Raw genomic sequence first — 129,095 nt, 5'->3', positions numbered from 1 at the left:
TAGTCTAACCGTCATAATATCATGTAAAGTCTACTCTGTGGTCAATTTTGCAATTAAAAATTTATCGAGTTTCGAGCCCGTAGACTGCAATTTCAGTCTCCTTAATTTCATTTGAAAACAAAAAAATATGGTTCAGACTGCATTATAATCTTTCCGTCAGATACTTCATTTGCAGTCTATAAGGTGTATTTTTGCAATTGACCAAATTCTTGACTTTTTAGTTATGACTGCGGACGAAGTCTTCTTACGATAATAAACGAGTAGACTTCCATAGTGACTATTTTTGCAATTGACCAAACTATTTAAGCATTGACTGTAATATTAATATATTAAAAATATATTAAAATAATTAGTTGACTGCAAAAGAAGTCTACTATTTAAATAATGCATTGGTTGGTCAATTGCAAAAATGACCACGGCAGACTGCAAACAAAGTCATCATTAATGTAGACTTCATACGAAGTCTACTTGGCGAAAGTCAAACTTGGTCAATTGCAAAACTAACCACGACGAAGTTTACTTTTTCTGGTTGACGGATAGTTAAAGTCTACTTAGTAGACAGAAGTCTACTGTAAAGTCAATGGTTTGGTCAATTGCAAAAATAACCATAGTCGACTATATTTGAAGTTAACCGGTTGAACTTTCCATTGAAGTCTACCTTGTTTTATCTATTTAATTGCAAAACTAACCAAAAAATTAACAAAGGAAGACCACAAAAGAAGTCAACCGGTTATGGTAGACTTCATTCGCAGTCTACTTTGTAAAATTGTAATTGCAAAAATAGACCCCAAGAAATAGACTTCATTTGAAGTTATCCTCGTATAGTCTTTTTTATGTCTATTCGTTGATGTGAACATGAAGTCAGCATTATTTAAAAACCAAATTATTGCAAATTGGTGAATAATTTTTAAGATTTTCTTGTTGTATTCTTTGATATATGTTATGTACTTGCTCCTATATGTTTTTGACATGATTATATATTATACATATGGAGAAATCAAGTTTTTGGTTTTCTTAGGCAGTTAGGTCATTAACTTAGACTTATTTTTGAAGTCAACGTGTTAGAGTTCTGTGAAGTCTGTATAATTGAAAAAGTCTTTAATTGAATTTTTTTGATTTTTTATAAAAAATTTATATTCATTTTCTTTTTCTATTGATATTTAAGTTAAACTTTTTCTACAACAATTCTATCTCTAACTTTGCGATTGACATGTGCGTGGAGAGTTTTATTTTGTTTGTCTGGGAGAGGTTAGATGCGCCAAAGGCTGAAGCTTTTGCGACAACAGTGGCTTCTGGTTTGATATGTGGAGATGGAATCTGGACTTTGCCAAGTTCAGTGCTTGCTATAGCTGGAGTTAAACCTCCTATTTGCATGAAGTTTCTCTCAGCTTCAACTAATCATAGAGTCGACAAGTTCCTGAATGGATCCTCTTAATTTTTTAAATGCTCAATGTGATTTTGGCAAAATGTAATGATGTTTCAATCTGTTGAAGAAGTAAAGTGTAATGATGTTTCAATTTTGGCAAAATGTGATAGAAGGTATATTGTCTTGATCATAATGTGATAGTAGGTATATTGTCTTGACCACTAAGTATAGATACATGAGAGACGGTTTGTTTTTGTTGTATTAAAATGAGCATATTATTTATACATAAACTCTGTGAACAAAAACTATCGATTAAGCAATAATGAATCCATTATCCAATTTTTGCTTTGTGCAACATAATCATCAGTCTCATAGCTATTTCTCATTCTCCATCTCACACAAACATAACTAAAAGGTTTGCCACGAAACAGACAAGTCACATAGACGCAAATGTATACACAACCAATGGAAAAAACCAAGGATAACACAAAAAAACTAGGCAGCATCAAAGAGATATCATCGAACAAAGAACAAATTGGCATACTTTTGGAGATGCTTCTCCCAGTAAAGGTGTTGCCAATCAGCTGGTGATTCGACATGGTCAATAAACTCAGGCCAACGCAGCTCAAACAACACCTTCCAAGTGTTACCAAGTACATCGTTTCTGCAAAGAACTTAATCAATAACCTGTAACAAACTGGTAACTAATCTAAAAGGATTTTGAGTTGGTCAAGATATCTCAGGCTTGGGAATATCCCATGATACATCATCTGACTTTGTAACAGTAACAAAATCAGACCCAAAGAAAACTCGAACAACACCTGCAAAAATCAAAGAAACAACATCATAAATCACATATGACCGATTGGTTAAACAAACAAAAACAGGTTACACACGAGAGATAATAATACCATCAATGGAGTAAATAGCCTTGGCTAATGGCGAACCCAAAGCGGAACAAACATTAGGAAAATCAGCGCTTCCAACCTCCATGACTGGTTTGTCAGGATAAAAAATCAGAGAAGAAGGATTCCGAGTTGATTGTGTTTGAATAAACATTGTCCTTCTCTGCCCTGCTCAAATCACACATGAGTTAATGGAATTAGACCCTTAAATCGACATGTTTTTTTTCCAAATTCATTCGTTTAAAAGACTCTAGAGATTAAAAAAATATATATTGCTCTAACTTGAACCAATCTAATATCTGAAAAATCCAATCTTTCACCAACAACGTAGAAGATCGATACCTCCGAGGAAGGTCCATTTCAGAGGAAGTGAAGAAGATCTCGTAGAAGAGGTAAGAAGAGAATTTGTCGCCCGAAAATCGAGTCAATTGGTCGCAGAGATGAAAAGCGAGAGACGAGATAGCACAATAGAGGAAGAAGAAACAGTACTTCGTCCAGAAACGATCTCGCGACACCCGAGTCGCGAAAGAGGTTACAAGCGATACCGACAGATAAAGAGAGACAAACAGAGAGAGAGACCTTCTTCTTAACTCTCCAGTCAGATCCATAAACGGAAAAATAAAACAACACCCTATCCAAATCCGCCGCCGTATCTAGCTCCAAACACATTCAATTTTTGTTGTAATCGAATCTCCAGAGAGAGAGAGAGAGAGAGAGAGAGTTGAGAAGAAGAATGGAGGAGAGAATGACGTTGTTTTACTTTTGGTGATGAGCTAAGGAAGTGATGAATCGCGCGTAATAGAAACTTACCAAAGCCATTGCTCAAACGGAGAAGGTACGAACTCGGAGATCTTCTGAGTTCAGATCTAGTACCAAAAGAAAACAACAAGTAAACGATGAGTCGTCGATAAAACTTCGAAATGAGAGAAGCGATAAGGAGAAGAAGTTGAGAGATGGATTCTTACGAGAGAAGCTTCTACAGATTTTTCCGAGAGAGCTTGAGCAAAGCGAGAGAGAAGGATACAAAAGCGGCGGCGAGGATAGTATAAAAGAGTGTATGTAAAATTAGGGCAAGTGAAAATTAGGTATATATAACTCGGTTAATTAAAACCGATCGGTTATGCCCCGCCAAACCGAACCGAATTGGGAACCGATTACCAAATTAATTTCGCCGATTGGTTTGTTAATCCTATCACAGATGCTGTCGAAAACCGAACAAGATGTTTAATCGGTTCGGTTCTCTCGGTTCTGACCGAACGTCCAGAACTAATTAATAGTTGATGGCATTACAAAGTCAATTAGCAATAGTCTACAGAGAAGTCTACTTAAGCAAACCCTAAATCAAATAATTTTAACATAATCAGTATTTCCTCCCTTAATTTGACTAGTTTATATGTAAATTTATTTTATTACAATGCAGGAAGTCTATGTGATTATTATTTGGTCAATAGGTTTACCAAATTATTTTTTATAATTTTTTTAATTAAAATTTTACCTATAATTAAGGAGTAGACTTACTTTTAAGTCTTCCCTTTGACATCAATTTGAAATCAACCTTAAAGATATCTTTTGCAAACTTCATCGGGTTAAATCTGTCATTTTGGCTTCTGTTTTTTGTTTGGTCGTAAGGGGGTCAACTGTAATTTCAGCACCCTTAGTGGTTATGTTTCTCGAAAAACGAATATGGAGTCTACGAGTTCATTTAAATGCAAATAAAGGTACTAAAAATGCAATTGTCCCAAAAAAAAAAGAGTTAAAATCAAGGTTGTGGGTAGTTTAATTCCAGAGAGTTTAAAAAAAAAAAAAAAGAGAAAGTAAATGAGAAAAGGGTAAATCATCAAGAGTTAAGCTTTGTATGCCCAAATTGTTCTCAATCTTAGCTAGTTTTCACAACTGTCTAGCATTCCTTCTTTTGAGAGAAAACCACCCAAAGAATTTGTTTGAAACCACTTTACTAAAAAGCCTTATCCTTGAAACCGATTGAGCTTGATTCACCTTCCATTTGCAAGAATGCGCCAAACACTTAATTGAATGTGAAAGAGATGTTCTCTACTTTTAGTTGGAGGTTGAACTAGATCGATGCATGATAATAAGCATAGAAAAATATTTGTAAGTATGTTGATTGATCTTAGCACCGTTAAACTATCTTTAAGGATTATAGCTTGAATCCTTCGCTTAACATATAAAGGTTATGAGTCCCCGTTTTTAAACCGCACCCTCCTACTTCCTTGCTAGAGGACTAGCAAGATTTAAGTTTTGGAGTCTGATAACTCTCTAATTTACATGTTTTTAGCATTATTTTTTGTCCATATTTTGCATTGTTTATACCCTTACCTTAGCATTTTTAAATCATTAACTGTAGGAATAATTCACTTTTAGGCCACTTAGGGTGTTGCATTTTTGCATTTGCATACTTTGGATGAAAACAGGTGCTTAAGAGCCTAAAATGGGGGAAAACAAGGACAAACCCGAGCATGTACCCGAACGAGCCATCGAGCTGCAAGAACAGTCTGAACCCCAACACGATCGAGGAGGATCCAAGAGGAGGAAGAACAACCCGAATATCTACCCAAAGAGTACGTCGACCTTATCCTCGTGTACCCCATCGAGTAGACCCTCGGGCAGGACTGGGAAGCTAGGTCAAAGGGGTTTCCATATATAAACCCCTCCTCTTCTTCCTTGCAAACGAGCACGCCGCAGACCCTCAAACTAGGGAGTGAGAGCTTCTGTGAGAGAACTGAGCGACTCAAAGCACTTTTCACTTTTTTAGGATTTATTTTCATATCTTTTTATCATTTCTTTAGATTTCTATCCTATACCCTTATTTCTCTACTCTATCGTTTAATACAATGCAATTTTCATTCATATATGCTTTTATTTTCTTGCTATGATTTCCGAGTAGCGTAGAGTTTCTAGGGATGGGATAGATTATTTTTTGTTTTTGATCGGTTAGGATGTCTTAGTTTGATTGTATATGTTGAATAGATTCCCTTCTAGATTGGTGTTCTTAATGCTGTCAACAAACCGAGAGGGTGATATTAGATCTAAGGTGTTTTACCACCGAGAGGTGTAGATGAGATGCTTGAATCAACCAATGCTAGAGGTTTACTCACTTAGCCTAAGAGATTAGATGAGTAAAGGGTTTACTGACAATAATGAATCGATTCTTATTCCCTGCTTGGTCATGTTTCTCCAACGAGAGTTGGGTAGGGGAGTGATCAAGGTTGATTGTTTCTATCACGAGAGTGTTTTAACAAGATTTTAGAGATTCATTGTCTAGGAAATATTTGCTTGAGGCATGTAAGACATCTGTACTGGTTAGGAATACTTAGGATTCGATTACCCCATCCTTAGAAGCTTTCGTATCTTAATTGCTTGCATTTTCATTCATCACTCTATCCCTTACCAGAACAGGTACACGATCACCTGCTTCGAGTAACCCCTCGAGTTTTTCATACTTCATTTGTTAACTCGATCACTCCACCCGGTCCTTTACTCGAATGATTGCATCCAGTGCTTAGATCGTGTGGTTATTTGTTTATATTCTTTTCTTTTATTATTTTTGGATTGTTAGACAAAACCCTTAATTGCTTGGCTTTACATGCATTGTTCTGATTGCATCCTTCCTGCTAGCATAAACAACCATTTGGATTGATAACCCTTTGTACTACAACTGCATAGGGAATTGATACCCTGGGTGGAAATCCGATGATCAGCGTTGTCGTTGATCTTGGCATGAAGCTTCTTGACGAACTCAACACCCTTCTGGATAATGGTGGTGAAAGGTGCAGCTATGGTGCTACACGCCTTCACAAACCAACGAAATACACTCACTAGATTATGGAAGCTTCGGACTGATGCGATGCTGGTAGGGGTCGACCATCCTTCAATGGCTTTGATCTCCTCTTTGTCCACCCTAAGCTCTTGGATAAGTGGTAATACGCATGGTTGTTCCCCCGGGGAGACGCCTTGAAATTTCTTAAGAAGAGGCTTGACTCCGTTCAACAAGTAGTTCTCCTTGGTCCCTATACTTTAAATATCTTTAAACACCATGAGTCTTACATGACAAGCAGAATCACTAAGACACTTCCTAATATTACTATAATTAATTAAAAAGTTCATTTTAGTGTTGGTATCCTTAGACAATTTGGCTTGCATTTCATTCACCTGAGTGGGTGATAAATGTTTCAAGCTAAGGCGTTTATTATCATTAATAAAAGAGTATTGGTTGGTGTGGCTCCAATGTGAAGTTCCCTTGTCAAACTGCCAAGGACGCCCCAATAAGAGGTGGTCAGCTTGCATTGGAACCACACTAAACGAAACCATGACTTGCTCATTGACTTTTATCACAGTATTGTCAACCATTTAAGCTTATAAGGATTGGGGTGGTTTGTGGTGTTAAGAGAAAGTTTATTGATCATATAAGAGCTTGATAAATTAGTGCAAGAGACCCCATTTATGATCAAACCACAAACCTTCTCGCTCACCGTGCATCGAGTATGGAAGATGTTGTTCCGTCAGTTCGCATCCTCTAGAGCTTGATTGGTGCTAGGATTCGTCGTATCATGAGAAGTTCCCCAATGTATGGTTTAACAATGGCTTCTTAAAGGTCCATCCCTTCTTCCTTCTTGACCGGTTCAGCCTCATCCTATTCAACTTCTCCGGACGCGCTAATTATCCTGGTACGCTGGTCAGATAGTCTCGTGTATAGTGGTCCCTTCCATGATATTTAAAGCACTCAATGTCTTAATTCCTTAGGTCATTGAATTGATCTGCCCCCTTGGATCTTGGCGGTCGTCCCTTGGTTACTTCTTAGGTTTGAACAAGTCTCCACAATAGCTGGTTTAATTATATTTTGGCCTCGGGTAGGATTGTGGGATGGTTATGCGTTTCGTGACCAAGTAGGAATTGCTTGGGTCCGATTACGACTAACAGTTGTGACCTTCCTCTTGATTTGTTGTTTGATTTGCATAGCGAGGTGCAATAGTTCTTCGAAACTCGCATACAGTTGCGTCTCAACCATCCTAGCAATCCAATCTTGTATTTTATTTAAGAATTGAGCCATAAGAGCTTCTTCCGATTCGTCCAATTGGAGCTGGTTCCATAAATTTTTGAACTCTTCAGAGTAATCTTCCACACTCTTGTTCCGTGAGATAGCCTCCATTTATTTTTTGCAGCTCGTCGTGGTACATGGGTGGAACATTGCGTCTCCTCATGATAGCCTTCATAGCATTCCAAGTTGGGATGGGTCGCGCTCGGTTCCTTCTTCGTTCGAATAAGTCTTGGTCCCACCATGTAAGAGCATAATACGTGAGTTGAGCCGCAGCATAAGCAACCTTTCGTTGCTCTTTGTAGTGATAGCACAAGAAGACATGGTCCATGCGACTCTCCCAATCAAGGTATGCTCTTGGGTCTTCCTTCCCGCAAATGTAGGTGTCGTGAGCTTATGTTCTGGTTCAGGTGGTCACGGAGTTTGGCGATCATAATAGCTTTCATGAAACCTATCTTGGTCTCGCTCTCCTTCCGGGTGGTTCATATCAAATTAAAATAATTAATACATATCAGCTTTTATTTCCTAGGTTGACACATAATTGTCCTCTCTTCAATGCTCGAGTATCAATTATAATATTCCCAAGCCCAAAAAGAAAAGAAAGATATCTTCTTCTTCTTTTTGCCATATGTTCTAAAATCGAAGACCAAGATTGAGGTTTTTATCTCTTACAATGGCTTTTAGATTCTTAGGAGTGTCAATCGGGCTTCCCCGGCCAGGCCCGGCCCGAAACCTGCAAAGCCCGCATATATTTGAGCCCAGCCCAGCCCGGACTGAAATATTCCATGCCTATATTTCACCGGTCTGGCCCTAACAAGGCTACAGGGCTTTTTCGGGCTTTCCCGAGCTTTTTTACAAAAAAAATAAACTTCTAGTTCTATAACATGTCTTAAAAAGTAATGTTTAAAGCTGCATTATATAACAAATCAATCAAAATTCATATAAGTCATCAATATTCACTAAAACCAATCTAATTTAAAAGAAAAAGTTTAAAACCAAATAATTTTTTATACTTGAACCAAATAAAACAATATAGAAATCATATAAAATATCATAGATAAAGATTTTAAAAGTTATAAGTAAAGTTTTTAAGTTATGAAAACTAGGATTAGAGTTATAAATTTTATTTACAATAAATAATTAATCAAATATTCCAATCAAATAAAAGATGTTAACAAAAAAGTAAAAAATATTTATTTAAGGGCTTTCGGACTGGCCCGACCCCGATTAGGCTAAGCCCAAAATACCCTATAGGTCGAACAGATTGAGCCCGAAAAACCCAATTTTTCTGGACTTATATATTTAAGTCCGAACCTGATATTTTTCAGGGCCGGACCAGGCTAGCCCACGAGCTTTGGTCCTAATTGACATGTCTATAGATTCTTGAACAACTGCTACTAGCACCTGATCTTCTATTTCGTCTTTCAAATCTTCTCTTCTTCTCTGATTCTCTACCTCCAAGTCTTCTTATAAATCAATCAGGGTAATTCATAAGTTTTGGTGTCAATATCATGTATATGCTTCCCCTTCGTCATTTCTATAAACTTTCTTGATGAAGGAACAAACAAAATTGTCTTCTGTGTACATCATCTTCTTCAATTGGAGATGGATGATAAACTTCGTTTGTTGTATTGATGTGTTATTCGAATCATGGAGTTTGTATTAATTGTTTTATTGATCAATGTTTTGTATTCACAAACTTGTGCATAAAGATTGATTGTCTGATGATCCTGTAATTTTAAAATACAATTTTGTTGATTTAGAACATTTACATATTTTTACCTTAGACTTTTGCTGAATGATTAATTTAATTACAGAAACGTTGGTTTGAGGAAACTAATTATTCTAACAACATTACAGATAACACATGCTTTATAATTTATAAGATGAACAAAATTATAAAAGAAAAAAAAGAAAAAGCTAAAGACCATTTTATGCTCAGGTTTTGAAATATTTCTACCCGTATATATACAAACACACATATTTTTTGTGAACGCTATAGCATAAACTAATATATATGGAATATTACAACACTCTTCATCCTTTTGGTCCTCTTCTGTTTAGAAGTAGTTTGTTTTCTAGAGATTCTTTACGCAGATGATTTGATATTATAGTGATTTCAAATAATATATAATTTAATTATTACAAATTATATAATAAAAAATGATGCAATAAATAATGTCTAGAAAACAAAAATCAAAATAAAAATTACAGTAAACACTATCAAAAACTTTATTAATTACTATGGTAGTTAATTCCAAACAACATTAAAAAGTTACTTCCAAAATACAAAACAACAATTTAATATTAAAAAAAATTCTGCAGTGTAGCGCGGGTATCAACCTAGTTTAATTGTAAAAGTTGTGTTGTAACAGTTGGTTATTGCTTTGTACAAAATAATTCTATTTATGACTTCCGAAATGTTCTATGCTACTCCTCTTGCCTTAAATATAGTCTATTTGGTCATAAAATATGTTACAAAATACAATACCATAAAATGAATAAAACATTGTTTGTTCTTTGCAGACTAAAAAAACAAAAAATCTCTCTCAAACAGGCGATAGATATGGCGACAGCGGATCTAGGTTTTTGAATGAGCGTTTGTGATATCGCTTTGAGGTGCTATCGGGTTTCATGGTTTGGTGGATTCTCCTTGGTCCCCTGTCTCGTGTGGCAAAGAAGATTTGATTTTAATGGTTCTCGCAAGATCGCATCAACCTTAGATTGGAGATGTGGGTTTATTTTGGTATGGCGGATCTCATGCCATAAGTGGCCTAGGATCTGCGAGATAGGTTTGGTTTTTGTGGGATTTGTGGTTGGGATATTCCGGATCTTGTTTCAACTGCGATACGAGAGGTTAAAGCATGGATCTATCGCCGGGGATAGAGGATATGCGATTTTGATCGAATTAAGGCAGATTGTTTCGCGATGGGGGTTGCTAAGGATTTGGTCTTCTAATCTGAGGAATCTATTATCGAACCTGGATTCATCTCATTCTTGTTCAGATCAAGAGGATTCATTTCGTCTTCTAATTTTGGCATCTTCGGGATTTGGTATCCAATGGCTTCAGAAGAAGAAATCGGGGAGAGGTATGATATCAGGGGGTTGTACTTTTGTCATCTCCCGAATATCTTCTCTTTTATTATTCTCGCATGTTGATCAAGATTATCAATCCTCTATCAACTGTGACTGTGGTTTGCAATCTTGGACTGAGATTGAGGCTCTTCCTCGCATTAATTGGAAACAACAGGGTTTACAATGGCAATGGATTTGGGTACGATTCGGTTTTCTATATGGCTTGGTCTGTTTAGGACAAGCGGGACAAGAGGATATCTTCAATCATTTATGTTTCGCTTCTCTGAGATTTTGGTCTATGTATCCATTTAGCTGGAATCAGAAGCATAGCCATTGGTACTTGTTATTGATCCGATCCGTGTGGTTGATTGAGTTGTTGATATTTTCGGTTGTCATTGGATATGAGGATCAAGAGGCAATCAGTAACCATTTACTTTGGCTCACTTATGATATCCGATATCAATGCTTTTACGTATGGGGTAGAGGCTTCTTTCCTCATGGAATCAGATCATTGTGTGATTCGTTTTGGGGATCATCACTGATTCTATTTCCCGTTTTGAATGGTTTCAGGGAGATTTTGGAGAATATTCTGGTGCTGGCATATCAAGTTACTATCGGTGGTCATTTATGTTTCAAATCGGTATGTTTAATAGTTTATTTGATGTGGATTGCTTGGGACTATATAAAGGCTTGTGTTGTAGTCATTAGCACACATCACAACTTTCTCTTCTCCTTTGTTTCAGTTTTCGGCTTCTCTTCTAATTGTTCCGAGAGTTCTCTTCTCTTATTTGGTTGGTGTTTTTGAGTCTGGAAAGAGAGTTTCACCATGTCTCAGAGTGCTTTACTGGGGAAGACTGTGGAGAACAAGAATGACGAGGGTTTGGCTCCTAAGCGCAGAATCAAAATACCATATTTTTATAACTCTGCTTTGATTGCGGGCTATTCGAAAACAATGGTGGGTCGATGTATGAACCCCAAGGTTCAAGACATGAAATATCTGCTGATCATGCTTCCCAAGTTTTGGCATGTGGAAGGAAGAGTTTTGGCAAGTTTTGGCCTTGGGAAGTTTCAGTTTGATTTTGACAATGAAGCGGATATCTTGGAGGTGCTACAGATAGGTCCGTTCCACTTCGATGGCTGGATGGTTTCCCTGGTGCGTTGGAGTCCAACAGTGGATCCTGCATATCCCTCAGACTTAACCTTTTGGGTCAGGGTTTTGGATGTCCTATTTCAGTTCTGGGCTGAGCCAACTTTCCGCAGCATTGGTTCAGAGCTTGGTCGCGTGGAGGCGGTGGATATTGATGGCGGGAGAGTGAAAGTAACAGTTAATGGTTTTAGGCCTCTAAGCTTTGACACGGTGATCAAGTTTTACAACGGAGAAGAGATCATTGTCAACCTTCGTTATGAGCGTCTTCATGGATATTGCAAGAAGTGCTCTAGCCTTTGTCACGACGTGGATCATCGTCCGGTTTGGGATACAAACAAGATTTCTCCGACTTTGCATGATCCAGTGGAGGATGACTCAGTTCGTCCGTTACAGAGTTACAAAGGAGCTGTCTTGAATGACAGGAACAAAGGAAAAGGTAAGGAGGTGGAGAGTCGAGGTTCATCTCAGGCCAGTCAGCGCCCACCTAGAGGAAAACAGGATGGAGGGGTAAGGAATCGGTCTTCAAGGGAAGCGGGTGAAACTTCATCTAAACCCCGCAGGTCCAATTATTCTGTGCAGTCCAATGATCACCGATACAGGGCTAAAACAACCACCACGGTTGAACCGCCTTTGGGTGTAGCTCCGGTGGAGGACCTGGAACAGGGACAAATCCCGGATCAGGTTGTGCAAGTGGTGGTCCATACTGCAACTTTCGGGGTTCCACCATTGAAGCGGGTTCGGAGACCCCTTTTCCAGTAACCAGAGTTAGCTTCACACTCCAGTATTGCAAAAGAAGCAACTGTGGTAGACGCAGGGTCATCAGGTGCTAGGTTGGTTACGTAGGTTACCGGTCCGGATTCTATGCAACCTGCTTCAACTGAAGCAACCCAAGGAGAAGCTCCGATACTGGCGAGTGAGACAGGACCGATATTGGTTCCGCAGGACCCGCCAGCAACAGGGAAACCTTTGGACGAGAGCACTGATCAGATGATGGAGGAAACCGAGACAGAGGTTGAGGATATAACGGTTAGTGACTCAGAGCAACAGGCTGATGCACACATGGATGAGTCGGTGGTAAAGCCTACTTTGGAACAGACCATCGCCAATGCGACTCTTGAGGGAGACGCAACGGATTCAAGGAATGACCCCATGGCTACGACAATCAACATGGGCATAGCTTCTGTTGTGGCTCCACAGGTGGAGAAGGCTAACAAGGTGAAGCCTCCTTTGGCTCTCAAAGGCGCTGCTTCTAGGAAATTGAATGTGTACTTGCGTACAACACCAAGGAAACGCCCTGTCCCTAAAGAAACTGGGGAAGGAGCAAACCCGAGGAACCAAGACCAGGAGAAGGGCCCCACAGGTGGAGCAAAGCCACCCAAATCAACCATGGATAAATGAAAATTTTAAGCTGGAATTGTCAAGGACTCGGGAATAAAGCAACTATTGGGTATCTCAGGGACTTGTGGGGAAAGCATAGACCTGATTTATTATTTTTATCTGAAACTAGACAACCTTTATCTGTTTTAGAACCTTTTGTTGGTCATTTTGGTTATTCAAATTTAAAAACGGTTGATCCTATCGGATGTAGTGGCAGTTTAGCCTTATTTTATAATAATATCTATAATGTTTCTATTTTATTCGAGTCAAATCGTTTGATTGATATGGAACTTATAAAGGTCATGTTATTTATTTTACCTTTATTTATGGCGACCCGGTTCCAACGAACCGTGATATTATGTGGGAACGGTTAACACGGATTGGTTTATCTCGAGATTCTCCCTGGTTTCTTATAGGTGATTTTAATGAGTAAACCACGAAAAGCGAGGCGGTAAACTCCGTCATGCATCTTCTTTTGTGAGTTTTAACACAATGATTCGGCATTGTGGATTACTAGAGTTTCCCGCGATTGGAGATAGTTTGTCTTGGCGCGGTTGGCGGGATAAGAAGCCAATTCGTTGTCGTCTTGACAGAGCCCTAGCCAATGAGAAGCTCCATGACTTGTTTCGGGATGCGGTCACGGAATATCTACCGATGATAGCCTCGGACCACAAACCGGTTTTAGCTTCTTTAGAGGATAAGGTCCGGTGAGGGAGGAGTGTATTTCGGTTTGATCGAAGATGAATTGAGAAAGAGGGGTTCTTTGGTGCCATTTGAGAGGGTTGGGCCTCTGAGGAGACAGGGGTTCTTTGGTGCCATTTCAGAGGGTTGGGCCTCTGAGGAGACAGGGGTAACCGGAAATTTAAGGGATAAAATAATAAAGTGTCGCCAAGCAATTTCCCGATGGCGGAAAGCGCAGGCCCCTTTTGGTCGAGAAACGATTGAGGACCTAAAATCCCACCTAGCAGCTGCTCAGTCGGATGACTCTGTTTCTGTGGAGGTTATTTCGGAATTAACTTGGAAGCTGCGCGAAGCTTACCGGGACGAAGAGATTTACAGGTATCAGAAAAGTCGGAGCAGATGGATGCGTTTCAGGGATCAAAACACAAGTTATTTTCATGCCCAGACGAAATTAAGGAGAGCTAAAAATCGTATTGTTGGGATGCATGATTAGTCCGGGCGTTGGACTACGGAGGAAACTCAGGTGCAAGATATTGCAATTTCTTATTTTAAAGAGATTTTCACATCTACAGATCCCTCGGATATCAAGGAATCTTTGGGAGAAATAAGTATGTCTATCACGGGTGAGATTAACGAGTCACTGACTCAATCAACCATTAAACAGGAAATCAAAGAGGCTCTGTTTATGATGCATCCTGATAAAGCTCCGGGACCGGATGGTATGACGGCTCTTTTTTATCAGCGCACCTAGGATACGGTTAAGGCTGATCTAAAGCTTTCAGTGGATTCCTTCTTTCAGGATGGAAGTTTTGATAGACGCCTAAATAGGACAAATATTTGCCTTATTCCAAAAGTGGATAAACCAACTCGGATGTCGGAGTGGCGCCCAATTAGTTTATGTAATGTTGGGTACAAGATTATCTCAAAAATCTTGTTCCAGCGACTACGTAAATTTCTGCCAGCATTGGTTTCTGAGACACAATTGGCATTTGTAAATGGACGCCTGATTTCAGATAATATTTTGATTGCTCAGGAGATGTTTCATGGACTCTGCACCAACCCTTCATGTAAGGGTAAGTTCATGGCCATCAAAACAGATATGAGCAAGGCTTATGATCGGGTAGAATGGTCTTTTCTTGAACATCTAATGCGGAAATTAGGTTTTTGTGACAAATGGATTTCTTGGATCATGTGGTGTGTGACATCAGTTGAATACAATGTTTTATTATATGGTCAATCAAAGGGATCCATAGTTCCATCTAAAGGGCTCCGACAGGGAGACCCCTTGTCACTTTATCTTTTTATCCTTTGTACTGAGGTTCTCATTGCAAATCTTCGAAAAGCGGAAAGGTCTAAACTTATTATGGGTATCAAGGTTTCCACAGCTTGTCCCGCGATCTCTCACTTATTGTTTGCAGATGACAGTTTGTTTTTCTGCCGGGCTACGAAGGAACAGTGTGAGATTATCCTGGGAATTCTCCGACAATATGAACAGGTTTCTGGACAGCGGATAAACTTTCAGAAATCTTCGGTTCAATTTGGACATACAGTAGATGCGGATCTGCGTGAGGATTTAAAAGGCATTTTGGGAATTACCACTTTGGTGGTATGAGTTCATATTTGGGAATCCCAGAAAGTCTTGGTGGGTCGAAAACCAAAATATTTTCTTTTATACAGGACCGATTGCAGAAACGGGCTGGTGGATGGCCGGCTAGGTTACTGTCTCGGGGAGGGAAAGAGGTTATGATTAAATCAGTTGCAACCGCTGTTCCCGCCTTTGTTATGTCCTGTTTTCGAATCCCAAAAACAGTTACACAGAAACTTACTAGTGCAATCTCCAACTTCTGGTGGAGTTCTACAGGGGAAACACAGGTGCTACATTGGATTGCGTGGGAAAGGTTGTGTGTCGATAAAAGTGAGGGAGGTTTGGGTTTTAGGTGTCTGGATGATTTCAATACCGCATTGCTGGCTAAGCAACTATGGCGGTTGATTTCAGCCCCAGACTCTTTATTTGCAAAGGTTTTTAAAGGAAGATATTACAGGCATTATGATCCTTTGGATCCAATTAAATCTTACTCTCTATCTTATGGATGGCTAAGTATGATTTCTGCTCGCTCTCTGGTGAACAAAGGACTCATTAAACGGGTCGGATCTGGGGCTTCCATTTCGGTATGGTTTAACCCCTGGATTCCTGCTCAATCCCCGAGACCAGCATTGCGTTCAGGATTGCCAATCGATCCAACGCTTAGAGTTGAAACTTTCATTGACAGGACTTCACACTCCTGGAATTTGGCGTCGCTTTCGACTTTCTTCGAGCCGGAGGATGTAGCCCTCATTTCTGCCTTACCCCTTGGCAATCTTTCTACTCAGGATAGCTTGGGTTTGCATTTGACAAAAACTGGTGTTTTTACTGTTAAATCAGGATATCAAGCTTTGCGCCAGAAACCGGAGAGTGTCTCCCCTGTTTCCCGCCCTAGTATTATTAACCTACAGGCATTTGTCTGGCAGATTCAGTGTCCACCAAAACTCAGACATTTTTTGTGGCAAACTATTACGGGATGTATGGCGACAACAGCCAATCTACGATGCCGTGGACTTGGTTGTGACATTGAATGTGCGATCTATGGAGGCGAGGAGGAGACGGTCAACCATGCTCTCTTCTTATGCCCTCCGGCTCAGCAGGTTTGGGGTTTGTCCCACTTCCCAACATCTTCGGGTTGCTTCCCCTCGAACTCTGTCTATGATAATATGGACTCATTCTTTTGGAGATTCCAGGACATTCTTTCGGTAAAAGTGTTTCCGTGGATTTTATGGTATATTTGGAAGGCCCGCAATGATAAATTATTTAGTAATTTGGATTCCAATCCGGTAGCAATTCTACAGATAGCGCAAGAGGAATCAAAGCTTTGGTGCTCAGCTCAGGAAGATCCCCCTGGACCTTTCCCTCAGAGCGATCCTCGACCCCTAACCAGGCCTATGGCTCAGACCTATGACGCGGTTCACGATTATGGTTCTTGCCATCGATGCTTTGTAGATGGATCCTGGAAGGACACTGACCAGTTTATGGGTAGAGGATGGTATTGCATTTCTCCTGACGGAGAATCTCCCACTATGGGTGCATCTAATTCCCGCCGTAGCTTATCATCTCTCCATGCAGAAGTGGAAGCCCTTATCTGGGCAATGAGATGTATGATTGGTGCGGATAAGGAGAAAGTAGTTTTTCTCACAGACTGTTTTGATTTGGTGAAGATTGTGTCTTCACCCTCCGAGTCGCTTGCTTTCAAGACATATCTAGACGCGATTGAAGAAGATAAGGATGAATTCCTCTCATTCTCTGTTGTTCATATCCCCAGATCACAAAATGGTAGAGCGGACAAGCTGGCGCGTAGAGCTAGAGTGGAGTCGCTACCAATTACCTATGTGAACAATTTTCCAACTAATTGGCTCGTTTGAGCTAGTTTTGTTCTTGGCTGGCAAAAAAAAAAAAAATTGTTTGTACTTTGCTTATTTTCAGTACAACACATTAAGTTTTTATTTTTATTTTGTTTGCTCTTTGGCATTTGGTTGTTTTGATTTCAAAGTTCAAACCAATAAAAATAGTTGCACATGAATCATATATATGACATGGATGTAAAATATTAAAAGATAAAATATACCAATTCACTTAGCTCATCCACAAGACACACCTGATGCATTTCCCTTCCACGAGTAGCTGGAACGCGTCGTTGATGTCCTCGAATTTCATCTCATGTGTCACAAACTTATCCAATTCAAGCTCATTGTTCAAATAGCGTTTCAGAAGAAGCGGAATGTGTGTTTTAGCCTTCAAACCTCCAAACAACGAACCCATCAAAATCTTCCCTTGGTGAAGAACATCAGACGAGTTTAAACATATCTGTGAACCCGGCTTGTCCACACCTAGAGTTATCGTCTTTCCCCATCCCTAAATGTTGATTGTACCATGCAGAAGTTAAATCCTCTAACCTTCTTTGACTTATTTGATGTAATTCTAAATCTAGTTCTACGTTGGTTTTAGGTAGAGATTAATGCCACAATACATTTCTACAGCAAGCGTCAGCTTCTTCAACCAAAGAACTACTTCCAACACACTCAAAGCAATAGTCCGCTCCCCCACCAGTCATCTCATTGATCACCTAAACACAAAAATATTTAAGTTATATGTTTTATCAATTTATGTCCATTGATGATTGATCTATATACTATGTGCCATTATCTCGCTAACACTCTTGTTTTCACATGTCAAAGAGTTTACAAACTCGGTAACTCCAAACTTTTGCCCTGCAAAAACATGATGTTAAAACTATTATGATATGGTGTATTTTAAAATACATAGAGATTTCAGCAATAGTTGTTCAAAAACAGAAGAAAAAAAGGGAAAAAGAATTAAGCAATATATATAACTATTGAGTAAAGAAAATTACTAAACAACTTGGAATTTGGCAGGGTTTATATCCACACCAATGATTCTAGAGGCACCACAAAGTCTTGCACCCTCTGCAACCTGGAAAAATCCACACATTTATCCATTTTAGCAACTCATAATCAAGAAAGACTTATAACTACATGATCATTAGTCTTAATAGTAATTTTACCGCTAGTCCGATAGAACCAAGTCCAAAAATCACAATTGCTGATCCTTGTTTAACTTTGGCAGTCTCCCAAGCAGCACCAACACCTAAAGAATAATCAATGTAACTCCATCAAATTAAATCAATGACTACCATATTTTAGATCAATATAATATATTTCCAATAAAGTGATGTACCAGCGGAAACTCCGCAGCTGAGAAGACAATCAAGACTAGGAGGAACCGAAGAATCGATCTTAACAACGTTAGCAACATCAAGAACAGTGTAATCGCTAAAGCTGGAGACGTTCAAGAAATGAAAGAGAGTTTGGCCATTGAGGTCAGTGAATCTGCTCGAATTTTCGTATCTTGGCATCCATGGCGATACTTTGAAGGGAAATTTGCTGCATAAGTTGCTTTTGTGAGATTTGCAGTCAACACATTCACCACAGTCAGACATGAACGTTGGTAGTACAATGTCTCCTTCGACCACTCCCTTTACGTTTTCACCAACACTTTCCACTATTCTGCATAATCAAATGTCACTTACATCAACATTTCTAATTGTTTTAAAAAAGCTTCGAAGTGTGTAACTTTGGATTTTTCTTGGGTTTCCTATGCATTTTTCTTGATTTAGAAATCTAGCAAGATATATTAGTTTATGCAAAATGTTCAATAAGAAAATTACATAGATTAATTATATTGGGATATTATTCACCTATGACAATCATATCCCGTATGTCAAGCATCTACATTTATTTCTTACCATACTTGTATCTGTATATTCTCTGCAATCTTCTGTAATTAGGTTTGTTCTACACGCTCTTGTAATATATAAGTGTATACTCGGTTCTTAATAAGATACACAGAAATCTCTTTCATCTTGAGTCTCTGTTTTTACATGGTATCGGAGCCTGAAACACATATCATCTGATTCTTTTTTTTTTCTGATCAACGATGGCTGGCAACACTGAAAATGGAGCACTGAACTCCACGAACCCGAACACGACGACTAATGAGGTGAGACGCACGATCTCTTCTTATGACTTGACAGCCACTGACAACCCTGGCGTCGTGATCTCGCATCCGTTGCTGAAGGGTCTGAACTATGAAGAGTGGGCATGTGGTCTCAAAACTGCTCTCTGCTCAAGGAAGAAATTTGGCTTCCTTGATGGTTCTATTGCTCGACCAACAGAAGGATCTCCGGATCTAGAAGCTTGGTGGATGATTCAGGCTTTGCTTGTTTCGTGGATCCGTATGACTATTGATCCCTCCTTGCGCTTTAATGTTTCTCGTAGGGATGTGGCCAAGGATTTGTGGGATCATCTGAAGAAACGTTTCTCGGTTACCAATGGTCCTTGCATTCAGCAGCTGAAGGGGGAGCTCGCTTGCTGCAAGCAAACAGGTCTTAGGATCAAAGCATATTATGCAAAATTGAATCGAATTTGGGATGGCTTGGCTACTCACAGACCCTTGATGGTTTGTAAGTGTGGAAAATGTGAGTGTAATCTTAATGCACTCCAAGAACAAGATCGGGAGGATGATAAAGTCTATGACTTTCTGGGTGGTCTTGATGATGCTTTCATGACCGTACGGTCCAGTTTGATCTCTCGTTCACCTCTTCAACCCATGGAAGAGGTGTATAACGTTGTCCGTCAAGAGGAAGATCTTTGCAATAATACTAAAAGAGGTGATGATGTTGCTGAAGTTTGTGCTTATGCGGTTCACCAACGTGCTCGTGTTACTTCTCCAGCTCGTTTCGGTGATCCTTCTCCACTGTGTAAGCACTGTAATCGTGGTGGTCATGCCTCTGATTGTTGTTTTGCGGTTGTCGGCTATCCGGAGTGGTGGGGTGATCGTCCTCGCAGTCGGACTATGCAAGGCAAAGGTCGTGGTTCCTCTTCTTCTGGTCTAGGTTGCGGTCTGAGTTATGCTAACGTTGTTCATGTGCCTAAAATCTCAACTCAGGAACATGCCAACTACGTTATTATGGACAAGGATCGTGACGGTTTAAGTGGTTTGAGTGATAGTATATTGCAGAATCTTATGAAGCTTTTTAATAATGGAGCATCCACCAGCGGTGCTGATCTCAACAACGAAAAACTTTATAGTAAGTATCACTCTCCTTCTTGGATATTAGATACCGGAGCATCACATCATCTCACAAGCAACTTTGACATTCTTACAAATGTACGTTACATGGAACAAATATTAGTGATCTTAGCTGATGGTAGAGAACGAATATCATGTCAAGAAGGAACTGTTGTGTTGGGATCATGCTTGGTTTTGAAATCAGTTTTCTATGTTGAAGAGTTATAGTCTGATCTCATTTCAGTGGGTCAGTTGATGGATGAGAATCATTGTGTGGTACAATTGGCTGATAAGTTCCTTGTTATTCAGGACCGCGCTTTGAGGACAATGATTGGAGCTGGTAAGCGTGATTGTGGAACCTTCCGCTTTTGCAAAACAGAGTCGGTGGCTATGGTTGCAACTCCGGATGTCAATGCTTACGAACTGTGGCACAATCGCATGGGACATCCGTCTGCAAGAGTGCAAGAGTAGTTGGTTTACTTCAACAAGTGTCTGTTTCTGTTGATTCTGAATTTCTTAATAAGGCGTGTGATGTGTGTTTACGTGCTAAACAAACAAGGTCATGTTTTCCAATAAGTGCTAATAAAACAACTTCTGTTTTTGAACTTATACACTATGACTTGTGGGGACCTTATCGTGCTCCATCATCTTCTGGTGCTAGTTATTTTCTAACGATAGTCGATGATTTCTCTCGGAGTGTATGGGTTTATCTTCAGAATGATAAAACATAAACAACTACTAATCTCAAAAATTTGATTGCTATGGCCGCTACTCAGTTTTAGAAACACGTCAAACGAATTCGCAGTGATAATGGCACAGAGTTCACAAGTATGGGAGTTTTCTTTCGTAGTCAAGGAATAATTCACGAATCCTCTTGTGTTGCCACACCACAGTAGAACGCCAGAGTCGAGCGAAAGCATCGCCACATCTTGAATGTAGCTAGAGCTTTGCGATTTCAGTCTAAATTGCCTATCACGTTCTGGGGTGAATGCATCTTAACAGCAGGGTTTTTGATTAATCGGACTCCATATTCATTCTTGAATGGGTTAATACCTTATGAGATTTTACATGGGACGCCCCCCAATTATCAACATGTGAAGGTTTTCGGGTGTCTGTGTTATGCGCATAACCAAACGCATAAAGGAGATAAGTTTGCCTCCAGAGGTCGTCGATGTGTTTTTGTTGGCTATCCTTTTGGCATAAAGGCTTGGAGGTTGTATGATTTGGATACCAATGATTTTTTGGTCTCACGCGATGTCCGTTTCTTTGAAACAGAGTTTCCCTTTGCAAAACTTGTACTTGCTATATCACACAAAGAAGGCGATCAAGAACTTTGGGCTTCACATTCCCCAGGCCCATTAGACGATCACGGTACAAGCCCAATACGAGTTTCATCGCCTGTTGGTCCAATTGTGTTGGATGGCCCTATGCTTTTGGATTCATGTCCCGAGAGGTCGATGAATACTCCGACTCCGTCAACGTCTTCTTCTCAGACATCGTCTGCCTCCGATGCTATTGAACATGATTCTGCATCTCGACATTCACCATCCGAACCTGCTCCTCGATCCAATTCTCCAATTTTGTCACCCACCACGACTCCACCTTCGTCGCCTCCTCTGTTACTCATCGAGGAGGAACATCCTATGCCGGAGCCTGTTCCTTTACGCCATGGTCAACGCGCTCGACAACCTCCAGTCAAATTGAGATATTACAACATCAATACTGCTCAAATACGGGCACTTGGTAATTCGAAATCCTTGTATCCAATTCAAAATTAGATGTCCTCTGCTCGTTTTTCTGCCACCCATATGCGTATCTGGTTGCTAACGGATGCTGTTGAACCAAAGACATATCAACAGGCTATTAAGAAGAAAGTTTGGACAAATGCGATGAGTTCTGAGGTCATTGCTCTCGAAGACAACAATACTTGGACCATTGAGGATTTGCCTCCAGGCAAGAAAGCGATTGGGTGTAAGTGGGTTTACAAAATCAAACATAATGCCGATTGGACGATTGAACGTTACAAGGCACGTTTAGTTGCTCTTGGTAACAAAAAAGTTGAAGGAGTAGATTATGGTGAAACATTTGCTCCTGTAGCATGGATGCAAAATGTTTGAATGTTTCTCGAGGTTGCCGCAGGAAACAACTGGCCAGTCCATCAAATGGATGTCCACAATGCATTCCTCCATGGGGATCTTACCGAGGAAGTTTACATGAAACCACCTCCAGGATACTTCACTGCTGATGAGAAGAAGGTCTGTAGGCTCAGAAAATCATTGTATGGTCTCAAGCAAGCTCCTCGTTGTTGGTTTGAGAAACTGACAACTGCTTTGCGTGAATATGGTTTTGTTCAATCCCTCTCTGATTATTCACTGTTTTCCTTTGATAAACAGGGAATACGAATCAACATTCTTGTGTATGTTGATGACATGATCGTCTTGAGTAACTCCAATGAAGCGTTATCTCTCTTTAAAGGGATTTGGCTTCCTATTTCAAAATGAAAGATCTTGGGGCACTACAATATTTTCTGGGAATAGAGGTTTCAAGAGGTTCACAGGGGTTCTATCTTAGTCAACGCAAATATGCTCTGCAGATCATCGCTGATGCAGGGTTGCTAGGTTGCAGGCCTGAAACGTTCCCGCTTGAACAGAACCACAAGTTAGCTAAGTCTAAATCTTCTTTGTTACTGGAGCCTGAACCTTATCGCCGGTTGATTGGTCGTTTGATCTATATCGCTGCTACTCGTCCTGATTTGGCTTTCTGGGTCCATATTCTCGCACTGTTGAAAAATCCTCGGCAAGATCATTGGGCTGCTGCATTGCGGGTTATTCGATATCTCAAGGGTAATCCTGGTCAGGGTATTTTGTTGAAAGCACAAACCGATTTTCAGATCAAAGGGTGGTGTGACTCTGATTATTCTAGCTGTCCCCTAACACGTCGATCAGTTTCTGGATATTTTGTTCAGGTTGGTACTTCTCCAGTGTCATGGAAAACAAAGAAACAAGCTACAATTATGTCTTCCACTGAAGCGGAAGATAGGGCAATGGCGTTTATCACCAAGGAACTTATTTGGCTGAAACGAGTTCTTCGTGATCTTGGAGTTCCTCATCCTCAACCAATGCGCCTATATTGTGACAGTAAATCAGCAATACACATTGCTACGAATCTTGTGTTTCACGAACGTACCAAACACATCGAAAATGACTGTCACTTTGTACGCGATGAGATACAGTCAGGTAATCTTCATCTTCTTCATGTTCAAAGTGGGTTATAGCTTGCTGATATCTTCACTAAGCCACTTGGTAAACAAAGCTTCGATGATTTTTGCGCCAAACTGAGCATATTGAATCTCCATGCTTCAGTTTGAGGGGGAATATTGGGATATTATTCACCTATGACAATTATATCCCGTATGTCAAGCATCTACATTTATTTCTTACCATACTTGTATCTGTATATCTCTGCAATTTTCTGTAATTAGGTTTGTTCTACACGCTCTTGTAATATATAAGTGTATACTCGGTTCTTAATAAGATACACAGAAATCCTTTCATCTTGAGTCTCTGTTCTTACAAATTATTTCCTAGTTGTGAGATATAATGTGGATTAGTGAGTGTGGGTGAATTTTTTTTTTTTTTTTTTTAAATACAAATTCACATATTGTTTTGGTGATATTTACTCCTTTATCCAACCATATCTTATAGTTTATTTCTCTCCTTCCCTCATTTTCTTACGCCCACTATCTTTTGTCTTCTAATTATAGAACCACATAATTGTGAACATTCTGTATTACCGTTTATTTTCAATTTAATTATTTTTTAAGCTAGATTTTGGTTCATCAGTTTTTGGTTTGCTTCGTTGTGATATTCTTAGGTTTTGGTTTGTCAGTTTTATAACTGAAGCCATGTACAAAACCAACATGTAGTTTGGTTTGTTTCGGTTTCAGATTTGTGTTTTTTTTTCATTAACTTTTCAAAAACATTCATTCTACTCTTGCTCAATAACATTTACATGGACATCTATAGTTAATTAGTTAGTGAGCAAAAAGATCCCAATAAAAATTCATGAATGTTTACGTTAACTGACCAAAGATAATGGATGTCTCTATACATTTAATCTTATGAAAGTCTCAAAACGTTAGACCTTTAAAAAAAAGTCCAACAAAGCTCTTTCCACTTGAGGTTTGGAATGAATGGAGAAATTAGCACTAAAGCGGAAATTTCTTTTTTCATTGTGTAAAAAATCTGTTTATTTGTCAGGCTAACGCTAAAGACATTATCTATTTAAGCAAAATATTCAATAGAATTATAAAGAAGAAAAGGTTAAGAGGATGAGAAAAATTGAATAGACGTAGTAGCTAATAAGGGGTGGGCATTCGGATATCTTTTCGGGTTTCGGGTCGGATATTTCGGATTTTTTGGTTTAGAAACATAAGACTCATTCAGATATTTTTAGATTTCGATCGGGTTTGGGTAAACATCCATCGGGTTTAGGTATTTTCGGGTTTCACCCAAAGTCTCAAATTATATTTCAGGTTCGGATCGGATTTGTAATTTTTTAATCCAAACAAAAGTAAAAGAGCCTGAAATCAATCCGAATTCAAAAAAAAATGAAATCAATCTAAATTCATTAAAAATGATTCTAATCATAAAAAAAAAAAAAATCAAAGTTATCAAACCAAATTGAATTCTTGAAAAGAAAATGAAAATTCTAAATAACAAAATACCAAATTTACTAGCCGATAATTTTTGACTTCTTAAAACATCAAAAGGTATCAAATTCAAAGTTAGAACTATATAATCTATCTAAATTAATATATGAAATTGACATATTTAAAAATGAAAACTAATTTATCTTGTAAATTGTAATAGTGGTTATAAAATTACTTTCGAAACTTGTTAATTAAATAAATATATATAATTTTGGATAGTTTCGGGTATTTGTTCGAGTGTTCGGATATACCCAATCGGGTTCGGATCAAATATTTTTAATCGGATTCAGATTAAATTTTCGGGTTCAGATATTTTGCCAGTCCTAGTAGCTATAGACTTACCCTATTGCCTCATGGCCTAGAATCCTCGGAAAGCAGGCTGGAGGAACCTGCAGAAACATGACAAAAATTTGTAAATCTGACTGTACATGTTACGTTTAGTATTAACGACCACAAATTACTAAATATGTAAATGAGGTGTCATATAACTAAAATATCTATCTTGGTTCTTGAACCATGTCAGTCAGTAATTCAAAACCAAAAGAAAAAAAACTAAACATGACTAGCATTAATATTGGACACTGGATTTTTTTTCCACCATACTAGAAATCAGATTTTATGTACTGTGATTTTAAAGATATTTTTTCCTACCGAAGAAGATATTGAATCTTGGCCACAAAAGAAAGAACTCTCTACGGGACACTACCCTTTTGGTGTCTTTTGTTTCTTTTACTAAAAACATTGATATATACATTTTTGCTATATAAAATATTTGAATTCGAGAACTTTGTGTTAGGAAAAAAGAACAAGTCATAAGTAATTCGTTTAAGTTGTTTTCTTGGTCAACCCGTGAACTAATTGGGTCAATCGTTGTGTCACGTTAAGATATAATAATGTTGGATCTATCTAAAATCGTCGGCTATTAAAACCAGTTTTGTAAAGTGTAAATGCTTATACCAAACTTTTTTTATATAAATCTCTGAGTGTTCAGTATCAACGACCACAAATATAAAAAATATCTAAATCCGATATGACATAGCGTATTGGCAAAAATACAAAAAACATGCCTGGCAATATTGGACATTGGAGGCTGTTTCGTTTCTTTTACCAAGAACATTGGACTATATTGTAAATATATTTTCAACATTTTGAATCCACGTAGAAAATAAACAATTAATCATAAGTTACGTTTTCGGGTAATCCCAGATTAGTATTGAGTCAATATTTTTGTCTTTGATAAAGAAATTAATAATATTGAATCTATCTAATAAATATCATATACGACAAGAAAAATATAGATTTTTACGTAAAATATTGAAACCAGTTTAATTTGTAAATGCCTAAAGCGATGAAAAGAAGAAGAGGAGAAGAGCACACTACTTGGAGTTTCCAGAAAGTGACGTCACTGTGACATAGCGCGGTGCAGATGATTCGGATCCGAACTTCGTAAGCCTGCGGCGGCGCAACCATTATCTCTTCCATCACCAACGGCTCTCCGGCCTTCCTACAAACCGCAGCTGCCATTAGAAAACATGAAGTCAACGTCGTGAGTACCATCCATCGGTCAACAATTTAAAACATATTTTGAGAAGCTTTCATCTTCACTAACCTTTGCATCGGATCGGTTTTGGAGAAGACTTGTTGTCGCCGGAGGAGCTTCCGTTTTCCATCTCAAGTTCTTGTTTTTTTTTTTTGGTGTGTGTTTTGATTATGAGAGTCACAGGTTTGTTCTTCTCTCTCTATTAGTGTATTACTCTCACTATATACATGTCTAATTTAGATTACTACTGTGTATATTTGTCGTTTTTACTATTATAAACTATATATCTGTACTTGTGTAATTGTGTTTATCTACATTCGGTGTATTTGAAACTTTCTTTATACATACACACCAACCTTGAGATGTGTCACTTAGTTCTTGGCTATCATATTTTTCTTATTAATGATATAATTTTGCATAATATGTTGGAATATATTGAAAACTAGCTAGTTTTAAGATTTATTCGAATGGAATTATCGATACAAACTGTAATAATTTATGAGTTTCTTGATATAAGAAGTAAAATATATTTTAGGACTAATTTTAAGATTGTCTTCTGTTCGCAAATTTTTGATGGTTTTGTAATTAACATATTGAAAACATATTATGGCTTCAGTTCACGTACCAGCTCTTAGAAAAGCTCCACTCCGCCACGGTCTCAGCTAAGCTAGGCTCACTGTTCTTCAAATATGAGATAAGCAACTCCAGTTTTGAGATTCGATAAAGGGTAAGCGTGTTCCTCTTTTGTTCAGCGAGCTTACAAAGAAGTTACTCGTTCATCTCAGCCTTCCCCAAAATTTTACAAAGATTACTTACTCATTCATCTCAGCCTTCCGCAAAAGTAAGTAATCAGGAAATTTTGTGTACATGAAACGATATGAGAGAAAGGTTTTTAACGGATAGCTGGAATTTTTAGATACGAATAGTATTTACGAATAAAATGGATGTGGATACGGATATTGCAAAATAAATAGATAACAAATGTAGTATAAAGTAAATTTTTATTTGATTCATTTGGTAGGGTTTGGGAATTTTCAAAATTGGAAACCAAACATAATCGAAATGTTGGTTGTTCAAAGAAAAAAAAATCGAAATGTTTAACCCGAATAAACGGAATGCGCAAGACTAAGCATACAGTATTATATATATACGAGCTTGAATCCATTTTTTTTTCATTTAACTGATGTCGGACAAAAATGTAGAGTCATTAAATGCCAAGAAAAAATGCAAAATAAAGGACAAGGAAAACTGCTAAAACTTCAATGTATATTTTTAAATATTTAGAAAATACAAAAGAAAGGACAAGAAAAATATGCATGTGACACATCAACAAAAACAGACTTTAATGTATATCTTTAAATATTTAGAAAATACATCTTTAAAGGTATTCTTTTGGTCAATATCTAATAAGTAAATAGAAAAAGATTAGTTAATCTTGGATAAAATCTTGCTAAAGATAGTATAAGATCATTTTTAAAAATTAATTTTGAGATATTTAGATTTCATGGAAAGATAAACATATGGGTGACTAGTTCTCTTTCATAACTTTTTTTTTAACAAATAGTATATAGATTTTGTAACTGAAAGAACTTTTTTTTTGTCAACAACTTTAATTGATTGACTCAAATTAACCAATTTTGAGGAACATTGTTATTAAAAGAAAATTATTAACACAATGAACTTTATTGGCCATAACAATATATTAAGCAAAATTTTATGTACATGAAACAATTCATGATTTACTTATTAATGGGCAGATAGTTATTTATTATCCTCATGTTCAACTTTTAATTATTATTTTTATCTAATAGAGTGTCTTTAGCTTGCTTATATATAGATTAACTAGTTACCCCAAGAACATACAATTCTCATAGAAAAAAAAGTTTAGAAGAAAACTAGAAAAGGTGAAAGTATGGAGAGGACAACCTCACTTGTATTTTTTGTTAGCTTACTTATCATATTTGCCTCAGGTATTATATATCTTTTAGAGTTTTTTTTTCCAAAATTTTCCGAATTTCAATTTTTATTTAATGAAATGCATATTTTTTTCTTTCTATAACCATTTTGTTATGTGTACAACTAGTTTATCAAAATGGATGCTCTATATATCAAAACAAAAATTTCAAATCCTAAACTGTAATCTAAATTTAATAAATTAGATGTCCATATAAAAATAACATAGGATGTCGATGTCGGCGATTTTGTATGCGATTTCTAGGGTTTGGTTCCGATAATGGATTACGGTGGTTCTGGAAGAGAATCGTGTTTGGTTCTCGTGGTAGTTCTTGGGGGTAACCAAATAAGGGATGGGATTGGTGGCCATTTCATGTTCCTGAACTGGCGAGTTCGACTGAGATCTGATCTGGCCCTTCGTGGGGGATCTTTGGCTTTATGGGATTTGATTAAGGGGATTCAGGGAGTATCGGGGGGCATTGCGATTTGGATCTCAGGTGATGCTGTTTCGATTTGGCTGTCGGATGCGATCTGTGTATTCGATCGTTGGGGATCGAGGTTTCCTTTTGTGGATCTGTGGGATGGCACGATTTTCGGTTTGATAGGGTGGTCTCAGGAGATATTGGCTATCATGACTATGATTTCGTTTTTACTTGGCTACGGGATTTCATTTCCTTGTTATGGGTGGGTTCATCAATTCATAATATTCGGATTGATACAGTTCTGTGGAATTTTGGAAGGTGTTCAGATTGTGTCCCCGATTTCTCTCCGGATGTTTGTCTTGGTCTGTGGGTGTATATCTAGCTGGTCAAGAGTTTTAGTATTTTACGATAACTTCCTGCACTTTCACAATTGGGGGTCCTTTCGGTGGTCGTGTTTTGTCATAGTTTTCTTCTTGACATCTCCACGTTTGTTAGTGAGTTCACGTTTCTGGTTCGAGATGGCTCAGTTAGCTCTTAACAAAAGCAAGTCTGCAATGGTTCGTACGGAGGTAGTGAAGATCTCGGGTTCTGTCTTGGCTCAGCGAATAGAACAGTTCTCTCTCACTCTGATTGGTAGGCTTATGAATCCGGCGGTTCAGAGAATGGAGTCTCTGTTAGCCAATCTGCCCAAGATATGGAAATTGGAAGATAAGGTGGTGGGAGCGGATTTGGGACAGGGAACTTTCCAGTTCAATTTTGAAGAGGAGGAAGACCTCCAGGGAGTTTTACTCAATGGTCCTTACCACTTTGATGGCTGGATGCTCTCATTGGTTCGCTGGGAACCCATTGTGTCTGATACATATCCATCGGCCATCAGTTTTTGGGTTAAGGTGGGAGGAATCCCTATGCATCTATGGGAGTTGGCGACGCTTGAGGCTATCGGGAGGAAGATCGGGAGGATCAAGGATCTTGATGAGGAATCAGGAAGTATCTGTGTCACGGTGAATGGGTTCAATCCGTTGCTTTTCCATATGGTGGTCCCTTTTGATACAGGTGATGAGGTGGTGGTCACCATCGAGTATGAGAAATTGTATGGGTTTTGTAAACATTGTTGCCGGATAACTCATGATGTCTTGGTCTGTCCTGAGTTGAAGTCCGGTCCGCCTGCTGGAGGGAGAGTGGATCATGCGGATAAGAGAGGGGCTCAGAGGTCTCAGAATTTGGCGAAGCAGGGTCCTCCGCATCATGATAGTGGGTGGGAGAAACCAAAGAAACATGTCAAACGTGCTTTGGATTTCCAAAACGAAATTTCTAGTGAGAGGAGACAAACTCAGTTTCGAGGTGGTGAGTCCTCTTCTGCGGGCTTTCATTCTCAACAGCGGATTCAAGGGCAAGGTTGGGGCTAGAAGATGCGACACTTTGGTAGTGGATCGGGTCAGAATATGGGCTATGATCCTTCTGTTCCGCGCTTGGTAGGAGAGGCTAAAGTGGACTCTTTCATGGGGTTGCCGCCAAGCAGGAAAGTTATTCGACCAGTGTGGCCTAATCCAATGTATAAGGTTAAGCAGGCCTCAGGGGAGAAACGGTCACAACACCTTGTTAGCGGGGATGATACAACTATGAGGGTAGAGGATAATTCGATGGAGGTGTCAGGAGAGAATGATTCGAGCAAAGGTGAAGAGGACTTAGAGGATCCAGGCTTTAATGAGAGCACTGATGACTTATTGGAGGATGGGGAATTTGATGTTGCTGATAAGTCGGAGGACAAAAGGCCAAGGTACATCCGCTTCTGATTCATTAGTTTTGGGGTTGCGTACTATGAATATTGCTATGAAATCAGTTAGTTTTAAGGATAAATTGGTTAATGCTCCGGTCAGGAAAGGAATACTCCTTCCGAAGAAACCTATTTTGCCTTTAGCTTCACCTGGCAAGCGTCTCTTAGCTAAAGCCTTAACTCATAAATCTGCAGGTAAGGGCAATAAACCAGTGGTGGTGGGGAAACAGGGACAGAAGACAAAAGATGGCATTCCTGTTGGCGGAGGTAGTCGTCCTCTAAAGAAAGGGATGGTGGCGCTCCTGAAACCACCGGCTCAAACGTGAAAATCTTAAGCTGGAACTGTCAGGGCATTGGGACAGACCTGACAGAAAATTACTTGGGGGATTTGTGGAGAAAATATCGACCAGACATTTTATTTCTTTCAGAAACAAAGAAATGTTTTTCTTATTTACAAAAATTTAAGAATAAGTTTGGCTATAATAATTTGTTTACTGTTGATCCCTGTGGTTCAAGGGGTGGTTTAGCTTTATTTTATATGGATGAAATAAAACTTTCAGTTCTGTTTAATAGTGATCGTATTATTGATACACAAGCTTCTATTGGTCAACAATCGATATTTATGTCTTTTATTTATGGTGATCCTTGAGACAAGGTTTGGGAGAAATTGACAGATATTGGCTCATTTCGCATTGATCCTTGGTTTTTAATTGGGGACTTTAATGAACTAACTGGAAATCATGAGAAACAGGGTGGTGCTTTGAGATCTGCATCCTCTTTTGTTTCTTTTAATTCAATGCTCCGTCATTGTGGGATGTTGGAGTTTCCTTGTTATGGGGAACAGTTATCCTGGAGAGGCAACCGATGTAATAATCAGGTGGTGCGTTGTAGGTTAGACCGGGCACTGGGAAATGAGGATTGGCAAGGGTTTTTCCCAAATTCGAGGGTAGATTATTTAGAGATGATTGGTTCGGATCACAGCCCAATCTTAGCAACTTGTCTGAAGACGGCCAGGAGATGTCATAGACAGTTCCGCTTTGATAAGCGTTGGTTGGGTAAGGAGGGTATAACAGCTATGGTCGAGTCAGGTTGGAATCGCACGAAAAATTTTCGTATTCCGGGTTTTGTTGATAAGATAAGGAATTGCAGAAACTCGCTTTCGTGGTGGCGAAAGAATAATATCAGTTCTGGCCCTTCAACGATTTCCTCCTTGAAGGAGGCTTTGCAAGAGGCAAAAATGGATGACTTAATCTCAACAGACGAAATTCGGGTTATTGAGAGGAAATTAAAAGAGGCATATCGTGACGAGGAAATCTACTGGCAACAAAAGAGCCGAAAGTTCTGGTTAAGAGTTGGAGACAAAAATACTAAGTATTTCCAAGCATCCACTAAGCAGAGACGTGTGAGGAATCGGATTATTGGTTTATTTGGAGATGATGATGCTTGGATTGAGTCTCCCTCGGGCATGGAGAATATTGCTACTAAATATTTTGAGGGTCTTTTTAAGAAGGTGGATGGTGGGGGTATCTCCGAGGTGTTGCAGGAAATTAAGCCTCTGGTCACAGACAACATTAATAGGGATCTTACTAGGGATATTTCTGAGGCGGAGGTTCGCAAGGCGCTATTTGCGATGCATCCGGAAAAAACTCCAGGCCCTGATGGAATGACGGCTTTGTTCTTCCAACGTTTCTGGGCTTCTTTGAAAGGTGATCTGGTGGCGTTGGTTAGGGAGTTTTTTCGGACGGGATGTTTCGATCCTCGCCTGAATGAGACAAATATTTGTCTTATTCCTAAAGTTGCCAATCCTCAGCGGATGGCGAACTTTCGGCCAATCAGTCTTTGTAATGTGAGTTATAAAATAATTTCCAAGGTTCTGTGTTTTAGGCTACGGCGGGTTTTGCCCCTCTTGGTTTCCGAAACTCAATCGGCCTTTGTTTCTGGTCGTTTAATCACGGATAATATCTTGGTTGCTCAAGAGATGTTTCATGGGCTAAATACTAACAGACGGTGCAAGTCGGAGTTTCTGGCCTTCAAAACAGATATGAGCAAGGCTTACGATAGGGTGGAGTGGGATTTCTTGGAGGCGGTTTTGGTCAAGTTTGGATTCGCCCAGAAATGGATTTCGTGGATTATGTGGTGTGTTTCTTCTGTTACGTATCAGGTTCTGATGAATGGGCAGCCGAGGGGGTCCATTATTCCCCAGAGGGGTTTACGACAAGGGGATCCTTTGTCACCGTATTTATTCATACTTTGCACGGAGGTTTTGATAGCAAACATTAAAAAGGCGGAACGAGATAAGAAATTGACGGGAATTTCAATAGCCCGAGATAGTCCATCTGTATCACATTTGTTGTTCGCTGATGATAGTCTTTTCTTCTGTAAGGCAGAAGAATCTGAATGCCGGACGGTAATCTCCAAAATAGGTAACTATGGTAAAGCCTCGGGGCAAGAGGTCAATCTGACGAAGTCTTCTACTATGTTTGGTAAGAAGGCCCCTCCTGAGATAAGAGCTCAGCTTAAATCAGTTATTGGTATTTCCCAAGAGGGCGGGATGGGTTCTTACTTGGGTATCCCTGAAAACCTACAGGGATCGAAAACTAAAGTATTTAGCTATGTGAAGGATCGGTTGGATGACCGCGTTAATGGTTGGTCCGCCAAGCTTTTATCCAAAGGTGGTAAGGAAGTCATGATCAAATCCGTGGCCTTAGCCCTTCCGACTCATGTTATGTCGTGCTATAAATTAACGCAGGACTTGACGTCTAAACTAACGAGTGCTATCTCCTCCTTCTGGTGGAAGTCAAATGATAAGGCTCGAGGAATGCATTGGCTGGCCTGGGACAAAATGTGTAAAGAGAAATGTGATGGAGGCCTGGGGTTTAGGGCTCTCGAACAATTTAATGATGCCATGCTGGCGAAACAGTATTGGCGATTAATTCACTATCCGGATTCCTTAATGGCTCGGGTCATGAAAGGACGGTATTATAGGAATCAACATCCTATTATGGCAAAAAAAAACCATATAATCCCTCCTTTGCCTGGAGGAGTATTTATTCAACTAAAGATTTAGTAGAGGAAGGTGCGCGGTGGACGGTAGGTTCGGGTGTTTCTATTTCGGTTTGGCGAGACCCGTGGTTACCAGATGTACGACCCAGACCAGCTAATGGTCGGGGAAGGTTATTGCATCCAAATTTGATGGTCAATCATTTAATCAACCCAATTACGAAGGATTGGCATCTGCCCATCTTAGAGGAATTCATGGATCCCGTGGATATACAGCTTATACGGAATATGGCAGTCAGTAAGACTAATAGACCGGATCGTCTAGTTTGGCATTTTACTAAGTCGGGGAAATACTCGGTGAAGACCGGGTATCGGGTCGCTCGGGAATTAATTGCGGAAGTTGAATACGGCCCAACGTGTACGGCTTTAAGGGCTCAATCCTGGGAACTTGACGTCCCCCCGAAGATCCAACACTTTTTCTGGCAGATCGCTTCAGGTACTCTTCCAGTTCTAGAACGGTTAGCACATCGGGGTATTCGGTGTGATACACGGTGCAAAAGATGTGACTTAACAGCAGAGACTATAAATCACGCGCTTTTTGAGTGTCCTCGGTCGCGACAGATTTGGGAGTTGACTCCGGTATCTTTGGACCCCCAACGCTTTCCATATGCCTCAATATATGCGAATTTAGACTTTATTTTTTGGCGGGCATCTTCCCAGTCGGGTGTCACGGATATAGCTTTACAGCTTCCATGGATCATTTGGTCTCTTTGGAAAGATAGAAATAAAAAGGTATTCCAAGGCATAGAGGCTGAACCAAATGATATTCTCGGTCAGGCGGTCAATGATAAAGCACTTTGGGAGGAGGCCAAAGCTTTTTCGAGAGGACACATGGCACCAACGCCACCTTTAGAGGATAGGATCTTTTCCTCATGCTGTCAGATAGACGGTTCATGGAAAGGCTCAGATCCTTTTCAGGGTCTGGGTTGGTGGTACTGTAATGATGAAGGTTCGACGCTGCTTCTGGGAGCAAGAAGTTTTCGTCGTGGATCTACGCCCCTTCATGCGGAGCTGCAAGCCCTGATTTGGGCGATGGAGGCTCTCTTGGAGGCTGGGGTGGACTGTCAAGCCTACGAGACGGATTGTGCAGAGTTAGTCGAGATGGTGCAGACTCCAGACGACTGGCCGGCCTTCGCGAATTTGATGGAGGATTTCTCATTGCTCAGATCGTCATTCCCTTCCTTCACCCTTTCCAAGATCTCTCGGGAGTCCAATGCCAGAGCTGACTGTCTGGCCCGCTTTTCAAGATCTTTGCCTTCTGAAACTTCTTTTGTAAACAGCTATCCTCCACTTTGGGCTACCAATCGTGGAGTTCTCTTTTAATTTTATTGTTTGGTAAAAAAAAAAAAATAAAATAACATAGTTACCGAAAACAATCACATATTTCATCACAATTTAAATATATATTTTCATTATTATTTTCTTAGTTTACTTGTTCTTTCTATATGGTACACATACTTTTTTTTAATGTTAAGTTTACTAAAGCATATAATGTTTCAGTTCTCAATCAAATAAGAGCTCATACATGCGACGACAACAGCCTTGGCCCTTGTAAAAATTGCGACGAAAGATGCAAGGCCAAACACGGGCCATTGAGCGTAAGCAAATGTAACGGTGGGGATGGGATGTACATGTGCACCTACGATGTGCGCCACTTTTACCAGACAAAGTGTGCGTCGGCGCGATTGATATGTGCACTGACACTTGTCCTCTGAGTTGCTGTGATAGACTATGTGCAATAAAGTACAAAAATGGACGTGGGGGTTGTGTCGACTATGTTGGTTATAGGATGTGCACATGCGAGTACTCCTGCTAAAACATAATGACATAATTTTGTAAAACAAATAATATGGTGATAAAATTATTGATATTACTACTCTTCGTTTGGGTGATACATTATGAAATGTCATCAATCATCACATATAATTTATCATTATCAAGAGACTAAGTTATGTTCCTAATAATCAAATGAAAATTAAGATAACTAAAACAAATGCACTTGAAGATCTAACCAAACCACAACAGAAGCCCTTGTGTGTTTTCTATATATCTACTCAATCTAAGGCCTGAGAAAGATGAATTAAATACAAACTACAGTGTCTTACAAAAGATATCTCTGGTCTTTCATTCATCTGTAGAAGAATGTGTTTGGTTGGGCAATCTCCGGCCACTTACAAAGCTACTGAACAAACGCAGAGCTCGTGAGGCTGCGCATAAGGCACCATATGAGCCGCTCCTCTCACTGTTGCAAAAGTCAGTAGCTTTCCATACTCGATGGCCCAGCCTCCAACCTAGTATTATCAAAAGGAGTCATCATTACTTGTTTTGTTGCTGTTGTTGTTGTGCGTGATGCCGTCTACTTGGTCAACAATATTAATTAAAGACCAAATCTTGGTCAACACACTCATCTTTATGATCACAAAGCTGGTGGTTATTTCCACCTCATGAATCTTGATCTTGAGGATGAAGAGGAATCGGTTGATGATGCACTATTTATTCATTCCATGTTTTTTTAATATTTTTTCTTTCTTTAATTCTATTTATCTCCTTGAAATGTATCATCAGCAAAACAAATTTCCATCGTCAAATCACTTATACAACAAATTTTTTATTTTCATAATTTTTGTCACTCACGATGACATATCATCAACAAAATTCTACTCTCTTTTTTTTCCCAAGAGCATCTTATCATTGATGGTTTCTCATCATTGGTATCTCAAATTAAATAGTAAAAAGTAACAATGAGAAAAGTTGAATTCACTACTTCACTTGCTATCCTTTATCTTTCATCACAGCAACTACAAAAAAAATAAAAAATATATACAAACGTACTTATAACAAATAAAACCGTTCCAAATTATATATTCATTAACAAAAACACAGTTTTATACAAAGGAGTGCGTTAGTGAATAAATGTAATAAATAAAGTACATCCATTTAAAGTTTAGCAGCACTACTAAAACAACCCAAACTCCGAAATATATATACTAGTAATTAGGATTAAAGAACTGAGACATAACTTAAAAGATGACGATAATGAATCCCAAAACCTTAGTTATGAATCTCCTCCTCCTACTCTTGCTGCAAATTTCCTACTTCTCCACCATTGTCTTATCTCTGAGGGCGTATCATAAGAAATATAAAGAGGAGTATACGGTAAGACCAAACACTGTCACACATGTCGTCATCTCCAACGAACTGTATGATCTGAAGAAAGGAAACGCTGGCTTCGTATGCTCTCATGGTCCCAAGATTTGGCGGCAGAGCAAGCCAGGAGAACGGTACGCTATGATTCGGTTCAAGAACGACGGTAAACAAAGGTACATGGTCACAAATTGCCATGTCCGGTCGAACCGCGGGTTTGTGAATTTTCATATCTTTTTGCAACCGGACTACTCCGCTAATTGTTACCCTAGTTATATTTGTAAGTACACAATCAGGAAAGATGGAGTTCATTACAAGCCTACGAATAAGTTATATCGATGGAGCCAGTTTCCACGCCGACGCATTTCTAAGGCTTAACTGAGAAAAACATTGTGGAGAACTAACTTTGTAATGTCGATCACAAAGTGATTTCTATATACAAGAAACATATGTATCATCGCCACTATATAAATCTAAATATATATTGATTTAAGTAATGATAGGCTACATCAATATTAATGCACATACATATTTCATTTCATCAACGCAAATTAGTAAGATGATCTCGAGGATTTATTATCATAGGAGTAAGTGAGTAACACTATTTGAGCAAACTAAAGAATAAAAGTACAAGGAGAAATATAATTTAATAATTTAAGTTGAAATCAAGATAAAAAGATTTTAAAAAATAAAAAATATTGTAGTAAATATATAGATTTTCTATGAAAATAAAGCAAATTACCATACGAATAAAAAATTAAAGAACTACGACAGAAAAAAAAATTAACTTTTGGAAAGAAATTAGAAAATTGATCAACAATGGGAACACATAATTTATAGAGTACTAATATTTAACCCGTGGTATATATATATATAAACCTTTTACGGTTTTTAGCTTAATATATAACTTTAATTTTTAGTATTTTTTAGATTTAACCTAAAGTGACATAATTTCTATTTTATATGATTACCTAAATTATAAATATTGGTTTTTGTTAGTGTAGAAGAAAAAATGGGTTTCACTTTCTTAATTATTAATTATAGTATTTTGAATTCAAAATTTAATTTAAATTTGAAATAGATTTTATAAAATATTAGATTGTTTCTTTATTTTTAGAAAAATGATGAGGACATAAATAGTAAACTTCCGGAAGAACCCGTTCTACCATTTTCCGAAGAACCCGTTCTACAATTTCTTGAAGAACCCGTTCTACAATTTTTTGAAGAACCCGTTCTACCATTTCCTGAAGAACCCGTTCTGCCAACAATGATACACAAACCTATAACAAGGCTGAGAGCAAGAACCTTAAGAGAATAATTCAACAAGTCCATTGCAAGTTTGATTACTCTTATTGAACTAGAAGATTCCAAAGAGAAGACTCCACAAGCATCATTTTTGCCAGTTCTACAAGGAATTAAAGAACCCGTTCTTTTCATCATTTCTGAAGCAATCAATGAATGGCTGGAGCATGCATGAGAGCTATTATCAAGGTAAATGTTTGAATTCAAATAACAAATGGTCGTTCTTTTCTTGTTTGCAGGAATCGACCGTTGGGTCTTTATGAGTCTTTTATTTATTTAAGTCCTAAAATCGAGTCTGTTGTTTTTGCAAGTTTAGTCCTTTTATTTGTAATAAATTTCGACCCTAGAAGGTCCCCCGCTGTTGGATCATTATATAAGGTCCCTTCTCACCATTGTAACCTTTCAAGTTTTTATGAAATAAAATGAGAGTTTTCTTAGGTTTACTTTTGAGATAGAAGCAACCACCCTTTTCTCCTTCTTCTTGTGTGTGAATCCTTGAAGACTGAGATTTGACTTATCATAGATCCTTTCACAGATCTGTGTGGCGTCCTTCAATCCACCCATCTATCTCTTCATCTTCCACTGCTACTGAATAGACAGAACAGTGTTTTCAACCATTTGTCTATTTACCATCTCTTCACTGCGTTCCATCTTTCATCCACCGAATAGGCAGAACAGTGTTATCAACCATTTGCCTATTTCCATCTATCCACGTGGGTTCCCTCTTCTGGGTTCCTATATCATCTGGTATCAGAGCTAAGCGCTCCAAATCAGGTTTTATCTATCCCTTTTGTTTCAGTTTGTTTCCATTTGTTTGCTTCAGTTTGTGTCTGCTTTCAGTTCATTTTGTTTCAGTTTGTTTTTCACTTTTTAGATATGCTATTTTCGTGTGTCTTTGCTCTATTTTGACTGTTCATCTTCTAAAAAGAAAACTCTAAAAAATTTTTCGTTCAGATCTGTTTATTTGATTGCCCAAAACCTCCCAAATCCTTGATCTGTCAGTTTTTGGACCTTTCGACTTCCTGTGCACTTGATCTCTTTTTCTTACTTTTACAGAAACGTTTTGAACCATGGGAGAACAAGGAGGAGAGGTGAACATGGCTGAGATGCTTACATCTATTCAAGCCCAACTCCAAACGCTTGGTGATCGCATGACACGAATTGAACAACCCCCACCTGCACCAAGAACACCAGTTCGCAACTAACCAAAGAGCTGCACCTGAGGCATCAAAAGTAACCAAACCAGAACAAGGTAAGCCAACTAACCAAAGAACTCGTGATATTACTTGTTTTAAATGTCAGGGAAAAGGACACTATGCAAGGGAGTGCCCAAACCAGCGAGTAATGATCCTAAAAGCCAATGGAGAGTATGAATCACAAGATGAGGAAGAAGAACATGTTGAATCTGAGGAGGATATTGTGGATTATCCAGAGATGGGAGAGCTTCTAGTCATAAGGAGGGCTCTTAGCACTCTTTTTTGATCCTGAAACAATTCAAAGAGAAAATATCTTCCACTCTTGCTGCTCCATAAACACCAAGGTATGTAGCTTAATCATTGATGTTGGTTCATGTACTAATGTAGCCAGCAAGTATTTGGTTGATAAGCTAGGTCTCCAAAAGACAAAGCATCCCCATCCATATCGACTTAAGTGGCTCAATGATGAGGCTGAACTAAGGATCTCCGAACAAGTCACCATACCATTCACCATAGGAAAATATTCAGATCAAGTTGTGTGTGATGTGGTTCCTATGCAAGCTGGACATCTTCTTCTAGGACGGCCATGGCAATTTGATAAGGAGACTTTACACAATGGCCAAACAAACTACTATACCTTCTCACACAACAACAAGAAGCATACTCTAGCTCCACTCACCCCTCAAGAAGTGCATGAAATGCAACAAACAATGTCAAAGGGAGCTAAGTCAAACAAAACCAATCTTTACATGACACCTTCTACTGTTTTGAAATCAATTAATTCACAGGACAAGGTGCTACTAATGATCTTTAAGGAAGGTTTGTTTTCAGGTCAAGAGGAGAAAGATTTACCACCAGAAGTGCTTGAATTACTAGGAAGGTTTAAAGAGGTCTTTCCTGAGGAGATACCACCTGGACTACCGCCTATAAGATGAATCGAACATCAAATTGATCTAGTTCCGGGAGCACCATTGCCTAACAGATCAGCCTACCGCGTAAACCCTGAAGAAGCAAAGGAGCTGGAAAATCAAGTTCGTGATCTAATGTCAAAGGGCTACATTCGTGAAAGCCTACGCCCTTGTGCTGTACCGGTTCTTCTAGTGCCTAAGAAAGATGGAACTTGGAGATTGTGTGGAGACTGCAGAGAAATCAACAACATCACTGTCAAATATAGACATCCTATTCCAAGGCTTGATGACATGCTAGATGAGCTTAATGGAGCTACTATCTTTTCTAAAATTGATCTAAGGAGTGGTTATCATCAAGTCATAATGGAAGAAGGTGATGAATGGAAAACGGCTTTCAAGACAAAACAAGGATTATATGAGTGGTTAGTCATGCCATTTGGACTCACCAATGCTCCAAGCACCTTCATGAGGTTAATGAACCAGGTCCTAAGGGAATACATCTGTAAGTTTGTGGTTGTTTATTTTGATGATATCTTGATTTATAGCACAAGTCTTGCAGATCACGTAAAGCATCTTGAAATGGTGATAAAAGCGCTTAAGGCTGAACATCTCTATGCTAATCTTAAGAAATGCACGTTTTGCACTGATCAAGTTGTGTTTCTAGGATTTGTTGTGAGTTCTATACAAGACTGGCCAACTCCAACAACCATTGGACATGTTAGGAGCTTCCATGGGCTGGCTAGCTTCTATAGGAGATTTGTGAAGGATTTCAGTACCATTGCTGCACCCTTGACCTCAGTGATTAAAAAGAATGTGGAATTCAAATGGGGTAAAGCACAAGAGGATGCATTCAAACTGCTCAAAGACAGCCTAACAAATGCACCTGTTTTGGTACTTCCTAACTTTGATAAAATGTTTGAAATTGAATGTGATGCTTCTAGTACAGGAATAGGTGCTGTTCTAACTCAAGGAGGAAAACCAGTAGCATACTTCAGTGAGAAACTCAGTGAAGCTGCACTTAATTATCCAACATATGATAAAGAACTCTACGCTTTGGTAAGATCTCTAGAAACTTGGCAACATTATTTGTTATCCAAAGAGTTTGTTATTCATATAGATCATGAGACACTCAAGCACCTAAGAGGACAAACTACACTTAAGAAAAGACATGCAAGGTGGCTTGAATTTGTGGAGAACATTGTAGCTGATGCTTTATCAAGGAAGACATGCAAAGAGAACATTGTAGCTGATGCTTTATCAAGGAGACATGCTTTGATCACTACAATGGAGGCTAAAGTCATGGGATTTAATCATATCTAATACGATCTCCCTAGGATGAAACTCTGATGGGGCTGATGACAGGTGATAGGCGATGTGATTTGGTGATGGTGATGATCGAGTGACTTGTGATTGAGTATGATAGATGTTTAGGGATGAAAAACAATGGTTCGATGGTGAGGATTGTGAAGAGGATCAAATGGATTCGAAAAGACAGAGTGAAGAGTTTCTTAATCACAAAGTGTTTAGAAACTCGGAATCATGAACGCATTCACGAGTTCGGATTGAGAGAAAAAGTTCAACAATACTTGTTACATAAGACTTCTTCGCTACCCAACAAGGAGGCGTCGCTATTGGGTTTTATAATCAACCCTAGGCTCGACACTCCAAACAACAGGAAGTTCAAAATAAAACAACAAGACGTTTTAAGGAAATAAGAAAAACAGCAAAACGTCTAGGTGACTTGTAGTAGTACAGAAGTCACTTGTATTAGTGCAGAAGCCAGATGACTTGTACATTATTCCCCATTGGTAATGACTTCTAGATAACTCGACGTAGTAATCTATTTGCCTCATTAAAAACCATACTAAGAAAACCCATTGGGACAAAACTCAGCTATGGGAAAAAGAGTACAAACTTCACACCTTAGTTATCTAGTTATCATTACCGGGTGAAGTCTTCAAGGTGGATATGTTGAAGACTTGGATCCTCGGTAGATTGAGTAACCCTTCAGCTATGAGTGAATGAGCTTCCTTGGCCATCTCCTTAGCTCTTGAACGAGTGATCCTTCCCACGATCTCTTGTTTCTCTGCAGCTTCTGACTCCTTGCTAGCCACGATCATATCATCCTCCCCCTCTTCAAAAGGATTTGTCCTCAAATCGGGATCTGCATAATAAGGAAGCAAGTCAGAAACATTGAATGTGGAAGATATGTTATACTTACCTTGAAGATCAATCTGGTAGGCATTGTCGTTGATCTTCTTGACGACTTCAAATGGACCATCCGCTCGTGGTAGAAGCTTGCTTTTCCTCTCTTCTGGGAACCTATCCTTGCGTAGATGAATCCACACCAAGTCTCCTTCTTCGAAAACGAGCTCTTTTCTGCCCTTGTTCGCATGTTTCTCGTACTGCTTTGTTCTTTTCTCTATGTTCTCCTTAGCTTTAGCATGTATCCTACTGACCTGTTCAGCCTTTTCTTTGCCATCAAAGCTACACTTCACACTTAAAGGTAAAGGAATCAAGTCTAGAGGTGACTGTGGATTAAAACCATAAACAATTTCAAAAGGAGAGAACAGAGTAGCAGAATGCTTAGCGTGATTATATGCGAACTCAACGTGTGATAGACATTCTTCCCATGACTTGAGATTGCTTTTCACTAAGGTCCTGAGGAGTGTAGATAGCGTCCTGTTCACCACTTCGGTTTGTCCATCTGTTTGTGGATGACATGTGGTTGAGAATGATAGCTTGGTTCCGAGTTTAGCCCATAACGTTCTCCAGAAGTGTCCTAGAAACTTTGTATCCCGGTCTGAAACGATTACTTGAGGTATTCCATGCAGACGTACTACTTCCCTGAAAAACAAGTTAGCTACAATAACAGCATCGTCCGTCTTGTGACTAGCAATGAAGTGAGCCATCTTACTAAACCTGTCAACCACAACAAAAATCGAATCTCTACCATTTCTTGTTCGAGGTATGCCAAGAACAAAATCCATTGAAATATGAGTTCAAGGTTGAGAAGGGATAGGGAGAGGAGTGTACAAGCCATGGGGCTGTACTTTACCCTTTGCCATTTTGCTTATATGGCACCTAGAACAGACTTTCTCAACGTCTTTCTTCATTTGAGGCCAATAGAAGTGTTCTTGCAGTCCAAGTAGAGTCTTTGACACTCCGAAATGTCCAGCTAGTCCACCTCCGTGAGCTTCTCTAATCAACAGTTCCCTTATGGATCCTCTTGGTATACACAATCGATCCTTATAAAATAGATATCCATCCTGCCTATAGTAGTTTTCAAAAGCAAACTTATGGCATTTGCCATAGCTCTCAGCAAAATCGATGTCAGTCTCATAAAGTTCTACTATTCTATCAAAACCTTCAAGCTTAGAAGATAAGGTAGAAACGAGAGTGTACCTCCTGGATAATGCATCTGCAACTACATTATCCTTACCTTTCTTGTACTTAACCGTGTAGGGAAAAGTCTCTATGAACTCCATCCATCTAGCATGTCTCTTGTTGAGCTTCTGTTGTCCTTTGAGATGCTTCAAGGACTCATGATCAGTATGAATATCGAACTCCTTTGGTCACAGGTAATGCTGCCACGTTTGAAGAGCCCAAACCAAGGCGTACAGCTCCTTGTCATATGTAGGATAGTTTAGCGTCGATCCTCCTAGCTTCTCACTGAAGTAAGCTACTGGTTTTCTATCCTGCATCAAAACAGCACTTATACCCACTCCGGAGGCATCACATTCAATCTCAAAAGTTTTCATAAAATTAAGAAGTAAGAGAATAGGGGCAGTGATAAGCTTCTCTTTTAAGGTTGAAAACGCCTTCTCTTGTGCTTCCTCCCATCTGAATCCTACATCCTTCTTGATAACTTCTGTAAGTGGCGCTGCAATAGTACTGAAGTCTTGGATCGCTTGTAGAATCCTGCTAGTCCATGAAAGCTCCTGAGTTCTGCCACGTTTTTGGGTGTTGGCCACTCCTTAATAGCCTTGACCTTCTCATCGTCCACTCTAACTCCTTCTGCACTGACAACAAAGCCTAGAAAGACAACCTCACTAGTACAGAATGAACATTTAGAAAAATTAGCAAAGAGGGATTGAGAACGAAGAACATTTAGAACTTGGCGGATGTGTTCTAAGTGTTCTTCTAGACCTTTGCTGTAGATGAGGATGTCATCGAAGTACACAACCACAAAGATGCTAATGAAAGGTCTGGGAGCATGATTCATTAAAGGCATGAAGGTGCTAGGAGCATTGGTGAGACCAAACGGCATGACTAGCCATTCTTAAAGCCCTTTCTTGGTCTTGAAAGCTGTTTTCCATTCATCTCCTTCCTTCATTCTGATCTGATGATACCCACTCTTCAAATCGATCTTTGAGAAGACTGTTGACCCACATAACTCGTCGAGCATATCATCTAATCTCGGAATCGGATGTCTGTACTTCACTGTGATATTGTTAATAGCTCTGCAGTCAACACACATCCTCCATGAACCATCTTTCTTTGGTACGAGTAAGACTAGTACTGCGCATGGACTGAGACTCTCTCTGATGTGTCCCCTGTTCATCAACTCTTCTACTTGCTTCTGAAGCTCTTTAGTCTCTACAGGACTGGTTCTGTAAGCTGGTCTGTTCGGTAGAGCTGAACTTGGTACCGAATCGATCTGATGCTCTATCCCACGTATTGGAGGCAAGCGTGGAGTTATCTCTTCTGGAAATACATCCATGTACTCCTCTATAATCTCTATCATCTCGCGCGGAAGCTCTTCTGCTGACTTAGTACTAGCGAGTGTCTCTTTGTAGACGAACATGAATGTGGTCATCTCTGGGTCAAATAGCTTATTGAACTCACTGTGATTGATGTACAAGCTGTGAGACACTTTCTGTGTATCCTTGCGGTTCATGTGAAGCTGATACTTGTAAATCTCTCTGGGTGTAAGTGGTAGAAGAGTGACCTTGCGTCCTTTGAACTCAAATGACTGCTTGTTGGTGTAGCCATCATGAAACACTCTTTTGTCGAACTACCATGGTCTTCCCAAAAGAATATGACTTGACTTCATCGGAATCACATCACAAAGCAGCTCATCTTCGTACTTCCCAATTGTGAGTTTCACTACCACTTGCTGCGAAACTGTTAAAGCTCCCTTGTTATTCAACCACTGTAGCTGATAAGGTCTTGGATGTGAATTGGTCTTGAGATTAAGCTTATGTACCATCTCTTCACTAGCTGCATTAGTATAGCTTCCACCATCAACGATCAAGGTGCAGACCTTGTCTTAAACCATACACCGTGTGTGAAAGAGGTTCTCACGCTGTCCTCTATCATCTGGATGAATCTGAACACTTAAAGCTCTGCGTGCTACCAACATCTCTCCCATGACTGCTGGTTCACCTTCTTCACCGAAATCTGACTCTGGTTCACTCTCTGAACTGTCTACAGGCACAATCTCTCCTCCTTCTTGAAGAAGAAACATCTTCTTGTTAGGACAGTCTCTGGAATAATGCCCCATTCCTTGGCATTTGAAACACCTGATATGACTTGTAGAAGTGCTACTCTTGGGCTTGAAATCGATCTTAACTTCCTCTTTGACTGTGGCTGTCGCGGGTTTGCTGTCCTTGGTGAAGGCGGGTTTGCTGAACTCTCTTGGCTTGGGAATGTTAGGCGTAAACGTTGACCTCACTCCCTTTCTCTTGATCTGTGATTCAATTAGTTCTGCCTTATGTACCATTTCTTGCACATCTTCATAGTTCTGCAGCTCTATCTTGTCTTGAATCTCTCTGTTCAAACCTCCAAGAAACCTAGACATGACCATGTCTTCACTTTCTCTCAGATCAACCCTGATCATAAGCGTTTCCAGCTCATGATAGTAGTCTCTTACAGACTTAGTGCCTTGAGTGAGACGCCTCAGCTTGTTAAGAATCTCTCTCTGGTAGTGTGTAGGCACAAACTTCTTTCTCATCTGCGTGACTAACTGTTCCCATGTAGTGATAGCAGGCTCTCTCTGTCGATGTCTAGTGAGTCCCAACTGCTCCCACCACAACAATGCATAGCCATTAAATTCAGATATGGCCATCTTCACCTTGTTCAACTCATAGGTACCTTGAACTTGAAAGTTCGACTCCATCTTTCTTTCCCAGTCTAGATAAGTCTCTGGATCATTGGTACCATGGAATGAAGGATATTGAATCTTGAGATGATTCAGCTGCTGCCTCAAAGGATCATAATCCCTGCCGTGATCTTTGTTTCTGTCTCTCCTCATTGTCTCTTGGCTATGATCTGAAGCTTCGTCTTCTTCTGAATAATCTCTATCTGTATCAAAGTATATTCGATGCCCAGCTACTTGTTCAGCTTGTCGTGGGCGTGTAGGATCTCTACTAGTTCTGCGATGCTCTCTTTCTGTGCTTTGAGTGTTTCTTCTCTGATTGAAACAAGTCTCTCTTCCCCCAGTAGGTGACTTAGCTGTTCTGATCCGTGTATGTTTGGAAGAAGCTCCCATGTGTGCCTTTCCTTTAGCTAAGCGGAGAGCCTCATTAGGACTAGGCGGTTTTGAAGAACTCTGATCTGAAGCGCTAGTTGCTTGAGCTATATCTTTGATCTGCTTCTCAAACTTGTTACTGAGCTGCTCCATCTGTTGCTGGAACTGAGTAGACATTGTGTTGTTTGCTTCTGTTATTTGCTTAGCCATGGTTTGGTTCAAAGCTTCCATAGCTTCTGGAGAAAGCTCCATTGTACCTGCAAATTAAGAAGAAAACTCGAAGTAAAACGTTCCTTGAGTGAAGGAAACAAAATAAACTCTAAGACTCGGAATCTAAACAAGAAAAACACGACTGCAGACCTAATGTCGAACAACACTACAAGAAAATCGATCAACACCAAACCCTATATCGAACAAACTTCGACGGAAATAGTCCCTAATGCAGTCAAATTTTGAAAACAACACAGAAACTAATCCCTAAACTCACAGAACTCGATCTAAACACCAATGAACAAAAAAAAAACAAACCTTAAAACTAAACAAACGAAATAAATCAAAATCCACAAACGAGATTAGGGTTTAGAATCGCTCAGCCTTTGGCACAGAGTTGGCTCTGATACCACATAATACGATCTCCCTAGGATGAAACTCTAATGGAGGCTGATGATAGGTGATAGGCGATGTGATTTGGTGATGGTGATGATCGAGTGGCTTGCGATTGAGTATGATAGATGTTTAGGGATGAAAAACAATGGTTCGATGGTGAGGATTGTGAAGAGGATCAAATGGATTCGAAAAGACAGAGTGAAGAGTTTCTTAATCACAAAGTGTTTAGAAACATGGTATCATGAACGCATTTACGAGTTCGGATTGACAGAAAAAGTTCAACAATACTTGTTACATAAAACTTCTTCGCTACCCAACAAGGAGGCGTCGCTATTGGGTTTTATAATCAACCCTAGGCTCAACACTCCAAACAACAGGAAGTTCAAAATAAAACAACAAGATGTTTTAAGGAAATAAAAAAACAGCAAAACGTCTAGGTGACTTGTAGTAGTACAGAAGTCACTTGTATTAGTGCAGAAGTCAGATGACTTGTACATTATTTCCCATTGATAATGACTTCTAGATAACTCGACGTAGTGATCCATTTGCCTCATTAAAAACCATACTGAGAAAACCCATTGGGACAAAACTCAGCTATGGGAAAAAGAGTACAAACTTCACACCTAAGTTATCTAGTTATCATTACCGGGTGAAGTCTTCAAGGTGGATATGTTGAAGACTTGGATCCTCGGTAGATTGAGTGACCCTTCAGCTATGAGTGAATGAGCTTCCTTGGCCATCTCCTTAGCTCTTGAACGAGTGATCCTTCCCACGATCTCCGGTTTCTCTGCAGCTTCTGACTCCTTGCTAGCCACGATCATATCAATATCAAAGGTCTATATGAGGAGGATGCAGATTTCAAAGAAGCCTTTAAGGAAACAAACAAAGCCGCTTATGGGTCATACTACCAACATGATGGATTTCTCTTTAAGGACAAAAGACTGTGCATTCCTCAAGGATCCATGAGAGAGCTGCTAATAGGAGAAGCACATGGAGGAGGACTTATGGGACATTTTGGGCGTGATCAAACTCTAAGTGTTCTTATGGAACATTTCTTTTGGCCGCATTTGAAAAGAGATGTGGAAAGTTTCTGTGCAAAGGGCATCACTTGCTTGAAAGTAAAATCCAGGTCACATCCTTATGGTTTATATATGCGTTTGCCTATTCCTAACCTACCCTGGATAGATATTTCTATGGATTTTATTTTAGGACTGCCTAAGATTCCAAAGACAAGACTCCACAAGCATCATTTTTGCCAGTTCTACAAGGAATTAAAGAACCCGTTCTTTTCATCATTTCTGAAGCAATCAATGAAGGGCTGGAGCATGCATGAGAGTTATTATCAAGGTAAGTGTTTGAATTCAAATTATAAATGGTCGTTATTTTCTTGTTTGCAGGAATCGACCGTTGGGTCTTTATGAGTCTTTTATTTATTTAAGTCCTAAAATCGAGTCCGTTGTTTTTGCAAGTTTAGTCCTTTTATTTGTAATAAATTTCGACCCTAGAAGGTCCCCCGCTGCTGGATCATTATATAAGGTCCCTTCTCAGCATTGTAACCTTTCAAGTTTTTATGAAATAAAATGAGAGTTTTCTTAGGTTTACTTCTGAGATAGAAGCAACCACCATTTTCTCCTTCTTCTTGTGTTTTAATCCTTGAAGACTGAGATTTGACTTATTATAGATCCTTTCACAGATCTGTGTGGCGTCCTTCAATCCACCCATCTATCTTTTCATCTTCCACTGCTACCGAATATACAGAACAGTGTTTTCAACCATTTGTCTATTCACCATCTCTTCACTGCGTTCCATCTTTCGTCCACCGAATAGGAAGAACAGTGTTATCAACCATTTGCCTATTTCCATCTATCCATGTGGGTTCCCTTTTCTGGGTTCCTATATCAAAAAATTGGAGATATTTTAATTTTGATAGAAAAATTATTATAGATACTAGTGTCACCATCATGATCTGGATGTAATTCATATTTTTTCTCGATGCACAAAAAAACCATGTATATTTTAACTCTCAAAAATCCTAAACCCCTAACAATTGTCTAAACTTGGTTAAAACTCATAAGTGTAACCTAAGTTCTAAGTTCTAACCGTCTTTTACGTATTTTTGTAATGAAATAATATTACAAAGCCTATTTCTTTTATTGCACTCCAACAAAAGTACATCTTCAACAATCGTCTTCCAATTAGTGAACTTTTACACAAAAATGGCGTCTTTTCGCTCTGATGGCGATTTTCTGGGCGATTCTCTTCTTCAAATTCGCCCTCCTCCTTCTCCGATCTAGAGTCTCTTTCCGACAAACAAATCTATAAAGTGGAATTGTTTCGGCGGTTTTAATCTGCTACAGTTAACTGTTAACTGTTTTATTTTCCCGTTTTTCTCATTTGATAACTGCTCGGGAAAACCGCCATGGCAACAACCTTATAAATAACGCTTGTGCGGGAAGAGATTCCTCCAATCAAATCTCCTCTCACCCATCTCTTTCTTCTACCGACAAACAATCATGAGTGATTACATCCGTAAAAACCTACAAAATCTTGATTTGGGAATCAATGATGCACCAATCCCCCTTCCACCAGAATTGTGTGGTCACGCAGTCAATGCGAATCGTTTCTCTTTGATTGTCTCCATTCTCAATCCAAAGAAACAGAATCTGCGGGCTATTACGAGTCAAATGCCTAAAATTTAGGGTTTCTCCGACTCTTGCCGTGGTCGTATCCTGGGAAATGGTAAGGTTCTATTCATCTTCAAAACAGAGGAAACTCTGAATCTGGTGCTTCGCCGCAGACCATGGGCTTTCAATGACTGGATGGTAATGGTTCACCGCTGGTACCCCAACATTTCAGACGAAGAAATGAAGTTCATTCCCTTCTCGATACAGGTGCGTGATATACCGGTACAGTACCTCACATCCGCTATGGTTAATTACATTGGAATGAGAATAGGTCCTGTAGTGGATGTCGATTTCAATGAGAATGAAAATTTGGTAGAGTTTGCTAGGATCTGTGTTAATTGGAATGTAGACTTGCCACTAAGATTCCAGAGGAATTTCCAATTCGCTGGAGGAGAGAACACAGTGCTAAAGTTTCGTTATGAGCATCTGAAGAACTTCTGCTCAAAATGTGGTATGCTCAACCACGATGCTAAGGAATGTCCTCTCAACCATTATGATCCACCAAATGATGATCCATCACATGACGATGGACCAAGTGACAATGATCCCGATGACCATGATCACCATCATCACTACAATGCTAACATGTTCGAATCTCCAACCAACACTCTTTAGACCATTGCTCCAGACGGTTACATTCCTGGACTTCAAAAGATGAGTCAGTCTAAGGAGTTCTTGATCTCAAAATCTGATGCTTCCGCTTCCCCAAGTGTTTTTGAAGACACAGCCTTGACTGCAGAAAGACTTCGATACTTACTAATGAAGTTTAATAAGGGAAAGGACATTGCATCAAATGGTGAAACCTCGAACCTAATGGCTAAAGATATAGCGAATGGCAATGGGAATAAGAGGAAGAAGGCTGACCTGGAACTCTACTACCAACAATGTGAAGCACAAGAAGATTTGACGGTCCTGAGTCAGATCAAGAAAAGAGGAAGGGTGGAATCTGAGGGATCTTGCAGCGGTCTGATGACGTATGGAGCCGCAGGGGGGCGGGGGCGGTTCTCCCAATGCCACCATGAGAGTCGTCTCCTGGAACTGTCAGGGCATCTGTTTGCCGCTGACTCAAAGTAGATTAAAACGCTTATGTCGTATTTTAAAACCTCATGTTCTTTTCTTGTGTGAAACTCTGAATGCTTGTTCTAGAGTTTATGACTTTGCTAATGTATAAGGATTTAACAATGTTGTAACTAAACCCCCCCCCCCCGTTGTCGGAGTGGTGGTTTAGCTCTGATGTGGGTAGATAATGTTGCTTTATCCACTTTGTATCAAGATGAACGTATCATTGATACCCACATCAAACATAATAATAATGATTTCTATTTCTTTGGTGTTTATGGTCACCCAGTTCCAAGTCAGAGACATCATTTGTGGAATTTCTTAGAATCTATAGGAACAACTCGAGATGGCCCCTGGATCTTATCTGGTGATTTTAACGAAATAACTAACAACAAGGAGAAGATTGGAGGTCCTCCTCGAGAAGATTGGACCTTCCGGAGATTCAATCACATGTTATCAGTTTGTGATTTAACTGATCTAAAACATAAAGGAGATAGGTTCGCCTGGGTGGGTGAGAGACATCAATATACAGTCAAATGTTGTCTAGATAGAGTTATATTGAACTCCGAGTGGACCTCAGTATATCCCAATGCAGAGGCCGAATTCTTAGAATTTAATGGTTGAGATCATAAACCAATTCTTACAACAATCAGACCACTTCATCGAATGCCAAGAAAACCTTTCCGGTTTGATAAACGACTGACAGAGGTTAAGGATTTTGCTGAAATAGTGGAAAGAGGTTGGAACTCATGTAAAACAAACAATCACTACACAATCTGTGACCAAATAACTAGCTGTCGTCGCTCAATGTCAAAAGGGAAACATAGAGCAAACATAAACTCAGCAAAAAGAATTGAATCTCTGCAAAAAGAGCTAAATTTGGCCATGGAGAGCACAAACAGAGGTCACCGACGTCACATACCACGATTACAAGATGCTTTAACTAAAGCTTACCAAGATGAAGAATTCTACTGGCATATGAAAAGCAGACACCGTTGGTTACACTATGGTGGCCGTAATACAAATTATTTTCATGCCAGCACAAAAACTAGGTACGCCAAAAACTATATCTCACGTCTTCATGATTTACAACACAATGTTTATGAAGGAGATAAAGACATTGGTGATCATGCACAAAAATATTTTCTGAGGTCTACACATCTAGTAGAATTCCGGTTTCCCCAATTGATTTTGGTGACTTCCCCTCAACTGTCACACAAGAGATAAATGATGATCTAACACGAGAGTTCACAAATGAAGAAATATATGATGCCGTATCATATATTGGTGATGACCAAGCTCCTGGACCAGATGGATTGACAGCCAGATTCTTTAAACATTACTGGAACATCATTGGTACTGATGTAATTGCAGAAGTTAAAGATTTCTTCGAGACTTCTTACAAGAAAACAGGAATTAATCATACCAATATGTGCTTAATTCCTAAGATCAGTGAACCCACATATCTTTCGGAGTACATGCCTATTGCTCTCTGCAATGTCCTATACAAAATCATTTCCAAATGTTTAGTAAACAGGCTCAAAACATTTAAACACTATTGTCTCTGATACACAAGCAGCTTTCATTCCAGGGAGACTAGTTACAGATAATATCATGATTGCCCATGAGGTTATGCATTCTCTAAAAACTAGGAAACGGGTCTCACAAAATTACATGGCAATCAAAACTGATGTCACTAAAGCTTATGACAGGGTTGAGTGGAATTTTTTAGAGGTTACCATGCACCTATTTGGCTTCTCAAATAAAATGGATATAATGGATAATGGCTTCAGTACGATCAGTTAGTTATTCAGTTCTCGTAAACGGATCCCCCTATGGCATGATTGTTCCAGAGAGAGGCATACGACAGGGAGACCCTCTATCACAATACTTATTCATTCTCTGAGTTGATATTATGAGTCATCTAATCAAAACAAGAGTAGCTGATGGAGATATCAGAGGTGTACGCATAGGAAATGGAGTACCACCAATTACACATCTACAATTTGCGGATGACTCTCTCTATTTTTGTCAAGCAAATGCACGAAACTGCAGAGCAATCAAGGAAGCTTTCGAATTCTATGAATACTATTCTGGCCAAAAAATAAACACCAGTAAATCTTTAATCACATTCGGATCTCGAGTGCCAGGACAACTTCAAAACATATTGAAATCTATTCTTGAAATACCAAACCATGGTGGTGGAGGCAAGTATTTGGGATTACCAGAACAATTTGACAAAAGAAAGAATGAGATGTTTCAATACATTATTGAAAAAGTTCAGGAAAGAACATTCTCTTGGGGTGGCCGGTATCTTTCACAAGCTGGGAAGGAGATTTTAATTAAATATGTTGCTCTAGCTTTAACTGTTTTCTCAATGTCATGTTTCAAACTACCTATGGGAATTCTTAGTGAGATTGAATCAATATTACAAAAATTCTGGTGGGAGAAAGGAAACCAAGATAGAGGCATCTCATGGATAGCATGGAAGCGTCTGCAACATTCTAAAAAAGAAGGATGTTTAGGCTTTAAAGATTTGACAAAATTCAATGATGCTTTACTTGCAAAAAAAGCATGGCGTTTAATTCAACATCCAAATTCTTTGTTCGCTCGCATTTTTAAAGCAAGATATTACAAAGATGACTGTATTCTTGATGCGAAACAGAGAGCTAACCAATCTTACGGCTGGACCTCAATCCTAGAGGGACTCAAACTAATAAAACTTGGTTACAGATATCAGATTGGAGATGGTGAGTCTGTCCGTGTAAACCTTGACAATGTTACTATTACGAACCCACCAAAGCCAATTCATAGTACATCCATCGACAACAATGCCTGTCTGGGTGACCTCATTGTATCACGTGGAACATACTGTTTCTGGGGCACAGATAAAATAATTGATCATTTTACAGAGGAAGATCATGAACACATCAATCAGCTGTATCTACCCCGTAATGATCCTCCAGACAAAATTGTTTGGCACTTCACAAAGACGGGTGAGTATACAGTGAGATCGGGTTACTGGTTAGAAATGCACAATCCTACTGAACCAAATATACTACCTCCAAGGCCTCATGGATCAATAACATTGAAACAAAAGATTTGGCGTCTTAATATTATGCCTAAACTGAAACACTTCCTATGGAGAGCCATCTCGAAAGCTTTACCATCATTAACAAGGTTAACAACCAGAGGAATGAATTTAGATCCAATATGCCCAAGGTGCTTTCAAAGTGATGAAACAATAGAACACATATTATTTATGTGCCCCTATGCTGCTTCTATCTGGCAACAAACCATTATACAGGCTGATTTTTTTATACTTCTCTAACTTAGACACTGAAACTCTATTGGAATCTATTTTTGATTTTCATGAGAACAGTAACACACCATCTAACCTCAAGTTCCTTCCCTTTTGGATCTTATGGAATCTTTGGAAAACACGAAATAAGTTCATTTTTGAAGGTTCAAAGGAAAATCCAAATACGATTGTAATGCGAGCACGTTCAGATATGCGAGAATGGTGTAATCAGGTACATAAATCATCTGACAAACACATACAAAATGGAACACAAAGAAGAAGGAAATCATGGACAAGACCACCCTCCAGCTTTATTAAATGTAATTATGATGCAGCTTTTGATCCCATAACACATCAAACAAAATGTGGATGGATTTTACGAGATCATCATGGAGTTACTTATGGATGGGGATCTACCATTATTGGTTACACATCATCTCCTTTATAGGCAGAAGCAAAAGCTCTATTCGTTGCACTCCAACAAACATGGATTCAGGGATTCAAGTCAGTTATCTTTGAAGGAGACAATGATACGCTCACAAAAATGCTGAACAATAAATTATTTGATCAATCAAATAGAAAGCATCACTTTCGACATCATGTATTGGGCCTCACAGATACAAATTTGTCAATTTACTTACTCATCTAGAGATTGCAATTCAGTTGCTCATGTTTTAGCTAAACATGGTTGTACGTTTAATAATTTTTATTTTGAGCGAGTTACATCTCCAACATCTCCAACTTGGCTTTCAAGTTATTTGTATAATAACTTTCAAAATTCATTAATATAATTCATTTTTGCTGAAAAAAAAGTACATCTTCAACAAATTAAATGATCAAAAGGTGTGTTCTCCCATCTTCTTACAGCCTTTCAGTATATACATTAAAAATATTTTACTTATGTTTTGTTTATATTTTACATATGTTTTGCTTAATTATATGTAACTAATATGTTTTCAGTTTTACTATCTCGTGATTAGGCATCCATTTAAAATATATATACCTTGTACATACGCCCCTTTGTTAATATTCAATACATTCACTCCCCTTTGTATTTTTGATGAATAATTATTGAAATCTCCTTCGGTATTTCAACTTATAAGGTTGGTGTTGCTGTTCGAAAAATTCAACCCGGTGATGTTGATGTTTTGGCTCTCTCCATCGGAACCCGCGCCTTGGTTATCCGGTTGCCCGACAACATACTCGAAGGATGTCTTCAAGACTTCCTTTCTGACGACACCAACCGCTTTGTTGGTCTCCATGAAGTGCCACCCATTGTGCTAGCCAATTATTAGGTTCTGATGATGCAGCTTGGAGTTCACCTCGTTCATCTCTATCCGGTTCTGGCAGCTATAATTATAAGTATTTTTAGTTAGAGAACAATTATATTCATTTTTACTTTAATACACAAATTTCTATTTTAAATTTAATATAATAATTATTAAAATAATCTAAATCTAAATTATTAGCCACCAAAACTTTTGTCAAACATTCATCATTATGAATATTATTATTCCCAAATTTCAAAAACATTACACAACTTATGCAAAAAAAATGTTTTACATGCAAATAATCCGTTAAATTTTCTTTTTATTAGCATCCACATACAATTTTACTCTATGTTTTAACACTAAAAATATCTTCTTACACACAAATTATTTAATTGTTAGATTATGCCCTTTATCACTTATAAATGTCTCTATGAAAAAATTAAACATATTTAATGTCCATATACTTTTACTTTGACATAGTTCCTATAACCACTAAAATTATTTTGTGACATACTTTCTTTAACCACTAAAATATTTTGAATGAAATTGGGGGAAAATATCTACATGATTACAATGAGTTTATGAGCAACCCAATAAAAACAAAATTAAAAGAAAGTTAATTTACCAGAATAAAAATAAAAAATTAAATTTAAAATAAAATAAAAGCATGATAGTATATAAGTATTAGATTAGATAATCCAGATATACAAAATAGAAACTAAAATAAATAATCTTAAACTACTATAACATAATAAAATTAAAATATTGCAAAAATAATAATAAAAAACTATTGATCTTAAATATTCTTAATAAAAAAAGTAAATTCAAAAGACAATATAAAATTTTATTTTAAATAATATCTTGTAGTGTGTTTTTAGAGCTTGATTCTCTCTTGTTTTATGCATATTCATTGTCATTTAGGTTGTTTAGGTTGTATTTTTCATCAAGTTGTTGACCTTAGGTATTGGAATGGATATGTGCAAGAAAGTGAAGGATTTAGAGAGCTTTGGAGCACAAAGAGGATGAAGAAGGTGGATCAAGTTTTGGAGTCACAAAAGAATCAAGAAAATTGGTGAAGGAGTAAAAAGAGAAGGACGAGAAGACACATTAAGCATTTGCATCGACATAAGCTTGCTGATGTGGATTGTCCAGAAGACATCAATTTATCCTCAAATACATTTGTAACATCCACGAACCGATAGACGATTTTGGAGGTGGGTGTCGATTGACACCAAGGGGAATGTCGATCGGCACTAACAATATCTTGTTCGATCGGTTTGTTTTAAACAGACAAATTAGAGCGGTTTAGTTTAAGTGGACTCCCAAACCGGGTATATAAGTGAGAAGTCAACTTAAGGGTTTCAGGAAAGCCACTTTTTGTCGTTCAAGAGAGAAAACAAAGAGAAAGGAGAAAAGAGAGTGTTCTTGAGATATTTTGGAGATTTTTGGCTTGTTTTGTAAGATCTGTTCCTGTGGAATGGAGATTGGGTATTAGGAATGAAGGGGGAGCTTTCTAAAGGGTTGGACTCGTCGAAAAACTTCTTGAAAAAGAGGTGAGTGCATGACGATAACTGATCTAAGCCTGAAATTACCTTTGTTTTGCTTGTTTTATGTTGTTTGTGGTATTTTCTTGCTTGCTATGGTTGCTACATGGTTCCTACGGCTTCCTGTGGCTGTTGGTTGAGATTTGGACGGTTTGGAGATGGAGAGAAGCGGTGTTTTAACTCTCGGCTTTGAGCAGATCGCGTCTGCGGAGTCGGCATCGATTGATCCCATGTGGGTGTCAGTTGACACTAAGGGGTTGACAGCACGGGGACTTGGCGAGTGTCGGTACTAGGGTTTCCTGGTCGAGGAGGGGTGTCGGTCGATACCAAGGAGCAGCTGATACTTGCTTCCCTGTTTTTTTTTGTGTATAGCTCAGTAGATGAGAGGATTACCTCACAGAGTGTTTATGACAATACTCATGCATCTCAATTTGTGTTTGTGGTGCAGGTATAGATAAAGGTGATCGTGGAATCAAGGCGATGATGCGGAGGATGTTCTAGAGGCTTGGTTGTTTGTTCTATGCTGTTGTTAAGTTGCTAGAATAGAATGTAGTGGTCAAGAACGGTTGTTTAGGTTGCTGATTCATTGTTCTATGATTTGGTTTATGTTATTGGTTTTGTTGGTTATATGCTATTGAATTATTCATTTGGTTATTTAATTCATTGGTTTAATGTTTGGTTTCCGCGATTTGGTCTAAATGTGGTTAGGTGGTTAGTGAGTATGAGATCACTAGATTATTATTATTATTATTATTATTTTTATTATTATTATTATTATTATTATTATTATTATATTTAAAAAAACGGGTTGGTCATTTCAACAACGGGTATTTGCATCGACATAAGCTCTTTAATATGGATTGTCCAGGAGATGCCAATTTATCCGTAAATACATCGAGCATTTGCATCGACTTTGCTATCCTGATGTGAGATGCTTTCTTCCATGTTACTTTGGGTCAACCCGATTTGTTTCTAACTTTCTATATAAGTACACTAAACCTATTCTAGAGACATCTATCTTTTGTTTATGCAACTTTTAGAGTTCTTAAGCTTCTCTTAAGGTTTTTATCTAAGCTTGTTTGATCTTTGTTTACTTTTAAGTTCTTAATAGCAATATTTCTCTTTTAATCTCTATTCTACAATCTCTAACTATGATTTCACAAAGATCAAACCTCTACCTTTGTGTGATCATAACCATGAGTGATTAGATCTTTTAGAACTTTGGGCTTAGTAGATTAGGGAGATAGATGAATGATCTTTGATGTTTAAGTTTTTATTTGTATGCTTCCTTTTTTGTTTAGTTATTATAATCCTAAATAGCCATGATCAAGCTTGAATCTAGATATTAGGAATTTCATGCCTGAAAGATGTTTAATGAAATTCCGAATCAAACTTCTCAAAAGCTTTACATTCCTAGCCAATGAAAACTGATCATTAGGGTATTTTAATGGTATTTAGACTTGATTAAAATGCATGCTCATCTTGTGATTGCCTTAGAAAATTGTTGATGATTGATTGATTTGCATAGAGTTTTTATCATGGGAGTGAATTGATTTACTTAAGAGTTCTAAGCCTAAGGATTGTTACTAATTGTTTGCTTGAACATATTTGATTGATTAGCTATCTCCTGAGTCCATAACCTTGCCAAGGTTCGTTTGTTAGTATTAATTTAGAACCGTTTTTAAATTGTGTTAGCTTTGCTTTTGAATTTGACATATATCTTGATAATATTAATGGCTAACTTTGAAACAAAGATTTATATAATAACATTTGTCATGATCACGTTAATGACATATTTGACAAGTTTCAACATCTCAAATCTTGAACTTGACATATGTCATGAACTTTAATAACTAACTTTGTAATCAAAATTTAACAATTTACACAATAAAATTGATAGTTTTCCTTTTCTAAATTTTTTTGACACGTGTCGCGATCATGGTAATGACTAACTTTGAAACCAAGTGTTATGTATATCTTATTATATAAATACAAAAACAAATTAGGTTAATAATTAGAATTTAGATTTGTGACACACCGGTTTCAGACACATGCGGAAAGGTTTAAAAGAATTGATTTGGTCACTTATGTCACCAAAGTGCACTTATTTTTTCAGTCAACGGTCCTGAGAGAACTCCAGAATTAAGCTTGCTTGAGCTGCAGTAGTATCAGGATAGGTGACCTTCCGGGAAGTGTCTGTTGGAACTGTGCGAGTGAGGACAAAACACAAAAAAGATCATGTGGTGATTTGCAGGTGGTAACAAGTCTTTAAAACCTTCGGGACATAGCAAACCGGTCATCGGATATGGATGGGCTCACGAGCCTACTGGGAGGACATGAGGCCCATTAAGATAGGTGGGCTCATGAACTGGAAGTGTACGTGGGCCCACTGAGATGTGGCGGTTGGGGCGTTACAAAATTTAATATTTTTTTGAATAGAACAATAATTATAGTTCCTTGGCATTGGCTCATTTGACTTAATCTTCTATAGTTGTTGAATATATATATATATATATATATATGTTGACATGTTGTTAGTTATGTATAAACTTACTTTTTATCATAGGATTAGATCTTCTATATTTTTAAATTTTTTAGTAAAATTAGAATTGACACATGTCATGATTTTGTTAATGAGTAACTTTGAAACCAAACTTTATATAATAAAATATTTTAGGAATGCTATGTTAAATGTAAAGATTATATAAAAATAAACCGATATTAATTTAGGTAAATAGGAATCAATTTAACAAAGATATTTTAGAAATTGATTTTTTTTTCGATTTTATAGCCATATTTTAGTTAGATTTTGTGAAATTTCTAGAGATTAATCTTATAATTTATTATAACTAAAAGTGTATATTGCCAAATATATTCAAAAATGTTAATATAGATTTTGGAATGACCATGCACATAATTTTTGGAGTCCAATTAAAAAAAAAGTAATACTCTTTTTTTTTTTCTTGTAGTTTTACTTTTATGGAAAAAATAGGAAAAACTTATGTTATAAATAATAATCATGTTAATGTAACTCTAAATATAGACGCAAAAAAAAAATAACTCAAAATAAAAACGTAAAAAGATTGTAATATAGTTGGCGCAAACCCATACGTAAATGTTTCATGCCATTGGAACAATTAATCAAGTGTTAAAAACAGTTTTCCGACTAAAAATGGTTAAATTTTACAAATTACCGATTCAGTTACTTTAACTTTCTTATGGACTATCAAACCGAAATGTCCACTGAAAAAGAAAAATAACAACAAATACTTATATGGCCTGTGCAACAGATTTCAGTTTCAAAACGTTTTTAAAAACTAAATATGAAGAACAATCCAAATCCCATTTAACATTTCACCCCCAAAAAAAAAAAAATACAAGCGGAGTCCCAAAAATCGAAAGGTAGCGAAAAGAATGACTTTCAACATTCATAAATTCCTAGCAAACCTAGCCTGGTTTCTTCTATTGCACGTCACTGTGGTCTCCTACGCGGATAGGGGACATTTCGTCACAACGGAGCTGAAGATAGTTAATGGAATGCATGGCTTGAAACGGCCAGAGATCGTTTACCACTGTCAAGCTATTAACAGTGGTCTTGATTATGGATGGCGACGAGCCAAAAGGCCATCATTTGGCTCCTCCCAAAACGTACTCTTGGAAGGCGGACAAAAACTGGAGGAGGAGATTCATCGCTGTCAATTTCGGTCAGTGCTAGGTACAGCAAATGTCGATATCCGTATGACCGCCATTGATTCTGAGATGTGTAATTCTCAAAAGGCATGTGCGGTTCATGTGGTTACACCGGAAGGGATATTGTTCGATGGTAAAGAATGGGATTTTGAGGAGAGGTATCCAAGGCTTATACCGCGGAAATATATCGAAGCTAAGTGGAAACCCTGGCCACGACGCAGCCGTGGTGGGGGATCTGGAAAACAACGTCGCTCAGGGGGTTCAGAATGATTAATTAGTGCCAATATATAATAAGGCTAAAACGTCAAACGAATGTGGATTATTGGGGTTTCATGATGAACATTATACAGTGGAGTTATTTTTATGTTTAAGGAATTTTGTTAATATTTTCTTTACTGTACAATGTTTCGAAATATTTGAATCCCTTTTCTGTTACACTTTACATTTTAGTTTGTAACTTTGTATAATTGCAAAAATATTAAAAAATTATGTTTAGTTTTAAAAAATTTCATCTTTCTGTTTTTCTGTTAATAAATTAATTATTCAGTTAAAGCTTGATCCTTCACATAAACAAGTAACACTTTTATAATTGATGCAACAAGATATTTACTTAATTTTAAAACCAGGATTCCATATTATGTTAGAATCTTTTAAAAAATATGAGTTTAGGTATTATTCTGTAGCTAGATTATTTATATGTTTATAAAATTTTATGAAGCTTTCACTATTTTATCTCTAAAATTTCGTCATAATGCAGTATTTACAAATAATGAAACATATTAATGATTTGTTTTAAATAAACAGTTTACTAAATAAATTATAGATATCAATCAATATTAGTCTTTAATTTAGTTGCTTAAAATAAATTTAAATAATAAAATTGAAATATATTTATCAAAAGGAGAAACTAATCATTCAAGAAAATTAAATTACATAAAAAGAAATAAACAGTTTGCTGTCTCAAAGGATCAGAATCATTTGACCCAAATGAAGTGTTACATCTTAATTATCAAAATGTCACTTTCTGTGGAGATTCATCAATCCATTACGACATATGGAGATAGCTTCTAAAAATTATCCACCTCCTGGACACTTGGATACTCAAGGACATTTAGAAGATATATTCAAGTTCGCAGAAGTGTGTATTGGTAAAATGCCACTATTTTGGCCGATCGATGTTTTAGCAAAAGACGCAATCAAGGATTCTACTTTTACTGTCTCTTGGATTTTCTGGATCTATGTTACATAAACTTGTGAACTTTTAAAATTATCTAATGGATAGATTGGCCGACAAAAAAAAAGTTAATAATAATAATATTGCATCTGTCTGAAAGAGACTACATTATTACAACATGTCAACGTAAACACAACCTCCAGACGTTTTAATATCGATTATGTGAAAGATTTAAGACATCTAGCTATATCGTTCATATATAGTTTGGATAAAGAATGATTAAACCTCAAACCATTTTTCCTAATACATATTTAACGGCGCTAAACGTAAACTTTGGATACAAGTTTTTAAATAAACCGATATTTTTATTAGGTAATGTCATTTTCAATGTTTAAGAAGGTTTTTGGATTATATATCTCCTAATAACTATTTCAGTACTTAACGTTGGATGGTATAATGGAAAACTAATACTGAGTACCAAACACAAGCTAAATGTACATCATGGGGAAATACTGTTAGAAGTTACAACAATAATGTTGTTGTCTTTTTAAAAATGTTTGCTGTAACAAATCAATTGGTATCACTAATTACTACATTGTTGGAGATAACTTAGGTACCTTATTATTATCATCCGACTATATACACTGATTTTTGAAATTGGTTATCTCGTTAGTAGCTACAAAACTAATTTCCTTTGATAACTTTTTTCGTTTTCTTTTGTATAATATATAAAACCATAAAGAATTTTAAGTGTCATCAAAAGAAACCAATACAAGAAAGAAAAAAGGAAGAAGAAGAAGAAGAAGAGAAAAAACTTAGAGTTGCTAATAAAGCCCTAATTTAGAGTTGGAGAAAGTTATTAGAACAAAAGAAGAAGAAGAACAAGAAGAAGAACAAGAAGAACAAGAACAAGAACAAGAACAAGAAGAAAAAAACTTTCTGTAACCAAAAAATGGAGAAAAAAATGAGAGGAGCAAATAGTGTTGCCATTAAAGCCCTAATATGGTGCCTTGTATTGCAAGGTATCATATTCCAAGGGAATTCGATTGTGGGAGACGTGGGTTTCACGTTAGTGATGAAGAACGAAATGTATGGTTTGGAACGTCCATCGGTTCTCTACCGGTGCAAGTCGTCTGGCAAATCCCTTCGGTGGCACATATCGACTCCCCACGCGGAATTTGCATGGGATTTCGAAGTCCCGCCATTTGGAACCGGCGTGGTGATCCACCGTTGCGAATTCCGGTCGAGCCAAGGGACAGCGGAAATTGAGATCAAGACGTTGTCGATGACATCGATGTTGTGCGGAGGGCATACGTGTTCATACGTCATTAGGCCGGATGGTGTATACTTTGTTGGCTTTGAGACCTATTACCCGCACAATATTTTGTTAAGATTTCTCGAGTTGGTGAGGCCGGTTGACAAGCTTGTCGAGCCATGGAAGGCGTGGTCCCCGACGCAGCTAAAAGCTTTACGGGAACGCAACATCACCAGATCACTAGGCAACGCCCCCAGGTCAGAAAATGACAAAGATGTTGAACACGAGAAAGACGACGATTAGGACAGATCATTTCTGTAATGCCGCTTACCAAAAATAGCATAGCTTTCTTTTAAAAATAAAAACGAAAGAAAGAGAAGAAAACCTGAAGAAAATAGTAGTAGTTGAGCTTTCTTTGTGTGCTATGTACAATTTTTTTTTTTTTTAATCTACTGATGGTATTGTCTTTTGTATAATGTAGTGAACTATTTGTCTCGTCCCCTTTTGTGTTAAGGACATTTATTCTATAAACAAGTTCTTTCTTTTTGATAAGATAATAAACAATACATAATCGATCAACCATACTGCACCTTTGATGTTTTGTTAAAAAACATTTATAATATCAAAATGACAAGAAAAAGAATAAACGAACGAATTGATAAAAAATCTACACTCACATTACAAAATAGGAATACCTCAAGAAGATATTAGAAACATCAAAACCAAGTTAAGACATCAGCAATGCAGTCTTTAATGTTATAGACATTGAAAATGTCTTGTCCTGAGCCACTTCTTACCATCTACAACAACCACCACCAAGGCTTCCTGGATGGAGGTGGAGGAGGAGATTTCCTGTAGTAGAAGGCTCTGTGAGCTTGAGGAGAAGGAAGATGAACAACCGGGGGTGGATAGATTGGAGTAGGAGGTGGTGGAGAAAGAGCAACCGGGGGTGCATAGACTGGAGTAGGAGGTGGAGGAGAAAGAGCAACCGGGGGTGGATAGATTGGAGTAGGAGGTGGAGGAGAAAGAGCAACCGGGGGTGGATAGATTGGAGTAGGAGGTGGAGGAGAAAGAACAACCGGGTGAGAATAAACTGGAGGAGGAGGAGGAGGGGGAAGAGTAACCGAAGGTTGATAAGGCGGTGGAGGAGGAGAATATAGCGGTTTGTAGTTATTGGGAGTTTGCAGGATTTTTCTGCTGTTGTTGGCTTCAGAAACTGTCAGTAAGATTGCCAAGAGAAAAACTAGGGTGAAGGAAAGTCCTAGAGACGCCATTTTTCAGGTTATTGTTGAGATTTTTGATTACACTTAATTTTGTTTCTATTTATATATAGTCCATGTAAGTTCTCTTAGAGGCTCCCCACTAACTTAATAATTAGGATTTATTCAAGATCGTAGTTTTCAAGTATATATTATTATTATAAGTACTAATGAATGTTAGTATTTGTTAGTCAACTGGTTAAGCTGGCTTTGCATTTTGTTATCATTTTAAATTTCTCTTCTTGTACCAATTGAGGCTTCCCTCTAACTAATATGCTTGATTAACCAGTAGTATTAACTATTAAGTTCTTATTAACAAAATTGTTCTTCAGTTGAATATTATCCAACTATTTGATCTTTCATGTCCATACATGTTGTAATTACCTTTCTACAAAAGCACAAAAGATAGAAGCAACCTGACTAGCTCAAAAAGGCGGTCAAGAAGCTAAACCAGATGATTAATGTAGAGCTTTTGGTTTCGAGTTATTACGAACAAATATCAACAAAGTAACTATAAAAAAATTGGATGTTATAGAATGACTTGTTCATCCCCGTTGACAGTTATATGTCTAAAAATAGTAATGAAAATGTGGATGCGAGAATAACTAAATCCTTAAGCCGTTACATGTCTAAAAATAGTGGTTCCTGTACGAACCGCTATCACCGTCCCAAAATCAAAGAAGCAAAATCGAGTGAGCAGAAAAGAAAGAAGAAAGAACAATAGAATAATTTTACACATATGGGAACTAAAAAGATTCCTGAAACCCGCAACGGGCACATTGTTCTTGTACTTATCATCACCATAATGATGGTGACTCACTCCCATGGATTTAAACTAGAGATTTGCAACGAGCTCTCGGGAAGGTACAGGAGACTTGTGTACAATTGCTGGTCCCGCGACAACGATTTTGGGTGGCGACAGAACTGGCCAGATATGATCAAGGAATGGTCCTTCGCCATGTCGCTATTCCACACCTTCTTCTACTGCCACTTCCATACAGGGTACGGGCGCGTGGATAAGCAGCTAGTAGCGTCGTGGGATATGAAAGAGCAGTGTGGGGACAGGAGCACATGCACTTGGGTTGTTAAGAAGGACGGACTATACTTGAGACATTGGAAGACCATATATTATAGTAACAAGTATGGTAATGAGAGGTGGAATGAGTATGTTCAACATGATATCCTCAAGAAATCTTGGAGCTAAATTAACAACTTGTCGATGTTGTTCGTTATGAAGATCTCGAGGATGTCGTGATTTTTCTCTGTATGTTTATATTCATGGTAATAAAACCATAAATTGTGTAACTATATATATGGTAAAAAAAAATGAGAAAGAACGTATCTATAGTATGGTGTTAATTGTACTGTGAAATGTGAATAGATCAATAGCTGGGTACACTTGACAATTGTAATCAAATGAATAACAAAAACTGAAATAGTAGATTGATGGAACCTCAGAAATCTTTTAGCTGACCCAGGGTATGTAAATCTACGGGTGCCTATGGGACCTTCTCAGCTGAATCGAAATAAGATAAGCGATTGCGTTTTGATACGCGATCTTTAGCAACAATAATGTGGAATCGATTTTTGATATTTCTCGTTTTGTAAACACATAATCGAGAACATCATGTACAAATGATGAAAGTCAGGTAAAACGAATTAATCTAGCCACTCTAACCATCAAAGTTGATACACTATATTTACAAATTGTGGGCATGATCGGTAAGTAGTAACACAAAGTGATACAAAGATCACGTCCGATTGATACGTAACAGAAAACTATATAAGATTTTTAGCTATAAGGTGGAGCGGTAAACGATTAAAAATAATGTAGAGCTGTAAAAAATAATGGTACAAAAAACGATTCAAAAACTAGAACAACACTTTTAGTAACGCTTTTCAGAAAAATCTGACAATAACCTAAAGCACATATATGTGGCTAGATCTATATGTTAAAGTACGAGAATGTTCGAGTGTGAGCATAAAAGTAAACAAGACACAAGTTTTGTTAACGAGGTTCGGATAACTTACATCCCTGGGACCAAGTTCAGAATTTATTAATGGACGACGCCATACATCTTGTGTGCATTTTTCAAGAATACTTAAGGTGCACACCTTTTTATGAAACGCTCTCTTAGTATTTATAACAATGGCTCAACCCTAGAGTTGACAACTTTCCTATTCTAAACTGGTAAACTAACATATTTAGATAACTCTTAAATAGAATTAATCCTAATTCCATAACTCGGTAGGATTAGTATAGCTTGCACCTCAAGCTATCTTCAAACTTATGCCAACATAACCTCTATCTTTATTCTAGTTTTTTGGAATCTAATTTTGTCTTTGTTCCTCGAGAAATTTTTTTGTCTAGCTGATAGCTTTGCTTTAGTCTCAGACTCTTTGTATGGTTCCAAAATTTACGTTTAATGACAACACTCTTTTGCCAAGAAAAATAAGTAACGTTTTTGTTATCATTAATCTGATTGGTAATTGTTAAAGCGGCACACCATGTATCATACCGATATAGGGTTACCAATCAAATCCGATTTTAAGTAGAGAAAAAAATCTTTTTTGAGTACGTAAAAATGGTATGACATAGAGTGGAAATTAAACATTACAAAGAATGAAAGAATTATTTTTTTTTATTTCCGCTTTTAGGAATCATTTGTGTGATTTTTTAAACAAACGCGGTATGGGTATACATTTATTTATAATGACTGACATATAATACATTTATTTTCTTAACATTAAAAATAAATAATAATAAAAACGTATTTTCTTAATTATGAAAACGTGAAATTTTTGTTTAATGCTGTGAATAACAAAAAAAAGTTGCGGAACCGCGTTACAAAAACTAAAAACGTGTACGATAACGTTCTAAGCTTTTCAACTTATCATATACCTATGTGCTAAACAATCTCAAAGAGGATGGTGTCAATTGCGGTCAAAGTTTCTGAAACAGCACATTTTTATTTTATTTTATTTTCAACTTTTGGGATTTATTCTCTGTTTTCTCTCCAAATATAGATGAAAATAGCTTCTAGTATTTCTAAATTTGGAAGCCGTAACAGTAACGGTCTAATTGCCATGTAATGCACATTATATATCGATTCCATCTTTACCTGTCCCAACTTATTTCGTAAGCCCCAAGACTCGACGAAGTTACGATATAACAAAACATAGCGATCGTTTGATCCAAATGGGGAGAGACCTGTTCTGGTGCTTCTTCGTGGTCGCAGTGGCATTGTTACCTAAACCAACCATTGCGGGTCGTCTAGAGCTAAAGAATGAAATCACGGGGGTCCCTAGAGTCCGAAAAGCGAAGCTGGCTGTACGGTGCTGGTCAAACGAGGACGACCTGGGATGGGACATGCTAAAGCCGAAGGAATCACGGATATGGACGTTCACGACAATGAACATGTGGCCGTTCCAGAAAACTGAGTTCAGGTGCCAGTTTCGTAGCGGGTTTGGAACCACGAACGATGACGTGATGACAGTGTTCTCTGTCAAGGACGGGTTTCGGAAAGAGTGCGGTGTAGGAGGGAATGAGTGCTTTTGGGTTGCGAAGAAAGATGGATTCTATCTAAGAAGAATCACAAAGGATGAGGATGGTCGCAAGAAATTTGTCGATATCCTTAAAAGCAAATGGGTTTGGAAATGGTAAAATTTTCTTCAATATTCTTATCCAACATGCATCGATATCTTCTTCTATATTTTTTATTTTTTTGGTCAGCAACATGCAAAATTGTTTGTTTGGAGTGACAAAACACAAAATTAATTATTTGGATACGAGTCTTGGTCACAACCATCGATATTACTTACTCATTCTTTTTTTCCCCTTTGTATTAGAATCGTACGACAGTATATTGAGAGATATATTCATGGGGTTATAAAGTTTCACCCTAACTTATGTAAATCTGTGAGGAAAATATAATAATTTTGGTAGCAAAAACTTTAAAGAGTAAAATAAACGAGACACATAATTATACGTGGAAAACCTCCTCAATGGGAGGAGTACAAACCACAGTCCTCTCCAGATTCCACTATCACCAATGTATTTGAGTACAACCACGTCCTCTCCAGAGACTAAGGCTACAAGTAGCAATCTCATAAGAAAACAACACAAGAGAGAGAACACAAAAGGCTAAAAATATGCAGTTTCAAACAACCCTAGATTTACTAAGATTACTGCAACCTATTCAGATCTACACCGTACAAATCCTAGATAGGTCAGAAACAACTATGCAAAATTTCAGCTCAAACCGAGAAAATCTCACCGTTGGATCTTACAAACACTCACAACAGATGCTGCAGAAAAATCTACAAATTCCAGACACGACCAGCCACGTTAAAACTCAGATTTCTCATAAACCAACCGTTGAAACAAGATCTCCACCGTCAAATATGTAGAACACTAGGTCACGAAGCTACCCTCCAAAAGTCAGCCAGATCGGAGCTCGTTTGAATGTCCAAACGTGCAAAACATCAAACCCTAAAGGTTCTGTTTTTCTCTTCTCCTATAGATCCAAAAATCAACTCTCTTCTCTCTATTTTTCTTTTTGCCAATAATTAGGTTAAGAGTGTTTATATAGTACAACCACGTCCTCTCCAGAGACTAAGGCTACAAGTAGCAATCTCATAAGAAAACAACACAAGAGAGAGAACACAAAAGGCTAAAAATATGCAGTTTCAAACAACCCTAGATTTACTAAGATTCCTGCAACCTATTCAGATCTACACCGTACAAATCCTAGATAGGTCAGAAACAACTATGCAAAATTTCAGCTCAAACCGAGAAAATCTCACCGTTGGATCTTACAAACACTCACAACAGATGCTGCAGAAAAATCTACAAATTCCAGACACGACCAGCCACGTTAAAACTCAGATTTCTCATAAACCAACCGTTGAAACAAGATCTCCACCGTCAAATATGTAGAACACTAGGTCACGAAGCTACCCTCCAAAAGTCAGCCAGATCGGAGCTCGTTTGAATGTCCAAACGTGCAAAACATCAAACCCTAAAGGTTCTGTTTTTCTCTTCTCCTATAGATCCAAAAATCAACTCTCTTCTCTCTATTTTTCTTTTTGCCAATAATTAGGTTAAGAGTGTTTATATAGTGCCTCATAACCTAAATCCCAACATTAATCTCATGGACTAATATAATGGCCCAAGTCCATGTTTGGTTAACCAAACCCAATTGGTTTCCCCACTAGGAGGAAAACCCAACATTAATGTGCTTTGAACGCGGATGAAATGTAGAGTTCTTTCCGAGACAAATTGCGCTTTGACTATCACATAACAGCACATACTTATTCTGCTTGAAACTGATATCTTCACAAAAACCTTTCATCCACAACAACTCCTTACAAGCTTCAGTTGGTAGAAAGTGCAACACACTTTTGCAATCTTGACTGCCATGCAACAGCTCCACCTGCAAATGTTACCAAGTAACCCGAAGTAGACTTACTAGAATCAACATCTCCTGACAAATCAGAATCAGTATAACTAACAAGCAATGCATTATCACCTCCAAAAGTAAGCTTCAAATCAGAAGTCCCTTGAAGATATTTCAAAATCCACTTCACAGTATTCCAGTGTTTTCTTCCAGGATTGGGGACAAAACGACTAACAATACCAACAGCGTGAGCTATATCTGGTCTTGTACAGACCATGGCATACATCAAACTACCAACTGCATAAGCATATGGAACCCTTGCCATATCTTCCTTCTCCAACTTTGTTTTTCGACTATGTTGTTTGCTCAATCTAAAGTCTGTAGGAAGAGGAGTACTAACAGCTTTAGACTTATCCATGTGAAACCTTTTTAAGTACTTTCCCAATGTACTTCTCTTGAGACAATTGAATCAGCTTCTCACTTCTATCTGTTTCGCTGGACCCAAATCTTTCATGGCAAAGGACTTGCTAAGCTGCTTCTTCAGCTCCTCAATTCTGTTCAAGTTTTTGCCGACAATCAACATGTCATCAACATACAACAGCAAGATGATAAAATCATCATCACCAAACCTATGCACAAACACACAATGATCAAAAGTAGTCTCCTAATAGCCATGCTCCCCCATAACAGACTTGAACTTCATGTACCACTGTCTTGGTGCCTGCTTCAATCCATAAAGGCTTTTCTTCAAACGGCAAACTAAATCCTCTTCACCCTTTTTCACAAAACCTTCCGGTTGTACCATGTAAATCTCTTCCTCCAAATCACCATGAAGAAAAGCAGTTTTTACATCCATTTGCTCAACCTCTAGATCAAGACTCGCTGCCAATCCAAGTACAACCCGAATGGATGACATCTTCACAACAGGAAAAAAATATATCATCAAAATCAGCTCCTTTCTTTTGGCTGTATCCTTTCACAACCAACCTAGCCTTGTATCGAGGTGACAAACTGGTCTCATCATGCTTAATCTTATACACCCACTTATTAATCAAAGCGTTTTACCCTTAGGCAACTTCACCAACTCAAGAGTATGGTTCTCTTCAAAAGAATCCATCTCGTCGCCCATGGCATCATGCCATTTATCTTTGTGTTCATCCTCCAAAGCTTCACTATAGCTTTCAGGTTCTCCCCCATCAGTAAGTAACACATACTCACCAGGATTATACCTAGTAGACGATATAAGACCTCTCTCAGATCTTCTAACAATAGGTGGATTCTCGGTAGTTGGTGTCTCACCATAATCTTCACCATGATCACCAGTACCATCATCATGTCCGGGAGCATCTGCTCCAGGTGTATCAACATGAACTTCACCCTCAATCTGACCGTGGACCGATGTAGAAGGAATATCCTCTAAATCAATCAAACTCTCATTACTCTAAGCTGGTTTTCCGGACTTGTCAATGTCCCTTATCGTTTGATCTTCCATGAACACAACATCTCTGCTCCTAATGAGCTTCTTCTCAACGGGATCATAAAATTTGTACCCAAACTCATCCTTACCATAACCAATGAACACACATTATAGTGACTTCATCTCAAGCTTTGACCTCTCATCTTTGGGAATGAACAAATGCCTTACACCCAAAGACCCTCAAATGACCATAAGAAACATCTTTACCAGTCCAAACCCTTTCTGGAATATCACCCTCCAATGGAGCACTCGGTGATAAATTCAACACGTGAACAACTGAGCTCAAAGCCTCACCCCAGAAAGTCTGTGCCAAACCTGATTGTGAAATCAAACATCTAACCCTTTCGACAATTGTCCTGTTCATTCTTTCAGCCAATCCATTCAACTATGGAGTCTTAGGTGGCGTGAACTGATGCATAATACCATGTTCTTTGCAATAAGCATCAAATGATCCAGAATACTCTCCACCATTATCACTGCAGATACACTTCAACTTCTTTCCCGTCTGTCTCTCAACCAATGCCACAAAATGCTTAAAATATCCCAGAACCTGATCTTTGGTCTTCATAGTAAAAACCCACTACTTCCTTGAATGATCATCAATGAAAGTGACAAAATATGATGCACCACCAAGAGATTTTGTCTTCATTGGACCACATACATCTGAATGCACCAAATCAAGTACCTGAGGTTTTCTAGAAGGCACAAAAGACTTGAAAGAGACTGTGTGTTGTTTACCCCGCAAACAATGCGCACACTTCTTCAAATGCGAACCGGAGATAGTTGGAATAACCTCCTTCTTAGACAACACAGACAATTCTTTCTCACTTATGTGACCGAGTTTCTTATGCCACAACTCCATGACATCTTCCTCCAAAGCATTAACACTGTCTTTGGAACCTTAGCCTGCATCAAATAGAAAGATGAAAGCTTCTCACCTCGAGCCACAACCATAGAACCACGTGAAAGCTTCCATTTACCACCACCGTGTAAACTATAGAAACATTCATCATCAAGTCTTCCCATAGATATCAAATTCATCCGAAGATTTGGGACATGCTTAACATCCTTAAGCACAAGTCTAGTCCCAAGACTAGTCTCTAAGCAAATATCACCAATGCCAACAACCTGAGCCAAACCATCATTCCCCATCTTCACAGAACCATAACTACCCGAAGTATAGGTAGAATACAAATCCCGTTGGGATGTAGCATGAGTAGTAGCTCCACTATCAACCACCCAGCTGGTGTCCTGACATACATTAATGGCATCATTCTCAAGAAGAATGAGAAATTGATCGTCTGTGATTGTCACTCGATCTACTTCTTCTTGTTTCCCTTGCTGCTTGTTATCTCTTTTTAACTTCCAGCAATCTTTCTTCAAGTGTCCTTTCTTGTGACAGTAGTGACACTCCATATTAGCAAATTTATTAGATTTGCTCCTGCTCTTGTTCTTATCATTCTTGGGCTCTCTAAATGTACTCCTCCCCCTTGACTCAGTAACCAACACATTTGAACGCGAGGAACTAGCATTAGACTGTCTTCTAGTTTCCTCATTCAAGACATTGTTCTTCACTACATCCATCGAAATAGCACCATTTGACGCGGAGTTACAAAGAGACATCCTAAACACCTCCCAAGAATCTGGTAATGTACCAAGAAGCCACAAACCGTGAATCTCATCCTAACTTGACTCCCATATCAGAAAGTTTATTAAGAAGCCCATGAAACACATTTAAATGATCAGTCATTGGAGTTCCCTCCTGATACCTCAACTCAATCAACTTCTTGATCATGTACATCTTATTATTCCCGGTCTTTCGAGCAAAAAGTTGCTCCAGCTTCAACCACAAAGAACGAGCATTAGTCTTATTTTCAATATGATTCAACACATTATCATCTACCCATTGCCTTATCAAACCACACACTTGGCGATGCTGCAATTTCCACTGAACATCAGTCTTATCTTCAGGTTTCTTCCCCTCTAAGACAGGAACATGAAATTCCTTCACGAAAAGAAAATCTTCCATCTTGCCTTTCCATAGATGATAATTAGAACCATTAAGCTTATCATTCTACCCATATTTTCCATTGTTCACAAAAGCAACCAATACCCAAAGTTATTAAATCAGTGCTCTGATACCACTTTTCTGGGGAAACAACGCACAGTTGCGCAGCGGAATAAAGTTTCACCCTAACTTATGTGAACCTGTGAGGAAAATATAATAATCTTGGTAGCAAAAACTTCAAAGCGTAAAATAAACGAGACACATAATTATACATGGAAAACCTCCTCAGTGCGAGGAGTAAAAACCACGGGACCGTAGTCCACTCAAAATTCTACTATCACAAATGTATTTGAGTACAACCACGTCCTCTCCAGAGACTAAGGCTACAAGTAGCAATCTCAATAAGAAAACAACACAAGAGAGAACACAAAAGGCTAAAAATATGCAGTTCCAAAAACCCCTAGATTTACTAAGATTCCGGCAACTTATTCAGATCTACACCGTACAAATCCTAGATAAACAGGTCAGGAACAACTCTGAAAATTTCAGCTCAAACCGAGAAAATCTCACAATTGGATCTTACAAACACTCACGATAGATGCTGTAGAAAAATCTGGAAATTCGAGACACGATCAGCTACGCTAAAACTCATTTTCTCATAAACCAACCGTTGAAACACTCCACCGTCAAATATGTAGAACACTGAGTCACGAATCTACCCTCCAAAAATCAGCCAGATCGGAGCTCCTTTGAATGTCCAAATGTGCAAAACACCAAACCCTAAAGGTTCTGTTTTTCTCTTCTCCTCTAGATCCGAAAATCAACTCTCTTCTCTCTATTTTTCTTTTTGCCAATAATTAAGTTAAGAGTGTTTATATAGTGCATCATAACCTAAAGCCCAACATTAATCTCATGGACTAATATAATGGCCCAAGTCCATGTTTGGTTAACCAAACCCAATTGGTTTCCCCACTAGGAGGAAAACCCAACAAACTCCCCCTCCAACTAGGTGGAGGAAACAGCCATCCCGGCTATCCCTCGGCAAACTTCAAGCTTCCCCCTCGGCAATGACTTTGTCATCGTATCAGCTCCATTATCATCTGTATCAATCTTTTCAAGTTCCACTTCTCTAGAAGCAACCACATCACGTATCCAATGATACCTCCTATTAATGTGCTTTGAACGCGGATGAAATGTAGAGTTCTTTCCGAGACAAATTGCGCTTTGACTATCACATAACAGCACATACTTATTCTGCTTGAAACTGATATCTTCACAAAAACCTTTCATCCACAACAACTCCTTACAAGCTTCAGTTGGTAGAAAGTGCAACACACTTTTGCAATCTTGACTGCCATGCAACAGCTCCACCTGCAAATGTTACCAAGTAACCCGAAGTAGACTTACTAGAATCAACATCTCCTGACAAATCAGAATCAGTATAACTAACAAGCAATGCATTATCACCTCCAAAAGTAAGCTTCAAATCAGAAGTCCCTTGAAGATATTTCAAAATCCACTTCACAGTATTCCAGTGTTTTCTTTCAGGATTGGGGACAAAACGACTAACAATACCAACAGCGTGAGCTATATCTGGTCTTGTACAGACCATGGCATACATCAAATTACCAACTGCAGAAGCATATGGAACCCTTGCCATATCTTCCTTCTCCAACTTTGTTTTTGGACTATGTTGTTTGCTCAATCTAAAGTCTGTAGGAAGAGGAGTACTAACAGCTTTAGACTTATCCATGTGAAACCTTTTAAGTACTTTCTCAATGTACTTCTCTTGAGACAAGTGAATCAGCTTCTCACTTCTATCACTAACAATTCTCATACCAAGAATCTGTTTCGCTGGACCCAAATCTTTCATGGCAAAGGACTTGCTAAGCTGCTTCTTCAGCTCCTCAATTCTGTTCAAGTTTTTGCCGACAATCAACATGTCATCAACATACAACAGCAAGATGATAAAATCATCATCACTAAACCTTTGCACAAACACACAATGATCAGAAGTAGTCTCCTTATAGCCATGCTCCCCCATAACAGACTTGAACTTCATGTACCACTGTCTTGGTGCCTACTTCAATCCCTAAAAGCTTTTCTTCAAACGGCAAACTAAATCCTCTTCACCCTTTTTCACAAAGCCTTCCCGTTGTACCATGTAAATCTCTTCCTCCAAATCACCATGAAGAAAAGCAGTTTTTACATCCATTTGCTCAACCTCTAGATCAAGACTCGCTGCCAATCCAAGTACAACCCGAATGGATGACATCTTCACAACAGGAGAAAATATTTCATCAAAATCAACTCCTTTCTTTTGGCTGTATCCTTTCACAACCAACCTAGCCTTGTATCGAGGTGACAAATTGGTCTCATCATGCTTAATCTTATACACCCTCTTATTAAGCAAAGCCTTTTTACCCTTAGGCAACTTCACCAACTCAAGAGTATGGTTCTCTTCAAAAGAATCCATCTCTTCACCCATGGCATCATGCCATTTATCTTTGTGTTCATCCTCCAAAGCTTCACTATAGCTTTCTAGTTCTCCCCCACCAGTAAGTAACATATACTCACCAGGATTATACCTAGTCGACGGTATAAGACATCTCTTAGATCTTCTAACAATAGGTGGATTCTCGGTAGTTGGTGTCTCACCATGATCGTCATCATAATCCTAGCTGTAAGGATAGTTTTTTATGGTTATTATTACCTTGTATATCTACGAACTAGCTAGATAGATACAAATCTCTTATGGTGTTTTCCTATATAAACTAATAAGAATCATATGATAAGTAGTCATAAAACTATTTGTCAAACTCTTGTGTCGTTTGTTCTCTTAAACTCATTGGGACCTTATCAAAAGTTAATTAAAAGTAAATTCATATTTTAGATTTATGTTCATACAATATTTTCTATTATATATAGGAGTAAAGCTTATATATTTTGCTTTAGTAGAAACAAAATAAAAATATACTTTTAGATATGAGTTCAATAAACTCTTATGTATAAAAAATATTTCTGAAATATATAATAATCTCACGATTTAAACAAAATAAAAAAAAAAACTTTTTTGAAAATGAGAAAAGTTGAAAAATATGCAACTTTAAACTTATTTTGTAAAGAATTCATAGGTTTAGACCAACTCTAGTGGGAGTACTTATTGGGTTGCTCATGTTTTTTGTGAGCCAAATTTTAATTACAAAGCTCAAAAATTGGCTCTACTAGAAGGAGAATCGTTTCTGAAATTGTGAAACATGTTATTTTATTGGTGTGGTGAATGATGGTGTATGCAATGATGATATATGAATGGAATGATGGGTGTTTCAATTCCCCTTATGCAGTTGCAGTATAAGAGGTGTCAATCCAGTCTGAGTGCTTGTGAACAATCAAGATATGCATATGAATCTAAGTTAAGACAAATATGAAAGGATGTTTGTCACTAACAATCCTATGATGATAATGATAAAATGCAGAAAATAAACTACAAGAGCTAAGAACTAGATGCAAATAAAACAGAATGATTATGAACTAAGAATAGAAACAGAAACTGTAAACTCTAGATATGAACTAATGCAAGACAAGTAATGAACTAGATGCTAAGTAAATGCAATGGAAATTAAACAGGAATAAAACAAGACAATCACAAATCATAAACAAGAGTTCTGGGGATGAACTCGAGCAGCACTCGACCGAGTGTAGGTCGAGTGAGTGGTCGAGCTAGACAAATCCGGGAAAACAGAGCAATGCAATAAAAACAGAGTAAAGCAAACACAGATCAAACAGCAAGCAAATAACAAGATTGAGACTTTAAAATCAATAAACAAAGTAGGTTCCTGAGGATGGATTCATGGGATAAACTAATCATTGTGGTAATCTAACTTGATCAACAAATCTCAAGCAATGCTATGAGCTAACCTCTAGACATATTAATCCAAGACAAGTCTCTCCCACTCTCATGGTCAAGAGACAATCAAACCCATGCAATCCTAGACTTGCTCTCACAATGAAAAGAATCTACACAAGCAGGCATTAAGCAATACATCTCAAACCAAACAAGACCTCTAATCTCTTAGCAAGCCTAATGGTAAGCTCTAGATCTAGCCTTATCTATGCTTCTTAAACATTGGTGTGATGCTAAAAAGCTTGAGATCAGATCCTACCCTCTCAGATATAGGATCAGCATTAAGAACATCTAGCCTAGAAGAGATCTACAACAATCAAGCTTGATCAAATCAGATATACCACAAGATCAATCCATCCTAACCCATCCTCAAGATCCTAAGAAGACTACTCACAACAAGACATGATGAACAAAGTCAAAAACCCAGAAAATATTGAAACTTGCATGATTAGATAGATAAGATAAAGATCTACAACTTTAAAGAAGAAATCAAACTCAGATTCTCAATACTTAGAAAGTTATTCAACCAACAAGTATGAGGAAATTCTTCTTTTCTAAGTACAAAATCCAAAAAAAGAAATAAAAATGCAAAAGGAATAATATTCCTAAAAAGGTAAAAACTAGGTTTAGAATATCTGAAAAGCTGGACTAAAAAATCTAGATTGTTTGGTGGCTGCAGGTACAAGGCCTTATATAGGAAGGGGAGTGGAAGCCCTAAAAATGGGAAAAGTCAAAGTGGTCCACGAATCGGTCAACTCGACCAGTGCTCGGTCGAGTGACAGGTCGGGCTGGCTTCTTCTGTGTAACTCCACTCGGTCGAGTCCATCTCCCACTCGGTCGAGTGCTCGGTCGAGTCCATCTCCCACTCGGTCGAGTGCTTGGTTCTTCAGCCTTAACTCCCTTGTTTCCTCCTCATGATTGCTTCACATCTCTTCTCCATTGCTTCCATGCTCCTTAAGCTCCAAAATCACCTGTTTATGCATGAAAAGATGCAAATGCAATGCAACTACACTCTAATGCATGATTAGTCCTAAAGCTACACAATAATGGATAAAATGGATAGAAAAAGATGCAAAAGATGTGAATAAACTAAGGGAAAACATGGTAAAATATATGAACATCAACACCCCCAAACTTAGTTTTTGCTTGCCCTCAAGCAAATAAACAAGACATAAGAAGGTAGATGAGGTTTAAAAGTGGGATCTCAGCTCCTTAAGCTTGCAAATAGACCATCTAGTATCAATGTCCAAGTTACTAATACTATGATGCAAGTTGAATGAGCTGGAATTTAAAGACTTTAGACAAGCATATCACAACCTTTACTGATTTGAGCCTAAGACATCCACATGCATTCAAATCAACTATTTCCTTTAACATTCATTAAACAAGTACATGAATCAACTCTATGCAATGCTTAAACTCATTTGGCTTGGTAATAAAGGGTTTTGAGACAATGATGGTCTCTTTTTTTAGAGTGGGGCTTATCAATATCAAGGTTCTCTCATGAAAATGGATTGAGCTTTAGAAGAATGTTAAAGGTAAGAACACCTAAACTCATACAAGAATAAAACCTTGTCTACCCAAAGGTACCCAAAGTGTTTATCCTAGCAATCTAAACCCTTATGATCCTAGTGCTACCTTTGCTTCTTCTTTTCTCTTTAACCCTTTTCTCTTTTGGTTTTCAAGTCTTAGGAGATGTTTCTTATTTGATATTTCTAGTGGAATGGGGGATTCTTTCTTATTGCTATGGTTCTCTTTCTTCTTATTCTTAAGACATAAAAGCATTTTGCTAAACTTTTCTTTTCTTTCTTTTCTTTTTCTTAACTAGAACCATCTTAATCAACACTTTACTTCCCATCCTTTCACTAGACTTTACTTAAACACAATCTCCTCTTAAAGACTCTACCCTTTTTCTTTCTCTTTTCTTTCTTTTCTTTTCAAAACAACCAAGTCCCAAACCCAACAAGTGAACCACCTAGTCCTATCTAGTTTGAAAAATGCAAACTAGAACTACACAAGGTCTTACTCTTGTCAGTTCAAACCTAACACTTTCTACCAAGCTCAATCCCAAAAATAGGCCTCACACACTCAAGAATAAATTTGGTTTGAAAGAAGGATAGATTAAGGGTTGGGAAACTGATTCTTAATGAGGAAATCAGCTACTTGGATCAACAAGAGTGGTAGAAGGAAAAAGATGATCCAAATATGTATATGGTATTCATGAGTTTAAAGCAATGCACAAGTTGATAATTGAAAGTCAATATTAGGTTCTTATAAGTAGGAAATGACATCAAATCACAACATGCTTCAATTTAGACCAAATGCAATGTAGGAATTCAAGGCTTGGTTCAATCTTATGCTTCTAACTACTCAACTAGCATCAAAGTACTATTAACTTGGGCATTGATCCTAGTTTAGTGAATTTAAACAAGCTAACAAGGAAAAACTCATTATAGATCCCTAATGCAAATATTAAACAGTCCTATATGAAACATGCTAAACAAGATCCTAATATGCAATGCAAACTACATGAACACTCTTTTTTTGAAGATTTTTTCAAAATATTTCAAATTTTTATGGTTTTTCTATGCCTTAGATGCTAATGCAAGTGCTAACATGATGATGATAAAAATTTGAAATAAGAACACAAAACACAACATCAAATGCTATCTCAAACTCTCCCCCAAACTTAAATCACACAGTCCCCTGTGTGAAAAAGTTGTGAGAGGATTCAAGATTTAAACACAACACAAAACACAATATGAAATGCAATGGTATAAACAATGGTAAGGTGATAGTGGTACCTTAGGGATTGTGGAAGAAGTTGTCCACATCCATCTGCATGCTATCATAGGAGTAGTTGGGGTCAGGCTGGTGGCTTGGAGAAGGACTTTGGGGCAGCTCGACAATCCCAATCGACCTTGACTCGGCCGAGTACGTGTCCGAGTGGGTAGGTCGAGCTAGACTGCGAGTGTCCAAATGATGGGCTTGCTGCTGGCAGAACTGCTGGTAGAGAGCTGGATCCATGTAGTATTGAGGTGGGATGGGAGGGTATGATGGATAACCTGGATAAGCAGCTGGAGGTGGGAAGCCATAGGGTGATCTGGGAAGGTGCTCGGCCGAGTGCATCGGAGGTGCTCGGTCGAGTGGGTGCTCGAGTGACCCGGTCGAGTGCCTCGAAAACTGATGTTCGCGGGTACTTGAGCTCCTCTTCCTCATATTTGGCTCATACATTGAAACCCTAGCTGGTTCCACAGGATTCACAACCCTTGAAAGTGCTCTAGTTGAGCTACTTCTCCTCAAAGGGCTTGAATGTTGGCTAGGAGATGAGTTTCCACTCTTCAGCTCAGCAATCTCCTTCTTCAAGCCTTTGATAGACTTAGCCATGTTGGTCACCTTCTTCTTCAGCTTATCAAATCTCTTTCCATGCCACTTACCCCATTTTTGCAAAAGAGTTAACCTCTTGGCATTCTCCCTCACTCCTCTACTATCTCTTGGGTTGGGCTCATAATCTTCAAAGTAGAACTGCTCCTCTCCATCAGCTACTTGTGCATTCCCAGCTTCCTCAACTCTATGTTGAATCACTCCATCAAACCAATGCTCCTCAGCTGGCCAAAAATCAATGTTGGCCCCTTCTTGAATAGTGGTGAGCTCTTGGTTAGGCAATATGAATTGCTTTTTCCCAAGTGTTGGAAGCTCAAAGTTGAATATGTGGTTCCCTTGATGCTTCTCCTTGGCTAGGATGAGAGTGGAGGTAAGGTAGTTTGAGTCAATCCATCTTGGTAAGACTCTTTCTCCTCTAGGTTGGATGTTAGCAGCTTGAAGGATTGGAGTGATGATGCCTCCAATGGTAAGTGCTCCTCTTGAACCCTTGTTCTCAAGCTTGCCTACCCAACTCCTCAAATAAATCATGTGGTCTATCAGTACCATTGCAAGATCAGTCTCCACAGTGCTACCAAGGATGATGGTTCCATTCCTTGCTTGAAGAAGAACTCCATTGAGAGCCAAGTCAATCATCTTCAGCTCTCCCTCATTGATGTTTCCAGTCTCCTTTCTTGCAAAGAAAGTATTGGCAAGAGCCTTATGGTAATACCTCAAGACTGGGCTCCTAATCCTTGAGCTCTTGGAGTTGGAGGATGAGTAATACTTGTTATCCTTAATTGTCTCCCATACAGCAAACAATTCTTCTCTTGGAACCATCATGCTCCTATGGCTCCCAACCTCAAAACCAAACACATCAGCCAGCTTCTTCAATGAAAGCTCATGCTTCCTCCCTTTGATGGTGAAGGAGATATGACCAGCTCCTGCTTCAGCATCTTTCCTCAAGTATTGGTGCAGCTTGACAGTGGCTAGGAACTCACAGCTTTCCTCTCTATACCCTTCCATGCAAAGCCCCATGAACTTGGTAAGGCTGCTCTTCTCAAAAAGACATTCCACATCTTCATCAATAGCAAGCTTCTCCATAGTCTCCTTGTGTGGATACCTAGTTCCCAGGAACTCCATCCTCATGAAAGCATCATAAAGCTGCTTCTTAGACAACCCACAAGACTCAGCCTCTCCATCTTCCATCAATTCCTCTTCTTCACTCTCCTCCTCACTTTCACTTTCACTCTCTTCTTGCTCCACTTCAACTGTTGGTCTCTTCCCTTTGGCTCTATATCCCCTTATCATCTCATCAATAGTAGGCTCCCTTTCCTCCTCACTCTCAGTCCTCTCAGGATCCTCCTCAACTGGCTTTTTCCTGAGACTCGGCATTTGGCTCGACCGACTGCTCAAACCAGCACTCGGTCGAGTGGTCGATCGAGTGGACCTTCGAGTGGCTCTCCTAGCTTCACCTCTTGGTTCAAGGTCAGCATCACGACGTTCCATGGAGCTTGCAGCGGCTTTGTGAGACTTCTTGGTGATCTTAGAAGACATTTTCAAAAAGAAACTGAAGGGAAATAGACTCAAAGCTCAAAGTTAATAGGTTAGTGACCCAAAACTTGAAAGAACAAAGTTAGAGCAAGAGATGAACTTTGAGAGAGATCTTAAAGCTTGAATTTAAATATTTTGAGCAAATGAGAGAGTGTGAGAGGTTTAGGATCGATCAAGTGCTATTTAAAGAAGCCTAGGAGACAAGAAGACAAGGGTGGAGCGTCCTTACATTTCAAATTTGAATTGGGAATCTTTGACTTGCTTTTTGGCTGCCACTCGACCCCACACTCGACCAGCACGTGGTCGAGCTCCTTGACCAATTTTGAAATTTCAAAATTTTTCTCCTTGTTCTTCCCTCCACTCGATCATTCTAGAAGAATGGGAATCGAATGGGCCTCAATTAGTATCCAGCTCGGCCGAGTACCTCTTGTTTTGTGGTCGAGTGGGCCTGCGAGCCTTCTTCTCCATGTCCACATCTCCCTTTACCCAACTATATTCTTATTAAAAAGCCTGTCCAACAAAAACATAAAACAAAACACATCAAAACTACTAAGAAATTAAACCATATGTACAAAGGATACCTTAGGGACTTCCTCCCTAGTGAGCTTGTTTATAGTCACTAAGCTTGACTTTGGTTTCCTTCTTAACTTTGGTTTAGATACCAAGGAGGTGATGAAATCCTCCCTGGAACCTCTTGGTCACTGTGAAGTTGATCCTTGATCACCTCACCCTTAGCACTCAAACCATATTTCTTCTTAAATTTGAGCCTAGGTCTTGCTTTCCTCAAAGACCTCTTGTTCAGTTTGACCTTGAGATCCTCAACCATACTAGACAGCTCTTGAACTGACCTTTTCAGCTCCTCAACAGAATCCTCTTGAAGTGGGAGCTCAGCCTTAGGGTCTCCTTCATCCTTGAAAACCTCATGATCAACTTTCTCCTTGATAGTGAAGGGTTGATCATCAATGGTAGGCAGGTTGGTTGGGTTATAGATGTTGAACTTCATGACTGTATCCTCAGCAATGTTCAAGGTCACAAGACCCTCCTTCACATCAATAACTGCTCCAACAGTAGCTAAGAATGGCCTCCCTAGCAAGATTGGATCCTCAGGCTCCTTGTCCATCTCTATTACCACAAAATCAGTGTGAAGCCTTGCTTTCCCTATCTTGAGTGGGACATTCTCCAACCTTCCAACTACCTCTCTATTTGTCCCATCAGCTAGAAGCACATGGAGATTGGTAGATTTGAAATCAGATCTTCCAAGCTTTTGAGCTAAGGAGTATGGCATCACACTTGTTGAAGCTCCCAAATCACAAAGGCATTGATTATAGTGGAGGTAACTGATTGTGCAAGGCAAGTAGAATGGCCCTGGGTCCTTAAGCTTAAGTGGGATGATCACTCCTCCAAGGTTTTCAAGATCCTTCTCATCTTGAGCTTGAGCCTTCTTCACTGATAAATCAAGCAAGAAATCTCTATAGAGAGGGTATGGTTTATACTATTCCAAAGCAGGTCCTCTCTCCTCTTCTTGATAGGAAATGATGATCTCCTGAATAGCCATCACTTCTTCCTTTTTCCCAACCAAAGCTTCTTCCCTCAAAACCCTTTCTTCCTCATGTTGCTTAGCCAACATCTCCTTTTTCTCAATGATTTCCCTTAACTCCTTGATCCTCTGTGCTTTGAAACGCTCAGGGAATGGCAATGGGGGCTTGTAAGCAGGAGGAATGTACTTAGCAGGCTTGACAGCTTCGGAGTCCCCAGCTCGATCGACCACTCGAGCATGCACTCGGTCGAGTGGCTGCTCGAGCTCCTGGTCGAGTTCTCCTGCGAGTTCCTGTTGCTTTGCACAGATGTCACTTGGGGCTTCAGTAACTAATGAATTCCCCCAAACTTGGACTGCACTGTCCTCAGTGACTTCTTCCTCTTGAAGTAGGATGGCTTCGGCTGTGAACTCCCTTGGATTTTGAACAGCTTTTCCAGGGAGTTGGTTGGGTTTTGGAGCTGAAGTAGATGCTATGTTACTCTCCATGTACTTCACTCTAGAGTTAAGACCTTCAAACTTCATGTTCATGTCATTATACTGGGATGTAAGCCTTTGGTTTAGCTCAGCAAACTGCTTGGCTTCCTCAATCTTCCCTTGTATTTGACCAATCAACAGCTGCTGTATCATAGCTCTAAGGTCTTGTTCTTGGCCTTGGTTAGTCTGAAACCCTGGTGGGGGACACAACTGGGGCTGGAACACCTGCTGCTGTTGTTTGGGAATATAGTTTTGGAACCCTTGAGGCTGTTGAGGCTGTTGAGGAGGGTAGACTTGATCTTGTGGATTAGCCACATTGGTGCTCCTATAAGATAGGTTGTTGTTCTTGAAACCACCTTGATTGTAGCCCTTGAATCCACCTTGGTTTTGCATATAGCAAAGCTCAGCAAACTCATTCTCCCCCTCTTGAACTGGAGCTTCTTCTTCACCAATGAAGTGAATGGATTTGGACTGGCTGAGGAGTATCTTGTCAAGTTTCTTATTGACCATCTTCAAATCCTTCTTGTACTTGTCCTCTTGATCAGTTGAGGAACTCCTTATGGTCCTATCATAATCTTCATTATAATTGCCATCTGACTGAGCAAGATTCTCTACTAACTCCCAGCCTTCATCCACATGCTTGTTGAGGAAGTTTCCATTGGAGGCTGTGTCAAGAAGCATTCTGAACTTGGGAAGCACTCCTCTATACAATGTGCTCAACAATGACTCCATACTGAAACCATGATGAGGGCATTGAGTCTGGTAGCCCTTGAATCTCTCCCAAGCTTCACAAAAGCTCTCATTGTTCCTTTGAGCAAATCCAGAGATCTCATTTCTCAATCTAGCAGTCCTAGCATTGGAGAAGAATTTGGCCAAGAAAGCCTTCTTACATTGGTCCCAAGTAGTGATAGCACCAGTGGGCAGAGTCTTCTCCCATAAATGAGCCTTGTCCCCAAGAGAGAAAGGGAACAACCTCAGCTTGAAACCATCTTCACTTACTCCATTGATCTTGGTAAGACCACAGATTCTGTCAAACTCATCAAGATGATCAAGTGGATCCTCCATAGGCAATCCATGAAACTTATTGGCCTGAATCATTGAGATCAATCCACTCTTGATCTCAAAGTTGTTGTTGGCAACAGTTGGTGGCACAATGCCAGCTCTTTGGTTGTGTGTGTTGGGTGCATCTCCAGCACCAATATGTCTTGGTCTCTGAACTTGATCCTGATGATCCATAGCTACTTGAACCTCTTGTTGTTGCTGAACAACCCTCTTCTTCTTGGATCCCAAACCCTTGTTCAACTTGTTGATACTGTCATTATGCCTTAGAATATTGTCCTTTCCTTTGGACCTTGTGTGCATCAACGAACGCAAACGATTTTTCCCGAGCAAGCGACTGAGCACAGGCTCAAGTAGGAAGGTAGGGCGACTGGAAAAAGAGGCTTTCAGAGATCCGGGGTCTGGCTCGATCAAGTGCTCGATCACTACTCGGTCGAGTGGTGGTCGAGTGACTGGTCGAGTGGTACCTGAAATGGAACTTCAACCCCAAACACAAGATTCAAGTGCAGAAACTTCACAAATGTATAAAAGAACTTAATCTTAGACTAATATGGATCCTAAATGTCACAAAAACTAACTCAAACAGGCAACGGCGCCAAATTGAAACATGTTATTTTTATTGGTGTGGTGAATGATGGTGTATGCAATGATGATATATGAATGGAATGATGGGTGTTTCAATTCCCCTTATGCAGTTGCAGTATAAGAGGTGTCAATCCAGTCTGAGTGCTTGTGAACAATCAAGATATGCATATGAATCTAAGTTAAGACAAATATGAAAGGATGTTTGTCACTAACAATCCTATGATGATAATGATAAAATGCAGAAAATAAACTACAAGAGCTAAGAACTAGATGCAAATAAAACAGAATGCTTATGAACTAAGAATAGAAACAGAAACTGTAAACTCTAGATATGAACTAATGCAAGACAAGTAATGAACTAGATGCTAAGTAAATGCAATGGAAATTAAACAGGAATGAAACAAGACAATCACAAATCATAAACAAGAGTTCTGGGGATGAACTCGAGCAGCACTCGACCGAGTGTAGGTCGAGTGAGTGGTCGAGCTAGACAAATCCGGGAAAACAGAGCAATGCAATAAAAACAGAGTAAAGCAAACACAGATCAAACAGCAAGCAAATAACAAGATTGAGACTTTAAAATCAATAAACAAAGTAGGTTCCTGAGGATGGATTCATGGGATAAACTAATCATTGTGGTAATCTAACTTGATCAACAAATCTCAAGCAATGCTATAAGCTAACCTCTAGACATATTAATCCAAGACAAGTCTCTCCCACTCTCATGGTCAAGAGACAATCAAACCCATGCAATCCTAGACTTGCTCTCACAATGAAAAGAATCTACACAAGCAGGCATTAAGCAATACATCTCAAACCAAACAAGACCTCTAATCTCTTAGCAAGCCTAATGGTAAGCTCTAGATCTAGCCTTATCTATGCTCCTTAAACATTGGTGTGATGCTAAAAAGCTTGAGATCAGATCCTACCCTCTCAGATATAGGATCAGCATTAAGAACATCTAGCCTAGAAGAGATCTACAACAATCAAGCTTGATCAAATCAGATATACCACAAGATCAATCCATCCTAACCCATCCTCAAGATCCTAAGAAGACTACTCACAACAAGACATGATGAACAAAGTCAAAAACCCAGAAAATATTGAAACTTGCATGATTAGATAGATAAGATAAAGATCTACAACTTTAAAGAAGAAATCAAACTCAGATTCTCAATACTTAGAAAGTTATTCAACCAACAAGTATGAGGAAATTCTTCTTTTCTAAGTACAAAATCCAAAAAAGAAATAAAAATGCAAAAGGAATAATATTCCTAAAAAGGTAAAAACTAGGTTTAGAATATCTGAAAAGCTGGACTAAAAAATCTAGATTGTTTGGTGGCTGCAGGTACAAGGCCTTATATAGGAAGGGGAGTGGAAGCCCTAAAAATGGGAAAAGTCAAAGTGGTCCACGAATCGGTCAACTCGACCAGTGCTCGGTCGAGTGACAGGTCGGGCTGGCTTCTTCTGTGTAACTCCACTCGGTCGAGTCCATCTCCCACTCGGTCGAGTGCTTGGTCGAGCTGGACTCCGGATCTTGGTTCTTCAGCCTTAACTCCCTTGTTTCCTCCTCATGATTGCTTCACATCTCTTCTCCATTGCTTCCATGCTCCTTAAGCTCCAAAATCACCTGTTTATGCATGAAAAGATGCAAATGCAATGCAACTACACTCTAATGCATGATTAGTCCTAAAGCTACACAATAATGGTGAAAATGGATAGAAAAAGATGCAAAAGATGTGAATAAACTAAGGGAAAACATGGTAAAATATATGAACATCAAATTGCTTGTTGTAGAAACGTTTCTCCTACTCTTTGTAGATCATAGACAATTTTTATTAGTTCAGCCTTATTAAAAAACTAAAAATATAAGGGAAATTGGCAGAAGTGACCAACAAAAAGACTTTAATTAATTCAGTCTTTATATTTTCTATAATAATGACAGTTTTGCCCATGTGACATTATGAACAGCTAAACATAAACACTCTCTCACGTGCATCCCTTCGTCCTTCCTTTCTTTTTCTTTCTTCCTTTATTTTTTCTCATTTTCTTGTTTATCTCTTATTTATTGATTTATACTTATAATAAAATTTAGGACAATTCTCATAAATCTATTTACACAAATTATTTGGATTTCACAATCTTACTTAAAAAAAAACCTTTTCTTTTATATTTCCATTTGATTTTTTTAATTGAACAACTTTAACTCAATATGTAACTAAAATAATGTTATTGTTTATTCTACTATCCTATATAGAATACAATAATATTCTATTACATTTTTTTTAAGAAATATATATATTCTATTAATTTAATTTCCTTGTAACCTAATTTTAATATGCGCTTAATTCGATAGTTTGGGTTCTCTATGTTGTATCCCTTAGGGTATAGTGTAATTTATTCTGAAATTGTTAAACTCGGCATGTTAAATTTCATATGTTGTATATTTCTTAGGAAACGGCTTGTTTCATAATTTTTTATTTCATTTCATACCATCATTACCAGTACCATCAATATATTTTATGAAAAATGTTTCATTCTATACTATTTAGTTTTGTTCTATACTATTTTATTAAGGTGTTGTAAAAAACATTATTCTATATATTACATGTGCTTGTGTCCTTCACTGATGTCATCTTTAGTCTTTTTATATTGGACAATGGTTATTCACTTATTGATATATATTTCTTATGTTATATATTTTTGTTCCATGCGTTTAACTCATTTGCTTGGGTTGCCTATGTTGTATCCCTTAAGGTATATTATTGTTATCGTCATCGTCACCGCTACCACTATTGTCACCACCACCATCACCACCACCGTCATTATTATACTTACTGTCACCACCACCACTGCTACGACCATAGTCATTGTTATCATTTTCGCCATCACCGTTGTTTAATATGGTTGTTTGGGTTGTATATATTTATCATTTAGGGTATAACGTTTTTCTGTGTTGTGCGTTTATTTTGATTGATTATGTTTTATCTCTTATGGTTAGCATTTACAAAGTTGCTTAGGTTGTTTATGTTGTATCCCTTAAGATATAACATTTTTTTTGCTTTTAATTGGATTTGAGTTATTTATTTTCCATACTATTTTTTTGCTATACTATTTCATTATAAACACTATTCATCACTTAAAGTTTTCAACTTACGATTTTAAAAATTCAAGTTAGGTCGAATGCAAAAAGAAATTCTATTTTTTTAAGATAAATTTCAAAGTTTTAATTAATTTTTTTGAAAAGCTATATCACATTAAAATGTAGTGGGGTAAGAACTATTTTATCCAAATAGATAAATAAAAAATTGACCTTGTATTCCAACACCTTTGTTAGCTGTGTGTATCATTCACGTTATCTTGTCTTTTTACATTAGCCAATAGTTATTTACTTAATTTTTTTCATTAGTGTCCTATATTCTTAGTTTGTTTTTTTGTTTTGGTCATCTCGTAAATTCACCCAAAATATAACTGTATAGTTAAAGTATTTTTTTTTTTTCTGAGAATCTCCTGCCGGATTGGAGATGCCCTTAGACAATGTACAATGGAGCAACCCATCTAAGTTGCTCAAAAATAAACTAAACATATAATTAATATTAAAATAATAAAAGCAACCCACTAACAACTTAAACCAAAACCATCTTTCCATTAGAGAAACTTTCATTAAAATAATTAAAATAATTATTTTTTAACCTATTGTTTATTAATTTTCAAATTTTAATAATTTAAAATGACAAAACAATTATTTTAATTACTTATATTACATTTAAAAGGGAAACAAAAATATTTTACATAATTCGGAAATATAGACGAATATGAATTGTAATAGAGGAAACGGGGTACAGAAAAATAAATGAAATCTGTTCTATTGTTAGGTTGCACCAAATTTTTGTTAGATATATTCAGTTAAGTCTTTTTTAAGACGGCCATCATATTAGTGAGATTTGTTGGCCTATCTGTAGAAAACAATAAATCCACTTGAGAAGTTCTGCTTCCTTCTCCCTAATAAAACTCTGATGGATTGTAGAAACTGTATTCATGTCGTTCGTTTTGTACTATCATGTTATGCAATATGATACATGCTCTCATTATCTTGCCTATTTTTTTTTATCCCAAAAAAGCGCGGGATTCTTAACGATTGCAAATCGAGCTTGCAAGACTCCAAATGCACGCTCTACAACTTTTCGGTGTGCTTCTTGGTATTGAGCAAAGAGTTGGTTTTTTTTAATCATGTGGAAGTGTAATTGATTGGATAAAAGTTGTCCATTTGGGATAGATACCGTCAGTGAAGTAGTACGCCATTTTGTATTACCGTCAGTGGGATAGATACCGTCAGTAAGACTAATTATAAAAAAAGTTTGAAACAAAAAATATTTAAAAGATATTTAGCTAACCATCAAAGTACTTGGTGTTAAAGTATTTTTTTTTTTTGTCAACAAAAAGAAATCAGCTCAAATGAGTCAATTTGTGGAAAAGTCTTTTACAAATAAAATAGGATGCGGATTTGAACACGCTTGGCGAGCCAAAGAATCTGCTCGAACATTAGCATTTCTAGAAACCTGAACCAAAGAAAAAGAAAAAAAACTCCTCCCTGTCAATCTTGATATCGTCTAGGTATGTTGCAAAGGCTGGCCAATCCTAAGGCGAAGACACCATCTTCACCAAATCGGAGCAGTCCGTGAAGAAGACTACCTCTCGGAAATCATGTCCAATCATGCATCGCATCGCCGAAATGAAAGCTTCAACTTCAGCATGTAACAGAGACAGACTAAGCCGGTAATTGGCTGCGCCAGAAATCGGAGGTGACCCTTGAGAAGAAAAGCACACCCATCCTGCACCTGCAAAAACATCAGTGGCTTTCCAAGAGCCATCCACAAAACACCGATGTCTGGAAAACACTGGCGGAAGGGGAACATCACATCCCCAAGGCCGAGAAGGCCGCATGTCAGGGGAGGAGGAAAGTTCGTCCGCCTCAGCCTCCACCTGTGCTTGCTGCCAGGTCTGGGCTTCACCTACCGCCACCCGAACAACCTCATCCAGTCGTTCTACCTGATTCTCGAAAACCCAAGCATTCCGTGCTTTCCAGATATACCACATTATCCAAGGAAATGCTGCCACCTGTGAACCCGGATTTGTAGAGCCCAAAAAATAATCCACATTTGCATAAACAGACTCCGTAAGGAAAGTATGCGGCCCCACCGAAACGTGTGCTAAAGCCCATGCCTGGCGAGCCGGCGAACACAAGAAAATGGCAAGAAAATGGTGTTAAAGTATTTTTTTTCAACGAAAATAATATATTACTACTCTATAGAATTATATATTTGCGAGACATTTTGATATTTAAAATAGCCAAGTAAAAAAGTCAATGAAACGCGCTTGTTGCATGCGTTTTGATATTATTCGCCACCACCGCTATCAAAAAAAAAAAAAAAATCTTCTCCACAGCAAAAAAAGAAAAAGAAATATCTCACCGCTTCAGACCAAAAAACGTATGACAGATACCCGAGTCATCTCGACCTGGACCGAGTTCACTCGCAACTCAGCCGTTTACTTGCTCATCACGTTTCTCGCCATCAAAGTCTACAAATTTCTCTTCTGCTGTAATCGAACCTCCGAAATGTCATCCTTTTCGATGGCGACACATCCCGAAGCTCTCCGGCGGGAGCGAATTCTCAACAGCAAACTCTACTTCGACGTCCCTCTTTCAAAGGTAACAACTAATAACACAGATGTGTCGTGTGTGTACTTACGTTCTTGCCCAATGAGAAATTCACGATTTTGACTGGTTTTATATATTGATTGATAGGTTTCGATCATCTATTCATCGGCATATAACATCTCCTTCTTGGGTATTGAGAAATTGTGAGTCTTTCCCAGTTTTGGAACTTTTCTTTGGGAATCCGTTGACTTATTGGCTTATTTAGTCTCTGTGAAGAGCTTTTGAATTAGTCTCTTTAGCTTCTGGATTCAAATGTTAGTGTTTTTGTTTTGGTTCTGAGTTTAATATTTGATATTGTGTGTAGGCACCCATTTGATTCGACCAAGTGGGGTAGAGTTTGTAAGTTCCTTGTTTCAGATGGGTTTTTGGAGGAGAAATCAATCGTTGAGCCTCTTGAAGCTTCAATGACTGATCTTTTAGTGGTACTGTACTACTTCGTTTTCAATATGGTTCCCTTTATGTTTGTATTGACATCTTGATAGTTGTGTAACCCTTTATTTCGTTTGTGGTTGTTCTGTATCAGGTTCATTCGGAGAATTACTTAAACAGTTTAAAAAGCAGTGCTACAGTCGCTAGGATAGCAGAGGTGATGTGATTTGTTTTGGCAAGTCAATCATCTGCTTGATTCTTCTTGTTGGACTGACTTTTCTACAATGTATAGGTTCCACCGGTTGCCTTTTTTCCTAATTTTCTTGTGCAGCAGAAAGTTCTTTACCCATTCCGGAAGCAGGTAGAAGGATCATTTGTTGCCTTACCTCTTTAATTGTTTCCTAGAACTTTATATATATACGGAGTGATTACAGAATCAGTGTGTGACAGGTTGGTGGGACGATTCTGGCAGCCAAACTTGCAACAGAACGTGGATGGGCAATTAACATTGGAGGAGGTTTTCATCATTGTACTGCCGAAAGAGGAGGAGGATTTTGTGCCTTCGCTGATATATCTCTCTGTGTTCACTTTGCATTTCTTCGTCTAAGAATATCAAGGTAAAGTTTATGCCCCCCACAACCATGTTATGTCCTTAGTTCTTGACCTTATAAAACTTGTACAGGGTTATGATAATAGATCTTGATGCTCATCAAGGGAATGGCCACGAAACAGATCTTGGCGATGACAGTATGAGAAGTTTTTTTTTACTTCACTAGATTTTGTCTTAATGGTGTTTGATATGGGGATAACACAGTATACTTTCTGCAGATCGCGTTTACATTCTGGATATGTACAATCCCGAGATATACCCTTTTGTAAGCAGTCATCTTTGGAGCTTTGACTCGTTTGAAGTCTTTTCAATTCCTTTGAACTTTTAGTGCAGTATTCGTCTATGCTTGCTTTTGACGGTTGGATGTATTTGCTATGTTTCTTCTTCTTACAGGATTATAGAGCTAGGAGATTTATTGATCAGAAGGTTGAGGTCGTGGTAAGCCTATTGTCTTACACTACCAGCTTGAACTAGTTTGATTTTCTTGTGTCACATAATAGTTCTGTCCTTTTTCTATATCTTGACAGAGCGGGACTACCACCGAGGAGTACTTGAGGAAACTAGATGATGCCCTTGAGGTGTGCAATTCAATCATTCCCTTAATCTCTTGTTTCCTGGCATTTTACATATGTGACATAGTCCGACTGGAGTAGGAGCATGGGAACTTGGTTCCTCCAAAAAACATTATTAACAACTTTGTCGTCTTTAGTGATCTCAAGAGAACCTTTCTGTGACTCTCAGGTTGCTTCGCGAAATTTCCAACCAGAGATGGTGATATACAATGCTGGGACCGATATCTTAGACGGAGACCCTCTGGGGCGTCTAAAGGTAATTTATATACTTCAGTTATCGCATTTATATCGCAGCAGAATACAGTTTTCTTTCTCAGTTACAAACTTGGTGACTCTTGTTGCAGATAAGCCCTGATGGTGTAACAAGTAGAGACGAGAAAGTCTTCAGATTTGCTAGGGAGAAAAATATTCCTCTTGTGATGCTGACTTCAGGTGCTAAATTGGATTAAAATGAGTAATGGTTTCAAAAGAAAAGTATTGATGTGAATATGTGATGATACTTTGTGCAGGCGGGTACATGCAGTCAAGCGCCAGAGTTATTGCAGATTCCATTGAGAATCTCTCACGTCAAGGATTGATCCAGACACAGCCGGAATGAGTTTCCACTCGAACTGTCACAGAGAGCCAAAACAGAGTTTCTATGTTTTTGCGTATGTGTATATTTGTATAGAGAGATAACGAGAAAGATCCCTTCTGACGTGTCTTGTGTCTTGTGTGACAAACCAATGTACATATGTGTTATTTCTTCCCCTTTTCTTTCAAATGGAATGTGAATTGATAGACAAGCGTTTGTACTTTGAACATTGTGTTTTGTGTTGTGTCATGTGCCATGTGTGTAGGTAATGATGATTTTTGTCAATTCTTCCTTTGATCCGATTCAAACAAAGCATTAGATGTATCTTTACAGCGTTTTAATAGGATGGAAAGGAAAGTTTTGCAAGTTTGGGGTTGAAACTTGAATAATAAATTTTGTTAAAACTATGAACAAAACTCAAAGGATGCTTTTGACAGTTACATTTTAGAGAACCAAACAATGAAAAAAAGGAGAAAAAGAAACCAAAATAATAATAGAATATACTGCTCTCCTCATCTCTAAGAGAAACGTAGCACTGTTTTTATAGCTAAATGCATCTTCAATTTGAAATACATCTAATCCTGTCTCTTCCTCAAGAACTTTCTAATGATCTTTCTCATTCTTTATTCGAATCCTCTGAGTTTACTTAGTCAAATTTAATATATATAGTCCAATCTATTGAACTACTCAACCACATCAGCTTATTAGAGCTGGTGTGCTAGTACTTCAATAGATTGGACAATATATATTGAATTTGACCAAGACATGTCTCCAAGAAAAGACTAACACAAAACCAACTTTTCGTAGGAGATTCTATAGATTTTTCTTCTAGATAATATGGTTCCGGAAAGCATGGAACATCTTTGGGGAGAGAAGCAGTACGAAAGCAAGAATCGAACCGAAGAACATCTTGACAATGTAACTGAAAGCATCTGACGACTCGCTATCGTCTGAGGCCGCTGCATTTGGCTTTGACAAAGCTTCTGCTGAAGGAAGCGATTCTATCACTGCATCAGCCAAGTCGGTGATGAAAGATGGCGTGAGACCTAGCGCTGGGACCCGTCCCCAGTTCTCTACCCCTGACTCCAGAGCTAATTCCCTATATTCCATGTCTATCTCTTCAAGTGTCTCAATGTGCTCACTCACGAAACTGAGATCCAAGATAAGAAATAAGCCAAAATGGTTAATAAAAACTATAGAATCAGAAGACGAAATCATCAGAAAGCTTTTTTGGATGATTGGGGCTCGGGAAGTATCTTTGCCAGAACACCAAAATGAGCTACGGGATTATTATATGTTCTCTCACCTGACTGGAACAGCTAGTAGACTCTTAACACCACTCTTACCAAGGTCAACAAGAACCTCATCAGTGTACGGCTTCAGCCACTGAACAGGCCCAACACGACTCTGGAAATGAAAGGATTATTGCAAGAATCAATTAGAGGGTTTGACATGAAGAGGTAATGCCAAGCAACTTTTATAACACTGGATATGACCAAACCTGGTATGCCAATTTATGGTTGTTCGGAACCCCTCTGGCTTTTAGCTCTTCCATTATCAAGTAAATACACTCTTCCATCTGCTTCTGGTATGGATCTCCAGCATTCTCTACGTAGCTGACTGGAACACCATGGGCACTGAAGAATATCATAACCTAAATCACACAAACAAGGAACCAATTTAACCAGTGTTTGGACTAGAATTGTATAATGAAGGGGAAAACCAGAGCGGAGAAATAACTGTACCTCCGTAGGATCAGAGAAAGTTTGAAGCTCCTTCTCAATGAGGTCGGCCATGGAATTGACATAGCCTCGCCTTTGGTACCAGGACTCTATAATAGCAACTGGCACGCCAGCTAGGTATGGATCTTTCCTGAAAAGGTCATTCATGTTAAGGGCCGCTCGTGTAACTACAAAATCTTTTCTGAAAACAAGAAAACAATGAACTGTGAATATGCATTGTGGCTTACACAAACCTGAATAAGTCTTGGAGAACGCGGATGCTTGAACCCGTCGTGGAGATAGAATACTGAGGGTACAATGGTAGAACAACAAGTCTTGTAATTTTGTCCTTCTTTATCTGGTTAAACATAATTAGCTTGTTAAGATAAACTACTAAACAGGCATAAGCAACTCATCACAACTAGAAAGGAGCCTCTGATTATGATTAAGCTGTGAGAAAAAAAAAAGACCACTATAGAGTAAAACTTCACCTGCTGAACAGCTTCCTCAGTGAATGGATACCAATACCGCATCCCAACATAGACATTAGCAGCAATGTTCTTTGCTTGCAACGCCATCTGAATAGCATCTGCTTGCTCATCAGTTATTTTACGCAAAGGAGAGCCACCACCAATAGCAGCATACCCTTCTTTTGATTTCGGTGCTCGTACTACAGATATAAATTTAGCTATAGTCCCTTGAAGAAACTGAAATGGTCTAGGAAGCCGTATAATATCCTGCAACAACAAACCAATCATCCATCATTCCCAAACAACTCAAAAACTCCAAACACAAATCACAATTGGCAAAGTAGAGAGATTCTCACCGGATCTGCAAAGAGATTATACAAGAAAGGTTGAACATCATTAAGAGTCTCAGGACCACCTAAATTCAAAAGCAAGACACCAATCTTATCTTGTGCAACATGAGAACGTGTTTTAGCTGTACTAGTATCATCAAAAGAAGTGTCTCCAGCTACAGAACGAGCTTGCTCAAACACATTCGTCTTAAAACTCAAACCACGCCGCGTGATCGCAATAGAAGATCCTTCAGGTTTCGATTCCTTGTTGAGCCCAAAAGATCTATCTTTTAAATCGCAACAAACCAAAGACACAAACTTTCTCTGAGAACATGACCTGTTTGCATACATATAAACCCAATCGATCAACAAAATCAACAATTCGCGAATTCGTAAAGCCCTAAAACGATAGAAGAAGAAGAAGAAAAAACCCTAAATTCGATTGGAGAGGACCCTAACCTTGGAACTCTGTAACCGTTACGCTTCACAAGAGGATGAAACCCAGATGATAACGCTGTTGCTTCCATAGCTACAAATTTCAAATCGATTCAGAGAGAGAGAGAGAGAGAGAATGAAGAATTCGAAAAGAGGGAATTGGGTTGTGGGGTTTAAGGGTTTTGATTAGGTCTTTAAAAGCGAGAGAATTGAGAGATCATGAAGAAGGCAGACGCAAATGCGGAGAAGGTCTGGTTAGGTAAAAGCGCACGACTTTTCCATTCAAGCAGGTTAGGCGTGTTTTCTTTTGTTTCCTTTAAGTCAAAGTTTATACGTTTGCCTTATTGGGGTCACGACAAAGTTAAAACGGCTGCGTTTTTAAGTAACAAATTTGTTTTCTTTTCTTCATCGGATAGAACCAAAACTGAACCGGTCCATTTTATTGATATATATAAAAGAGACCCAATGAATCGGAAAACCTAAAGCTGATTCCTAAGTATAATTTATGAAATAGTAGTTGATTTAACAGAAGATAGAGGACTGCGCTACGTGGCCGAACAAATGCCACTTAACTAGTCAAAACAATTTGATACACCGATCGAGCAATACTAAAAAATATAGTTGACCAAGTTTTTTTTTTTTCAATTAAATTAAAAATTGCATTCATCTCCCAAACAGGCTGGACCGAAAAATACAATTTTGATCCAGTTACAAAAAAGATTAATCGAAAAAGTTGCCGGAAAAAAAGAAAAAAACTCGGATCATGCTAAAACAGTTCAGACGCTTTCTCTAAAAATTTATTTGATCGGAAGTAGAGAGTTCAGAGCATTAATTTTGGCGGATTCAAGGTCCACGGCTTCTTTGCAGCGACATCGAGAGATCAGAAACCAAAGACGAAAGAATCCGGTTTCCGTCAATGGTCCTTTTCCGACAAGCCACCAACCCACTACAGACCTCCCAGAATGCCCTACTCTCTGATAGTTGGCTCTGCGCTGTCAGATCTCGACCTAGTAATCTGACAACCTCAGATCTATCCCTTCTCTTCCAGATCTTAGCTTCTCCGATCTCTCCTGAGTATGAACTGAGAAAATTGATCCGGTGAACACAAAATCAAGGCAGTTACAGCGGTAGATGGCTCACTCTAACCCTCTGCAACCAAAACCCGCAACAGCCATCTAAGATCTAAAAAAACTTACCATTAACCACCAAGACGAACAGCTCTTCCCCACTTCTTCTTTGCCGACTTCTGCCGAAGCCACAGAATCCAGATTGGCAAGCGAGGTGTGAGACTCTGATGCTACCACAGCTAAGCTCACCTTATTTATCATAAATCAATAAAAAGATGTTAAGTAATACTAAATATAAATAAAATATTTACTTCAAACCAAAATCAAAATAAAATAAATAAATTATGAAAACCAGAATCATTAAACAAAAAAATATTTATGTCATATTATATTTAGATAAAAACTAATTTTAAGTAAATTATTACTAATTTAAACAAAATATTTACTTCAAACCAAAATCAGAATAAAACTAAATAAATTAGAAATTTTTTTATGTTATATTATATTTAAATAAAATTAAAAATTAAATAAATAAACATATTGAAACAAAAAAAATCATTAAAAATATTAATTTAGTTGAACTCAGACCGACACATAATCTCATTTAATTAAAAAATCTAAACCTTAATTATCTTCGGGCATTCTCAAAAATGCCCCTTTTTCCATACCCCTCTTTAAAAATACCCCTTCATGTTGACTATTTTTAAAACTACCCCTATTTATATACAAAATGACCAAATTACCTTTTTTGAGTGACAGCAAGAATGTACAGTCATCAAAATCGAAAATATTTTCCCGCCAAAAAATATTTCCCGCCAAAATCGAAAATTTTTCCCGAAAAATTTATTTTTTCCCGCCAAAAAAAAAATTTCCCGCCAAACTCGAAAATTTTTCCCGCCAAAAATATTGAAATTTATACCTTTTAAAAACATTGTAAACGCTTTTAAAAAACTTTTAAAAGCGTTTACAAGGTTTTTAAAAGGTTTTTAAACACATTGTAAACGCTTTTAAAAACCTTGTAAATGCTTTTAAAAAGCTTGTAAATGCTTTTAAAAGTTTTTTAAACACCTTGTAAACGCTTTTAAAAACTTTTTAAAAGCATTTACAAGGTGTTTAAAAACTTTTTAAAACCCTTTTAAAAATCTTATAAAAACTTTTACAAGGTTTTTAAAAACATTGTAAAAGCGTTTACAAGGTGTTTAAAAACCTTTTAAAAATCTTTTTAAAAACCATTTGAAAACCTTTTAAAAACCTTTTAAAAATCTTGTAAAAGCGTTTACAAGTTGTTTAAAAAACCTTTTAAAACTCTTTAAAAAATCTTGTAAAACCCTTTACAAGGGGTTTATAAGGCTTTTATAAGGTAGAAACCTTATAAAACTTTTTAAAAACCTTGTAAATTTTTTTTGACGGGAAAATTTTTTTGTCGAAATTTTTTATCAAAATTTTTTTGACAAAAAAAAATTTTGGCGGGAAAATTTTTTCGAAATTTTTTTGGCGGGAAAATATGTCGGAAATTTTTTGGCGGGAAAATTTTGTTTTTCTTTTTATTGAATAAAATAATTTTCATCTAAGGGTAAAATGGTCATTAAAAATTAAAAGAGGGCAAAAATAAAAATGGACAGAAAAGAGGGTATTTTTGAAAAGGGATATATCAAAAGGGGCATTTTTAACAAATTCTCATTATCCTTTGTAAACTTAAACCGATATATAAACTTGTTTAATGTTATAAAATCTAAACTCTAATTCTTATTTATCAATCCAAACTGACATATAATCTCGTTTAATTGTAAACACAAATCCAGACCGACATATAATCTTGTTTAATTGTGATAATTAAACCCTAAATCCTCATTTATAAACCTAAACCGGTATATAATTTTGTTTAATTAAAAATTAAAATCATAATCTTCTTATAAAAATTCAAACTGATCTTTAAACCATTTAATAAAAAACTTTACAAATTTTGTTTCCTTAATTTGTTTTGTTCGATGATTTTAATTTTAATTTATTTTTTAAATAAAATATTACATATCATCTTCTCATTGGTTTTTAAAAGAAGAGGTGAACAAAAGAGTTCACCCCTAGGGATGAACCCAAATGTTTTCCATAAAAATTATAATATTTGGTTTTGTTACAGTTTAATTTATGGTTTATCTATTAAAAAACCCATATAAAACCATATATATGCATATGTATTTTGGTTAGATTTGGTTTCAGTTTGGTTTTTTCATAAAGGTTATTCCATGGTTTTTCTTCTCTCTCTCTTTTTTTTTGTTTGGTAAGTGTGCTCAATCACTCGAACTCATAGTCACAAGCACTGGGGGAGACGATCAAAATAAACCCCAACTATTTGTCGAACGCTTTTTCATAGCTAAACTTCAATATCCTGCAAATAGCAACCTGAACCATGTTAAAACTCAAATTTGCTACATGAACTATATGAAATATTGTCAATTTCAACATCTGCTCGAACGGTATTAAGTTGAAGTTTAACGGTGCTGAATCAGACAACCTGTGGCGTCCACATGGCACTGGGACTAACTAAAACAATGTCGTTTTGGTCATTTCTTAACAACCACAACACACCCAAGAATGATCAAAACGACGTCGTTTTAGTCAATCTCAGTGCCACATCGACGCCACGAGTTGTCTGACTCAATACCGTTAAACTCCGACTTCGTACCGTTCAAGCAGATGTTGAAATTGACAACATTTCATATAGTTCAAGTAACAAATTTGAATTTTAACACAGTTCAGATTGCTATTTACAAGGTATTAAAATATATGTATGAAAAAGCGTTTGACAAATAGATAAAGTTGATTTTAACAGTTTTCTCCACAAACACTCACCCATGTTTGAATGCTACCAACGAGCCACTAGCAACAAGCACTTGATATTCCTTTGCAATTCTAGACAATATGAACAGAACTCTCTCTTTCATTCATATTCCTGTCTCTTTCTTCTCCGTTATAGTTTGACTTCACGATTTATAATCCATAATTTTTGTAGCTTAGACTTTTTAACCATTTTGATGTAGATGTGACTGTAGATGAGTTTTCAATCGATTACAAGAGTAATCATTTTGACACCGCGGGGTTTCTGTCAAAATGGGTAGAAACCCATGAGTTTACCCTGTTTGTCTATTATTTTAACGGGTATGGATTAAGTTTTTATACCCATATAAATAAATGGGTTTTGATGGGTTCGTCCAATGGGTTGGTGGGTTTATCGGGGTAAACCCATTAGGGTTATGGGTTACCAATGGGTTAATAAAAAAAAACAAAAATAATATATATATATACATATAATATAATATATATGTTTATATTAATATGTAAAATATCTTGTTTTTGCAACTAATTTATCTAAAATATCTAAAATAAATGTTAAATTTTTTTTCCTTTGCTAAAACCAAAAAAATAGTTTTATAATTCTATTTTATTTAATATGTTATGGATTTAATATTAATTAATTTATTTATTTTATTTATATATGGGTAACCCATAGTGATGTGATCCTCCCAAGGATTCGACGCTCTAAGGTTGGTAGACTGATAATCCTAGAACTCCGATGGCTCGCGAAGCTGGATGATAAGGCGTTAGATGAACTCGAAAATCCTTATGCCCCAAACTCTCTTCAAACAAACCAAACAAAGCAAGGCGGTGGAACTTTAGATAGAAGTTTCGCGGAGACAGATGACAAGGCGTGAGACTAATCCCGAAAATCTTTGTGCCCTAGACTCTCTTATAACGACTCTTCAATCCTCAGCTAGTGAATGGCAACGTCAAGTGCTGTGGAATCACTTGATATACCGAAAACTCTTTGATGTAACCGACCAAGGAGAAAGAACAAGTTCCAAAGGAACAAAGGAGTTTACCACTCTCAAATATAAGATAAAAGATTTCTTTATTGGATGATTTTCTCAAATGAGATTACATGTGTTTATATAGGAATAGAAAAACTTGGTAACAAAGCCAAGTATTAATTATTCTTGGAACTAAAAGACAATAAAGATAGATAGTTGAATAAAGACCCAACTCTTGGTGCATGTTTCCTTCTTCCAAAGTGACTTTTGGTGCATGTATCTCTTATTTTCGTCACTCTTCTTTGACCACAAAATAAAGTGATTATTTTGGGCTTTCTTGGGCTTGTAATAGGCTCAAAGTGGGCTGGACTTGATAGATATCATCTCCAATAGAAATTCCCATGTTCTCTTTGCTCCAAATATCTTCAAATATCAAATGAACAGCTCCAGCAAGCTGTTTGGTCCTTGCCCTTGTCATTGGTCCAACTGGTACAAGCATAGCATCCTCAGGAACAAGCTCAGCTTCCACTTGATCATCCTCATTGCTTCCCATTATCATATCATGCCCCTCCTCTTCAAAATGAGTTGTCCTCAAATCCGGACCATCTGCCACAAATGGAGCCAAGTCAGAAACATTAAAAATGGAGTTCACTTTGTACTTACCTTGCAAATCAAGCTTGTAAGCATTGTCACTGATTTTCGTCAAGACTTTGAATGGACCATCGACCCTTGGCATTAGTTTAGACTCTCTTTCAGCTGGGAAACGTTCCTTTCTCAAATGTATCCAAACTAGATCTCCCACTTCAAAAACCAGCTGGCGTCTTCCTTTGTTTGCTTGCTTCTTATACTGCTTTGTCCTTGCTTCAATGTTGAGTCGTGCCTTCTCATGAATCTGCTTAACAAGTTCAGCTTTCTTTTTCCCATCCATACTAACTCTTTCACTCAAAGGTAAAGGGATTAGATCCAAAGGTGTTAAAGGGTTAAAACCATAAACAATTTGGAAAGGGGATGATGTGATCCTCCCAAGGATTCGACACTCTAAGGTTGGTAGACTGATAATCCTAGAACTCCGATGGCTCGCGAAACTGGATGATAAGGCGTGAGATGAACTCGAAAATCCTTATGCCCCAAACTCTCTTAAAACAAACCAAACAAAGCAAGGCGGTGGAACTTTAGATAGAAGCTTCGCGGAGACAGATGACAAGGCGTGAGACTAATCCCGAAAATCCTTGTGCCCTAGACTCTCTTATAACGACTCTTCAATCCTCAGCTAGTGAATGGCAACGTCAAGTGCTGTGGTATCACTTGATATACCGAAAACTCTTTGATGTAACCCACCAAGGAGAAAGAACAAGTTCCAAAGGAACAAAGGAGTTTACCACTCTCAAATATAAGATAAAAGATTTCTTTATTGGATGATTTTCTCAAATGAGATTACATGTGTTTATATAGGAATAGAAAAACTTGGTAACAAAGCCAAGTATTAATTATTCTTGGAACTAAAAGACAATAAAGATAGATAGTTGAATGAAGACCCAACTCTTGGTGCATGTTTCCTTCTTCCAAAGTGACTTTTGGTGCATGTATCTCTTATTTTCGTCACTCTTCTTTGACCACAAAATAAAATGATTATTTTGGGCTTTCTTGGGCTTGTAATAGGCTCAAAGTGGGCTGGACTTGATAGATATCATCTCCAATAGAAATTCCCATGTTCTCTTTGCTCCAAATATCTTCAAATATCAAATGAACAGCTCCAGCAAGCTGTTTGGTCCTTGCCCTTGTCATTGGTCCAACTGGTACAAGCATAGCATCCTCAGGAACAAGCTCAGCTTCCACTTGATCATCCTCATTGCTTCCCATTATCATATCATGCCCCTCCTCTTCAAAATGAGTTGTCCTCAAATCCGGACCATCTGCCACAAATGGAGCCAAGTCAGAAACATTAAAAATGGAGTTCACTTTGTACTTACCTTGCAAATCAAGCTTGTAAGCATTGTCACTGATTTTCGTCAAGACTTTGAATGGACCATCGACCCTTGGCATTAGTTTAGACTCTCTTTCAGCTGGGAAACGTTCCTTTCTCAAATGTATCCAAACTAGATCTCCCACTTCAAAAACCAGCTGGCGTCTTCCTTTGTTTGCTTGCTTCTTATACTGCTTTGTCCTTGCTTCAATGTTGAGTCGTGCCTTCTCATGAATCTGCTTAACAAGTTCAGCTTTCTTTTTCCCATCCATACTAACTCTTTCACTCAAAGGTAAAGGGATTAGATCCAAAGGTGTTAAAGGGTTAAAACCATAAACAATTTGGAAAGGGGATGATGTGATCCTCCCAAGGATTCGACACTCTAAGGTTGGTAGACTGATAATCCTAGAACTCCGATGGCTCGTGAAGCTGGATGATAAGGCGTGAGATGAACTCGAAAATCCTTATGCCCCAAACTCTCTTAAAACAAACCAAACAAAGCAAGGCGGTGGAACTTTAGATAGAAGTTTCGCGGAGACAGATGACAAGGCGTGAGACTAATCCCGAAAATCCTTGTGCCCTAGACTCTCTTATAACGACTCTTCAATCCTCAGCTAGTGAATGGCAACGTCAAGTGCTGTGGTATCACTTGATATGCCGAAAACTCTTTGATGTAACCCACCAAGGAGAAAGAACAAGTTCCAAAGGAACAAAGGAGTTTACCACTCTCAAATATAAGATAAAAGATTTCTTTATTGGATGATTTTCTCAAATGAGATTACATGTGTTTATATAGGAATAGACAAACTTGGTAACAAAGCCAAGTATTAATTATTCTTGGAACTAAAAGACAATAAAGATAGATAGTTGAATGAAGACCCAACTCTTGGTGCATGTTTCCTTCTTCCAAAGTGACTTTTGGTGCATGTATCTCTTATTTTCGTCACTCTTCTTTGACCACAAAATAAAATGATTATTTTGGGCTTTCTTGGGCTTGTAATAGGCTCAAAGTGGGCTGGACTTGATAGATATCATCTCCAATAGAAATTCCCATGTTCTCTTTGCTCCAAATATCTTCAAATATCAAATGAACAGCTCCAGCAAGCTGTTTGGTCCTTGCCCTTGTCATTGGTCCAACTGGTACAAGCATAGCATCCTCAGGAACAAGCTCAGCTTCCACTTGATCATCGTCATTGCTTCCCATTATCATATCATGCCCCTCCTCTTCAAAATGATTTGTCCTCAAATCCGGACCATCTGCCACAAATGGAGCCAAGTCAGAAACATTAAAAATGGAGTTCACTTTGTACTTACCTTGCAAATCAAGCTTGTAAGCATTGTCACTGATTTTCGTCAAGACTTTGAATGGACCATCGACCCTTGGCATTAGTTTAGACTCTCTTTCAGCTGGGAAACGTTCCTTTCTCAAATGTATCCAAACTAGATCTCCCCCTTCAAAAACCAGCTGGCGTCTTCCTTTGTTTGCTTGCTTCTCATACTGCTTTGTCCTTGCTTCAATGTTGAGTCGTGCCTTCTCATGAATCTGCTTAACAAGTTCAGCTTTTTTTTTCCCATCCATACTAACTCTTTCACTCAAAGGTAAAGGGATTAGATCCAAAGGTGTTAAAGGGTTAAAACCATAAACAATTTGGAAAGGGGAATACTGAGTAGCAGAATGAACTGAATGATTATATGCAAACTCAACATGAGGCAAACAATCTTCCTAAGATTTGATGTTCTTCTTAATGATAGCACGCAAAAGTGTAGACAAAGTTCTATTCACTACTTCAGTTTGTCCATCAGTTTGAGGATGACAAGTAGTTGAAAACAACAACTTAGTCCCCAACTTAGACCACAAAGTTTTCCAGAAATAGCTTAAGAACTTAGTATCCCTATCAGAAACAATAGTTCTAGGCATGCCATGCAATCGAACAACCTCTCTAAAGAACAAATCAGCAACATTTGAAGCATCATCAGTTTTGTGACATGGAATGAAGTGTGCCATCTTAGAAAATCTATCAACAACCACAAAGACATAATCTCTACCTCTCTTGGTTCTAGGTAGCCCTAGCACAAAATCCATTGAAAGATCAGTCCAAGGTTCAGTAGGAATGGGTAAAGGAGTATACAAACCATGGGGTTGAACTTTAGACTTGGCTTGCTTGCAAGTGACACACCTTCCGCAAATCCTTTCCACATCTCTCTTCATATGCGGCCAGTAGAAATGATCCTGCATAACACTAAGTGTTTTGGCAACTCCAAAATGTCCCATTAATCCTCCTCCATGAGCTTCTCTGACAAGCAAATGTCTCAAAGAACAGTTAGGCACACACAAGCGATTTTCATAGAATAAAAAGCCTTCATGCTGAAAGTATTTTCCATGAGCAAACTTTTCACAAGCTTGGAAATCTTCTTTGAACTCATAATCAGTAGAATACATCTCGTTAAGTTGTTCAAGGCCTAACAACTTAGCATCCAGAGTAGAGATAAGCGCATACCTTCTTGACAAAGCATCAGCAACAACATTGTCTTTACCTTGTTTGTACTGAATGACATATGGAAATGTTTCTATGAACTCAACCCAGCGAGCATGGCGCTTGTTTAGCTTTTGTTGACCTCTCAAGTGCTTTAGAGACTTATGATCTGTGTGAATCACAAACTCCTTCGGCCAAAGATAATGTTGCCAAGTTTGTAGCGCTCTAACCAAAGCATACAGTTCCTTGTCATAAGTTGGATAATTCAAGGTTGCTCCTCCAAGTTTCTCACTGAAATATGCAATTGGCTTCTTCTCTTGCATCAGCACAGCTCCAATTCCTACACCAGAAGCATCACATTCAATTTCAAAAGTTTTCTTAAAATCTGGTAAAGAAAGAAGGGGTGCAGAAGTGAGTTTTTGTTTCAAGAGTTGAAATGCTTCTTCCTATGCTGTCTCCCATTTAAATCCAACTTCCTTCTTGATAACCTCAGTGAGAGGAGCAGCAATGATGCTGAAATCCTTCACAAATCTCCGATAGAAGCCGGCAAGACCATGGAAACTCCTGACTTCACCAACCGTCTTTGGACTAGGCCACTCTCGAATTGCCTTTACCTTTTCTTCGTCCACCTTAATGCCCTGTGCACTCACAACAAATCCTAGAAAAACAAGGTTATCTGTGCAAAAAGTGCATTTCTTGAAATTGGCAAACAGTTGCTCCCTCCTAAGAACATCTAAAACAGTTTTCAAATGCTCTACATGGTCATCTAGGCTTCGACTGTAGATCAAGATATCATCAAAATACACAACCACAAAAACTCCTATGAATGCTCTCAAGACATGATTCATTAACCTCATAAAAGTACTAGGTGCATTTGTTAACCCAAAAGGCATCACAAGCCATTCATATAATCCATGCTTAGTCTTAAATGCAGTTTTCCACTCATCACCCTCCTTCATACGAATTTGGTGATATCCACTCTTAAGATCAATTTTAGAAAACACACAAGACCCATATAACTCATCTAGCATGTCATCTAAGCGAGGAATAGGGTGGCGGTACTTTACAGTGATATTGTTGATGGCTCTGCAATCTACGCACATTCTCCAACTACCATCCTTTTTAGGTAAGAGTAACACCAGCACAGCACATGGGCTCATGCTCTCCCTAATGTATCCCTTTTCCATGAGCTCACTGACTTGTTTCTGCAGCTCCTTTCTCTCCACAGGATTGGTTCTATAGGCTGTCCTATTAGGAAGTGAAGCTCCTGGGACAAAGTCTATTTGATGTTCAATTCCCCGAATTGGTGGCAAACCATCTGGATTTTCTTCTGGAAAAACATCACCATAATCCTGCAAAAGAGAAACAATATTGCTCGGAAGTTCCGGCTCAGGGTTAGTCAAACTCATGAGAGTTTCCTTGTACATAAGCATAATGATTGGTTGATCCAAAAATAAAGCTCTCTTAATCTCACTTTCTCTCACAAAGAAATTAGATTGTCTCACAGGGTTACTCTCAAAGGCCTTTAGCTGGGTTTTTCTCAAACTCTCACTCTCTTCTTTGTGGTTTTTAGTGTTTAGGGGTTCACTCACATTGTTCTTTCCAAGTTGCAGCTGATCTTCGTAGACCTCTTGTGGTGTTAATGGAACTAGTGTGATCTTCTTCCCTCTGTGCTCAAAAGAATGTTTGTTGGTGTAGCCGTCATGATTAACCTTGCGATCAAACTGCCATGGCCTTCCCAACAGAATGTGACTTGCTTCCATGGGCAATATATCACACAACACTTCATCTTCATACTTCTCAATGGATAATGGAATCAACACTTGATGGCTAACCTTCATATTCCTTTGGTTGTTCAACCACTGAAGATTATATGGTCTGGGATGCTTCTTTGTATCCAACTTCAACTTTTCCACCAAAATAGTGCTTGCAACATTAGTACAACTTCCTCCATCAATGATAAGACTGCACACTTTATCCTTCACCAAACACCTTGTGTGGAACAAGTTTTCTCGTTGTTGTACTTCCTGGATCTTGTCTTGCATCACCAAAGCTCTTCGCATAACCATCAATTTTCCCTCTGTAGCACAAACCTCATGTTCTTCCAAAGATGAAGTAGAATCACAGTCTTTCTCTTCCTCTGTTTTAATCTCTCCATTCTCCATCAATATCATAGTTCGCTGGTTTGGACATCGGCTAGCATAGTGTCCTATCCCATGACATCTGAAGCATTGGATATCTTGGTTCCTTATGTGAGTAGCCTCAGCTTTTCCTTTTAACTCTTGTCCAACATTATTTGGCTTAGCTCCCACATTTGGTTTGAATTCTGTTCTAGGCCGAAAACTTGACTTCTCCTCCTTGTAGTAACTCGGTTTTGAACTAGAACCAACGACTTGTCGAATACTGCTCTTCCTTTTAAGTTGCTCCTCAATCAGAATCGCCTTGTGCAACATCTCTTCCAAGTCTTCATAGGTCTGCAACTCCATTTGATCTTGAATATTTCTGGCCAATCCTCCTAGAAACCTTGCCATAGTTGCATCTCCTTCTTCTTCTATGTCAGCTTTAATCATAAGAGACTCCATCTCCTGGAAGTAATCCTCTACACTCTTGCTTCCTTGACTTAGACGTCTCAGTTTCTGATGCAACTCTCTGTTGTAGTGGCTGGGCACAAATCTCTTCCTCATAACTGCTTTCAACTCATCCCATGTGTTAACAGGCTGGACTCGTCGGCGCATCCTACTAGTAACCAGTTGATCCCAGCAATTGATCGCATAGTCATAAAACTCGGTAGCAGCTACTTGAACCTTCTTGCGGTCTGAATAGTCTTGACACCTAAAGACTAACTCCATTTTCTTTTCCCACTCCAAGTAAGCATCTGGATCATTCTTTCCATGGAATGGCGGTATTTTCAGCTTGATCCCCCTCAAATCATCATCATTTCTCCCTCTAGCCTCTCGGTTTCGTCTTGGACGCCTTTGACCCTCACTAGATGAATTGCCTCTTTGGCTGTAGTAGTCGTCTTCTTCATTTCTGTTATGTCTAGGCCAACCTCTGCCCCTCCGGCCTGGTTCCTCTTTGGACTGTTGTTGAGGCTGTGGTGCTCTATCCAACCGTTGGTGCAAAGCCTCTATCTCAGTCCGAAACAATCGCGTAAAATGCCCCGTCAATGCCTCCATTTGTATTGGCGAAAGACCTGCTCCCTCTTCTCTTCTTGGGTTGTTGGTTTCAGAGTTTTCTCCTTCATTAAAAGCCATTTTCCCTGCAAAACAAGTTAGTAAAACAAAAAGATCTCACAAGTGTTTCTCTCAAGTGTTTCCCACAAGTGTTTCACTCAATCTCTCAAAATGTCCTCACAGTAGTGGTTTTTCTCCAAGGTTCCAATAGAACTAATCCCACTCAACTCAATGAGATACAAAAGTGTTCCAGTAACTTGTTACCCAAATAGAAAAATTAGAATGGAATAGATCGATGAAAAGAAATATATAAGAATGGTTTTTTTTTTTTTTTTTTTCTTTTTTTTTTTGAAATATAGAAGATGAATAGATAGAAGATGAGAAGATAAAAAGATGGATAGATGAGAAGATGGAAGGTTTTGATTAGAAGAATACCAAAAGTCCTTGAGCGGGCTCTGATACCACTTGATGTGATCCTCCCAAGGATTCGATGCTCTAAGGTTGGTAGACTGATAATCCTAGAACTCCGATGGCTCGCGAAGCTGGATGATAAGGTGTGAGATGAACTCGAAAATCCTTATGCCCCAAACTCTCTTAAAACAAACCAAACAAAGCAAGGCGGTGGAACTTTAGATAGAAGCTTCGCGGAGACAGATGACAAGGCGTGAGACTAATCCCGAAAATCCTTGTGCCCTAGACTCTCTTATAACGACTCTTCAATCCTCAGCTAGTGAATGGCAACGTCAAGTGCTGTGGAATCACTTGATATACCGAAAACTCTTTGATGTAACCCACCAAGGAGAAAGAACAAGTTCCAAATGAACAAAGGAGTTTACCACTCTCAAATATAAGATAAAAGATTTCTTTATTGGATGATTTTCTCAAATGAGATTACATGTGTTTATATAGGAATAGAAAAACTTGGTAACAAAGCCAAGTATTAATTATTCTTGGAACTAAAAGACAATAAAGATAGATAGTTGAATGAAGACCCAACTCTTGGTGCATGTTTCCTTCTTCCAAAGTGACTTTTGGTACATGTATCTCTTATTTTCGTCACTCTTCTTTGACCACAAAATAAAGTGATTATTTTGGGCTTTCTTGGGCTTGTAATAGGCTCAAAGTGGGCTGGACTTGATAGATATCATCTCCAATAGAAATTCCCATGTTCTCTTTGCTCCAAATATCTTCAAATATCAAATGAACAGCTCCAGCAAGCTGTTTGGTCCTTGCCTTTGTCATTGGTCCAACTGGTACAAGCATAGCATCCTCAGGAACAAGCTCAGCTTCCACTTGATCATCCTCATTGCTTCCCATTATCATATCACATAGCCACTGGGTTTTATATTATTGGGTTTGGATATATAAATTCAACCCATTATAATAAATGGGTCGGGTTGAACCCGCCCACAAAAGTCTCGAACCCATGTGGGTATTGGTCGGGTCGGGTCGGGTTACCCATTTTGACACCCCTACTCATAAACAGAACAAAAATAATTTTTGTTTCTAAATTTAGCATACTATATCTAAACTTCCAAAAATAGTACCATGTTTTAAAATTAATCTTTAAAATAAAATCTAAACTATAAATATTAAACTCTATCTCTCAAAATTATAGACTAAGAAGAGATTATTATTATTATTATTATTATTTTTGACAACAGCTTATAAGATTGACTCAAACAAGCCAATGCGAAGGTAAAAATAGATTATTGGTTATATAATTTTAATAGATTTGTAAATCCAAACAAAAATCATATGTTCTTGTATTGATTTTAAAATACTTATCAAAATTATGTGTTATTGGTTCTATAATTTATAAATACTTGTTAAAATCCCATGTTATTCATTTCATGATTTTGTTTTTAGATTTTTCAGAATCCACATTATGTTTTAAATAGATTTGCATGGATTTGAAAGTGAAAAATAGAAAATCCAGGAATAAAAAATGTTATTTGAAAATCTATGTACTTTGATTTTCGTAATTTAGAATTTAATATGGAGTTACAAATCATTTATCCAATAGCAGCCCCTAAATATAAGATAGAGAACTCAAACCTAAAAATATTCTAAAAAAATAATTTAAAATATTATAATTATAGTAAATAATTATGTTTTTTTGGAAATTTGTGAAACATGTGCTATAAAATTGTTCATAAAACTTGTTTTAGTACTATTTAAAAAAGTTTCTCATTATATCCATTATATTATAATTCAAATAGCCTAGAAGACATTACGATTTCGATATAGCTTTAGTTGAAGATGAGATTTCGATTAATTACAATTAGAATTCAAATAAAATTCAAAGTTCCGCAATAATTCTTATGTAAGATATTTAATTAATAGAAAATATTATGTAAAACAAATCAGGGTGTGAATCTATAAGTGGAATGCTCTGTCAAACTAGTGCCAGGATAAGAACTTGCCCTTTCAAGCGAAACACAGGCAACAACATAATCGTGTATATGCATTATTACAGAACATACAAGTCAACGTATATTATATATTATATACAATGCCTTTTAACAAAAAAAAACGTATATTATATACATGTATTATAATCCTATAATAAATTCATTTCATTGACACTTGGAACTCAAGTTGGTGCCACGTAAACAGTAATATTGTTATTTATGGAAAGTCAGCTTTATAAGTTATCTAATCTTCACCTTCAAGAAAAGGCTTTTTTCAAATATTCAATAAGATCTACGATCCGATTAACATAATAAGTTTCTATTTCTTAGTTTGGAATAGTCTGCGACTTTGGTGAGAATCTGATCAGGTTATATGGGTCATTGCTTTTCGTTGCCGTCTTCATCATCGGAGATTCATGAGGAGAATGAGCACGGTGATGGTAATGCAGTGGTGTGTTATGGAGAAGATCAGTTTGGTTTAGATCATGACCTTCCGGTTCATCGTCTTGGTTCGGTTTGCTCTATACAAGGAACCAAAGGACTGAACCAAGATCATGCTGTTCTTAACCTGGTATACCACCTTGATTTTTTTGTTAGTTGCTTGTTTATATATTCTTTCTTTTTTCTACAAATTATTAACTAAGTTTTGGGGTAGATGGTGAACCAATTTTTGTTTTCTTAAATTATATAGGACAGTCAAAAAACATGTGTTGTTTCTTTGATTCTTTCATCTTTAGTAGAAATATCTTATTTTGAATGAGATATTCGTTTGGGGTTATGGGCTGTCATACCATTGAGAGGTTGCATTTCATAAACAGTTAGCAAGATCTATGATCCGGCCAAACTTATTCAAATGTTAATCTCTACTTTTGTGTTACATGTGATTTATATTTAGAATAAAAGCTTCCATTTCATATAAACCTAAAAGTTAACATTTTTGTTCCTTCCGGTTCACAATAACTTTGACATTTTTTTACACAGATTAGAAAAATATATTTAACGTCGCATTATTCTGTTTTCAAGCTAGGTGTAACTTAACGTTAAACATATTTTTGGGTAAAATAATTTGTTGGCATAGTGCAACATTAGTAGACATTTATGTGCTTATTGAGTATAACGAAATGTGCATTTTAGTAGAAATTGTTCAATGGCGTAGGGATATGGAACAAGAGATACAGAGCTATGTGGAGTGTTTGATGGGCACGGTAAAAATGGGCACATGGTTAGCAAAATGGTGAGGAACAGATTGCCATCGGTTCTGTTAACACTAAAGAAAGAGCTAAACCAAGAATCTAATGTTTGTGACGAAGGTCATAAATGGGAAAAAGCTTGTTTTACAGCTTTCAGACTCATTGATAGAGAGCTTAATCTCCAAGTCTTTGATTGCTCTTTCAGTGGCTCCACTGGTGTTGTTGCCATAACTCAGGTGCATTTATTTCTCTGTCTTTCCGTAACATTAAAGGCTTTGAATCGTTAATTATTGTGGCCGACAGACTAGACTATAGTGGTCCTTGGTACGCATACCAATATGGACCAAACCACGAACAAATTATTATGTTTTTTTTTCTACTGCCACCATTCAAAACCTAAATATTTTACTACCCGGAGCTTCTTATTGGATTGATTTAGGGAGATGATCTCGTGATAGCAAACCTTGGTGATTCGAGGGCAGTGTTGGGGACAATGACCGAAGACGGTGAGATAAGGGCAGTGCAGTTAACATCGGACCTAACACCTGATGTCCCTAGTAATGTTTTGTTTTACTTTCTTCTTGGCAAAAGAAATATTGTATCATTTAAGGGATGATGTTGATACTTATTTAGCAAGTTCTAGCGTTTCAGGTGAAGCAGAGAGGATCAGGATGTGCAAAGGTCGTGTTTTCGCAATGAAAACAGAACCGTGCAGCCAAAGGGTGTGGTTACCAAAACAAGACATACCAGGATTAGCCATGTCAAGAGCTTTTGGAGATTTCAGGCTCAAAGACCACGGAGTTATTGCCGTTCCAGAGGTTTTTCAACACCGAATAACTTCTAAAGACCAGTTCCTTGTACTCGCTACAGACGGGGTGGGGTAGCACAAATGATTCAAATATTGATTCTTTTTTCCAGTTCAAAAAGTTGAATGAAACTCCTTGGTATTTAAAATTTGTCATTGCAGGTTTGGGATATGCTTAGCAATGATGAAGTTGTATCACTAATATGGAGTTCCGGAAAAAAGCAAGTTGCGGCCGCTAAATCGGTGGCAGAGGCGGCTGAAGCTACTTGGAAGAAGAAGCTTAAATCGACGAAGATTGATGACATTACTGTAATATGTCTTTTCTTACAGAACAAGGAACAAGTAAGTTGGACCATGCACACTTGAATCATATTTGTAAGATACTACGCAGTCTACGCTATGATGTTCGAAGCATACTTGTCGCACATCCTGCCGAACCAAGCGCAAATGTTAGAAAAATCCAATGTAAATTTTTAGTTATGGTTGTTAACTACATGTGTTAATTGTCAAGTTCACAAATTTTAACTCGGAACCGAGTGAAAATAGTTTGATATTTAAAAATTTAAGTGACGAACATTCAGTATATTTCGCATTTTGTAAAAAGTAAGTATTCAAATGGCATTTTTTTTTCTTCCCAAAACAATAATGGCTTTAACATTAGGAACGTACGGCACAGACAACACACAAGTCAATGTAATATCTGGTTCAAATAGGCTCTATCTATGTCTGTATTTCTAAGCACTTTTATAGAAAACAACTCTATGTTTTTAATATTTGAATATAAAAGCATGATAAAGCACCTCCAATATTTTTTAGTAACGATAAGAAAATGTAAAAAGCCAGTTGATTGATTTTTTAATTATTCTTTTGGATAGAGAGTCTCTAATTTCATGTGATAAAGTATCGACCGGCCGAAATCAATAAGAGATATGCTGTGACCGGAAGCGGTTACGCTCGTGAATGAATGGCCTACTGATAGGCAAATTAATCCCTAGAGCTACTCTCTCAAACAAGAGATTACTGCAGTACTTAGGGGTCGAATCCACATAGACATCAAACACAATAGATTATAGAGTTTTGTAAATTACGCTAAACAAATTAAATTGAATTAAAATAAAAGCAATGCAAATATTTAAATGAAAGTGTTGTAAATTCAGAAAATCAAAAGAGTTAAGTCTAAAGAATTTTTCAGGAAATTATGAAATATTAAATCAGATAAATAATTAAGGTTCAAGCAATAAAGATCAGATCTAGAACTTTAAACTTTTGGTAAAATAATCAGTTCTCACTGCAATTATATTCTAAATTTAAAACCAGAAAATCCAAATCTCTTTATAAAATTCCAAGTTAAAAATCAGCTTTAAGAACAGGTTTAGATAAGTTCACAGAATTATTAATTCAAATCTCTTTGTAGGAAATAATTCTGCTCATCAATGGTTTAATCAGGAAAACAATTATATTCTCATATTAATTTATTTCCCTAAGATAACAATGCTAGGTGATCAATCAAGAATTATTGTGAAAAACAACCAAGGATGAAGATCATAAAAGATTAAGAACCCTAAAAATCTCAGATCTAATAAATCATAAAAACCCTATGAAAAACCCTAAACCTAACAAGCAAATTACTCAAACATGTTAAATAAAGCACAAATCATAATTCTGAATAACATGCAATAGATATTGAAAAGTAAAAGAGGGAGTTCAAGAAATCTTCTCTCTACAAAGAATTCATATCTATCTCTCCCAAAAGCTCTCAATATTCTTTCTCTCAAAAACTGCTAGAAGATAACTTAAAGGTTTCTAAAACCCAAAAACAATATACAGTAAAACCTCTATAAATTAATAAAGTCGGGACCATGAAATTTTATTAATTTATAGATGTTTTAATTTATCGATAAATTAATAATTATTAATTTATATAGAGACTTTCCTAATTTGGTAAAAATATATTAAAAACATGATTTAATCTTTATAACTAATATTTTATAAAATCAATTACAATGAAAATAACAATTACCATGCTTTGAAGATAGCATTCAAAGATTTTTATATAGTAAAAATTTTAAAAATAAACTCTAATAAAAATTAATGAATTAAAGATGAACTCTAATAAAAATTAATGAGTAGATATATACATATATTTAGATAATTTTACATAATTATTAATTTATATTATTGATGGGACCATATATTTACAAAGGAGTTTCAAAAAAAATATTATTTTATTATATTATCGAATAGTATCCAAAATTACACTAGTCCCAACTTAGGACCGAAGAAATTTCTTAATTTATAGAGGTTATTAATTTACCGAGTATTAATTTATAGAGGTTCTACTGTATATACATCCTAAAACACGTCCAGGGGCTTATGTTGCAATTATAGAAGACTTCGGGCAAATTTGTAAAACTTTCAATTTCTTGTTCTCTCGTCGGGTAAACATGAGTGTCGATCGATGTCCTTTTAGGTGGTGTCGATCGATGCTCTGACTCTGATCTGACTCCAACTTGATTTCCTTCGGTAAAATGCTCCAAAATGATCCAAATTGTTCCATATTGCTCCATCCGTGCCAAAATCCTAGATAACCTGTAAAGACTCAAAAATAACCTAGAAACAAATCAAAAGACTCAAAAAGCACACTTATATCATGGTTAAAAATCGTAAAAACCATGATATATCACCTACGATTAATGTAATTAGTACTATTATTGTCTTAACAAAGGCGTTGTTACTCATTGCCGACTTGATCATATATTTATATTTCTAAGTTTTTTTCAATAACGTTATGCCGTCAATTCTAACTCCAAGTCAGACTTAAGAGTTAAGAGACTTTGGACATATATAAACTAATACGAATCTTGATGCATGCAGTTTTGGTTTTGTGCGAACGTTGAATAAATACAATTAATGGTATTCCGGTAAGGAACACATGTTCTATAGAGATAACGATAGACGATAGTAATCAACAATTCACAACTGAATAAAAGAATGCAACAGTTTCCTTAATGAAATGGTCGATTGAAGAGAGCAAGGCAGTCTGAAAAGTAGAAACAAAACTACAAATATAAACCAAAATGTGTTAATGTTAAGCTAGAGTAAAGTAAACCCACGGGATTCATGTCACGTAAACCTCTCAACATGTCATGTGCTAAGACAAGGTAATGTATACGTAACTCTTCTTTACAGAGGCTATATAAACCCTATATTGGCACAAGGCTTCCATGCAACACAAAACATAACAAACTACAAATTAACCATGAAGTTTCATTGGTTCGCCTTAGCTTTCTTATTAGCTGTGGCGACTTGTAAAGGCCAGGAAGATTATACTTGCGAAGAGAACGAGCCATTCCATTGTAACCAAACTAGTCGTTTCAATGGTAAAAGTTTCGGCGAAGATTTCATCTTCGGTGTAGCCTCCTCTGCTTACCAAGTATGTAACAAATCACACATTATGTTGACGTCTTGAAAGAGCATTAAAAAACATAAAAAATAATCCAACGTTGCATGGTTGTTTCTCTTCATTTCAGATCGAAGGTGGTAGAGGTCGTGGACTTAACATTTGGGATGGATTCACTCACCGATACCCAGGTTTGTTATTTGAATGGTCTCAAACTACTATAGCTTATATAGCTATATATACGAGAAGAATGTTGTCCATATGCATGTTTATATATATTCATAGTGGTTCATTATTACGCTATCAGAGAAAGCAGGAGCCGATTTGAAGAATGGAGACACTACTTGTGACGCATATACATATTGGCAGGTTAGTTCCTCATTATATATGCTTGCTAATGAATTATCTATATTAACTATACATGTGTGGATTGACATGGGATTGTATACATATAAACTGCAGAAAGATATAGACGTGATGGGCGAACTCAATGCTACTGGCTACAGATTCTCCTTCGCGTGGTCAAGAATCCTTCCACGTATGTATACATTATTGATCCATGTATATATATATATATATATAATATATAATATTCGGTTTTAGTTGTTTGGAAGAGTAAATATATGATATATATGAGCAGAAGGAAAGAGGAGTAGAGGTGTGAACCAAAATGGTATTGACTACTACAACGGTCTTATAGACGGCCTCATAGCAAGGAATATAACGCCGTTCGTTACCCTCTTTCACTGGGACCTTCCTCAAACACTACAAGATGAGTATGAAGGTTTCTTGAACAGAACGATCATGTATGTCATTTATGCTACGCTGCTTATTAAGAATGACGAAAGCATATAACGATATGATCGTACATTAATGAAATCTAACTATAACACGTGCAGAGATGATTTCAAAGATTACGCGGATCTATGTTTCTAAAAATTTGGTGATAGGGTAAAGCACTGGATAACAATCAACCAGCTTTACACAGTACCTACGCGAGGATATGCAATTGGAACAGATGCACCTGGTCGATGTTCTCTTACGCATGATATAAGATGTTACGGCGGAAACTCGTCAACCGAACCCTATATCGTTGCACATAACCAGCTTCTTGCTCATGCCACGGTCGTGGATCTTTACAGGACAAAATATAAGGTGAGCTAGGTCTCCATTTAATTTGTAGAAGGTGTAGTCTAACGTAACATGCATGTGATTCTAATTATATTATCATTGTGTATATATTTGCGTAACCACAGGACCAAGGAGGGATGATTGGACCTGTGATGATAACTAGAGGGTTTCTTCCGTTTGATGACACTCCAGAGAGCAAAGAGGCAACTTATCGGTCTAAAGAATTTTTCCATGGATGGTATACATATCCACGAATGAAATTGTTTATACAATATTGTATATTAGTATATATAAAAAGTATTGAAAAGTATGCATGTATATCAGGTTCATGGAGCCGCTAACAAAGGGTAAATACCCAGACATCATGAGGAAACTTGTGGGTGAACGGCTTCCAGAGTTCACCGAGACAGAAGCCAAACTTGTAAAGGGTTCATATGATTTTCTTGGTCTCAACTATTACGTCACTCAGTATGCCCAAAACGATGACACAGTAGTTCCTTGGGCCAACCACACTGCTATGATGGACCCAAAAGCAATTCTCACATGTACCAATCTATTCCCACACTTAGTTACAACATTTCTACATTTTTTCAGTTACAACATTTTGTGACTATCAATTATATGTACTTTGCAGATGAAAATGCAAAGGGTGAGCCCATTGGTCCAATGGTATGCATGCATGGTCCACCCCTATTCATTCTTTTTTAATGGAAAATAATACCCATGTGCACTTTTCTGATTTTTTTAATATATATTCGCTTTCTCAGTTCAGTAAAGGAGCCTATTACTACCCAAAAGGCATTTACGACGTAATGGAGTATTACAAAAACAAATATGGTGACCCTTTAATATATATCACCGAGAACGGTTAGTTCTACTCTATTACACATTTATACAAGTTAAATGTATTTCAGAGTTGGTCCAGGAAATTTACATGAAGATTGTGTACTTGTACATATTAGGAATTAGTAGCCCCGGTGATCAACCCCTTGAAGAGGCTATGGCCGATTACAAGAGGATTGATTATCTATGCAGTCATCTTTGTTTTCTCCGTAAGGTCATTAAGTGAGTGGATACTACTCTTCTTCCATTTTTCTTTACATATGATCAGTCGTACGCCTTTAATAATTAATGGTTGTTCTTGTTTCTAGGGAGAAGGGTGTCAACGTGAGAGGATACTTTGCTTGGTCTCTTGGGGATAATTACGAATTCTGCAATGGCTTTACCGTCAGATTTGGACTCAGTTACGTTGACTTCAACAATGTCACCGCTGATAGAGACCTCAAAGCATCTGGCAAATGGTTCCAGCAGTTCATTAGCTCCAATGACCCTGCCGACCAAGATCTCCTCCGCTCTAGCCTCTCCTTCAAGAACCGTGATCGGAAGAGGCTCGCAGATGCATGATAGATTTCTAACCACTTTATGCTCATCAAAATCATCTTCGTGTCTCTTCTTTCTACTTGCTCCATAGATAAAGGAGCTTCTTGTATTTGAATAAAAGATGATTAATGTCAATAAAGACTTTTGCTTACGACATTATATTATGTTGGAAGGGAAAGAACCCAGCAAACCCAATCTGCACAAAATTGAATGAACCCGACAAAACCAATCTGCACAACATCACCCAGTCCTCGTTTTTGTACTGTACCGAATAAAACACCTAATAAAAGATGATTAATATCCATAATTACTTTTTTCTTACGACATCATATTGTGTTGGAAGGGAAAGAACACAACAATACCAATCTGCACAAAATTGAATGAACCCGAGAAAACCAATATGCACAAAATTGAATGAACCGAACAAGGTTTTGTGGTTTTGTGGAAAAAGGTGGGAGGCTGCAATTTAAATAAGAAGAAAACAAGGGTTGGTGTTTGGTGGTTTATTGTTTGGGTATATTAGAACCCAACCAAACTGATTTTATTAGAGTACCCACTAGGTATCTGGTGATTAAAATAATACTACGTTCAGTTTCAAATTAATTTGAAGAAACTTATAATGAGTATTCTTACTCACTTGTGCATGATAGCATGCTATTTTTAGGCTTACATTAGCATAAGCTATATAATGTATATAAAGAAACAATACTGTACAGTTTACAATTAATGAGAAACAGAATAAATTCTTCACTTTACTCTTTCAGCTCAATCCCAAGTTTGTTACAACCTGATATGGTATCATTCAATTTCTTTTGGATTGAATGATATGGTATCAGAGCTACTCTGATCATGAGTGGTTCTCGGATTGATCTTGTTCTCATTCAATTTCTTATGGATTTTGTTAGTTTTTGTTGCATTGTCTTCTTCGCAACGATTCGTCTTGTGTTTGCGTCTCTTTTGATCTGATTTTTTCCTTTTCTTTGACCTAATCGAGCTTGATTCTTGTTATTCTCTTCTTCGACTCGATTTCTTTGGTTAATCTTCGATTCTTCATTCCCGAGTACGTCTCATACAGCTTCCGCGATTCTGAATGGTATTGATGAGCGTGTGATTTTTCACTTCAAAATCTTTTACCTTAAAAAGACCACACGGCGGCAGCAAGTGCATAGCTAATCGGTAGTAGTATTTATGGATTGATCCCACAGAGAGAGAGTTGTTGTTTAGAGAATCCGTCGGAAGAGATGTAAGGCTAGGACTCAATAAAAATAGGGTTTTGGTTGTCATGGTCGTAAGTAAGCAAAAACGTAAATAAAAGCAAATAAAATAAATAAGAAAAGCATTGGGCATCAAGGAAAATCGCAGGGGATCGATGATCTATCTATCTAGGAAAGTTTAGGGTTAGTTTGTTTATCTAAGACTCGGACTATGAAACACAAAAGAACCATTAACTTATAGGTCACAAGCTAACCGTCTAAGATCCCTATACTTTGTTACTCAACTGTCGCAGGCAACGACGCATAGATCAAAGCATTTAAAACAAGTTTGATTCTAATCCATGAAGTTCCATAGGTAAGTGGTATGTGCTTCCTATGACACGACATACATCTAAGCTAGGTCAAGCACATATGCAAGTTTTTGGCGACACACACACACTTTAGATCATAGTTAGTTCATGAGGCTAACTTAAAGCATTAAGCAAAAACTTAGAATTAAAGTATAGAATAAACAGAAAATAAATCTAACCAACCCTAAAAATTGCCACATAAACTAAGATCATCTCCCCCATTTGATTATCCCTTTAAACCCAACTAGAAAACTACTCTAGCATGTTTAAGGGAATCATCAAAGCAAGGTTTAAACAATTCATAAACAAAAAAAAAATAAATAAAGAAAAGGGTTTTAGATATTACTTCAATGATTGTCAAAGAAAGTGTAGGATCTTCTTCTTTTGGAAACAAAGAACAAAGCAAATAAATCTTAGCATCAAAATTTTAGCACCAAAATTTTTTCAAGACTAAATCTTAGCACCAAAATTTTTTCTTAAATTTCTTCTGCTTTAAGTCCATTAGCAAAGTTGCACAAGTTATACAAACGATTATTTTTTTTTTTGAATATAGTTTAACATTAAATTCAAAAAAAAAAAAAGAACAAAGCAAATAGAAAACTAAACAGTTTGGTGGATCTTCAAAGCTTCAAGGAGAGGGACGAGAAAGAGCTTCTGGTCGTCGGCTGCCCCTCTGATCGTGTCTATTGGCTGCTCCAATGATTGCACACTCTAAACCCTAGAGCTTAGATGAATATTTATAGGGTTTTGAAGTCTTAGGATTTTGTAAGGGTAAAAACGTCTTTTCTTGTTATGTGCAGGACAATGGGCAGATGAAGAAGGTTCTGGACCGTCGTGATTCCTCTGGACCGGGCCGCCGTGATGGTTGCTAATCGGGCCGTCATTAAAGTCCACTTGGTTTCAAACTTATATTTTCGTCAGTTTATAACACATTTCGGTAAATCGGGCATATCTTCCGGATAGCTAAATGGATTGACTTGATTCCACTTAGAGGAGAAAGATAACTCTTCCAGATTTCCATAGACACCAAGCTCCTCAAAATGTGAGTTCTGGAAGTTCTTCAAAAGTAGCCCGTACTGTAAAGCTCTGAATCTGTCCTGAAACATGTTTTCCTTGTCTTTTGGTCCTTTTTGTTATAAAACCTGTAAAACCTTCTTGAAACCTAAAATACTTGATAATAGACATTAAAACCTTGAAATCATACTAAAATCTTCCTAAATGCATACTAAAACTATAGCTAAAATGGGTAAAATAATGATGTTATCATGTATGACGGTGACTCCGATGATGAATTCGTCTTCGTCCACTGATCTTTATGAAAATCCATTTTATCTGCATAGTACCGATCATGCTGGTCTTCATTTAGTCACAGATCAACTTAATACTGGAGCTGAGTTCCATTCTTGGCGAAGATCTGTTCGCATGGCGTTGAATGTGCGTAACAAACTCGGCTTCATTGATGGTACTATTTCTCAGCCTTCTTTTGATCATCCTTCATATGGTTCTTGGTCACGCTGTAATGACATGGTTAATGGGATCCGTTTCTAAGAAAATTGGGCTGAGTTTATTGAATATGTCTACTGCTGCTGATATTTGGAAGAGTATTTTATCTCGGGTTAAGCAGGATGATGCACTGCGTGTTTTTGAGATTGAACAACGCTTAGGTACAATACAACATGGTTCAATGGATGTTAGTGGCTGCTTTACTAAGTTAGCCACATTATGGGAGGAATATACCAACTATATAGAGCTTCCTGTTTGTACTTGTGGGCATTGTGAATGTAATGCATCAGTTCTTTGGGAGAGATTACTACAAAGGAGTAGAGTTAAAAAAAATTTGATGGGTCTTAATGACGGTTTTGATCAAACTAGGAGGCATATATTGATGCTCAAACCTATTCCGAGTATTGAGGAAGTATTCAACATGGTTCAACAAGGTTCAACAAGATGAAAGACAGCTAAATGTCAAACCAATTGTAAAGACTGAGAATGTGATTTTCCAGACGACTGGGTCTTTTGATGGAGCAATGTATGAGTCTAATGAGTTTGCTGGTTCATACAATACTTATAGACCTCGGGGAAGCAGGCCATTGTGCACTCACTGTGGTCAGATGGGGCATACTGTGCAGAAGTGTTACCGTCTACATGGTTATCCTCCTGGATATAAACACTATAATAGCAACAATGGTGGCAATACTGCTGGTAATAGTTTTGGTTATAGGCCTGCTAATTCTTTTGCTCCTCGAGGTCAGACTTTCACAGCTCCACGATCTACTTTTAGACCATCTGAGAATAATGTGCAACAACGGACTGTTGCTAATGTGTTTACTGGAGCACCTTCTTCTGAAAATCTCCCATATTATCCTCCTCCATCGGTTTCTCCAATAAATCTGGATGTTACTAAATTTTCCCATTCTCAAGTCCATGGTCTTATCCATGAATTGAATCAGATGTCCACTCAAGTAGCTGCTTCAGAGCCTGGCTCCAACTTCTCAGACTACCAGTTCAATTTCTGAAAAAGGTGTCATGGCTGTTAATTCGACTTATGGTAATGTTTTCACAATTTCTACTAACTTGAGATATTAAAACCATTCTCTCACTTTTCATCATCATTGTCTTTAATCACTACAAACTGCATTGCCTAGTGGTTCTTGGATAATTGATAGTGGGGCAACAAGTCATGTATGTTGTGATTTGTCTAGGTTTAAAGAAGTACATGTCATATATGGCATTACAGTTACATTGCCGAATGGTATCAAACTGCTCAATTATCATTCTAGAAACATACATTTGTCTGCATCATTGATTCTTTATGATGTTTTACATGTTCCTGATTTCCATTTTAATCCGATTAGTGTGAGTAGTTTGCTTAGTCATAATCAATATTCAGCTCACTTCTATCCTACATTTTTTCTTCTTCAGGGGTTTTCTCAGGACTTGATGATTGGTAGGGGACATCTCATGCATCATCTTTACATTCTTGATTTACAATCCCTATCATCACTCGAAGTTCCTGAGTCTTCCTCTTCTGAGTTCTTTTGTGGATCCTTGTCATCTGATGCGACTCTCTGGCATCATCGCCTTGGACATCCGTCAAGTTCCAAGTTACATGTTCTTTCGGAAGCTTTGTCTATACCAAAATTGAAAGTGTCTCATGATAGTCATTGTCATGTATGTCCTCTTGCTAAACAGACACGTTTGTCTTTATCTTTTTACAATCATATGTACTCCCATCCATTTGATCTTGTCCATTTAGATAAATGGGGACCTTTTTCCACATAGTCTGTAGAAGGTTATAGGTATTTCCACACTTTAGTCGATGATTGTACTCGAGTTACATGGATATACTTCTTAAGAAATAAAAATGATGTTTCGACTGTTTTTTCAAATTATATAAAACATTTTTTTAACTCAATATAAGGCAAAAATAAAGGCTATTCATAGTGACAATGCTCCAGAACTTTCGTTTGATGAATTGATTAAAGCAAATGGCATGATTCATTATTTTTCATGTGCATACACGCCCCAACAAAACTCGGTAGCCGAACGAAAATATCAACATGTTTTAAATGTTGCTAGAGCTTTGTTGTTTCAGTCCAACGTTCCTCTTGTTTACTGGAGTGATTGTGTGAGTACTGTTGTTTTCTTAATCAATAGAACACCTTCTCCATTATTAGACAATCAATCCCCTTATGAAAAGATGATGAACAAAAAACCTGATTACTCTTTACTTAGAACTTTTGGTTGCTTGTGCTATGCTAGTACTTTACAAATAGATAGACATAAATTCACTCCTAGAGCTACACCTTCTATCTTTTTAGGATATCCACCAGGATATAATGGATACAAGGTACTTGATTTAGATACTAATTGTGTTTCGATCACTAGGAATGTCATTTTCCATGAAACTGTTTTTCCACATAAGACTGATACTTCGGTTATTTCTGATTTCTTTTCAAATATTATATTATCTGTTCCATTACTTGATCCTTCTCCTTTTCATGATCATTCGTTTCCTCTATCATCATCTAGTACAATGCATTCTCCTTATACTATACCTGAACATGATTCACATACTACTACACCTGTCATCCCTGGTCATCATTCATCATCGACTTATTCATCACTATCATCACCATCTCATTCATCATCTCATACTGATACTAGGCATAGTGTTCCTGTAGTGCCTGCTAGGACATTATCTTCTTTACCTCTAAGGCGTCCACAATGTTAGACTAGAGCCCCTAGTTACTTATCTGAGAACCACTACACACTTGCACAAATTTATCCATCTTTACCTTTCAATAATACCACACCTTATCCTCTCTCTTCTGTCTTGTCCTATGATAAGCTCTCCACCCATTTTTGTGCCAATCTTCTTGCATATTCTCAAGAAACAGAACCGAAAACGTTTAAACAAGCCATGGCTTCTGAAAAATGGACTGGTGCTGTGAATGATGAGCTTACGGCTATGAAGCAGACTCATACTTGGGATGTTGTTTCTCTTCCCCTAGTAAGAATGAGGCTGGTTGCAAGTGGGTTTTCTCTATTAAGTACCATTCTGATGGTTCTGTAGAGCAATATAAGGCTCGCTTGGTTGCTAAAGGTTACACACAGGTCAAAGGCGTTGACTATATCGAAACTTTTTCTCCACTCGTTAAATTGACCATTGTGAAACTGATGTTGGGATTAGCAGCTAGAGAATGATATGAACTATCACAAATGAATGTCTCAAATGCTTTTCTACACAATGATTTGGAAGAGAAGATTTACATGAGTCTTTCCCAAGGTTACACTCCAGGTACTGATGTGTCTGTATTTTATAGGATTTAACCATAGTTTTTACACTTCTTTTGAGTCTTTTCTTAAGTCCAAATATGCTTTTAGAGTCTTTTTGGTCTTTTGTGAGTCTTTACAGGTTCTAGGTCACTTTGGAAGGAAACTGAGTGTTTTGGGGATGAAAACAAGCATCTGGAGCTAAATTTGGTTGAAGACCGGTTGGACTAGCAAGCAGATGGAGCAAACGCAGAAAAGCATCCGAGATCGCCTGATCCGCATTTGAGATCGACCAGTCCCAAACCCGAAGCAACTTTTCCTTTTATGTTTTAAACCGACTTTTAGGGTTTTATTTTACTATTTAAGCACGAGGCTCGACCTCTAAAAAGGCAAGTTTTATTCTACGCAGCCTTTGAGCACTTGTAAGTTTTGGGAGAAGATCTCTTATCCTTTCTAACCCTTTGGAGAAGAATTTTGAACCCTTTTATTTCTCTTTGCAATTCGATTATGATTTCTTCATCTTTGATTTGCTGTTCTTTTACTTCCATGTCTGAGTAGTTTTACTATTGGGTTTCGGGTTTCAAAGGGGGTTTTATGATTATCTGAACTAAGGTTGTTAGATTTGGGATAGATCTATTTATTCTTCATCTATTGTTGCTCTTAATGCTTAAGCTAGATTGATCACCTAGATTAAGATCTTAGGTTTAATTCATCGTGGCACCGAAGGTGTTGTTGAGTTACTTGAAAGGAACATAGGTGAGCAAGGTGGACCTTAGCCAACGGAAGTTGAAGTTGAGGCACCTTGTGAACAAATCAAACTTGAACTTTAATGCTTGCTTGTTTATCTAGATTCAAACAGAAGTTTAGGATCTAGTTATTTCTTTGCAAAGTTAGCTAATACTGCGGAAGTAGGTTAGCTTTATAATGGTGATTTGAGTTCAAGAACGCTTCTTAATGCATTCCAATCTATCATCTAAATTTGTGATTGTAAACCCCTAACTAATTCCCTGCACCCAATAACTTTCCTTGATTTCAAAACTCTTATTTATTTTCTGTTTTTAACCAGTTACTTGAAGCACAATCTTTCTCATTGCCTTAGCTATATTTGATCTATACAATTTCATAGTGCATCGCTTGGTCTCTGTGGATTCGACCCTAAAGTGCTACGACGACACCACTAGATCGTGGTTGAGTGTACTTTGGGTTTTAATTGACCTTTGATCAATTTACCAATGAAATCCTTCCTCCGAATCCTGTTTGCATGCTTCGTAAGTCCATCTTCGGACTTAAACAGGCGTCTAGGAATGGAACAAACTGATTACTTTCATCTTGCTCAATGATGGTTTTCTACATTGTCCATCTGATACTGCTCTATTTCTCAAGTTTACGAAGAATGGGATAACTGCTCTGCTTGTATATGTGGATGACATTGTAATAGCGAGTAGTAACTCTGAGGATTTAGCAGCCATTAAGGGAGTTTTACATGCTGCTTTTAAGATCAAGGATCTCGGTCAATTGATTTTTTTTCTGGGTTGGAGATTGCTAGATCTCTAAAGGCATCTCTGTTTGCCAGAGAAAATATGCATTGGACTTGTTGGAGAATATAGGGCTTTTAGCTTGCAAGCTGAGTGATGTGCCAATGGATCCTTATGTTAATCTTGCCCAAGATACAGGTGTACCTTTGGAGTCTGCAACACCTTATCGAGAGTTGATTGGGAGGCTTTTGTATTTGATGTTAACAATACCGGATATTACCTATGCTGTTCATAAGCTCAGTCAATTCCTTTAAGCTCCTACTGACGTTCATCTACATGCGGCCCATAGGATACTGAAGTACATCAAAGGTAACCCAGGTCTTGGCTTATTCTACTTTGCCACTACAGAAAACTGCTTGAATGCTTTCGGTGATGCTAGCTGGGGAGCTTGTCGTAATTCTCGACGCTCTGTTTCTGGTTATTGTGTTTTTGGGGCACTTCTTTGATATCTTGGAAATAGAGGAAGCAAAAGACAGCCAGCAGGAGTAGTACGGAAGCCAAATAGCGTAGCATGGCTGATGCAACTACGGAGATATCTGGCTCCAACAACTTCTCTCTGCTTTCCGGATCAAAGAGGTTCACACTGCCAAGTTATTTTGCGATAACAAATCAGCGGTATATCTAGCAACGAACCCTGTCTTTCATGAGCAGACCAAGCACATAGAGATAGACTGCCATTCTTCTTTCTCTTTTCAACCCTTCTCCTTCTCTCTCTGTTCCCCTCTTGTACTCTTTTCTTCTTCAGTTTCTGTCAACTATGACTGCTTCTACTCTCTCTAACGACAAACCCTTCGGAATTGCGCAGATCAAATCTTACGTTCCAATCCCTTTCGACATGAGCAAACTCAACTACGAAAAGTGGCGCGAACTCTTTGAAACCCACTGTCTCAGTTTCGGTGTTCTCGGACACCTCGATGGCTAATTTCAGTGACTGTTTAATTTCAGTGACTGTATTATTTCACAAGGCCATCGAGGTGTCCGAGAACACCGAAACTGAGACTGTTTCAGTTTCATGTGAAACTCAAAAAAATTACCAAATTTCAGTGACTGTTTAATTTTTCAAAAAAAAAATATTAAGTATATCTAAACTTTAAAAATCCTAAATTTTAAACACAAACTCTAAGATCCAAATTTAATCCAAAAATCTAATTACTAAAGTATCCCCTAAAACTGAAATCCAACACTTGTAAACCATACAACCAAAATTTAAACCATTATATTCACATGAAACTAATATTTAAAACCATTTAGATGTATACTTTACATAAAATCATTTTTTTTAAAGCCAAACAAATATTTCAAATCTACTCAATTTTTAACCCCAAACAAAAAATATGATTATTATAATAACTTAGCTATATAACAATTAAGTTTTAAATATTAATCACCACTCTATAAATTATAACTGTAAACCATAAATCATTAATAAATATATTGAATACAAGATACTAGTTTCTTCATTGGTTGTTCTACATAGATGAGGATCACTGCATAATTGATCATCCACCATTGATAACACTAAATCTAATGGACAGAAATACTCTTCTTCATTCTTACGACCCTTTCTTTTCTTCTTCTCTTTTTTTTTTTTTTTGTTTTTTTCTTTCTTGGCAAACATCTCTTTCATTTTCTTCTTCTCTATTTTCACTCTATTTC

At 37.7% G+C, this 129,095-nt stretch overlaps 10 protein-coding genes, 1 long non-coding RNA gene, 1 other non-coding gene and 5 pseudogenes across 24 annotated transcripts; 11 read left to right on the top strand and 6 right to left on the bottom strand.

Moving 5' to 3' along the window:
* Positions 1-1,661: 1,661 nt before the first annotated feature.
* LOC104771093 (uncharacterized) lies at positions 1,662-3,347 on the bottom strand. Of its 3 annotated transcripts, none has more exons than XR_015593176.1 (5): positions 3,237-3,347; positions 3,082-3,137; positions 2,614-2,962; positions 2,278-2,439; positions 1,662-2,187 (listed from the first exon to the last, which is right to left on the bottom strand). It is a non-coding gene; the product is annotated as an uncharacterized LOC104771093 (long non-coding RNA). The 3 variants fall into 3 exon arrangements; XR_015593177.1 differs by having other exon boundaries at positions 2,614-2,924; XR_015593175.1 differs by lacking the exon at positions 2,614-2,962.
* A 10,065-nt stretch (positions 3,348-13,412) lies between these two features.
* LOC147919138 (uncharacterized) lies at positions 13,413-17,054 on the top strand. The gene is made up of 8 exons (XM_087503860.1): positions 13,413-13,622; positions 13,723-14,071; positions 14,174-14,320; positions 14,615-14,721; positions 14,845-14,976; positions 15,097-15,207; positions 15,279-16,283; positions 16,377-17,054. Exons 1-8 carry the CDS (start codon positions 13,413-13,415, stop codon positions 17,052-17,054), a joined length of 2,739 nt encoding a protein of 912 aa, XP_087359986.1.
* Positions 17,055-17,108: 54 nt separating this feature from the next.
* Positions 17,109-27,295, bottom strand: LOC104771091 (alcohol dehydrogenase-like 7). Of its 9 annotated transcripts, none has more exons than XM_087506209.1 (10): positions 27,157-27,295; positions 26,601-26,750; positions 26,372-26,508; positions 25,334-25,380; positions 18,388-18,716; positions 18,215-18,297; positions 18,081-18,123; positions 17,830-17,900; positions 17,660-17,755; positions 17,109-17,544 (listed from the first exon to the last, which is right to left on the bottom strand). In XM_087506209.1, the coding sequence occupies exons 2-10, from the start codon at positions 26,659-26,661 to the stop codon at positions 17,266-17,268; spliced, it is 1,146 nt and encodes a 381-aa protein (XP_087362335.1). In that variant the 5' UTR covers positions 26,662-26,750; positions 27,157-27,295; the 3' UTR covers positions 17,109-17,265. The 9 variants fall into 9 exon arrangements, 6 of the variants coding, with proteins under 6 accessions (XP_087362335.1, XP_087362336.1, XP_087362338.1 ...); XM_087506210.1 differs by having other exon boundaries at positions 17,845-17,900; XR_015593777.1 differs by lacking the exon at positions 17,830-17,900 and having other exon boundaries at positions 18,044-18,123.
* A 1,109-nt stretch (positions 27,296-28,404) lies between these two features.
* LOC104771090 (putative defensin-like protein 179) lies at positions 28,405-35,616 on the top strand (annotated as a pseudogene). The gene is made up of 2 exons (XR_015592623.1): positions 28,405-28,501; positions 35,241-35,616. The product of XR_015592623.1 is annotated as a putative defensin-like protein 179 (transcript).
* Positions 28,498-31,272, top strand: LOC147919137 (uncharacterized). The gene is made up of 2 exons (XM_087504564.1): positions 28,498-30,683; positions 30,876-31,272. The coding sequence occupies exon 1, from the start codon at positions 28,765-28,767 to the stop codon at positions 30,310-30,312; it is 1,548 nt and encodes a 515-aa protein (XP_087360690.1). The 5' UTR covers positions 28,498-28,764; the 3' UTR covers positions 30,313-30,683; positions 30,876-31,272.
* Positions 35,617-36,754: 1,138 nt separating the features above from the next.
* On the top strand, positions 36,755-63,649 carry LOC104772616 (uncharacterized). The gene is made up of 3 exons (XM_010497207.2): positions 36,755-37,050; positions 60,679-61,176; positions 63,147-63,649. Exons 1-3 carry the CDS (start codon positions 36,768-36,770, stop codon positions 63,647-63,649), a joined length of 1,284 nt encoding a protein of 427 aa, XP_010495509.2. The 5' UTR covers positions 36,755-36,767.
* LOC147919136 (uncharacterized) lies at positions 39,531-40,588 on the top strand (annotated as a pseudogene).
* Positions 63,650-63,928: 279 nt separating the features above from the next.
* Positions 63,929-64,627, bottom strand: LOC104771088 (uncharacterized). Its single transcript, XM_010495562.2, has one exon. It carries the CDS (start codon positions 64,618-64,620, stop codon positions 64,147-64,149), a length of 474 nt encoding a protein of 157 aa, XP_010493864.2. The 5' UTR covers positions 64,621-64,627; the 3' UTR covers positions 63,929-64,146.
* Positions 64,628-65,289: 662 nt separating this feature from the next.
* Positions 65,290-65,950, top strand: LOC104771086 (S-protein homolog 12 pseudogene; annotated as a pseudogene).
* Positions 65,951-67,764: 1,814 nt separating this feature from the next.
* Positions 67,765-68,537, top strand: LOC104771085 (S-protein homolog 13 pseudogene; annotated as a pseudogene). The gene has a single exon (XR_015594015.1). The product of XR_015594015.1 is annotated as an S-protein homolog 13 pseudogene (transcript).
* A 16,517-nt stretch (positions 68,538-85,054) lies between these two features.
* On the top strand, positions 85,055-85,161 carry LOC147919135 (small nucleolar RNA R71). Its single transcript, XR_015594341.1, has one exon. It is a non-coding gene; the product is annotated as a small nucleolar RNA R71 (small nucleolar RNA).
* A 5,439-nt stretch (positions 85,162-90,600) lies between these two features.
* Positions 90,601-91,059, bottom strand: LOC147919134 (uncharacterized). The gene has a single exon (XM_087503859.1). It carries the CDS (start codon positions 91,057-91,059, stop codon positions 90,601-90,603), a length of 459 nt encoding a protein of 152 aa, XP_087359985.1.
* A 228-nt stretch (positions 91,060-91,287) lies between these two features.
* LOC104771084 (histone deacetylase 2) lies at positions 91,288-94,017 on the top strand. The gene is made up of 13 exons (XM_010495559.3): positions 91,288-91,672; positions 91,769-91,824; positions 91,986-92,103; positions 92,205-92,267; positions 92,343-92,411; positions 92,501-92,667; positions 92,733-92,797; positions 92,879-92,925; positions 93,054-93,098; positions 93,188-93,238; positions 93,402-93,488; positions 93,577-93,664; positions 93,742-94,017. The coding sequence occupies exons 1-13, from the start codon at positions 91,328-91,330 to the stop codon at positions 93,828-93,830; spliced, it is 1,290 nt and encodes a 429-aa protein (XP_010493861.2). The 5' UTR covers positions 91,288-91,327; the 3' UTR covers positions 93,831-94,017.
* Positions 94,018-94,180: 163 nt separating this feature from the next.
* Positions 94,181-97,233, bottom strand: LOC104771083 (ferrochelatase-1, chloroplastic/mitochondrial). The gene is made up of 8 exons (XM_010495558.3): positions 96,786-97,233; positions 96,354-96,663; positions 96,019-96,264; positions 95,782-95,885; positions 95,552-95,678; positions 95,308-95,460; positions 95,113-95,213; positions 94,181-94,956 (listed from the first exon to the last, which is right to left on the bottom strand). The coding sequence occupies exons 1-8, from the start codon at positions 96,851-96,853 to the stop codon at positions 94,635-94,637; spliced, it is 1,431 nt and encodes a 476-aa protein (XP_010493860.2). The 5' UTR covers positions 96,854-97,233; the 3' UTR covers positions 94,181-94,634.
* A 5,864-nt stretch (positions 97,234-103,097) lies between these two features.
* Positions 103,098-108,761, bottom strand: LOC147919133 (uncharacterized; annotated as a pseudogene).
* Positions 108,762-111,783: 3,022 nt separating this feature from the next.
* Positions 111,784-114,293, top strand: LOC104771082 (putative protein phosphatase 2C 72). Its single transcript, XM_010495557.3, has 5 exons — positions 111,784-112,229; positions 112,815-113,084; positions 113,288-113,405; positions 113,500-113,723; positions 113,816-114,293. Exons 1-5 carry the CDS (start codon positions 112,032-112,034, stop codon positions 114,017-114,019), a joined length of 1,014 nt encoding a protein of 337 aa, XP_010493859.1. The 5' UTR covers positions 111,784-112,031; the 3' UTR covers positions 114,020-114,293.
* Positions 114,294-116,864: 2,571 nt separating this feature from the next.
* LOC104771081 (myrosinase 1) lies at positions 116,865-119,253 on the top strand. Its single transcript, XM_010495556.3, is given in 11 exon segments — positions 116,865-117,086; positions 117,184-117,244; positions 117,361-117,422; positions 117,516-117,591; positions 117,694-117,859; positions 117,953-118,208; positions 118,310-118,422; positions 118,509-118,729; positions 118,819-118,853; positions 118,952-119,051; positions 119,147-119,253. Coding segments are annotated over 11 exon segments (1,371 nt in total). The 5' UTR covers positions 116,865-116,912.
* The last annotated feature ends 9,842 nt before the right edge of the window (positions 119,254-129,095 follow it).

This window comes from Camelina sativa, chromosome 20 (assembly GCF_030686135.1).
Source record: "Camelina sativa cultivar CO46 ecotype springtype chromosome 20, ASM3068613v1".
Lineage (NCBI taxonomy): Eukaryota > Viridiplantae > Streptophyta > Magnoliopsida > Brassicales > Brassicaceae > Camelina > Camelina sativa.
This window is presented reverse-complemented; position numbering and strand designations above follow the sequence as displayed.

Bases quoted from the DNA above. Each gene is read 5' to 3' on its own strand.
- LOC147919134 (XM_087503859.1), bottom strand. From the start codon at position 91,059: ATGTGGTATATCTGGAAAGCACGGAATGCTTGGGTTTTCGAGAATCAG.
- LOC104771084 (XM_010495559.3), top strand. From the start codon at position 91,328: ATGAAACGCGCTTGTTGCATGCGTTTTGATATTATTCGCCACCACCGC. The intron at 92,268-92,342 runs GTGATGTGATTT...TACAATGTATAG, and splicing joins CAGTCGCTAGGATAGCAGAG to GTTCCACCGGTTGCCTTTTT. The intron at 93,489-93,576 runs GTAATTTATATA...CTCTTGTTGCAG, and splicing joins ACCCTCTGGGGCGTCTAAAG to ATAAGCCCTGATGGTGTAAC.
- LOC147919137 (XM_087504564.1), top strand. From the start codon at position 28,765: ATGGATTACGGTGGTTCTGGAAGAGAATCGTGTTTGGTTCTCGTGGTA.
- LOC104771088 (XM_010495562.2), bottom strand. From the start codon at position 64,620: ATGGCGTCTCTAGGACTTTCCTTCACCCTAGTTTTTCTCTTGGCAATC.
- LOC147919138 (XM_087503860.1), top strand. From the start codon at position 13,413: ATGATTCGGCATTGTGGATTACTAGAGTTTCCCGCGATTGGAGATAGT. The intron at 14,321-14,614 runs GTATGACGGCTC...GCCTGATTTCAG, and splicing joins TAAAGCTCCGGGACCGGATG to ATAATATTTTGATTGCTCAG. The intron at 16,284-16,376 runs GTTTGGGGTTTG...TGGAGATTCCAG, and splicing joins TATGCCCTCCGGCTCAGCAG to GACATTCTTTCGGTAAAAGT.
- LOC104771082 (XM_010495557.3), top strand. From the start codon at position 112,032: ATGGGTCATTGCTTTTCGTTGCCGTCTTCATCATCGGAGATTCATGAG. The intron at 112,230-112,814 runs GTATACCACCTT...TCAATGGCGTAG, and splicing joins ATCATGCTGTTCTTAACCTG to GGATATGGAACAAGAGATAC. The intron at 113,724-113,815 runs GTGGGGTAGCAC...TTGTCATTGCAG, and splicing joins TTGTACTCGCTACAGACGGG to GTTTGGGATATGCTTAGCAA.
- LOC104772616 (XM_010497207.2), top strand. From the start codon at position 36,768: ATGACGATAATGAATCCCAAAACCTTAGTTATGAATCTCCTCCTCCTA. The intron at 37,051-60,678 runs GTAAACAAAGGT...TAGCAAACCTAG, and splicing joins GATTCGGTTCAAGAACGACG to CCTGGTTTCTTCTATTGCAC. The intron at 61,177-63,146 runs GTTCAGAATGAT...CGATTGTGGGAG, and splicing joins AAAACAACGTCGCTCAGGGG to ACGTGGGTTTCACGTTAGTG.
- LOC104771083 (XM_010495558.3), bottom strand. From the start codon at position 96,853: ATGGAAGCAACAGCGTTATCATCTGGGTTTCATCCTCTTGTGAAGCGT. The intron at 95,886-96,018 runs GTGAAGTTTTAC...ATGTTTAACCAG, and splicing joins CTGAGGAAGCTGTTCAGCAG to ATAAAGAAGGACAAAATTAC. The intron at 95,214-95,307 runs GTTTGGTCATAT...TTTCATTTCCAG, and splicing joins ACCATAAATTGGCATACCAG to AGTCGTGTTGGGCCTGTTCA.
- LOC104771091 (XM_087506209.1), bottom strand. From the start codon at position 26,661: ATGGAAAACGGAAGCTCCTCCGGCGACAACAAGTCTTCTCCAAAACCG. The intron at 25,381-26,371 runs GTAGTGTGCTCT...ATGTTTCTGCAG, and splicing joins TCACTTTCTGGAAACTCCAA to GTTCCTCCAGCCTGCTTTCC. The intron at 18,124-18,214 runs GTAAAATTACTA...GGATTTTTCCAG, and splicing joins TTGGTTCTATCGGACTAGCG to GTTGCAGAGGGTGCAAGACT.